General features: G+C 44.7%; 7 protein-coding genes, 1 long non-coding RNA gene, 1 other non-coding gene and 1 pseudogene across 33 annotated transcripts in view; 3 read left to right on the top strand and 7 right to left on the bottom strand.

The window, feature by feature from the left end:
• Positions 1-3,112: 3,112 nt before the first annotated feature.
• On the top strand, positions 3,113-8,431 carry KLHDC8B (kelch domain containing 8B). The gene is made up of 6 exons (XM_049640428.1): positions 3,113-3,559; positions 4,517-5,025; positions 6,099-6,263; positions 6,617-6,841; positions 6,940-7,041; positions 7,433-8,431. The coding sequence occupies exons 2-6, from the start codon at positions 4,650-4,652 to the stop codon at positions 7,627-7,629; spliced, it is 1,065 nt and encodes a 354-aa protein (XP_049496385.1). The 5' UTR covers positions 3,113-3,559; positions 4,517-4,649; the 3' UTR covers positions 7,630-8,431.
• Positions 8,432-9,024: 593 nt separating this feature from the next.
• CA2H3orf84 (chromosome A2 C3orf84 homolog) lies at positions 9,025-23,623 on the bottom strand. Of its 14 annotated transcripts, none has more exons than XM_049640430.1 (5): positions 23,274-23,623; positions 20,386-20,421; positions 16,987-17,107; positions 9,807-9,863; positions 9,025-9,413 (listed from the first exon to the last, which is right to left on the bottom strand). In XM_049640430.1, exons 1-5 carry the CDS (start codon positions 23,306-23,308, stop codon positions 9,027-9,029), a joined length of 636 nt encoding a protein of 211 aa, XP_049496387.1. In that variant the 5' UTR covers positions 23,309-23,623; the 3' UTR covers positions 9,025-9,026. The 14 variants fall into 14 exon arrangements, with proteins under 14 accessions (XP_049496387.1, XP_049496386.1, XP_049496389.1 ...); XM_049640429.1 differs by having other exon boundaries at positions 9,025-9,434; positions 23,274-23,602; XM_049640432.1 differs by lacking the exons at positions 20,386-20,421; positions 23,274-23,623 and adding an exon at positions 19,094-19,217 and having other exon boundaries at positions 16,994-17,107.
• Positions 13,509-16,049, bottom strand: LOC125929339 (60S ribosomal protein L34-like; annotated as a pseudogene).
• A 191-nt stretch (positions 23,624-23,814) lies between the features above and the next one.
• IHO1 (interactor of HORMAD1 1) lies at positions 23,815-58,362 on the top strand. Of its 2 annotated transcripts, XM_049640452.1 has the most exons (10): positions 23,815-24,385; positions 25,421-25,454; positions 27,202-27,272; positions 30,036-30,106; positions 33,670-33,844; positions 35,645-35,808; positions 49,486-49,534; positions 49,725-49,812; positions 56,513-56,616; positions 57,079-58,362. In XM_049640452.1, the coding sequence occupies exons 4-10, from the start codon at positions 30,051-30,053 to the stop codon at positions 58,216-58,218; spliced, it is 1,776 nt and encodes a 591-aa protein (XP_049496409.1). In that variant the 5' UTR covers positions 23,815-24,385; positions 25,421-25,454; positions 27,202-27,272; positions 30,036-30,050; the 3' UTR covers positions 58,219-58,362. The 2 variants fall into 2 exon arrangements, with proteins under 2 accessions (XP_049496409.1, XP_049496408.1); XM_049640451.1 differs by having other exon boundaries at positions 23,815-25,454.
• On the bottom strand, positions 38,337-38,440 carry LOC125931101 (U6 spliceosomal RNA). The gene has a single exon (XR_007460358.1). It is a non-coding gene; the product is annotated as a U6 spliceosomal RNA (small nuclear RNA).
• Positions 58,363-64,391: 6,029 nt separating the features above from the next.
• On the bottom strand, positions 64,392-69,865 carry CA2H3orf62 (chromosome A2 C3orf62 homolog). Of its 3 annotated transcripts, XM_049640457.1 has the most exons (5): positions 69,804-69,865; positions 68,997-69,417; positions 67,980-68,071; positions 66,582-66,843; positions 64,392-64,729 (listed from the first exon to the last, which is right to left on the bottom strand). In XM_049640457.1, the coding sequence occupies exons 2-5, from the start codon at positions 69,410-69,412 to the stop codon at positions 64,693-64,695; spliced, it is 807 nt and encodes a 268-aa protein (XP_049496414.1). In that variant the 5' UTR covers positions 69,413-69,417; positions 69,804-69,865; the 3' UTR covers positions 64,392-64,692. The 3 variants fall into 3 exon arrangements, with proteins under 3 accessions (XP_049496414.1, XP_049496412.1, XP_049496413.1); XM_049640455.1 differs by lacking the exon at positions 69,804-69,865 and having other exon boundaries at positions 68,997-69,544; XM_049640456.1 differs by lacking the exons at positions 64,392-64,729; positions 69,804-69,865 and having other exon boundaries at positions 66,306-66,843; positions 68,997-69,544.
• Positions 69,811-70,764, top strand: LOC125929351 (uncharacterized). Its single transcript, XR_007459844.1, has 2 exons — positions 69,811-69,884; positions 70,103-70,764. It is a non-coding gene; the product is annotated as an uncharacterized LOC125929351 (long non-coding RNA).
• On the bottom strand, positions 70,718-118,640 carry USP4 (ubiquitin specific peptidase 4). Of its 8 annotated transcripts, XM_049640444.1 has the most exons (22): positions 118,466-118,639; positions 115,279-115,406; positions 110,275-110,405; positions 109,004-109,130; positions 108,244-108,389; positions 108,058-108,119; positions 97,452-97,592; positions 96,504-96,621; positions 93,010-93,183; positions 89,223-89,381; positions 88,129-88,353; positions 87,313-87,396; positions 86,300-86,394; positions 83,845-84,036; positions 82,823-82,911; positions 78,021-78,248; positions 76,457-76,527; positions 76,076-76,194; positions 75,568-75,717; positions 74,434-74,537; positions 71,410-71,498; positions 70,718-71,048 (listed from the first exon to the last, which is right to left on the bottom strand). In XM_049640444.1, the coding sequence occupies exons 1-22, from the start codon at positions 118,564-118,566 to the stop codon at positions 70,887-70,889; spliced, it is 2,895 nt and encodes a 964-aa protein (XP_049496401.1). In that variant the 5' UTR covers positions 118,567-118,639; the 3' UTR covers positions 70,718-70,886. The 8 variants fall into 8 exon arrangements, 7 of the variants coding, with proteins under 7 accessions (XP_049496401.1, XP_049496402.1, XP_049496403.1 ...); XM_049640445.1 differs by lacking the exon at positions 97,452-97,592 and having other exon boundaries at positions 118,466-118,640; XM_049640446.1 differs by lacking the exon at positions 83,845-84,036.
• An 8,089-nt stretch (positions 118,641-126,729) lies between these two features.
• On the bottom strand, positions 126,730-127,833 carry GPX1 (glutathione peroxidase 1). The gene is made up of 2 exons (XM_049640460.1): positions 127,524-127,833; positions 126,730-127,287 (listed from the first exon to the last, which is right to left on the bottom strand). The coding sequence occupies exons 1-2, from the start codon at positions 127,782-127,784 to the stop codon at positions 126,928-126,930; spliced, it is 621 nt and encodes a 206-aa protein (XP_049496417.1). The 5' UTR covers positions 127,785-127,833; the 3' UTR covers positions 126,730-126,927.
• A 1,055-nt stretch (positions 127,834-128,888) lies between these two features.
• Positions 128,889-140,576, bottom strand: part of RHOA (ras homolog family member A) — a 62,085-nt gene continuing 50,397 nt past the window's right edge. For both annotated transcript variants that reach the window (XM_049640462.1, XM_049640461.1), the window contains 4 exons: positions 140,416-140,572; positions 136,972-137,092; positions 131,084-131,214; positions 128,889-130,146 (listed from right to left, as the gene is read on the bottom strand). In XM_049640462.1, the coding sequence (XP_049496419.1) occupies positions 129,973-130,146; positions 131,084-131,214; positions 136,972-137,092; positions 140,416-140,571 (582 nt within the window). In that variant the 5' untranslated portion in view covers position 140,572 and the 3' untranslated portion in view covers positions 128,889-129,972. The remainder of the gene's footprint in view (positions 130,147-131,083; positions 131,215-136,971; positions 137,093-140,415; positions 140,573-140,576) is intronic.

Below are 140,576 nucleotides of genomic sequence, written 5' to 3' on the forward strand. Positions count from 1 at the left end.
GCAGGCCTGCCTCTCTTCCTGAGAATGAGGCCCACGTGAAAGGATGGTGCTGGCGTGCACACAGCCCAAAACTGGGCATGTACAATCTGAGAGTCCTAGCATACCAAGGTGGGCCTGAGGGTACTTGCCTAAGAGCATGTACATGGGTGTGGTGGGAGAACCCTTGCCCAACCTCAGCCCTGTCAATGGCAGGAAGTCCTGCCTCCTAGAATTCCTGTCCTTTGCCTAGGAGACTGGGACCTCAGTCTCGCTACCTGTACCGCTGGGGCCAGCAGAGGCGTGGTGGTTACAGGGCCCATTGCCCAAGCAGCACCAGATGAGAGGACACAGGTCAAAATTAACTCTAGGAGTCTAAGAGGTCAGTCTCTGATCAAAGGCCTATCTTAGTCAGGGGTCCCCCAAGTCCAGGATGGGAGCCAGCATGGAAACTCTGGTTTCATGGATGAGATAGTTGGGGACATTTGTACTTCAGTTAGAGCCTGAGCTATGAGGCAGAAATACTGCCACAACTCTTGGACCCTGACATGTACAATGGTGCCAAATTTAGTAGCTGAGGGTAGGTGGGAGCCTGTGGGCAGTCACAAGATGCTTCATTTAGGGACTGGTTAATAGCTTTTCTCCCTCCCCATATGACCCCAGGATCCTTAGGCATAGAAGGGTCTAGGCACCCCTAAAGGGAAACACTCACCCCCGCCCTCCCTAGGCCTCAGCTGGCACCTCTGAGCTTCCTAAGGCCTCAACACTCATGGTAAGGCCCTCAGTGCCTTCAAGCATAGCCAAAGTGTGCAACAGTAAATGCAAACTCCTGTTCCTTTGGGGTCAGTGCTTCTAACTCTTCATTCTGTTAGAAAGAGGAGAATGGTGGGGTCCCAAGGGCCAGGATCTCCTGGTACAATCAGGAAGTCCCACCTTGGTATGCCCAGTCTCCAACTGTGGGTGAGCCCTGTCTCTGCCCCATCCATGGTTGAGAATTAGCTGCTACTCTCAGGACCAATCCAGCCTCATCTTCTACCCCAGTTGTCTTCCACAGCTTCTCCAAAGTCAGCAGTGTTGGCCCCCTGTATGTAGGTGGTTCCAGGACTGTGTAAAAAAAAAAAAAAAAAAAAAACAAGTCCCATGAAGAGGTAGAGCTCAGCCATCAGGGATGGCATGGACTTAGGTGTGTCCTGGAAAGGGGAATCCCTCTCTGGTGATGTCCATCCCAGAGTTCAGTGAAAAATGGAGGACTTAGCAGGGTAGGTCCATCCCCAGGCTGTATCCCTTGCAGACATTAGAACTGAAGGGATAGTAGGGGTTAGGGGTCAGGGTTATGGGTACCTAGCACTCTGAGGGGAAGCTGACCCTTCTGCCTCTTGGTGCTCAGTATGTTCCAGATGGAACCCTGGGAGCATTCATCAGAGAAAAGTGTGACCTGACCTGGAATTTGGTGGATGCTGACCCTGTAGGCATAACTGGGATCAGACAGGATGAGGTTGGCAGAGACCACAAGGTTGTCTCAGGATCCAGCTCTTGCTCTCCATTTGGCATCTTTTACAGCCCTGAGTGATGGGACCTAGACCCATTTCCACCTAATCAGAGATCTGGTGGATATCTAGTTGTGGGCGAGGCCAGTGGGCCTGGGAGGGATCACTCAAGGAGGGAGTCTATGTGACAAAGAGAAAAGCCAGGGCTGGATCTTCAGGAGCCACTTCCAAGGGAGAAGAGGAACCAGAGCCTGTAAAAGACTCTGAGAAGCAGCACAAGCAGGAGCAGAGGTGCCAAGGTGTCAGCAAGATTTCAGTTGAGATGAAGACCATAGGGACCTGTAGTTTTAGCTATATGGTGTTCCATAGAGACTTTGACAAGAGCAATTTGGGGGGAGCAGTGGACATGAAGTAGCAGGTATCAGGTGATTGGAGGGGAGGAAGGGGAGGCTGGAGGGACTTGGGGGTACTGGGATGTGTCTTAAAGTAGGAGGCTTTTAAGCGCTTAATTGCTGGAATGGAGAGGGGAAAGGGCCTGGAAAGGGAATAGTGGGAAATGTGAGCGTTCTGCAGGGCAGTGTGAACACCCCGTGGAGGAAGGTACAAGTGTGCTAAGTGAAGAGCAAGTGAAAGGCAGAGTGAAGTGAGAGGATGGAAGCCACCTAGTCAGGTTCTGAAACCTGCCTTGATACCACCATTTCCATGTAGTCCTTCCAACTCCAACTGCCAGCCTGTGAAAGGAGCTGGACTCTCTCTCTAGTCATGGAGAAGGCTCTGCCCACACTCAGGGCAGGCTTCAGAAGTTTGGCAAACCAAGGACTTAGTGCCTCCCCCCCCCCCCCCAAACAGCTCTCAACCCGTGACTGATGGAGATTTGAAAATGAATTCCTCAAGCAACCTTTGCTCTGGGAGAGAACCCAGCAAGATTTGGTCCCAGTTGCCAACAGTGGTAACTTGCTTGATGACACACCCTTTATTGGCTGCTTTCTCTTTCTGCCACTCCTCTGCTGGTGCTTCTTGGCCTCATCTCCCACATTAACTATATATACTGCTATCTTTATCTCCAGATGTGCTTCTGGGGAAAGTGAGACACACACTGTCCATGAAAGAGGGACAAGATAGTAGCAAGCACAGAAACCCACAGGATTTCTTCTGGGTGACCACCAACCTGCACGAATGGGCTCCCAGCTCACAGACTTAGCCAATACTCTGCATGCTCAGAAGATAGGCTGGGCCAGGGTCTGGGTCTGAAATAAATAGGCCTCTGTCATACCAACTTGCTATGAACAGTCACAAAATGTCTTGGGCCCCAGAGTAGCCCAGGCCTCAGGCCCTGGAGAGAGACCTGCCTGGCCTCTGATTCTTGAAGTTCATCCCTTACTCAGAACTACCCTCCCCACAAGAACTTTCCCCACCCAGGCCTGTGGAAGGGCCTGTCAAGCACTGAGGCCGGCACTGCGTGCTCCTCCATCCCCTGCTAGCCTCACTGTCCACCATAGGACTTAGCGCCCTGCTGTGTGCCTGGGGAAGTGCGACCCAGCCGCCGACCCCACCAAAGGCCCAGGCCACGCCCCAAACGTCCTCCAGGGGGCGCCGCCGCGAAGCCGGTCTTTGGGCTCTTTGAGCTTAGTGCTGGTGGGCGGGCGCCGGTCCCCCAAGCCTGCTGGTTCTGCTAGCCCGCCCTCCGCCCCTTCCCCCGCGGGTGCTCCCCAGGCTGGGTCCCACTCCGAACGATTCCCCACCACACACGTGTTGTGCTGCTCACTGCTGCTTCATTTCTCCTCCTGCCCGAGGTCGGACCCTAAATCCTGGACAGGCCCAGCGTCCACATGTCCATTTGTCTGTTTACCGGTTTGCGTGTGACTGTGGGTCGACGCGCCCTGCTCTGGCCACGGCAGGTGCAGGGTTAAGGCGGGGGGAGATTTTTCCCCAGTCGGGAGGGGGGACGAGGGGCGGACCCGGTCCAGCCCCGCCCCGCGCCGAGCCGAGCCGGAGCCCCGCCGGAGCCCCGCGGAGGCTGGCCTCAGCCCCAGCCAGAGCCGGCACGGAGCCGGAACGGCGGACCCCGCGTCCCGGCGGCGCCGGAGCCCCGGCCGGTGAGTCCCGCAGGAGCCGCGCTCAGGGGAAGTTTGGGGCGCTGGGCGCAGAGCCCCAAGCGCGCTCGCCTGGACCCGCCCCCCGCCTCCCGCGAGCTGGAAGTTTGGGGCCAGGAGGCCATCACGCCAAGGGTCCCAGGAGCGTGGCCCCCACGGGAAAGGAAAGGCTGAGGAACTTGGGGATCTGCTGTGGAAGTCCAGCTGCTCATTCCTACTGGAAACGCCCTGGACTATGGGAGTCTAGAGTCCTATGATCATGGGATCCCCAAATCAACCCCCCTCCCCTACTTCTGGACACCAAGGAGACTGGCCTCTGGGAACCTGGCGCGATCAACCCCCTGATAGTAGACCTGAAGGGGGAATGTGGGGCCCTGGCGTCCATCTCCTCCTCTCCTAGTCCCAAACGCCCTGATCTGGCCTTTTGCTGGTGGGAATGGATGATCTCTATGGAATGGCCCCCAAAAGGGTTGTAAGTATACCCTGGAGTCTGATCCCTGGCAGCATGTGGGAGACCCACTGGAAGCCAATAAGGGGAGGGTACAGTAGGACTCCATTCATGCAAAGCACCAGAATGAGGATTGTTGAAAGGAAGGGAAGGGGGCCAGGGTGGAGTGTCTTATCCTAGTCAACTTACCTACCACCTGGACCTAGATTACTTACCTACCACCTAGACCTAGATTTGGCTGGGGCGGAGGTGTTAGGTGAAGGCAGGGGGTGGGAGGAGAATCCTTCATGCCCCATAGGAAGAGGGGAATTTGCCTGAGTATCTGGTAATCTGCCTTCTTTCCCACCCCAGAAGCACCTCAGCAGTGGTGTGCTAGCCAACAGGGGTACGTCCTCCCCCATGCCTTCCCACCAGTGATTCTGGCCAGTCCTGCCCTTACCTACAGACTGCTCAACTGTACCCCGAGGGACTGGTCAATGGCCCTGACCCTTTGTTTTCCCTCTCTCCTCCAGGTGAAGGCAAGGTCCCTGGATTGGTCAGACACTCCCTGTAGTCCTGATAGAGTCAAGATGAGGCCGCATCATGCCCCTCAGTGAGGCCTACAGCCTGAGCAGATAGTATGGCCTACCACTGGAGGTGAACACCATGGCTACAGGAGGTGGCCGGGACTTTGCTTGGCAGGTGTTCCCACCCATGCCCACCTGCCGGGTGTATGGCACAGTGGCATACCAGGATGGGCACCTGCTAGTGTTGGGGGGCTGTGGCCGGGCTGGACTGCCCCTGGACACTGCTGAGACACTGGACATGGCCTCGCATACATGGCTCACACTGGCACCCCTGCCCACTGCCCGGGCTGGTGCGGCTGCTGTGGTGCTGGGCAAGCAGGTGCTAGTGGTGGGCGGTGTGGATGAGGGCCAGAGCCCTGTGGCTGCTGTGGAGGCCTTCCTGGCTGATGAGGGCCGCTGGGAGCGTCGGGCCACCCTCCCTCAGGCAGCCATGGGGGTTGCAACTGTGGAGAGAGGTGAGTGGCCTTAAGGAGGTCCCTGAGGTGCTCCAACACCCTCCATTCTTTCCTTGGTCCCTTACTCTTAGAGTTTGGAAAAAAGATGTAAATTTTGTCTGAGTACCCTGGACATAGATTTGATTCTTATAAAGACCCTCTCCTACCTAGCTCTGAGCTGAGCTAACAGCAGCCTTAACTGCCTTTTCCAGCTGTGAAGTGGGAGAACCAGCCCAGGCTGGCCCCCAGAATGATGGGAGGCACCAACCACCTCCCTGACCATTCCTCCTCTCTAAGACACAAGGAGGAGTAGTTCAATGACTCTCAGGGTTATAAATAGTCTGGGGGAGGGGGATGGGAACAGGGCCTTGGCTCAGAGCCCAGTAAGTGCTTAGATTCCCCCCACCTTCCTCCCATATACACACTTACCAGGGAGCCTGAGATGGGAAGGCCAAGCTAGCCTGGGGATAGTTGCCATGGAAGCCCTCAGCTGACTGATCCGGTTCCCCAAGGCCCCCCAGACATGCTCCCAGCTGACCCTGAGGGTGTAACAGGGCAAGAACCTAATCTAAAAGGGCAGGATATAGAGGTGCTGGCAGGGCTCTTTGGCAGAAGGCTTGCAGCCAGCACCTCCATCCTACAAGCCTAAGCTCCTCTCCCAGCCCCCAGCTGATCTCCAGAGTTCCCTCCCCAATCTGAGCTCTATGCTGAGCAGATCCCCAAATGCCCCTCCCCGACTTAAATCATCCTCCACCTTCCTTCCCCTAGGGAAGTCCCCACCTTGTGGCCTCCAGGTCTGACCACCGGTCCTGCTTAGATGCCAGATTTGGTTGCCATAGCATCTCCAGGGAGACAGAGATGGATTATAATTAGATCATCTGCCTCCTGCTCTTCACTTGGAGGGGCCCTGGCCAGAGCAGGAATCCTAGCTCTCCCAGCCCCCACTCTGGGAAGTAAGGAGGGTTTCTGCTGCTTGGGAGACGTACTACACAGAAGCGGGTCCCCACCCACCCCCAGACCTGACCAGTGCAGCTGTCAGGGTAGAGTGCCCTGGCCAGGCTGAGGTGCACTCTGAATCGCTCTTTTCTATGCAGATGGTATGGTGTATGCTCTGGGGGGAATGGGTCCTGACACGGCCCCCCAGGCCCAAGTTCGGGTGTATGAGCCCAGGCGGGACTGCTGGCTTTCACTACCCTCCATGCCCACACCCTGCTACGGGGCTTCCACCTTCCTGCACGGGAACAAGATCTATGTCCTGGGTAAGGGCCTGGGGGTGGGGGCGGGGGAAGGATGTGGGAAAGGGGCTCGAAGTGCAGAAGCACCTATCTTCATAGGTTGGCTGGGATCAGGCTTAGTCTGGGATGGCAGAACAAGAGAAGTTTTGGGTGAACCAGGCTTGCTTGGAGGCTCTGACCTCTGGTGGCCCTACTAAGGCTGGAAAACCAAACCCCAATGCCTAAGGATCTTCAGGGTGGGTGATTCATGCTCTGTTGTGCACACAGCTGGGTATGGGTAGCTAAGGTGGGCAGCAGTAAAAGCTTAGTAACCTGGTGAAGGAGGAGCCTGTCAGGACTCCTAGGCTCCTTCCAAGGTGCTCCAATTCCATTGGCAGGGGGCCGCCAGGGAAAGCTCCCAGTGACTGCTTTTGAGGCTTTTGATCTGGAGGCCTGTACCTGGACCCGGCACCCAAGCCTGCCCAGCCGCCGAGCCTTTGCCGGCTGTGCCATGGCAGAAGGCAACGTCTTTAGCCTGGGTGGCCTGCAGCAGCCTGGGCCCCACAATTTCTACTCCCGCCCACATTTTGTCAACACTGTGGAGATGTTCGACCTGGAACATGGTGAGCAGTGGCTGGCCTGGGCTGGCCTCCCACTTTCCGTGGGATGGAGGGGCACAGTGTGTGTTGGGGGACTTGATCTGACCTCCCCTTTCCTGCAGGGTCCTGGACCAAGCTGCCCCGCAGCCTGCGCATGAGGGATAAGAGGGCCGACTTTGTGGTTGGCTCCCTTGGGGGCCACATCATGGCCATTGGGGGCCTTGGTGAGTATCTGTGGAGCTAGGGATAGGAGGCGAGTCCAAGACAGGCGGGAGTAACCCCAAGCATGAGCACTCCCTCCTGCCCTTCTCCAGGTACTCCAGGGATCAGGGCTTTGTGAGCTTCCCTTTCCCAATCTGTGAGGCAGGCAGGGTGTGGTCTGCACGGCCTAACTCTTGGGGTGTCCCTCAGCACCTGACTGAGGGCTTTGTACCAGCAGAGGTTTAGGAGACAGAAACAGGTCAAGTGACCACTGAATGAATGGAAAAATAGAAATACGAAGAAATGAACGAATGATGAATGGGAACGATGAGTAGCAAGGGCCTAGTAACCCAAGCAAAAGAGCTGGAGTCCTTGCAGTCTGTGCCATTTACAACTTCTGTCTCTTTCCTGCAGGAAACCAGCCATGCCCTCTTGGCTCCGTGGAGGGCTTCAGCCTTGCACGGCGGCGCTGGGAGGCTCTGCCTGCCATGCCCACAGCCCGCTGCTCCTGTTCTAGTCTGCAGGCTGGGCCCTGGCTGTTTGTCATTGGGGGTGTGGCCCAGGGTCCTAGCCAAGCTGTGGAGGCACTGTGTCTGCGTGATGGGGTCTGAATGCCTGATGGGACAGGTCCACTGGAGCAGCACAGTGCCAGAGACAAATGTCTGTGGCTCCTTTTGCTGCTGAAGAAGCTCACTGTGGCTCTGTGGGATGAGGGAGGCACAGGGGCAGGCAATTGAGACAAATGTCTCAAAGGGTGGGGGGGGCTTTGTCTTTAGTGCAGGACATATATGCTTATACCCACTTTTATCCCCATTCATTCATGGACCACGCCTAGCTCCACACTTGCTCTGGAACTACTGGGCCCTCTGTCTAACTGGGAAGTGGGAGGCTGGGAGAGTTGGCCTCATGTCCCACAGGATTAGTGCCTACCTAGAGTTGGCCAGTCTCACCCCAATGGCTGTTCCTGAAAAATCCTAGCTGCCAGCCTGCCTTGAAGGCCTCTGTGGCCCCAGGAGAGTTCAGAGAGGGCAGGGGACACAGAGGGGATGGAGGAGTGGATACAGGAACCTTTAGAGGACCGGAAGAATATAGGCTTTGGGCCCTTTACACTGTTGACTGTGTGATCTTGAGCAAGTCATTTCACCTCTCTGTGCCTCAGCATCCTCATCCGTAAATGGGGATCTCTGAAACCTTCCTGCCCTACCTACCTCACAGGGCTGTTGTGAGGACCCAGGAAGTTCAGACATGAAAGTAAAAGTGCTGCTAAAATCTGGTGTGTGGCCCTGGTGTGGACTCCTGTGTTGCCCCTGCAACCTTTGGCCCTCCTTCAGGGGTCTCAACTCTCCCAGGGATGAGGGTTCAGAGTAGCCTTTTGAATCTGGCCTCTGATGTCTTAGCCCCACCTAAGCCTCAGCTTCTCTTTTGGTGACATAGGATGACTGCTGTCTACCCCACCCCCACCCACCGCAACTGTCCTGGTGTTAGAGGATACTCACACGATAGTCAAAGAAAAGCTACAACAAAACACCCCAGGGTCAGGAAACTACAACAAAGCACCCCAGGGTCAGGATGACCTCAAGGTCCATGTCACCCAGCAGCTCCTCGTCTGCTCACCTCCATAGGGAGGGGTAGTCCAGCGTAGGCTGTGGCCAGGGCAGTCTCCCCCTGTCCCAGCTTAGGCATAACTATGTGGCCACCCACCAGACCCCTAGAGACATAATAGCCTCCTGGAGAAATCAAAGCTGCCATCCTTTGCCTCCTCCTCCAGTCTTTGCTGGATACAAGTAGGGGTCACTGACTCTGCTTTCCCTGCAGCCACACTGAGTGCAAGGTACTCCCAGAACTGACTTGCTTTGGCCATGGTACTTCCTATAGACTTTACCCCTTCTCACTTGGTGGCAGGGTTCCCAGGGCACATCCTCCCCTGCCCAGCATACAGGCGCCATGGACCTTACTGCTCTCCAGCTTCTAAGACCCCTTGGGCTGTAAGCACAGATAGGCCTCTGTGTTAGCCATCCTTGTTTAATGCTCTGGACCAGTTTAGACACTCAGAGACCCCAGCATGAAGGTAATGCTGCAGCAGCTTGGGTCTTGGGATCCCTGGGAGGTCAGGCAGTGTGTTGGTGACTGGCCCCACATTGTTGCTGCCACAATGGCCACCCTGGGATGGTTGGCAGAAGTTCTGCTGATAGGTGGTGCTGGTACGGGGAGGCTGGATCTGCACAAAGTGGACGAGGCGCTGGGGGAGGTCACTGAGTCCAGGGCCTGACCGGAAATTGGCCTGGTAGGAGGATTCAAGGGGCCGCTGCTGGCTCAACTCCAGCTCACAGGGTGCCCAGCGCAGGAAGGTGTGCCGCTGCCACAGGTGCTCCAGGTCTTTTCGCCTTCCGATTCCCTGCAGCAGGCAGTAGGGGCCCTCCTCAACGGTATGGGCCATTGGCCCACAGTCCTGGCACCACACACCTCCCTCCTTAGGTCCTCCTCAAGCCAAGCCTGCTTGGTGATGCCTGGCTCCCCTGGCCCATACCCCAGCCTCTTTGGCCTGCTCCCCAGCCATGCCTTCCATTCCAGGGTGAAGCCTCTAGAAAGTCAGTGGGCCCCAGAATACTTGCACATTGTCAGGCAAGCTAGTGGCTGAAACCAAACCTCTGTTGGGGGAATGGGCTATTTTCCAGACAAGAGAGATTGTCAGGAGCCCTCCCTCCCCACAGTGTCTTATCCCCTCCACCCTACCTCAACTTCAACCTAGGCTGAGGGTCTGCCCACTCTCCTTCCTTTCTTCACTCACTTTGTCGAAAGAAGTACGGTTGTCATGCTTGGAGAAGAAGTGTTGCTGTGCTGGCTCCTTTAAAGACAGTGAGAAAGAAGGTGAATGGGGGGAAATGATGCCTACCTGCCCTTAAGATGTTATCTCAGGACCCATAATGGAGGGAAGATGCCAGGAGCTACTACCCCTAAACTGCTAAACTTGCCAAAATCCTGAAAGGGCAGTTACAAATTAAAGCACCGCCTTACTCCTAGGACATCTCATGCTGGCATTTGCCTCCAAAGCAAAAGTCTCTAGGGCTGCTGATTGAGGATGGGGCTGAGGCATCTTCTAAGACACACTGCCATCAGGAGGGCAGTGGTTCAAGGTTCGTGTCAGACCCTTTATCTCTAGATTGCCCAGGACCAGGACCAGAGGCTTCCTTTCTGTCCACATTTGATCCCTCATCAGCAACCCAAACTCTTGGCCCTGAGTAAGTACCACCTGAAAACTGTCAATTCTCTCTCTAGCTTGAGCTCTCTCCTGAATTCTAGACTCAATAGCCAACAGCCTATTTCATAGCCCCTTGTAAATGTCTTCCAGGTATCTCCAAACACATGACTGAGCTCTGGATCATTCCCCAACCCCCCCTGCCCAGAGCCTCCCCCAGCTCAGGCCGTGGCAGCTAGGTCCTACCAAACACCTTGAAGTCCCCTTGATTCTTTTTTTAATAAATTTTTTTTCCAACGTTTTTTATTTATTTTTGGGACAGAGAGAGACAGAGCATGAATGGGGGAGGGGCAGAGAGAGAGGGAGACACAGAATCGGAAACAGGCTCCAGGCTCCGAGCCATCAGCCCAGAGCCTGACGCGGGGCTCGAACTCACAGACCGCGAGATCGTGACCTGGCTGAAGTCGGACGCTTAACCGACTGCGCCACCCAGGCGCCCCGAAGTCCCCTTGATTCTTTTCTTTCATACCCTACATCCAGTGTGTCAAGAAGTCCTGTTGATCATTCCTTCAATATGAACCTAGGATTGGACCATTCCTCAGCAAGTTCACTGCTTTCTCTCATCCAAGGGCCACCTCCTTCTCTTGCTTGAATTATTGAAAGAGCTTCCTACCTGGTGTCCCTGCTTCCGAGCTTTTCCCTCCAGTCTGTTGTCCTCTTAATAGGCAGAATAATTCTTATGATACATAGATCAGATCACCTTCCTTGTTTGCTGAAAACCCATGACAGTTCCTCATGTTTGTAAAAGACAAAGTCTTCACAGTGGTCCATGAGACCCACACTATATTGATCCCTCCATTACCTGCAACTCGCACTGGCATCTTTACTGCTCCTCAAACACACCAGCTATTCCCACCTTGGGCCTTTGCACCACCTGTGCTTTCTGTCTGGGACTCTTCCTGCAACTGGCCATAGGATTCCCTCTCACTTCCTTCTTGGGAGGGCTTCTTCAAGCACTACACCAGCAGTGCCATCATGCCAACTCTGCATTTTTCACTTTCTGGAATACTATGTGACTACATAGTATGATGTTGCTTACCAGCTAATACTCCTGACTAGAACATAAGCTCATTGTCTGTTTTGCTCACATCTGTAACTCCAACTGTAACTAGAACATAAGTTATTGTCTGTTTTGCTCACATCTGTAACTCCAAAACTGAGCATAGTGCCTGGCACTGGGCCTAATATGTGTTTGCTGTTTAAATCATGAACAGGGACAGAAGGTCCCTGGGGCATTTGCTTTGGCCCAGCTTGGAGCCAGAGAACCATGCCCTATCCCCAGGCAGAGAAAGACCACCTCCCAAACCCCCAGACCTCAATAGAAATCTCTCCCAAGACCATCAACCTTGACTTTGTGCCTGGTCTCTGCCCCCAGAGTCCCCAGTCTCTAGTCAGTCATTCAGCTTCTCCTGCTGTAGACTTGAATGAAGTGTCTGATCTGATGAATTCAGGCTTTCCTGGGTTGGGGTATGAGCAGTGGCTGACAGCAGGTTCCTAGAGTAAAGGCTGGGGCTAGATCCATCCCAGATCCCTGAACCAGATTCTTCAGGGTGGAGCCTGTGGTGTGTGTCTTTAACAAGCTCCTCTATGGGAGATCCTGCCTTAGACACCTGGTGCCGGTTTTCCAGGTAGATTGAAAACTCCATGAAGGTGGGAAGCCAGCCAGCCTTATCTTCCATTCCTCATAAAGCAAGCTGACACGACAGAGATTAAAAACCCAGGACCCTTTTAGAAAAAAACATAGGAAAAAATCTTCAGAATCTAGAACTAGGGAAAGAGTTCTTAGACTTGACACCAAAAGCAAGAGCAATAAAAGAAAAAATTGACAAATTGGACCTCATCAAAAAAATTTTTCAAGTTTTGCTCTGTGAAAGTTTACATAAAGAGGATGAAAAGACAAGCTACAGACTGGGAGAAAATATTTGCAAACCAAATATCCAATGAAGGAATAATACCTAGAATATATAGAGAATTCTCACAATTCAACAGTAAAAGAACAATCCAATTATGGGAATGCAAGCTGGTGCAGCCACTCCGGAAAACAGTATGGAGGTTCCTCAAAAAACTAAAAATAGAACTACCCTACGACCACTACTAGGTATTTACCCACGGGATACAGGTGTGCTGTTTCGAAGGGACACATGCATCCCCATGTTTATAGCAGCACTATCAACAATAGCCAAAGTATGGAAAGAGCCCAAATGTCCATCGATGGATGAATGGATAAAGAAGATGTGGTATATATATACAATGGAGTATTACTCGGCAATCAAGAAGAATGAAATCTTGCCATTTGCAACAACGTGGATGGAACTGGAGGGTATTACGCTAAGTGAAATTAGTCAGTCAGAGAAAGACAAAAATCATATGACTTCACTCATATGAGGATGTTAAGAGACAAAATAGATGAACATAAGGGAAGGGAAGGGAAGGGAAGGGAAACAAAAATAATATAAAAACAGGGAGGGGGACAAAACAGAAGAGACTCATAAATATGGAGAAGAGAACAAACAGAGGGTTAAAGGAGGGGTTGTGGGAGGGAGGATGGGCTAAATGGGTAAGGGGCACTAAGGAATCTACTCCTGAAATCATTGTTGCACTATATGCTAACTAATTTGGATGTAAATTTAAAAAAATAAAAAGTAAAATAAAAAAAAAATCCAATTAGAAAATGGGCAAACAACATGAAGACATTTCACCAAAGAGGATATACAGATGGCAAATAACACAGGAAAAGATGTTCACCATCATTAAACGTTAGGGAAATGCAAATTAAAATCACAATGAGATATCATGACATATTAATCAGGATGACTAAAATAAAACATAGAGACAACACCAAATATTGGGGAGAATGCAGAGAAACTAGATCATTAATACATTGCTGGTGGGGATGTAAAGTGGTACAGTCATTCACTCTAGAAAACAGTTCAGCAGTTTCTTTTAAAAACTAACATACAACTACCATGTGACCCAGCAATTGCATTCCTGGACATTTATTCTAAAGAAATGAAAATTTATGTTCCCCCCAAAACCTGTACACAAATGTTCATAGCAGCTTTTTTTTTATAAGAGTCAAAAACTAGAATCAGCCCAGATATCCTCTAATAGGTGAATCGTTACACAAAGTGGTATATACGTACCATAGACTACTCAGTAGTGAAGAGGAATGAACCATGAACAACTTAGATGAATCTCTAGGAAATTATGCTGAGAAAGAAAAACCAATGTCCAAAGGTTTCATGCTGTATCATTTTATTTATATGATCTTTTTTAAGGTTTATTTATTTTGAGAGAGACAGAGATAGCGTGAGTGGGGGAGGGGCAGAGAGACACGGGGAGAGAATCCATGGAGCCCGATGCAGGGGCTCAAATTCACGAAACTATAAGATCATGACCTGAGCTGAAACCAAGAGTTGGACACTTGACCGACTGAGCCACTCAGGTGCCCCTATATAACATTTTGAAGTGACAAAATTTTAGGGAGAAGAGAGTGGTGGTTGCTAGCGATAAGAGACAGAAGAAGGGTGGAGGAGCAGGAGGCTGGTGGGTGTGGTCACAAAAGGCCAGAAGCAGGGATACTTGTGAGGTTGGCCAGTATCTTAACTATGGTGGTGTATACACAAATCTACATAGGTGATAAAATTTTTTAGATCTTAATATACACACAGAAATGAGAATAAGTAAAACTGGAAATCTGAGATAGGTGGATTGCATTAATGAAAATGTCCTGGTTGTGTTATTATACTATAGTTTTGCAAAATGTTATCATTGGGGGAAACTGGGAAAAATGTAGAAAGGATTTCTATTATTTCTCATAACAGCTTATGAATTTATAATTGTTTCAATAAAAATTTCAATAAAAAAAAAACCCTGGGAATCTGCAGCAAGTTCCAATTGATCCCCAAATTTCTTTTGCATCTCTATCCTCAGCTGCAGAATTGTACACAGCCCTGGAATGTGGATGCCTCTGTTTTTGGAGGCAGCCCTGACTATGAAAACTCACTATATATATTTTTTTGTCTTTTGATTTTTAAAAAAATTACTCAAAAAAGTTTCATTAAAAAAATTAGCTTTCTGACTGTGCTTGTGCCTTCAACACTTTAACAGCATTTTTCCGCTCCTCAATAAGGAAAGCACACTTGATCTGGTCATGGACACACTTAGCATATGTGAAGTACCACTCTCCTGACATGGTTTTCTGTTTTAGACAACCTCATAAGAACTTTAGGTCTCACGGCACAAACTTCTTGAAGTCAGCCTGCTCATGTGCCACATGCAGATTTGGGGGCTTTTCCAATCTTGTTGGTATAAAAGTACACAATTCTATTACCATGGATTCAGGACAGCTTAGTTTTGTTAGAGACTGTATTGTAGGATGGCCTATGATGGTATGCCAAACTTTGGATCATTCTGAATGCCTCTAGACACCATCCCCAGAAAAGCAAAACTCACTATTCTTACAGTGGCAGGATAATCTAGTGACTCCCACTGACTTAAGTTTTGTTCTCACAATAGTGAGAGCCTGGTGAGAAGTGTGGTCATTTCCTTCCACCCAGGCAGTTCTGAGTATTCCTGTACCTGGAGAGAATTTCACCTGCTTCTTTGCTTCTAAACCATCTAATGCTCCTTTTCCATTGAGGTAGTAAAGCCTATAGTCTCTGAGCAGGTGCAGCTTGGGCTGGGGTTCCAGCTGAAGAGGCCTTGGAGGAGAAGTAGATTTCTTGGGAGGGGGAAGTATTTGTGTATGGGAAGGCTAAGGGACCCTGTGGAGGCTGGGAATTTTGCAGTCAGTAGGGTGCTGACTGAGGAGCCCCTGTAACAGACTGAGGCATGGCAGGGGTTGCACCGCCAATGAAAGACCTACTCCAAATCATGGGTCCCTGGGACTCTTGTCTGATCTTAAGAACAAACAGAACCAGGATTACATGTCCCAAGAGTTAGGTAGGTGAAAGCTACCAATAAATTAATCTCATCTAGAAGATACAAAGAAGAAAAGAGAAATTTCTTGCGTCTAAATGACATGAACAAAATTTCTACCTGCTCCAAACTAAAGAAAAGTGGTGTCACATCTTAGAAAGGTTTTCAACAATAGCTATAATCAGCTGGCTGAAATCTGGTATCTCTCAACTAATAGGAAAATAAAATGTGCACCTTCCCCAAGCAGTCCCACTAATTAGAAGAGCTTTAGACCCAGAAAGAGCCACTATACTTGGCATTTATACAATCTGAGCCCAAGATACATAGATCATGCTGTTTGGAGCCAGTGGTAATGCTAGTAAATGATTTGTGTAGCAAGTCTTCAATTAAAATATGCCCCAAAACATGTTCCCTACTTCTTTCCTGGGGACCAGATTGAGAGGATGTTCAAGTTTTTAGGATTACAACTGCCACTGGGCTACTACAAAAACCTAGCCAGAAGTCCCCGGTTTGCCTCTATCCCTGCACTACCCCGGTTCCATTACTCTCAAGGGGAGGTGGACCCAGGTGAGCAGTCTGGAGCTGCATTTGGGCCTGGCTCACTCAGTAGGCATTGCCAGCCAGTGCTTCCAACTGAGAATCCTAAGGAGATTCAGGCTCCATAGCATGGCAGCCTCCAGGACCCTGTTCTTGGCCTGGGAAAGCAAGTGCTGGAGAATTCAGATGGCAGATCAAGTAGGATCTGTCTAGAAGCTGGGAAGCAAGAAGCTGTAGTGGGCAGAGCATGTTCCACACACTCCTCCAGGTCCCTTTCCAAGGTCTTCCCACTGCTGTTGCCCACAGGGATGATCTGAGTGCATTCCTCACCAGGCTGCCTTCCCTCTGGCCACTGGAAAGCCCTGGGAGGAGATAGAGAGAAGAAAGGAGGAGGTGTTTCTTCTCTTAACTCCCTCCCAGGCTAGCCCTTGCCTGTCTGTGTCTCTCCACCCAAGATCATGACTCCTCTCAGTGTGGTTCTCTCCACACCACCCTCTCTTTCTGGGTTCTAGGAGCCATACCTTCCCCTTGTCCCTTTGGGTCCAAAGGTACTGACCACCTGGTTGTTACCAACTTGTGATACACCTTTACCTGAGGCTCTTACATCTATTCCTTTGCATGTACATTCTGCTGAGTTCTCCTGCATTGAGTGAGCTTTTTACTGTTGGGACCCCCAACTGATGCTCAGTGCCCTCTCCTTGTCTCCAGGCCTAGAAGCAGTGGAGGGTCTGGGCCCTGCATCTCTCTCCTGTTCTCTGGAAGCCTTTTCCAGCCACCTCTGCCATCACTCCTTTCTGGTCCTCGTTGGCTACACATGTCACTTTATATGCTGCTTCCCTCACCAGAGAAGGCCTCCTGGGGCCCCCAGACTATAAGGCTGACTGTGTGTTTGACCATGGGCTTTTATGACATCAAAGAATCTAGGCTTGAGAGCAGTTGTTGGCAAAACTCAAGGCTTACATTATGGATTCTGGAAGCTCTCTTTCCATGGCCACTTACCCAACCTGGGCCCCGACTCTCCCTACATCTAGAAAGAACATTGAGCAAGACTATCTAGCCTGGTACTGGCTCTTCTCCACCCTGTCTGTAAGGGGAAGACCTGCCACTTCAGGGAAGAGGAGCCAGGCCTCATGCATTTCCTGGGGATAGGCTGGCATAAGATGTCAGTCCAGCTGTGGTAGGTCTAGGGATGATGCTCTTGGGGTCTGAGACAAGTAGAAACTGGCCCAGCCACCCCAGCTTTCCCCAGGGCTACCTTGTACCTGACATCGCCGCAGGAACACTGCTGGAGGCTGGGGCTTGGCTGCAAGACGGTATTCTTGAGCACTTTTACTCTTGAATTGGCCTCTGTAGTGCCCATAAAAGCCAGTGTTGTGCTATAACAAGGCAAGTATGAGGGTGAATCCTTCACAAATCCTTACCCTGAGTCTCAGACCTCAGGGTCTCCCGGCTAGAAGCCTCTCTTGGGAGCTACTGACAGAATAAAAAGAATCTGAGAACAAGAGACACCCGTCTGCCATCCATCATTAGAACAGTTGGCTTTAGCTGTGCTGGCTCACCTGGGAGGGCTAAGTGTGTGCAGGGAAAGGCTACCTTTTTTTTTTTTTTTTCTTTCCCTTCTTTCCTTTCTTCCATCTTTCTTCACTATCTTTCCCTTGAGGCCCTAATATAAGCTGGGGAGACAGCAGTGAAAGGACTGAAAGATCCTGGCCCTTGTGAATCTTCCTTCTAGTGGAGGAGTCAGACACAGCAAATAGGGTCAGGGAAGAAATAACCTGATGACTAGGATCAATAGTGATAGAGAACAGGGATAGCCCCTCATGACATTGAGGGTGGGACCTGAACGTGAGAAGGAGTCAGCTGTATGAGGAACAGCAGAAGAATATTCTATGGGATGGGAATTGAAAGAGTAAAAGGACTGGAGGTCAGAAAAAGAGAGATATGTTAGAATAAACAAGAGGCTTTATGACTAAAGGATTGTGAGCAAACAAGTGAGGTAAGGTCAAGGAAACACTGGTTTAAAAATATGCATTCTCGGGCCACCTGCATTTTTTGGGTTGCCTGGGTGGCTCAGTCGGTTAGGCATTCGACTTCAGCCCAGGTCATGATCTTGTGGTTCATGGGTTCAAGTCCCTCATTGAGTTCTGTGCTGACAGCTCAGAGCCCGGGGCCTACTTTGGATTCTATGTTTCCTTCTCTCTCTGTCCTTCCCCCATGCATGCTCTTTCTCAAAAATAAATAAACATTAAAAATTTTTTTTTAATAAAAGAAAAAAGAATATGGATTCTCTTCTAAGAACAAAGGGAGACTTTTCAGCAGGGGAGGGGCTCAAACAGGTTCTGAGCTGAGGTGATTCAAAGCACTGAGCAAAGTTTTGAGAACAGGCCACTGTCCAGTGATATGATCTTTCTCTGGGGATTGAATGGATCCATCTTGGGCATCCATTGACAAAGTCATGAATACCTGTTTGCCACATACCCTGATGTTCTGGGGCAAGAAGGGCGCCCTCTGAAACTGGGACACCTAAGCAAGGGATAAACTTTTCAAAATAAGTACTTCACTAACAGTGATACCTTCTGGAGAGAATTTCAGAGACAGGGACTGGCAAAAGACAGAAATGAGCATTTATCAGGGGTCTAAGAAGGAGCCATACTGTGTTGATGTCATTAGGTGGACACCCTATGGACAATAAGCATGTCTAGCCAGGGAACTCCTAGAGCCCAACTCTTTGTCCTGAGAGCTCCCTGGAGAGGATAGGTGTGGTTGGTCCTCCATGATCATAGCCCTGAGCAGAAAGAAGCTCTCCCAAGTTTGTCCTCTGGCCATTACTGTGGGTTCTTATACATGACTAAGAGGCCCTTTATCTTTTCATCCCACTGAGGGCTCAGGTTGCCCAACTTGTCTGTCCATCTTTCTACAGTCTGTTGGACGCTGCTTGCTCAATATTCAGTTTAATTCAATAGTATTTACTGGGCCTTTACTGCATTCCAGGCATGGGATATACACATGGAAGAAAACAGTCTTTGCCTGCAAGATGTTCCCAGTATAGAGAACAGTCAAATTTCAGAAGTATGGGAGGACCAAGCAAAGGACTGGGAATAAATGGGGTGGCTATTAGACTAGGAGGTTCAGCTGGTTAGCATCAGACCAGGACACATGGAAAAGGACATGGCATTGTAAAGACTAGGTAGGCTACAGGGGTGACCTCAGAATGGCAGAGAGGGAGTGGGAAGTTCAAGGTCCTTCATGAGCCTGTGTGCTCAATGAAACCTGTCTTGCTAAATTTATTCTCATGATTCATTCAAATTTCAGGTACTACCCTAGAGCCAAGGGGCAGGATTAATTGTAAAATGCACTCTTACCCAGGATCCTACTAAAGCACTTTGCATCTTTCCAGGAAGGAAGCAGAAAAGGCAAACTTTCCTCTTGTCTTTTTGAGGCTATGCCTGAGGAAAGAGAATCTCAGAGGTCAACCTCTTGTTGCTTAGTGACAAAGAGAGGTTGTGACTGCACAATGCTGCTGGTTGTTGAGGCAGTGCCCAGTCTGCTACCCCTTTATGCTTCCTGCTTGGTTTTACTTCTTTACTTCTTTATGAGAGAAATATGCCCCTCATCATTAACATTCTGGGAGAGTCCTTACATATAGAAACATAGTCCACAGTGGAGTGTGATGAATTCAGTCAATGAAATATCAAAGAACATTTTAGAGGTGAATCTTGCATTTTAGAATTGTGCAACCATACTGCCAGGGACATAAATTTAGAAAGCATTCCGTGGACTCAGAAGAAATGTTAAAAGGGTTTATGGCTCTTAGGATAAAAGTGCTGCTTCAGAATAAGGCTCTGTAAACTTTTCTCTCAGGAGTCTATGATGCCTGAGAACACTGGGGCAGGTGACTGTTACCACGGCCCCAGTGAAGAAAGAGAGCATAATAGAGCAGCAAAAGAAGGAGCATGAAAATATTTGACATTGTGGTTCCATTCCAAGCTACTCTTTGGCAGATTATTGTCTCTTTCTCATTTGTAACACAGGGACATGAAGAGTTCAGCCCTTTCACTAACCAAAAGAAGAGGCAATCAGCCTCTAAAAATGTACCAATAAAAAGCAGGGGTGCCTGGGTGGCTCAGTCGGTTAAGTGTCTGACTCTTGCTTTCAGCTCAGGTCATGACCTTAAGGGTCAGGATCTCATAGTCAAGATCGAGCCCCATGTTGGGATCCATGCTAAGTGTGAAGCCTGCTTGGGATTTTCTCTCTCTCTCTCCACCCCTTCCCTGCTCGTGTGTGCTCTCTTTCTCCCAATAAACAAACTTTTTTCTTTAATTTTTTTAATGTTTATTTATATTTAAAGGAAAGAGAGACAGAGAATGAGCAGGGAGGGACAGAGAGAGAGGGAGACAAAGAATCTGAAGCAGGCTCCAGGCTCCAAGCTGTCAGCACAGAGCCCAATGAGGGGCTCAAACTCATGAACCGTGAGATCATGACGTGAGCCAAAGTCAGATGCCCAATCGACTCAGCCACCCAGGCACCCCAAATAAACATTTAAAAAAAAGAGTTTAGCAGGAGGAAACATTTAGACCCAGCTGGTATCACTGGTGTAAGCCCTACTAGCCAGAAAACCCACCCTACTATAGTTACCCTTAAGATCCCTTCTCACATGTATTCACAGGTACAGAAATGTTCATTGCAGCATCTGCATAGGGAAAGAAAAAAAACTGTAAGCAGTCTGAATGTTTTACCAACAGGGCAATAAGAAAGATACTTGAATCCACAAAGATATGTCTTAAAAACGGTGAGTCAAAAAGTCAAATTGTAGAAATATGCACAAATTATACCATTTATAAAATGATTCAATCATGTAAAACAATGTTATGTATTGCTTATGGATACAAACATATGAACTAAAAGTATAAAACATGCATAGAAATGATAAGCATCAAATTCAGGATAGAAGATAGATGAGATCATGGCTTGAGCTGAAGTCAGACACTTAACCAACTGAGCCACCCAGGTGCCCCTAATATATGTACACATACATATATATATATATTTTTTTTAAATTTTTTAATGTTTTTATTTACTTTTGGGAGAGAGAGCAGCATGAGCAGGGCAGGGGCAGCGAGAGGGAGACACAGAATCTGAAGCAGACTCCAGACTGCAAGCTGTCAGCACAGAGCCCGACGTGGGGCTTGAACTCAAGAACCATGAGATCACGACCTGAGCCGAAGTCAGACGCTTAACCGATTGAGCCACCTGGGCGCTCCTATATGTATATTTTAAATAGGCTTTTAGAGCAATTTTAGGTTCACAGCAAAATTGAGTGGAAGAGATTTCTCATATACCTCCTGCCCCACACATGCATAACCTTTCCTATTATCAATATCTCCCACCAGAATAGCACGCTTGTAATTGCTGAACTTAAATAGACATGTCATTATCCCCCAAAGTCCATAGTTCACTCTTGGAGTTGTATATTCTATGGGTTTGGACAAATGTATACTGCCAATTACACGAATGCAATTACACGTATGCACCATTATAGTATCATACAGAATAGTTTCACTGTCCTAAAAACTCTCTGTGCTCCACCTCCCAACCCCCTAACCCATGGTAACCACTGATCCTTTTACGGTCTCCATAATTTTGCCCTTTCCACAATGTCAAATGGTTGGAATCTTTTTGATATATATTCACTTAGGAAGATATATTTAAGTTTCCTCTATGTCTTTGCCTAGCATGATAGCTCATTTCTTTTTAGTGCTTAATAATATCCCATTGTCTGAATGTACCACAGTTTATTCATTCACTTACTGAAAATGATATATTGCTTGCTTTTAAGGTTTTGCAATTATGTAATAAAGCTGCTATAAATATCCATGTGCAGGTTTTTGTGTGGACATAGTTTTCAAGTCCTTTGGGTAAATACCAAAGAGCATGATTTGCTAGATCATATAACAAGACTATGTTTAGTTTTGTAAGAAACTGACAATCTTCCAAGGTGGTTGTACTATTTAGCATTTCCATTAGTGGTGAGAGTTCCTGTTGCTCCATATCCTCACCTGCATTTTGTGTTTGTTCTGGATTTTGGCCATTCTAACAGGTGTGTAGTACTAGCTCATTTTTTTAAAGTTTATTTTCAGAGAGAGAACACAAGCAGGGGAAGGGCAGAGAGAAAGAGAGAATCCTACGCAGGCTCCACAATGCCAGCATGAAGCCTGATGTGGGGCTAAAACTCATGAATCATAAGATTATGGCCTGAGCTGAAATCAAGAGTTGGGAAATCAAGAGTCTAGTCACTTAACTGACTGAGCCAACCAGGCGCCCCTCATTATTGTTTTAATGTGCACTTTCCTAGTGATATATAATATTGAGCATCTTTTCATATGCTTATTTGCCATCCATATATCTTTTTTTTTTTTTTTTGGTGCATTATGTTAGATTTTTAGCCCATTTTAAAATCGGGTTGTATTCTTATTGTTGAGTTTTAAGGATTCTTTATATATTTTGGATAACAGTCCTTTATCAGATACCTTGAATCCACACACTTAGTTATAATCAGGTTTTTGCCCCTACTACAACGATTAAAACTGCTTCTGTCAAGGTCACCCATAATTAATTCTTACTTTTCATTTTCCTTGACCCATCAGGAGCATCTGACATTGATGAAGTAGGCAGTTAGTTAGACGTGATAGGTGCAGAACGTGCACTCTCACTTCAACCTCTGCCCCAAAGTGACTCCCTAGGTTCATTATAATATATTTACATTGTGGGTTTCACACCCCCAACCCCATGGGCAAGATGGCCAAGACAATTCCAGCAAGAACCTTGTAGGGCCAAAAATTCCCCCTCCCAACCAGTAGGAGTCCTCCCTTCTCAGTCAGAGTTGGCCCTAGCTATGACCCATAAACTATGCAAACATAAAAAGAAAAGACACCCATCTTAAAGACAGTTGCCATCTCTGGGCCTGCCCACTTTCCCATCTTAATAAACCTAATAAACTGCTTTGTGCTTGCTACCTTCCTCTGGCTGTCTTTATTCCAGTGGGGATCCTCATGTAAATCTTTCCTGGGGAATCCAAGAACCAGCCTTCCAATCAAACCTCCATTCTCCCACCTAACAAAATAGCTGGTCTCCTCCTCTTCTTTGAAGGATGGTCCAGGAGGCTTCCACAGCACCTCACTCTCCTGGTGTCCCTCCCCTGTCCCTGACCACACCTACTTTGGGTCCTTTACTGCTTTGTCCTTATCTAGGCCTCTAAAGTGTGTGTCCTGGGGCTCAATCAACACAATGTTTTCCATCCATGCAACTTTATTGGTGAACTCTCTATTTCACGACTTTAAAGGCCATCTATAACCAGTAGAGGCAGAGTTACATAGACCCCCTCCGCCCAACACCCTTTGCCCCTGTCCACTCTGCCCTCAGGCTGCCCCAGTCAGTACCTAGCAGGCAAGGTACCTTGGACTATTTCTTTCCCCAACAGGCCAGGCCCCCAGTTCTGTGTTCCCTTTTGACCACAGCTCCTCTCTTCCCAGCGGCTCCCCTTACCCAGCTCTTGTTAGGACCACTTGGGCCCTAGCCATGTCCTAGCCGCTGGGCACACAGTCCTCTCCGCATGCAGCAGGGTGTGTGTCAGGTAACTCCTGAGCAGTCTGCCTTGCTGAGGCGATGCTGGGTGGGGTGTGGGTGGCAGCTGGGTGTGAATGTGGAGACACGCAGGTACCTCTTGAGAGGTACACGTGGGACAGGTAAGGCATGCAGCAGTACTCGCCGCGAGGTAGACCGCCTGGCCTGGCCAATGAAAGTGCTGGTGAAACCGGCACGCCCGTTAAAACCTTTAACGCGATGCGGCAGAGGGGCGGGCCCAGAAGGCAGGACTTAATCCTCATTGGTCAGATAGGGCCTTGGGGGCGGGACCACGCATGCTCAGGCAACTTCAGTGGGACTAAGTAGCCTTGAGGTAAGATCAGAGACGCCCCAGGTGGGGCGCGAGCTGTCCCTCAGAGGTGGAGGCGCGGGGGGGTGGGGTGGGGGGGGTGGGGGGGGTTTGGCCTGGAAGGGCAGGGAGGGGGAGGGGGTGAAGGTGGAGAGGTCCGGGAGCCATACGGGGGCCTTGAGTACAGGTTCGAGATTTCTGGCGACGTCGAGGAGTTTCTCGGGACGCCGGGTTGTCCAACTTGATCCTTGTCCTGGAATTCCTAGCCATTCATTCTTTCTCTGTGATGGAAGACCTCTCTGGCTCTTCAAGGAGACTTTCTGTGCTCACCTTTGGAGTTGTTTTCGTCAGATTCCCGGGTGTCCACAGCCTCTCATCCCGAGTCTGGGATTAGGAGACGCAAGAAAGAGAATCGGCCCAGAAAGCGTGAACAGGAACCCGGGAAACTGGGATTTGCCTTATAATTATGCAGTATCCCTTGGAGGCCTCTGGAAAGGACATCTGAATGATTTAGTCTGGGAGCCCATAGCGTGTCTCCTAATTGAAAAGAGACTGAAGATGAGAGTGGACGGTCGTATGAGGTTTAGGAGGGCCTGGTCGAGGCCCAAGGGGCACAAAGTCTGAGAGAGAGAACTGTTTTTTTCTGTGACCGAGTGGAGGAGCCAGAAGAGCACGTGGAGGACCTCACACTGTGGCCTCAGGAGTCTCAGTGTTGAAGATGGGGGTCAGATGATGGCGGTGGTGTACTTCCCCTTAGGGCATTCTCTTCACACATGTTTCTCCCTTGTCTAACTCCTTGCCAGCGCCCTTCCTAGGGAGACAGTTGTATACCTTGCATGCACTTAAACGTTTCCTCTGCTTTTATGCTTCTTCTAATAGGATTGGGAGATGAGAGGGAGAGAGAACCTTGCCCTTGAAAGTTTGTAATGTGTGCATTTCAGTTTTCATTTACCTAGTGTCCTACCTAAGAATGACTACTACTTCATTACTAGTGTGCTAGCATCTACAAGGATAGGTATAGGCAGATGGGATTTCTGCCCTCTGGGAATTTAAAGCCTATAATAGGTAGCATGGTGACAGGTAAATGCATAGAGAACAGATAAACCTGAGGCTGAGCACATCAAGCCCCATGTGGTCCTTAGACATAGGCAAGGGTGCAACCATGGGATTTTCTCAACATTTAAGAAATCTCTTAGGAGTAAGTTTGGTCTGGAACCAGGAGCATAGTTATTCTAAACCCCAAGCCACATACTGCATAAATTATTCTCCTTTCTCAACATAAACAGAAATGGAAGATGATAAAGGATTTACATCTAGATGTAGTAATAATGGTCTTGTAGTGATGTATGTAAAATTGTCTAGATGCTAAATCAAGACTCTAGAAGGAAGAATTTCTGAAGTGTTGATGGAAGAAAAAAGCTCAGACTATCAAAGAAATAAGTAAACATGAGTCAGGAATCCTAGATTTACTTCAATTCTTCCTCTTTTTTTAAATATGTAATAAGTCTATGCAGATCTAGGGATTTGAAATGTAATAATTAAAACCAAATCATATGTATTTTTAAATTTGTGGATACTTGGAAAGTTTTGCTCTATTGTCCTAATTTAGTTCTCATTAAAAAAAAAAAACTGATTTAACAGTAAATATTTTCTGGGCACCTATTATGTGCCAGGCACAATTTCTAGAGTCTGAGGATATAGCAGTGAACCGAACACAAAAATTCCTATCCTCAAAGAGCTTAACATTACATTCTTGTAGGCTTGGATGTGCGTGCTGAGACAGACAAAACAAGGTAAATTTTAAAAATATATAGTGTATTAGAATAATGGTATGCTTTGGAGAAAAAGCAGAGAAGAAACATTGATTATTGAGGTGCTACAGTTTTGAATAATTTGAGAGAACCCCTGGAGGTGGTGGATGTGGTTTGGCCTATTATGCTGATAATCTGAAGGAAGAGTGAACCAAGTGGAGAAAACAGTATGGGAAAGGGGCCTGAAGCTGGTTGTGTGCCCAGCAAGGGAAAGCAGCAGTGAGAAGCCCCATAAGAAGTGTGGAATGGAGTGTAGATGGAAAAAAGCAGGGCTAAGGGGAGATTGCAGACACCAGAGATAATCATGGGAATTCTGGCTTGTATTGGAGTAGGGTAGGAGCAGGGATAACATGATCTGACTTAAAGTTAGAGGAACTCTGAATCTAAAGTTGTCAGATTTAGCAAATAAAAATACAGGACACCAAGTTAAATTTGAATTTCAGGTAAACAATATTTTTTTTAGTACAAGTGTGTCCTGGGCAATATTTGGGAAGTTCAAATTTGAGCATCCTATATTTTATCTGGTAAACCTATAGAAGAAGGAACTTAAAGTGGACAGATTCTGAATATGTTTGAAGGAATCATAGTATTTGCTGACAGACTGGATGTGAGAAGAGGGTCAAAGAGGACTCTTAGATTTTGGCTTGAGCAACTAGAAAGATGGAGTTGCTGTTAACTGGAATAGGATGACTGTAGGTGGAGAATGTTTTGGGGGAAAAAATGACGATCTTATTTTGGACATGTTGGTTTGTGGTGCATATTAGTCACCCAAGTAGAGATGTCAGGCCAGCACTTGAATATAGGAGTCTGAAGTTCAGGAGAGGGGTCTGGGCTGGAGGTAACAATGTTGGGTGTTGTCAGCTAATACAGGCATTTACCAATTCATACATCAATTTTTTGTGTGGAAAATTTCAAACATGTCAAGTAGAAATCATTGGATGAATGAATGCCAATGTACCCATCACCTAGCTTCAACAATTATCAACCTAGGGGCAGTCTGTACCCCTTTCCAGGTCCCCTAATCCATCTCTATTATTTTAAAGCAAAACAAAAGTTTTGAAGATTATTTTATTCATTTAAAATTTATGTATGTATAAAAGATAAGGACTCTGTTTTTATCATAACCACAATATCATTACCACACTTAAAGTAACAATTTATTGATATCATTAAGTAGCTAGTCAATGTTTAAATTTTCTTAATTGCTTTTTTATAATTCAGGATCCAAACACATTGTATTTGGTTGGTGTGGCTCATAAATTTCTTCTAATTTATAGTCTCCCACATCTCTTTTTTTTCTTGCCTCTTATGCTTTAAAAGAATATGATCATTTAAACTGTAGGATTAACCCCTCTGGATTTTGCTGATTCCATTCCACTGGTTCTATTTAACCACTGTATTTTCTGTATACTGGTCCTTACATCTAGAAGGTTAATTAGATTAGGGATCAATATTTTTGGCAAGTATACTTACTTCTTTGGTAATGCTTGGCACCTCTTGTTGAACCTCATCAAGAGGCTCATACTAGGGCTGGTTTCTGTCTTTGTGAATAAAAGATCAACTGAAGGGTTTAGGTGTTTTCAGCCTGATCTATTCATTATAAAGTTTCCTATTACCTTTCACCTCATGGTTTAAACAGCCATTTATGATCATTGTCTAGATCCATTATTTTCATTGCACCTCCAAAATGGTAATAATCTAATTGTACCATTCATTCTGTGTTTATTAGCTGAAATACTTCTATAAAGAACATTCTCACATCTATATGTTGGTTACTTTGAAGTGCGTCTTTCTAGAAAGGTAAGAGAAATGATTCTTTTGTGTACCCTACCAGCTTTCAAAATAATAAGGTGGTTGCGTATCTTCCAAAGTGACTGACGAAGGTTTTAAAAACTATAAATTTAACAGAGGAAGCCCTTTAAGCTAGCTCTCCAGTAATCTTTGGCCCTGGTAGTCTTTGATAGCTTCCTTGTTCTCTGGGACTAGATATCCCAGACTCAAATTGTACATTTTCTGCCCCAGAACTGGTTCCTTTTAGTGGTGAATGGTATTTCAAGACCAAAAGCTGGGTGCTAAGATTGTACATCAAGAATTACTAATAATTTTCTATTTATTTCAGACCTAGGATCGTAGGGTTTTTGCCTAACCTTATTTTGTATTTCTATCTCTTTTCTCATACACTGAAAATTTTTATTCCCAATGACTACATTAATATATTATTGATTTGCTGTATTCTGATAGATGCTACATGTATATATGTATGTATATTACATGTATGTCTATATACATGTATATTATACATATATATATGTATATATATATTTTTTACTAACTATGATTGCTGAAAACACACAGATTCCTTTACTGTTCATTTTGTCTTTAGGCTACACTTCACTAGAGATGTGGTATCAAATTATCATATTTAGAGACACTGGAAATAGACCCTCGTTGTGGGGCTCAATAACCAACTTGTATGTTCCATTTTGCTCCTTTGTAGGAATTGCTTGGTTTTTCCCATTTTTTATTTAATTTCGTTTTGTGACTATGTGATTATATGTACTTATATTATAGTATTTACATTATTCTAAAGTTGAAACTGTAAAAACTGCTACAGTTGGAGAAGTCTAGTTTTCATTTCTAGCCTCTCCACCCTATCTCTGCCCTCCAAGGTAAACGTTTTTGTTGGTTTTCAGTTTATCTATTTTTCTTCTCTCTCTCTTCCTCCTTGCTTTTCTTCTCTCCTTACTTAAAAAAAAAAAAGCACATTGCTATGTGTGTATATTTATTTATATTCATGTTCCCTTGACATTTTTGGATGAAATATTGCATACCACATACACTATTCTTCACCTTACCTTTTTTTTTCTTTGTGCTTAGCAATATTCTGGGAGGTCATTCCCAGAGTATATTGAAGTATATCTTATATACACAAGAGTATATATTCCTTTTAACAGTTCCTTAAAACTCCATTGTATGAATATACCATAGTTTGTTCAACTATTCACCAACTGATGGGTATTGAGTTGTTTATGGTCTTGCTATTATAAATGGTATTGTATTGAAGAGACATGTGTATATATAATTTTCTATTTCTGTCAAAGTATTATTGGCATAGATCCCAATCCTTAGAAGTAGGATTGCTGGATTAAACAGTAAATACATTTGTAAATGTTCTAGATAGTGCCAAATTCTCCTCCACAGAGGCCTTCCCAGCAGAAGTACTTGAAAGTGCCTCTTTCCTTCCAGCCTCAGTAACAGAGTACATTATTATACTTGCATTTTACCACCTTTATACAAAAGAAAACAGTCTCTATGATTAACAAAAATTTTTTAATGTTTATTTATTTTTGAGAGAGAGAGAGAGTGCGCAAGCACGCAGGGGAGGGGCAGAGAAAGAGGGAGACACAGAATCTGAAGCAGGCTCTAGGCTCTGAATTGTCAGCACAGAGCCTGATGTGGGGCTTGAACCCACAGACTGTGAGATCATGACCTGAGCTGAAGTTGCATCAGCTTTCCCTCTGGTTCTTTTATGATTTCATTTTTATATTATCTCTGATCCATTTGGATATTTTGTAGTGTATGGTGAAAGGACTAGATCCAATCTTAATCTTTTTTATGTAGCTATTCAGTTATCCCAACTCTGCTTTTTTTTTTTTTTTTTTTTAGGTTTATTTATTTTGAGAGAGAGAAAAAAAAGGCAGGGAAAGGGGGAGAGAGAGAATCCCAAGCAGGTTACTTGCTGTCAGTGCAGAGCCTGATGCAGGGCTGAATCCCACAAGCTGAGATCATGACCTGAGCTGAAATCAGGAGTTGGATGCTTAACCAACTGAGCCACCCAGGTGCCCCTAAAGATTTTTTAATGTTTTAACGTTTATTCATTAAAAAATTTTTTTAATGTTTATTTTTGATTGAGAGAGATAGTGCGCGAGCAGGGAAGGGGCAGAGAGAGAAGGAGACACAGAATCTGAAGCAGGCTCCAGGCTCTGAGCTGTCAGCACAGAGCCTGACGTGGGGCTTGAACCCACAGACTGTGAGATCATGACCTGAGCTGAAGTTGGATGCTTAACCAGTTGAGCCATCCAGGCACCCCATAAAGTTTATTCATTTTTGATAGAGACAGAGTGTGAGTGGGGGAGGGGCAGAGAGAGAGAGGGAGAGACAGATCTGAAGCAGGCTCCAGACTCTGAGCTGTCAGCACAAAGCCTGACTCGGGGCCCGAAACCATGAACCATGAGATCATGACCTGATCCAAAGTCAGATGCTTAATCGACTGAGCCAACCAGGCACCCCCTAAAGATTTTATTTTTAAGTAATCTCTACACTCAGTGTGGGGGGTCAAACTCACAACCCTGAGATCAAGAGTCACACATTTCACTGACTGACCCAGCCAGGTGCCCCCAAAATACCTGTTTCTGACACATAGGTAATGGGAATTTTCACCAATTGAATGGGAATATAGTTGCTGAAATGTCCTCATCCATATATAACAGTCACCAGTAAAGTCATCTTTGGGGGGAAAGTTATACTTAACCTTTTAAATTAATATTCCTCTCTTTTTAATAGGGCTAACCATAAGAAATGAATTTTAACGTCTGGAATATCAAAGAGATGCTCAGTATTCCCTCAGGTTCTGGGTAAGTTATATACTCTGATACTTAATGAAGGTCTTATAGTTGTATTGATTTCATTGAAAAAGGCTACCTTTCCTATTAGTTTATTAGTAATAGGGTGACTTCATACAGCTTTTTCCCCTTCTTTTCCCTTCACTACTACACTCTCCCATATTTGTCTTTTTCCTTTTGCCTATTTTCTTTTCTTTTCTTTTTTTAAAAGTAGGCTTCACACCCATCATGGAGCCCAATGCAGGGCTTGAACTCACGACCCGGAGATCAAGACCTGAGCTGAGATCCAGAGTCGGATGCTTAACCGACTGAGCCACCTAGGTGCCCCTCCGCCTATGTTCTGATGATAAAAGCAATGTCAACTTAGCTATTTGTGTTAATTGAGCAGTGGCTCTGTGTCCAGAACTAGGCCTCTGGAGTATGAGGCCTGTGAGAATTAGAAATGGCCTAACAATCTAGAAACTCACCTCAGTTGGAGTGATTTCTATTGAAACAGCAAGGATCAAATCAAGACAATGTTTAGATACGTATTCATTTGTGTGGTACCATTTGTAGGTACTGTGGAGTTAAGAGCTACTCCAGCTGTTGACAAGGCTCACTGAAATACTGCCCTTTCTACTACTCCACTGAGGTACTTATATTGGTGTCCATCAGCCATGCAGTGGACTTGCCATTGCTAACTTGGTGGATGTGCCCCAGAATTAGTATATATATAAGGGATTTTTAATTGCTTTTGGTATGCTTTTATTATTAGTTTCTTTTCTTCCTAATACCTTCCTGAAGACAGTTATTAATTCAGCAAAAACCTAGAGCATTGTGCTTTTTATTTCTCAAAAAGAAAAAAAAATGCTTTCAGTTGATACAGAGAAAATCTTTGTTAAATTCCAGATCCTAGCTTTAAGATGTAAATCCTACGTGGTTTCTGGAAGCTCACAGTTTTTTTTTTATCCAGCACAGCTAATTATTCTCTTTAACCTAAGAGGGGAGTCACAGAGAGCTATTTAAGCTATTTTGAGCAACGATTATGCAACCCATATTATAATATATGTGTGCAGCCCATTACCTTAGCTAATCTTAGAAAATGGTTCTGTGAGTGAAAATAATTGCTCTTTCCTGTGCTGAATTATTAGAGTTTCTTTTTGTCTTGCATTAATATATGTTGGCTTGGATTATGTACTTATATGCTATGTAATTACTTTAATTTAGCTTTATTAAAAGGAATGATTTGTGTTTGTGCATTTTAATGAAAAGCATGTTTTTTTAGGTTACACAACAGCATTAAGTAACCCAAGTTGTTATTGAGATGTTTCTTTTTTTTAATGTTTATTTATTTACTTTGATAAGGAGAGAGAGCGCATGCAAATGTGCACAAGCAGGGTAGGGACAGAGAGAGAGAGGGAGAGAGAGAATCCCAAGCAGGCTCTGGGCTGCCAGCACAGAACCGGACTCGGGGCATGATCCTACAAACTGTGGGATTATGATCTGAGCCAAGATCATGAGTTGGCCATTCAATTGACTGAGCCACCCAGGTACCCCCATGTGTGAGGTTTAAATGTATATATCTGTGGGAAGCAAGTTGGAAGTCCACAGCTGGAAGTACTTAGAGCAAGCAAGAATAAGACACTAAAGGTGTGAAAGGGAATACCACCTTGTTTCAAAAACAATTTTTAATGGATCCTCCTGTGCAAAAATCTGAGTTGATCATATTCTTCAATCTGGATGAGGCCTATTAGTCTGATGGACTGCCATAACAAAGTACCCTAAACTGGATGGTTTCAACAATAGAAATTTATTTCCTCAGTTCTGGAGATTGGAAGTCCTAGAACCGTATGCCAGGCAGATAATTTCTTATGAGGGCTCCCTTCCTGGTTTCCAGACAACTGTCTTCTCTCTGTGTCCTTACATGAAGGAGAAAGAGAGAGGTGTCTGAGTGGCTCAGTTAGTCAAGCATTCAACTCTTGGTTTCGGCTCAGGTCATGATCTCACAGTTTGTGGGTTCCACCCTGCATTGGGCTCTGCACTGTCAGTGGGATTGGGATTCTCTCTGCTCTTCCCCTGCTCTCTCTCTTTCTCTCTCCCAAAGCATAAATATATAAACTTAAAAAAAAAAAGGGGGGTGCCTGGGTGGCTCAGTCGGTTAAGCGTCCAACTTCAGCTCAGGTCATGATCTCACATTCTGCGAGTTCGAGCCCCACATTGGGCTCTGGGCTGACAGGTCAGAGCCTGGAGCCTGCTTCAGATTCTGTGTCTCCCCCTCTCTCTGCCTCTCCCCTGCTCATGCTCTCTCTCTCTGTCTCAAAAATAAATAAAAACATAAAATTAAAAAAAAAAAAGAGGGATGCCTGGGTGGCTCAGTCAGTTAAGCCTCCAACTTTGGCTCAGGTCATGATCTCACGGTTCATGGGTTCGAGCCCCACGTCAGGCTCTGCTGGCAGCTTGAAGCCTGGAGCCTTCTTCATATTCTGTGTCTCCTCTATCTTCCTCTTCCCTGCTTGTGCTCTGTCTCTGTCTCTCAAAAATAAATGAACATTAAAAAAAAATTTTTTTTTAAAGAGAGGGCAAACTCTGGCATCTCTTATTGTAAGGACCTTAATCTCATCATGAAGGCCTGCCCTTATGACCATGTCTAACCCTAATTACCTCCCAAAGACCCCATTTCCAAATACTATCACCTTAGGAATTAGAACTTCAACATAATAATTTGGACACAAATATTCAGTCCATAACTAAGCTGTCCTGTGTTTTTTCTGTTATGATTCCTACTCTCCCTCTAATTCTGGTCCCTTCCTTCCCTGTAGGCATACTCTAAGAGAGTTAATGAGAGTTCTGTACACGTCTATACACAGTTACATACTTGTTTGGTGTGCTATGATGTATATTTAAAAGGTTATATAAATGATATGTGAGTTCATTCAGTTTTTACTCTCTGTGCTCAAAATTACATTTTTGAGACTTATCCATGTGGCTATATGTAAATCTAGCTTATTACTTCAGACTAATGCATCAGTTACTTTATTCCCTTAGTGATTAACAAATTCAACTTTATTTAAAGTTTAATTATTTATTTATTTTGGGAGAGAGAGAGAGAGAGAATATCCCAAGCAGGCTGACACTGTCAGCACGGAGCCCCACATGGGGCTTGAACTCACAAACTGTGAGATCATAACCCAAGCTGAAATCAAGCATCCAATACTTAACCGACTGAGTCACCCAGGCGCCCCAATAGATTCAACTTTTTGAAAGATAATGTTCTTTTAATCCCTAAAGATTTCAGGAACTTTGATCTCCAAAATGGTGTCATAGCCCACAGTGCTCTTGTACCACAAGTAATAGTGTCAGTCCTTAATGTTTGAATTTCCATCGGATTGTTCTTAAGTTGCTATAATCAAAATGTCTGACATTCAGAATTTCTTTGTGTTTCTTTGTGGGTAGTGCTGGCAGTGTTCAGGGGATTAGATCAGAACAAACTAGTACTCTGCCCAGGATATTCTGAAATGAATAGTTGTGAATTATGATTTCATTTGTTCAGGATGTTTGTCTACTTGCTATACTTTTCTTTTCTTGCTTAATTTCAGGACCACTAATTCCTCTAGCTGGAATAATAATCAGACTGATCACTCCAGTCTCAGTGATTCCCAGTTCCTCTTTGGATCGCAGTTCTGTCCAGAAAGTTCAGAGACTCTGTCAGCACCCTTGGACTCTGGTGTCTACTTGAGACACCCAAAACAGTCACAACAGAATTCTCTGGACGTGAGTCTCATTTCCACAGTTTCTCTGCATGCATTTCATAGTCATTATGGAGATAAGCTATAAAGACTTATTCTGTTGGATTGTTTTTTAGATTTATACATCTCTAAGGATTACTCTTCTAAATGGATTTGTGCTTGTTTGGTGATTCAGTACTCCGGTAGTCTTGGGATCAGATTTGGTAGTCTGAAATGGAAAAAAATATTTATTTGCAGTTTCTTCTATTACTAAAGCAATATAGAATATTGCCAGTACCTTGACCCTCTTAGAGGGAGCCAAATATTGCATGATATTTTCTTTAAAAAATTTTTTTTAATGTTTATTTATTTTTTGAGAGAGAGAGACACACACAGACAGGGGTGGGTGGGGTAGGGACTGAAAGAGACAGAGACACACAATCTGAAGCAAGCTGCAGGCTCTGAGCTGTCAGCATGGAGCCCGATGTGGGCCTTGAACTCACAAACTATGAGATCTTGACCTGAGCCGAAGTCAGATGCTTAACCAAGTAAGCCACCCAGGTGCCCCCTGCATGACATTTTCTAAGACATACTTTTGTTTGTGAAAATTTTGTAAGAAAGAAGAGCTTTAGAAAAATAGGAATAAGGTAACATAAATTTTATTTTATATGGACATTTTTTCCTAAGAAACTTTAGATGCTTTGTGGATTTTAGTCTACTATGCTACATTATTTCCTTGAAGAAGGACATGAGGAGTCTGAAGACTTGGTTAATGAATAAGGGCCAGAATCAAGAATAGAGTCTCGTGAGTCCTCAATTTTCTGAGCCCAGCCTGTCTTCTTTAGTGGGTCAGAAATATTTTTACATATTTATTTATTTTGGTTTAAAACTATATTTAACTTTATATACAGACTTAACCTGCATCAAACAGAGACTCCATGGATAAGATTAAGTCAGTGCTTTAAGATAGTAGAGTATGCTCTCAGATAAGTATTTCAATACAAAAATTGGTACCCAGTGATATGAAGGAGTATATGTACTCCCTGAATGTTTCAGAGTAAGTGTTGCCTCAAATGCAGGAAATGGCTTGCCATATGCCAGCATGCCTACTGTCCAGTCCATGTGAAATTTATTAAATTTAGTTCAACAGTAATTGAGTTAAACCTATTAATGTGAAAACTTTAACATATCTCAGAGACAGCATAAATAATTCAGTTATTGCCTTCAAATTTGTGCAACTGATTTTTTTTAAGTTATTCAAAGTTTATTTTGTGAGAGAGAGAGAGAAAGAGAGAGCAAGCGGAAGACGGGCAGAGAAAGGGAGGGAGGGAGAGAGAGAATCCCAAGCAGGCTCCACACTATCAGCACAGAGCCTGATGCGGGGCTCAAACTGACAAACTGTGAGATCATCACCTGAGCCGAAATCAAGAGCTGGATGCTTAACTGACTGAGCCACCCAAGCACCCCTGTGCAACTGATTTTAAGCCATCTTAGCTGATATTTTATTTTTATTTATTTTTTAAAGTAGGCTCCACACCTGACATTGGGCTTGAATTCATGACCCCGAGAGTAAGAGTCACATGCTCTACTGACCGAGCCAGCCAGGCACTCCAATTAGCTGATATTTTAAATATCTCTGTGCTGGTAAGGCATAAACCTTATTAATAAAAAGAGTTTCTTTAATATGATTTTCTGATGAATATGGAATAAAAAGGAAATACTACATGCCATGTTGTTTTTTAATGTTATTGTTTACACTTAAATGTGACTATATTATGTAGAAAATAGTGAATGCTATAAATATTTGCATGTATGAAATGCTATGATTTTTTTTTTCATTTAACAGAGTGAACCAAGTATTTTCACAAAATACCAGACAAAACCCCAGCTATTTGGAGGAAATACAAATGATAGAGGCTTATTTCCTCTTCCTTTGTCAGTTGGAAAATCAAAGGGCCTCTTGGAACAATTTGAGGAGAAAAAGAAAAGGGCAAAAGACAAATGTGACAGGTATGCAAACCTTTCAAGTGGATGTGACAGCTCATCTTTTCTGAAGGAAACAAAATGGAATACTAACAGTCAAGTAATTCTATTTTAGCATATTAGCACTCTTGCCTTTATAGCTCAGCTAATAATTGCTCTTTATTTCTTAGTTGTCAATGTGACTTATGGCAGATTTGAATATGGCTGCCACAGTTCTGGCCCCCCTGAAAAGGAATTCTTAGAGAAATACAATATTCAAGTAATGATGTTTATTCTGCCTAAAATTCTTCCCTTTAATTTGTTATCTTTTCAGATCATCACAGTTGGGAAATTAGATAAAAGTTGTTTTATGGTTGGACACCTGGGTGGTGTAGTCAGTTAAGCATCTGACTCTTGATTTTAGCTCAGACCATGATCTCACTGTTGGTGAGTTTGAGTCCTGCATCGGGCTCTGTGGCTGATGGCATGGAGCCTGCTTGGGATTCTGTCTTTCCTTCTCTCTGCCCCTCCTCTGCTTGTTCTCTCTCTCTCTCTCTCTCTCTCTCTCTCTCTCTCTCTCAAAATAAATAAATAAACAACAAAATGTATTAAGGGGTGCCTCGGTGGCTCAGTCAGTTCAGCATCCAACTTCTGCTCACATCATGATCTTGTGGTTTGTGACTTCAAGCCCCATGTCAGTTTCTGCTGACAGCTCAGAGCCTGGAGCCTACTTCAGATTCTGTGTCTCCCTCTCTCTCTGCCCCTACCCTCACTTGCAGTCTGTCTCACTGACTCTCAAAAATAAATAAACATTAAAAAATATATTTTTTTAGAAAGTTGTTTTTGGGGGCGCCTGGGTGGCTCAGTCGGTTAAGTGTCTGACTTCAGCTCAGGTCATGATCTCACGGTCTGTGGGTTCGAGCCCCACGTCGAGCTCTGTGCTGACACCTCAGAGCCTGGAGCCTGCTTCGGATTCTGTGTCTCCTTCTCTCTCTCTCACCCTCCCCTGTTCATGCTCTCTCTCTCTCTCTCTGTCTCAAAAATAAATAAATGTTAAAAAAAAACATTTAAAAAGTTGTTTTTGGCACAAAAACAGACACTCAGATCAATGGAACAGAATAGAAAACCCAGAAATGGACCCACAAACATATGGCTAACTAATCTTTGACAAAGAGGAAAGAATATCCAATGGAATAAAAACAGTCTCTTCAACAACTGGTGCTGGGAAAACTGGACAGTGACATGCAGAAAAATGAACCTGGACCACTTTCTTAACCATACATAAAAATAAACTGAAAATGGATGAAAGACCTAAATGTAAGACAGGAAGCCATCAAAATCCTTGAGGAGAAAACAGGCAAAATCTCTTTGACCTTGGCCGCACAGCTTCTTACTTAACACTTCTCCGGAAGCAAGGGAAACAAAAGCAAAAATGAACTACTGGGACCTCATCAAAATAAAAAGCTTCTGCACAGCAAAGGAAACAATCAGCAAAACTAAAAGGCAACCTACGGAATGGAAGAAGATATTTACAAATGATGTATCAGATAAAGGGTTAGTATCCAAAATCTATAAAGAACTTCTCAAATTCAACACCCAAAAAACAAATAATCCAGTGAAGAAATGGGCAAAAGACATGAATAGACACTTCTCCAAAGAAGACATCCTGATGGCCAACTGACACATGAAAAAATGCTCCACATCACTCATCATCGGGGAAATACAAATCAAAACCACAATGAGATACCACCTCACACCTGTCAGAATGGCTAACACTAACAACTCAGGCAACAACAGATGCTGGCAAGGATGTGGAGAAGGAGAATCTCTTTTGCACTGCTGATGAGAATGCAAACTGGTGCAGCTACTCTGGAAAACAGTATGGAGGTTCCTCAAAAAAATAAAACTAGAACTACTCTATGACCCAGCAATTGCACTACTAGGTATTTATCCAAGGGATACAGGTGTGCTGTTTCGAAGGGACACATGCACCCCCATGTTTATAGCAGCACTATCGACAATAGCCAAAATATGGAAAGAGCCCAAATATCCATCGATGGATGAATGGATAAAGAAGATGTACACACACACACACACACACACACACACACACACACACACACTAGAGTATTACTTGGCAATCAAAAAGAAGAAATCTTGCCATTTACAACTATGTGAATAGAACTGGAGGGTATTATGCTAAGTGAAATTAGTCAGAGAAAGATAAATATATGACTTCACTCCTATGAGGACTTTAAGATACAAAACAGATGAACATAAGGGAAGGGAAACAAAAATAATATAAAAACAGGGAGGCGGACAAAGCATAAGAGACTCTTGAATATGGAGAACAAACAGAGGGTTACTGGAGGGGTTGTGGGAGGGGGGATGGCCTAAATGGGTAAGGGCCATTAAGGAATCTACTCCTGAAATCATTTTTGCACTATATGCTAACTAGCTAACTTGGATATAAATTTAAAAAATAAATTAAATTAAAAAAAAAAGTTGTTTCAGGGTCAAGAATGTAGCACATGAATTTTTTTTCCTTTTTCTTTCTTTCTTTCTTTTTTTTTTTTTTTAATATGGAATGCTTCACGAATTTGCCTGTCATCCTTGTTCAGGGACCATGCTAATCTCTGTATCATTTCAATTTTAGTATATGTACTGCTGAAGTGAGCACAGCACATGAATTCTTTAAAAAGCTGATGCAGGCTATTCAGGCTGATTTTCTCACTTTGAAATGTTGGTATTTTTTAAAAAGATTTTATTTTTAAGTAATCTCTATACCCAACATGGGGCTCTAACCCACAACCCTGAGATTGAGTCACATGCTCCACCAACTGAGCCAGCCAGGTGCCGCAACATGTTGGTATTTTTTAAGATAGACCCTAAATTTTACATACAGTCTTAACTTGTTAAGTTTTTTTTTTTAATGTTTATTTATTTTTGAGAGAGAGAGAGAGACAGAGCAGGAGCAGGGGAGGGGAAGAAAGAGAGGGAGACACAGAATCTGAAGCAGGCTGCAGGCTCTGAGCTGTCAGTGCAGAGTCCCATGCAGAGCTCAAACCCACAAACTGTGAGATCATGACCTGAGCTGAAGTCAGATGCTTAACCGACTGAGCTACTCAGTCACCCCTTATTTGTTAGTTTTATATTTACTCATTTACCTTAGCAAATACATGAGATAAATTAGGGCTGCTATATTAATTTGTAAATAAATAAGTTGAAGTCACTGAGGATATTAACTTGTTCATTTTTGGGTACTAAGTTATCAGGGCAACATCTTTACATATCATGAAATCATAACTTTCAAGCACAGATATACTTTATTATTTCTGTGACAGTGAAGATGTATCACTTAGTGTCACCACTAGTATTTTTATGTTGAAAGAGCCAGAATTTCTTTAAAAGTTTTTTTGTTTTTAATTTTTAAACATTTTTTTTTTGAGAGATAGCATGAGTGGGGGAGGGGCAGAGAGAGGGAGACAGAATCTGAAGCAGACTCTAGGCTCTGAGCTGTCAGCACAGAGCCCAACGCAGGGCTCAAACCCATGAACCCTGAGATCATGACCTAAGCCAAAGTCAGATGCTTAACAGACCAAGCCACCCAGGAGCCCCTCTTAAAGACTTCTTAGACTAAGTATCCTTTCTCTTGAATACCTATCTTCCTTTAGTGAGAAAAGCAAAATGCTCTATTTGGAGTGTTTGATTCTATTGGTAAATAAACATTTTCCAGACATTGAGAGACTTCTTTCCCCTAGGAATTCAGGCTCTAGGACCCTACCAGTTTCTCAGAGGCCCCTTTTGGCTATGGTAGGGTACTGCAGATGAGAAGCTATACTCACTTTCTTCTTCAAATAGATCAGTGTTAATTTTTTTCCCTGTGGGCATGGGATTATATCTTATTTGATTAAGATTTCTGCAGCAGGGGCAGGCTGGCCAACTCATTTGGTAGAGCATGTGACCCTTCATCCTGGGGTTGTGAGTTTGAGCCCCATGTTGGGCCCAGAGATTTTTTTTTATTTATTACTTTTTTAAATGTTTATTTATTTTTGGAAAGAGAGAGAGAGAGAGAGAGAGACAGAATCCAGGCTGGGGAGGGGCAGAGAGAGAGGGAGACACAGAATCTGAAGCAGGCTCCAGGTACTGAGCTGTCAGCACAGAGCCTGACATGGGGCTCAAACCCATGAACTGTGAGATCATGACCTGAGCTGAAGTCAGACACGTAACCAACTGAGACACCCAGGTTCCCCAACAGAGATTACTTAAAAAAAAAGATTTCTGCAGCTAAAAAAGGTTTTTTGAAATGTGAAGTTTATTTCGATATTTTCTTCCTTCCTTGCTCTCGCTCTCTCTCCCTATATCATTTCCTTTTTTTTTTGTAGTGAAATGAGTTTCTGTTAACAATTATTTACAAGATAGCAAAAATATATATAACATTTATACAGAGAGAACAAATTATGAGGACTCTGAAGAATCTCCATGAAAAAAGTCAAGCTTAAGATATTGACTATTATGTAGGCAACAAAAATCATAATTTTAATAAATTCTGGCAAAAATAAAACCCAAGATTCTAGATTTTAGATTTTTTTTTGTCAATAAGTGCTTGTCAGAAATGTGGTGAGAATGGGGTACCTGGCTGACTTAGTCAGTAGAACATGCAACTCTTGATCTCAAGGTCATGAGTTCAAACCCTATGTTGGGTGTGGAGCCTACTTAAAAAAACTGTGGTGAAAAGGATTGAGAAATTTTTAAATGAGAGAAAGAAAGCATACCGCTGTAAATATGGAAACAGGAAAGTGATAAGACATGGTGCAGGATTCAAACATAAGAGATGCTACAAACTTATATGACATGGATTTACATATTGTGTTTTGAAAATACATATTTTCCCAAACTTATAGAAAGGGCTTATGAGGGTAAGAAAGCTCAAAAGAAGCCTAAGCTTTCAGATTGCGTTTGTTACGACTCTTTTGGTGACAAATAAAAACTCACCTCAAACTACCTTTGACAAAACAGAGGATATATTAACTCTTTTAACCAATCTGGGAAGGACAGGAAATGAAATCAAATCAGAATCTCTTTTCTGTGCTTCTCTGTCCATCTATTCTTTGTTCTTTCCTGTTAAAGACCAGCTTCCTACCAACACAAAGAATGGGATTCTTTTTCCATAGTTTGAGTTTGAAAAATCCTAGTGGAGGCTTCTGGTAGGCTTGCTTAGGTCATAGGGGTGAAAGGAGGGAGGTGTGACTGGAAATCCTCACCAGAACCACTTTTTGGATGCATAAAGAATCAGTTCCCCATTAAAGGAGGACTCTGGGTACACCAGTGGATGGCCATTACCCGGATTATTGTTTTTTGCCTGTAATATTTGAGAAAACAGATTAGTCTCATAACTAATGAATCACCTAAGAATGACAAATAGATTATAAAAATAACCATGTTCTTTCAATAATTGTTGATTACCATAGTGAGATTCATTCATTCATTCATTAAATAAACACTGTGCTGGGCCCAGTACTACAAACTTGTCTTTGAAGTTCTTAGTCTGGTTAGGAAAACAGGCATTTGTTGGATAAATTATACAATTAGACCAGAGTTATTGTTTGTAAGCAATAGAAATAAGTTCATTTCAATGGAAAAGGAATTTTTTAAGAGAATATTTGAATGGGTTGTGGTTCTGGGTATGACAAAGTAAGCATACTCCATCCCATCTCTCCCACTGAATGCACCTAAAAGCCCTAAACACAGTTCATGTGGCGTTTGAGGACTATGAAAAGTAAATGGTAGCAGGTGGATTGGGGAAGGAAACCTGAATTCAAAGTATGAAAGTTCTGGCTTTGAGTTTCCTGGGGTTTTGTTTGTTTGTTTTTTAAATGTTTATTTATTTTACTTTGAGAGAGTATGTGTATGTGAGCAGGGGAGGGGCAGAGAGAGAAAGGGAGAGAGAGAATCCCAAGTAGGCTTCACACTGTCAGTGTGGAGCCTGATGCGACACTTGATCCCATGAACCACGAGACCATGATCTGAGCAGAAATCAAGAGTCGGACACTCAACTGACTGAGCCACCCAAGCGCCTCTGTTTGTTTGTTGTTGTTGTTGTTTTAATTTTTTAACATTTATTTGAGAGGCAGAGAGAGAGAGAGACAGAGAGACAGAGAGAGCAGGAGTGGGGGAAGGGCAGAGAGAAAGGGAGACACAGAATCCGAAGCAGGCTCCAGGCTCTGAGCTGTCAGCACAGAACCCTATGCAGGGCTTGAACTCACAAACCGTGAGATCATGACCTGAGCTGAAGTCAGATGCTCAACCCACTGAGCCACCCAGGTGCCCCTCTGTTTGTTTGTTTTTAAGCAAAATTTAAAATGCTTGCTCTACAACAATCACTGTTAAGAGAATGAAAAGATGAGCTGCTGTGCCAGTACAGATTCTGCTGCCCACTCCTGTCCAGTGTAGTAGCCAATGTCATCCTGTACACTTTTACCATTACCCTGGAGCTCTATCTTCCTTCTACTGGAGCCACAGCCACTAGAGAGAGAACTCACGGTCTTTTTCTCCTGACTCCTTGTTTGCAAGTTATATGTGAGAAAAGAACCTAGGCTATGAAAGCAAGTCCCTGGCACTTCAACCTCTAGAGGAAAAAAGAGGCTCTTCTCCCCAGGATCCCTAACCTGAGGAACTACTTAAACAGAAAATAGAGTCAGATACAAACCAGCCTAAAATGAAGACTCTGGACTTCCTACTCTAAATACAAAGTTGTAAATGGTGTAGTAGAGCCTGCATCCAAATGCTCTGAAGGCATGAGGATTGGCTCCCACCTCTGACTGGGAGAGTCAGGAAAGACTCTATCCAAAGGAGCACATCTAAGCTGAGTGGGAATTTTGGGCAGAGATCTTGCCATCTGTCAGATTCTCAAGTGTGATTTTTGAATCAGCTTACTCTGTGAACCACCATTAACAACGTTTTATATAACTCTGCTCTATTTTTATGTATTTAAAAAAATAAAAAATGGTATCATTTCCTACGGACTGTTTTTCAATCTGCTTTTTAAATTCAGTAATCTTTAACGATTATGTTTCTGTTTCATCTACAAAATCATTTCTAATGATTTCACTGTATTCTATCATATAGACCTTTCAAAGGTTATGTTTTAAATATTTAATACAGCATGAGAGAGTGCCAAGAATACATGATGGGGAAATATTAATCTTTTCAACAAATGGTGTTGGAAAAACTGGATCCATATGCAAAAGAATGAAAAAGGACTTTTATCCTATACCATGCATAAAAATCAACTCAAAATGGATTAAAGACTTAAACATAAGACTTGAAGTTGTAGAAATCCTAGAAGAAAAACATAGGTACAAAGCTTCTTGACATTAGCTTTCTGAATGATTTGTTGAATATGATACCAGAAGCACAATCATCAAAACCCAAAATAGACAAGTGGGATTACATCAAACTAAAACATTTCTATGCAGCAAAGGAAATAATCAGCAAAATGAAAAGGCGGCCTATGGAATGGTAGAAAATATTTGTAAACCATATATCTGATAAACTGTTAATAAATATATAAGGAACTCCTACAGTTCAATAGTGTAAAAACAAATAGCCCAGTTAAAAGATGGGCAAAGGAACTGAATATACACATATGTAAAGAAGACATACAATGGCCAACAGGTGTATGAAAAGGTGCTCAACATCACTAGTCACCAGGGAATTGCAAATCAAAACCACAATGAAATATCATCTTACATCAATCAGGATGAATATTATAAAATATTTGTTTGTTTGTTTGTTTGTTTGTTTATAAGTGTTGGCAAGGATGTGGAGAAAAGGGAATCCTTATATATTGATGGTGGAGAAAAGGGAATCCTTATATATTGATGGTGGGAATGTAAATTGGTGCAACCCCATTTCTAAGTATATGTCCAAAGGAATTATACCAGTATCTCAAAGAGATATCTGCACTGCCATATTCATTGCAGCATTATTTACAATATGCAAGAGATGGGAGTAAACTAAATGTCAATCAGTGAATGAACAGATAAAGAAAAAGTGGTATATACATATAATGGAATAGTCTTCAGCCTTAAAAAAGAAAGAAGTTCTGTCACTTGTGACAATATGGATGAACCTGAAGGATGTTATGTTAAATAAGTCAGACACAGAAGGACAAATACAGTTGACCTTTGGACAACACAGGTGTGAACTGTGCAGATCTGCTTATATGCAAATTTTTATATTACAGTATTGTAAATATTTTTTCTTACGATTTTCTTAACATTTTCTTTTCTTTAGCTTACTTTATTGTAAGAATATAGTATTATTCAGTCAGTATGGCTCAGTCAGTTGAGTGTCTGACTTTGCTCAGGTCATAATCTCTCAGTTCGTGAGTTCGAGTCCCCCATGCAGTTTATGGGTTTGAGTCCCCATCGGGCTCACTGCTGTCACCGCAGAGCCCAGTTTGGATCCTCTGTCCCCCTCTGTCTCTGCCCCTCCCCCTTCAAGGTCTTTCTCTCAAAAATAATAAACATTTAAAAAATACAACTTGAACACTCACCATTCAGAACAAATGCTGACTGTAAGCAATTGATACAGCTATGTCTTCATGCGAGGTTGCTGTCAGCTCTGCATGTACTATAATTTACTTAAATACATTGTTATTGAACATCTCAATAAGCATATTTGATTCAATAAGCTTCGATCATTTTTTTAAATAAAGATCATTCAATTTGAATGGATTTTGAAACTGCATTAAAAACATTAGCTAGGTAAGCTCCTTGAAGGTAGGGAGTTGAGTTTCACTCCACATCACTAAAACTTATAACCAAAGACCTGTCATAAAAGAGGGCTCAATAAATAGTTGTTGAATAAATGAGTGGATTTTCAAAGCAAAATAATTCAACATAGGGCAGTAAAGAACTTCCTTCCATTCTTAAAAATAGGTTGTGTGAAAATAAACTCAAAATGGATAAAGGACCTGAATGTGAGACAGGAAACCATCAAAACCTTAGAGGAGAAAGCAGGAAAAGACCTCTCTGACCTCAGCCGTAGCAATCTCTTACTCGGCACATCCCCAAAGGCAAGGGAATTAAAAGCAAAAGTGAATTACTGGGACCTTATGAAGATAAAAAGCTTCTGCACAGCAAAGGAAACAACCAACAAAACTAAAAGGCAACCAACGGAATGGGAAAAGATATTTGCAAATGACACATCGGACAAAGGGCTAGTATCCAAAATCTATAAAGAGCTCATCAAACTCCACACCCGAAAAACAAATAACCCAGTGAAGAAATGGGCAGAAAACATGAATAGACACTTCTCTAAAGAAGACATCCGGATGGCCAACAGGCACATGAAAAAATGCTCAACGTCGCTCCTTATCAGGGAAATACAAATCAAAACCACACTCAGATACCACCTCACGCCAGTCAGAGTGGCCAAAATGAAGAAATCAGGAGACTATAGATGCTGGAGAGGATGTGGAGAAACGGGAACCCTCTTGCACTGTTGGTGGGAATGCAAATTGGTGCAGCCGCTCTGGAAAGCAGTGTGGAGGTTCCTCAGAAAATTAAAAATAGACCTACCCTATGACCCAGCAATAGCACTGCTAGGAATTTATCCAAGGGATACAGGAGTACTGATGCATAGGGGCACCTGTACCCCAATGTTTATAGCGGCACTCTCAACAATAGCCAAATTATGGAAAGAGCCTAAATGTCCATCAACTGATGAATGGATAAAGAAATTGTGGTTTATATACACAATGGAATACTACGTGGCAATGAGAAAAAATGAAATATGGCCTTTTGTAGCAACATGGATGGAACTGGAGAGTGTGATGCTAAGTGAAATAAGCCATACAGAGAAAGACAGATACCATATGGTTTCACTCTTATGTGGATCCTGAGAAACATAACAGAAACCCATGGGGGAGGGGAAGGAAAGAAAAAAAAAAAAGAGGTTAGAGTGGGAGAGAGCCAAAGCATAAGAGACTGTTAAAAACTGAGAACAAACTGAGGGTTGATGGGGGGTGGGAGGGAGGGCAGGGTGGGTGATGGGTATTGAGGAGGGCACCTTTTGGGATGAGCACTGGGTGTTGTATGGAAACCAATTTGACAGTAAATTTCATATATTAAAAAATAAAAAAAAAATAGGTTGTGTGTGTGTGTGTGCGTGCGTGTGCGTTTTAGCTCAGATGAACAGAATTTCCCAATTGACTTTTTCTAGAGAGAAGATTAGGTCACAGTTGACTTCCATGAACTTATATATAATATTGGGGCAGATGGGAAATCTCTATTTTTGAGCATTATTTTTTATTTTATTTTGGTAAAGAATAATAATTGCTTCCAAATGAACAGTAGCTTTTAATGAAAGTTTCAATTATCAAGCACTCAATGTTTTTACTCTGTTTACTAAGCATCTTTTAAGGACTTTGGATAAATCAGAACTTGACATTTCAATTCAGACAAGGTGTAATCAAGGATTAAAAAACAGTTAAGGTAATGGGAGCTATCAGATATATATAAAACATTTCAATATAAAATTATATACAAACAGTATTTAATTTGTATAGTATAGTTTCATGTTGGGAACACTGGTTTCCAATTGTACTAATAAGGAGTGAGGTCGTTACATATTATATTTAATAGAGGCTTTCATGGGCAGCATTTTGGTAGCATTATTAGACTTTAGACATCTTTAAAATTTTATGTATTTTTTCAATCAAGTTATTACATGTACATAGTTTTTTAAAAATATAATTAGGATTATAATGAAAAACACCAGGCCTATCTTTATCCATTTCTTTTTTTTTTTAAGTTTATTTATTTGTTTTGAGAGAGAGAGAAAGAGCAGGGAGCAGGGGAGAGGTAGAGAGAAAGGGAGAGAGAAAATCCCAATCAGGCTCCCCACTGAGAGTGCAGAGCCCAACATGGGGCTCAAACCCACGAACTTATGAGATCATGACCTGAGCCCAAATCAAGAGTCAGATGTGAGCCACCCAGGCACCCCTCTTTCTCCACTTCTAATTCCCTTTTCCTTTTTGCAACCAAATTGCAACCTTTTTAGCTATGACAGTACTTAACCTCCATATATCTTATGGCATATGTTAGATAACTTATATTATCATTTATTGATTTTTCAGCTTCAGAGAATGACTTGCTACCCTGGAATAAAAAGTTGCTTCTCTGCCTCCTCCATCATAAACTTCTCCTCTTCCATCATCCCGATATAGTTGTATGGACATTTTCAGTTAAATTACTTTTCTTTTTTAAAAAAAATTTTGTTAATGTTTATTTATTTTTGAGACAGAGAGAGACAGAGTGTGAGCAGGGGAGGGGCAGAGAAAGAGGGAGACACAGAATCAGAAACAGGCTCTAGGCTCTGAGCTGTCAGCACAGAGCCCGACGCAGGGCTCTAACTCATACATAGACCGTGAGATCATGACCTGAGCTGAAGTTGGACCCCTAACCAACTGAGCCACCCGGGTGCCCCTCAGTTAAATCACTTCTCAATCTTTAAATCCTTATCTGGATAGCCTAGAAAAATTATATATATTATGATTATATTTTCCTAATGTTAAAAATTGTCTTGTTTTCTTTTTTGCTGAGTTTTCTATGTAGGAATCTGTCTTTCCCCAAATTCTACACAGAACTTTTAGTTAAAAAGCTCCTTGTTTGGGGTGCCTGGGTGGCTCAGTTGGTTAAGTGTCCAACTTTGTCTCAGGTCATGATCTCATGGTCTGTGAGTTCGAGCCCCATGTCGGGCTGTGTGGAGCCTGCTTCAGATTCTGTGTCTCCTTTTTCTCTGCCCTTTCCCACTCATGCTCTGTCTCTGTCTGTCTCTCTCTCTCTCAAAAATAAATAAACATTAAAAAAATTTTTTTAATAAAAAATAAAATTAAATTTAAAAAGCTCTTTGTTTTATATTCAAACACATCAGAAATTCTTTCAGTGTCATTTTCTTCTCAGAGCCATTCTTCCTAATTCTTATCTGAACTTGCTCTGCAGTGCAGCTGTCATTCTGAATCTTCCCTTCACCATTGTCCTAGGCATTCCTACCTCTTCTCTCCAATGTTGGATTCTCTGTTACTTGGATCCTTTTCTTTCTTAGTTTACTCCTTGGATTTGGTGGAGCATATATTCCAGAAACTTCCTGACAACAGGTGCATGGCACCTAAGTAATTTTTTGAGAACTTGCATATCTGAAATTCTTTACTTTCCCCTCACACTTGATTGCAAATTAGAATTCTAGATTGGTTCATTATTTTTCTTCAAAATTTCTAAAGCATTGCTCCTATTGCCATATCACTTTATATGTTGCTTTTAAGAGATTTGATGCAGGGGGTGAGGGGGCCTGGGTGACTCAGTTGGTTAAGCGTCCAACTCTTGATTTCTGCTCAGGTCATGATCCTAGCATTGTGGCAAGGAGCCCTGTGTCGGACTTTGTGCTGGGCATGGAGCCTGCTTAGGATTCTCTTTCACTCTGTCTCTGCCCCTCTCCCCTGCTTTCATGCTCTCTCTCTCTCTCTCTCTCTCTCTCAGAAAAAAAAAAAAAAAGATAAGTAAATAAAATAAAATGAAAATTTTATAGAACAATTAGACTGACTTTAAAAGGAAAATATTAGGGGCACCTGGCTGACTCAGTAGGTTGAGTATCCAAAAGACTTGGTACGAATAGTAGTTCTATTTGGATTTAAAAATTGATGTTTGCGTTTATATTGTGTAGATTAGAGAAACAAAATCTGTAAAATTTTTAATGATAATCCATGTATGAATCTTTTCAAAAGTGGGATATTCATTTGAGGAATAATTGTAATAGTTTCTTTTTCATTAGAAATTAATATTGCTCCCAGAATTGTCTCTACCCATTCTTACAGTCAAAATAATAGTCTTTAGACTAAGATATATCCAGGAATTTTGTACTACCAGAAAGAAATCACTATCTTCTGAAGCCATTGTTGCTATAAAAATAAAAGCTGGCCTGTTTTACTGTAGTAATTACTTGAGTTGCTAAAAAAAAAAATTAGCAAAAAAAATTTTTTTTTAAGTTTTATGTATTTTGAGGGAGACAGAGACAGTGTGAGTAGGGGAGGGGTAGAGCACAGAACCCAATGTGGGTCTTGAATCCACGAAACTGAGATCATGACCTGAGCTAAAAACCAAGAGTTGGATGCTTAACCTACTGAGCCACCCAGGTGCCCCTAATATTTAACCTTTTTAAAGATACATATAGAGTAAATTTTATTTTCTTCTTCTTTTTTTGGTATCTGGCAGGTTTAAATGTTCATTTATTTATTGAGAGAGAGAGAGAGAATGAGGGGGGGAGGGGCAGAGAGAGAGGGAGAGAGAGAATCCCAAGTAGGCTCCATGATCAGCTCGGAGCCTGGCACCAGGCTTGATGTGGGACTTGATGTGGGACTCAGTCTCACAACCGAGAGATCATGACCTGATCCCATATCAGGATTCAGATGCTTAACCAACTGAGCAACCCAGGTGCCCCTAGAGTAGATTTTAAAAAGAAAAAAGTGGTTTGCTTTGGCAATGGTCATGAAAAGTCTATGTTCTAATTTTTTTGTAGCTGGACACTAAAGTTTTTCAGGGTTGAGTCTCCCAGCTCTAACTAAGCACTGTTTTACAGCCTGCCATGTTCATGGAATTGAATTCTGGTACATTTTCAGTACTTCACAAAGATTCATTTTCTTTTTTTTCTTGCTCATTCTAGTGAGACTCTATACAACTTCATTTCCCATATCAGAGAAAGCATTCACAAGGTAAGTATAGCTACATGTCAAGAAATTAGAACATTTTACATTTTAAGAAGTTTAATAATTACATTGCACTGACCTTAATTCAAATAGAATAGCAAGATTTTAACTCTTTTTTTAATCATTAAATGACAATACTCCAAGTTAGTAAAATAAGGCAACAGTCTGAATTTTTTATTAATTTCGGGTTTCTTAGTTGCAGGCATCTGTGGAAAAGTCTGAGGAACATCTCAGTTCAAGAAGTCAATCTATTTTAGATTGTTTGGAGACTGTGGCCAAGACATGTGAGTATCTCGTGTTTGAGGTTATCAGCAGAGGGCACTAGTGAGCAGAGAACGGAACTTTCTGACCCTAGCCAAGTTTCTGCCAGTGGTGAGGTTTCACAGTATTTCAGATGAGAGGATGGGTACATAAGGTTAGTCTTGAAGAGATGTGGAGCACACTGAACTGGATAGTAGGAACCCCTATGTATGGGGATGTTCCTGGTCCTTAGATGCCCTCTGTGAACCACTAATCCTCCACCCAGTAACCCCACTGCCTCCGGGTAGGCTAGCTCTGCCAGATTTCTCATCCCACTGCCTGAAGTGGATCAGCAGCATCCCTGAGTCCCAAATGAATTGCTGGTTATGCTGTCTGTAAAGACATTGTTCCCTTAGGACTTAGAAATAAAGACTCTGCTCACTTTGGAGTTAGAAATACTCCAGTCACCGCCTCTTCTTCTTTCTGTCTTGGTTTCAGTGAGAGCTATTCCGTAGTGAATCACAGCATCTTTCTCCATTTCAGTTATAGTTAATGGTTTGTAAAGTCCCATGCTCTGCCAAGTAGTGATTTATGTTTACATAAAACCATGGCCCTGTCTCTTACTAAACAGAAGAGAGCCATAACACAGCTCTCCTTAGGTGGACACCTCTGTAGAACCAACAGCTTCTCAGCTAAATGGCAAGATGATGACTGCATCTGCACTTGTTTGCATTTCTCTGTGTGTTTATTTTTTATTTTAAACAAATTGAAGTCAACTTATTTAAATGCTTTGGGATAGATTGCTCATGATTTACAAAAATTAATGCCTTTGTATGGCTTAGAAATTAATCTCCATCTGTCTGCAAAAAAAGAACTGTACTGTCTGCTGGCTTCCAACCTGGGTATCCCCCACACAGGGCAACTGTGCATCTGTTTGGAAATCAGTTCTGGAAGCCTGGGACTATTATCCTCACAAGAAGTAACAAGACAAAGAGCAGAAGCAAATCAGGAATGCTTCCTTTGTGTAACATGATAGAATAACTCATTTGGAAGTGTCCAGGGAGAGTACTCTTCTCACTTTCTACATTTAAAACTAGGTGAAATGCAAAAGGAGGGTTGCAGCAAAAATGTGACATTCTTAGTCCAGTACGGGAAATGGAAGTGCTTAAGTCCTAATACAAGGTCAAGGCAGAGTGAGGACTAGAACTGGGTCTGGCTTATAGTAGGCATAGGGGTCCCAATCCTTCACCCCTGATGGTTCCTTTTTAGAGGGTAAGATTTAGGAGAAGGAGCCACATTGATAGGGAAAACAGTAACAGACAGTGTAGCATCATATTAATTAGAAAGCCAGATCATTCTTGAAAATGAGCACAAGTAGTCTGTCCAGAGTCATTCCCTTTCTTGGTAGGTAGTGATGAGGATCAGGAAGTTAGTCATTGAAAGAGGAACCAGACAAATCCTCTATCATCATCTGGTCTGGCCCAGTCCAGCTGACCTGAAGCCCTGAATTTGCCAGTCAATACATTCTGCAGCCCTCAGTATGCACTGACTGTGGCTTGTAAGGGAAAGGGAAAGAGAAAAGATGTTGTGTGAAAGTACTCTCTTGTGCTATTATGTAATTGGCGCCTTCACAGAATGAGGTCATGAAATCTTTCCCTAGTCACAGTCTGCCTGTTCAACCAGAAGGATCACTCAAAGGCATCTAATCTAACTCCTCTTGTTCTTTAGCTGAGGACCAAGAACGAGAGTAACAGAATGAATTGCCAAGGCCATTCACATCCTACTTTAGTTTAGGTTTAGTTAGCCTTAGTAGAGAGCAGTACAATCTAATAGGTATCGGTTCTATTGAAAAATACGATCATTAGGAAAATAAAAATGAGGGGCTGTACTGAAAATCAGAAAATGTCTCTTTTGGAAAATAGATAACTATACATAAAAATAAATTCCATATGAATCAATATATTAAGTGTAATTATTAAGTCATAAAAAGAGCTATAAGAGGAGCTCCTGGGTGGCTCAGTTGGTTGAGTGTCCAACTCTTGTTTTCGGCTCAGGTCATGATCCCAGGGCTGTGGGATAGACACCTGTGTCAGCCTCTGCTGAGCATGGAGCCTGCTTACGGTTCTCTCTCCCTCTGCCCTTCTCCCCACCTCAAGCACATGCACGCTCTTTCTCTCTCAAATTAAAAAAAAAAAAAAAACTATAAGAAAGCATGGGCAACATTTTTATAATTTTGGAGTGCAGCAGTGTCTTCTTAAGCAAAGCACATATAATCATTAAGAAGAATGAGGTCTATCTTTGTGAACTATGTTGAAATGGAAATATCTATTCATTGTTAAATAATAGCAGTAAGGTACTGCTCGTGTGTACATAGTTTACTCCAGGACACATCTTGTGGAGGAGTGTGACCAGTCAGTGAAAATTGGGAAGGGTATCCCCCCTAAAAATGAGAGACTGAGGAATCTCTTCTTATAGATGGAGGCTTCCAGACTTTTCATCAGGCTTTCACTGGCACAGCAGGGAAAGCAAAACTATGGGGTGTGTAAAAGGAAAACTACTGGCCATCACTGCAAAAGCATCAGAATCTCATCTGATGTCAGTAGAGCCCTTGTCAGAACACTAAAATAGAAATGAATAAAAAAGTCATTTTCTAAGAAAACAGTTATTGTCCAGAATATGGAACTGGATTTTAAATGGCATTGTTATAAAAAGCTAAAAATATCTGATGTTTACAGCCAAAGCAGAAATGAAATGAGTCCCCTTCTAAAGAACCACTCATACACACACATATACACACACAAACACAATCTGTAATCTATATATGGATATACACATGTATCAATGTATCCATGCAAAATCCCAGAAAGTGCTCATAATGTTAAAATCTAGGAAGTGGAACCGAGGTCTGCATGGAAGAGAATGGGTCATTTTTCATTGTATGCCTTTTTATACTGTTACAGGTTTGAGGTTTTTTTTTAATGTTTACTTTTAGAGAGAGAGAGAGAGAGAGAGAGTATGAGCAAGGGAGGGGCAGAGAGAGAGAGGGGGACAGAGGATCCAAAACGGGCTCTTTGATGATAGTGGAGAGCCTGATGCGGGTTCAAACTCAGGAACCATGAGATCGTGACCTAAGTTGAAGTCGGATGCTTAACCAACTGAGCCACTCAGGGACCACTAAGTTATTTTCCTAAACTAAACAAATTTTTTTAATGTTTATTTTGAGAGAGAGTGTGTGTGTGAGCAAGTGGGCGGGGGGGGGCACAGAGAGAGAGAGGGAGAGAGAGAATTCCAAGCAGGCTCCATGCTGTCAGCAGGGAGCCCAACGTGGAACTTGATCCCACAAACTATGAGATCATGACCTAAGCCAAAATTGAGAGTCAGGTGCTTTAAAAATAAATAAATAGTCAAGTGCCACCCAGGTGCCCCTTAAATAAACTTTAAAAAAAAAAAAAAGCAATTTTTTTTAAAGTTTATTTATTTTGAGAGAGCGAGGGAGTAGGGGAGGAACAAAGAGAGAGGGAGAGAGAAAATCCCAAGTAGGATCCACACTGTCCACACAGAACCCGATGCAGGGCTCAAATTCACGAACCCTGAGATCATGACCTGAGCTGAAATCAAGAGTTGGATGTTTAACTGACTGAGCAACCCAGGCGCCCCAAATTAACTTTGTAAAAGAAAAAATATATATACATATATAGACTTTGGAAGTAATGAGCTCAATACAAAAAATCCTGTGAAAGAGAGGATCCCAAACATAGGTTTCTTAGGGGACAAGGAAAGAACGGGACCACAGATAGATGCTTTCTGAGTACTGAATCTAGAATTGAACACTTTGCTGGCCTTCCTCATTCTCTGCTTTTGTGGTTGGTGATGTTTACTGTTGCTAGGAAACATTGCTATTTAGGAATTTATCTAGGATAGGATAATTACATTTGCTTCCTACTACAAATATCTGCAAGGATGTCTGAAAGAATATTTGACTGATTGAGTTTAGGAACAGGAATCCAGTACTTGAAACATAAGTAAACAGCCTTTTTCTAATTGGTTGACATACGGAATTTAACTTTGTATTGAGAAATAGTAGAACATTTGCTTTCTAAAAAATTCTTACTTTTTTTCTTGTGGTAAAGTACACATAAAATTTACCATTTCTTACTGTTACTTTGCAAGACTACACTGGCTTGTCTATTTCTGTCATAACAGGCTCTTTCTTGCCTCAGAACTTTGCACTTGCTGTTTTCTCTGTCTGAACAACCTTCCCCTAATCTTTGCAGGACTAGCTCCATTTAATCCTTCTGGTTTCACCTTAAATATCCCCATCTCTGATGATCTTATCTGAAGTAGATGCCCCCCTCTTATTTTTATTATAATCTCCATCATAGCATTTATTACAGTTTTTCACTTATTTATGTTCATGTTTATTTGTTTATTGTCATTTTTTCCTTTTCAAAATTGCAGAATTCATGTATGGAGTAGGTAGTTTTGTTCAAGACTGTTTCCATGTTCCTAGCACAGTATCTGATAATAAGTTTCAGATAAAACTGTAAATCTCCAATTAATGTGTTCAAACACATCAAGAATTGTTTCATTTTCTCATTAGAGACATCCTGGCTGGAGCTCAGTCTTCCAGCTCTAGACTGGGAAGATTACTCCTGAGGTCCCAGTCTTAGGGCTTCTCTTCACCATCATTTTGAGGATCAAATTATTTTTTCATCCCCAGTCTTGGATCCCTTTGTTTCCTGGACTTTGGCTTACATTTGTATTTGGTGATACACATCTTCTAGTAGCTTTCTGAGAAAGTATATGGGAGATAACTTTTTTTATACATTGCATGTTTGAAAATGTCTTCTATCTCCACATGGGTCTAGAATCCTAAGTGAGAAATTCTTTGCCGTTAAAATCTCTAAGGCATGGCTCCATTGTCTTCTAGTTTTAGTTTTGTTATTGAGATGTTTGATGCTATTCTTCTTCTTGATTCTTTATGTTATCTGGGTACCCCACACACACACTATCCTTTAATGGACATTTCTTGAGCCTCATGTTTTCCCTTGATATGCTTTTTAAAAATTTTTTTTAAATGTTTATTTTTGAGAGAGAGAGGAAGTGAACACACGCCTGGGTGGCTCAGTTGGTTAAGTGTCCAACTTTGGCTCAAGTTATGATCTCATGGTTTGTGTGCATCAGGCTCTCTGCTGTCAGTGCAGAGCCCGCTTTGGATCCTCTCTCTCTGTCTCTGCCCTTCCCCTGCTCATACGTGCTCTCTCTCTCAAAAATAAATAAGCATTTTTTAAAAATCTGAAATGTAAGACTCCTTTTAAGAAGGTAATTATGTTTTATTTTAAAGAGAAACTCTTAAGTAAATCACTTAAACTTTATGAGATACCATGTGGTAAATTCCTGCCTTTGGCTGATAAGAGAAGACAAAAGACAGAATAATTAAAACATGGGGAACTAAAAAAGCACCTATCAGAGTGAGGGAAGTTTTCAAGTAAGATCTAATTTGAGTTTATTATCCTGTCTTTTCAAGCACCAGATGTTACTTTGGTTTTCCTTCCATTTATTGTGAAGAGTTAAGTACTCTCTTGTTACCAAATTGTTTTTCACCCGTCTAAAATAAAAACATTTTGTCAAGAATCTTGAAACACTCTTTATATATATAAGAAGATAAAAGGAATATCTGGTGTATTATTCCAGATTATTTGTAAATTATACTTGCTATGCATTTAAGATGTATGTGAACTTACAGTAGTTTATAGCATATAGTAGATACTCATCAAGTATTTGTTGAATAAATTTAAGAGCATCTTCACATGAGCTGCCATTTAGAAGAGGATGACAATAATTGATTGCAACACAATGTGTTATTAAGACTGTGTGTGTATGTGTATGTTTCAAATCTCTCTATGCCAGAGAGAGGAATCAGTATCAGTCCTGAGTGGTTAGCACTCAGGTCACCAAGTTCATTACAGCCCAAGTGAAAAGAGGGGATACATAAGTGGAGGGTGATAAGTGATGGTAGAGCACACACATGGTGCCAGCAGCAGAGAGAAGGAGCCCCCAAGCCAGCCAGGAAATGCTATTTTTCAAGGAGGGAACTCCTGAGAGAAGGAAGAATGGGAATGAGTTGCACTGAGGTGGTGGCTGAAGGGAATGGGTAAAGTTGACCTGGGTAGAAGCAAGGATAGATTCCAAGCCAAGGGAATGGCATGCACAAGGCCAGTGGCGAGAGGGAGATTGCTTAGGAAACAGAGCTCAGAGATGTGGAGGTGGATAGGGAAGGTAAGAGGAAGTGAGCTTGGGTCTTGATGGCCAATTTAAAGATTTGGACTTCATCCAGTGGCCAGTGTGGTGCCATTGAAAGTTTCAGCAAGGGTTTCAGAGGATGCATGATCATATCTACATTCTTGAGAGAATACTCTGATGATGGGACCAAGAAGGTGGGCCAAGGAGGAGGTTGGTGCCATCATCTAGGCAGCAGGTTTCAGGGTCCCCAGGAGGTGCTGAGATTGAGTCTGCCTTGGCCAGGATGTTCTCAGGGAGGGAGGGAAGAAGAGACAGTGGAGGAACTGCCCTACTCTGCTTTCTCTCCTCACCAAGGCTGATCTGGGTAGAGTTCTGGGCACTAGCAGAGCAGGCTCAGGTGCCCCATGCCAGATTCTAGCTCCTCCCTCTCCACTCTGTGGTCCAGGAAGGGTGAGGCATGCCATAGTCTTGGTGAGGTAATTGTCATTTTTCTGTATTTAGTGCAAGAGACTGTGCAGGCCCAGAGTGATCTGCTGTTGGGAACTGTGCATGACAAAGGCAACATGGAGCAGGTTATCCTCGAGACACGGAAGAGATTTGAAGCTGTAAGTGTGGATCCCAACCTCTTTCCTCAAGTATGTTGTTTTTTAAAAAAACTTTTAATTATTTTTTGATGAACCTGTTTTATTTTTTATTTTTTTAAATTTACATCCAAATTAGCATATAGGGCAACAATGATTTCAGACCTCAAGTATGTTTTTGGCTTTGTCACTAAGTCCCAGAGAGACACCTTTAAAGTTACAATTTTTTTCAGCCAAGAACAGAAGCCAGACAGGACTTCTTGTAATGGACCAAGGTAGAGGCCAACTTCCTCCTCAAAGGTTCTCCAGCATGATGTGGGGCCCAGGGGCCCTACTCCAGAGTGTTACCATGCTTCCTCTGTAAAGCACCCAGCAAAAGACAAGCTGTGGTTCTGCCAACACATCCTTTGGTTGGTTTGCACATTTCACTGTGCATTCGGAGTTGCAGTGTCCATAACTCTTTTCTTTCTCGCTGTCTTTCCCTAGAGACAAGCAGAATTTATAGAAATGAAGTCCGACCTGAAACACCTTGAAGTTTTAGTTGCCCAGCAGAGTAAGGACTTCCAGCAGCTGTGTGAGCAGCTAGGCCAGCTGAATGTGGCCAGTGTCCTAGCAGAGCTGAAGAGATTGATTTCAGTCCCCCAGGTACCTGGGCATGTGAAAGACAGCACTTCCCAGACCTCACTACCTCTGGCCCAGAGCCTCAGTTTCACCAGGCAGGACAGATATGCCTCTGAGGAACCAGATATGGGGCAGACTCAGGCCATCCCTGCTGTCTGGAATCTTAGTATGGGCTCCCTGCAGCCTGGGGAGTTTGCTATCTATACTGAGGGAGCAAAAAGTGATGCTCTCCAAGGAGAGGCTGTGCTGATGGCCGCTGGAACCGGCAAAAGAAGCAGGCGAGTAAAGGACAAGGCAGTGCAGACCAACTGCCAGAATTGGACTCTTAATAAAACCAGCCCTGAGAATCATGGCTCTGGTTCCCCAGGCCACAAAGTTCCTTGTGACTGGAGCTGGGTTTCCCAAGGAGCCTCAAGGTTTATACCCCTGGACTTTGAATCCAGCATTAAGAACACTTGCCAAAAATGTCAAGCTGAAGGTGTGCTTTCGTGTGCCCCTTGTGAACAAAGGCTGGTGACTGCACAGAAAGGCAGAACTATGGAAAGAGGGGGGAAAGGCAAGAAGCAGCAGCCCAGGAAAGCCCGCAGAAGCAGGCTCCTAACCAGGAAGCAAGAACAAACCCCTAGCAAAACCTGTGCTTTCAATTCTAAGTATCCTCAGCTTCCGGTTTCTGGCCCACAAAGCCTCCCCCTGGAGCAGCAGGAACCCTTTGCTCAGTCCCTGCATCTGTGGGGCTCCAGGACTCCCACAAAACCAGTTATCCCTGTTCTGAGAGCAACAGTCATGCCCAGTAAGACAGTGAGGGCAGCACAGGAGAACATCTTGCAGCTCAGTGGGCATTCTTCCAAAGACAACAGCCTGCTTTCTAAAAGTTCCCTGGGGGACCACCAGATGAGCTGGTTCATTGACCTCAACCTTGGAAGTTCAGAGTCTCCTCTGTGCAAGGATCCAGGGAAGAATATGCTCTATGATCTGGGTTTTGACAGCAGTGATGATGGCTTTTGACCAGCCCACAATCTGACTTCAGCTGATAGTTTATTGGTCTCAGCTGGAAAGACAAATTCTAGAACACTGGGGCTGGCTAACAGCAGAAAGTCCCTGAAGCCTGATTGGAGCCCTCAGGCTCAGAGGGCCTGCTGGGGGGGGGGGGTGGGGTGGTCAGTGTAGGACAGTTGCAGGGCGGGGGAGTAGCTCTGGTGTTCTGGGTACCAGGTGCTGCCCATGACAAGCATAAGGGATAATTGCATCCTTATTTATTGGAGTGAAGCACGTGGAGAAATTATTGGAGTGAAGCACAGTGATGAGCTGGAGCAGCAGCCTGGGTGTAGGGCATCAGGAGGAGGGTGCTGATTTTGGTGAAAGGAGGACTGGCCTCCACGTGGAATACTGAGTGGCAGAAGGGCTCTCACAGAACTGTTGCTGTGGCAGCAAGACTCCCAAACATTTTTGGTCTTCACGGTATTTCCTACACCTGACCAATACCTATCCAGGCCTTGGGATTTTTTAAATTATTTTTATCCGGTTTTACTGTCAGAGCACTTGCATGTTTTGACCAGTGGACATATTACAGGACACACTGTCTTCTTGTGAACAGAGAAACAGAGAATGTTAAGCTGCCAATGAAAAGAGGTGACAGGCACCCAATAAATTCCCAGAGCACCACTGTATACAAGCCACACAATCCCATTTTTCTTCCTGGCTGTTTTCCCTATGCTGTTTGCAACCACCCTTCAAGCTAATGAGAGCATCTAAGGGCCCCGTATTATTTCCAGAGAGCAATAGGCTTATGTGAGACTTTGGCTGTCTATTCATATCTTGCAGAAGTTTTGAATTTTTGTTATACATATATGTATATTTGTTTTATAACAAAAAATAAAAAATTTTTAAAGCATATTTTTTTCATTATGTTTATTGAACTGATCTCCCAACAACTTAAGAAAATCAAATAGGGTGCCTGGGTGGCCCAATCGGTTGAGCTTCTGACTTTGGCTCAGGTCATGATCTCACAGTTCGTAAGTTTCAGCCCCACATCAGGCTCTCTGCTGTCAGTACTGAGCCCAGATCCAGCTTCAGATCCTCTGTTCCCCAATTCCCCTTTCTGCCCCTCCCTGACTCATTCTCTCTCACCCTCTCTTTCTCTCTCAAAAATGAATATTTTTTAGAAAGAAAATAAAATGGATAAGACATATACCATCTTTTTATTCCATAGACTTCGCCCAAATGATTTTGAATAAACACCACCCTACTCAGACTAGTTTCCTTTTTCTTTTTCTTTATTGTTTGAAAGTAAAAATCCTCACTGGATGGATTGGCTTCCAGAATTTGCCCATTTTCAAAGCAATGCAGTAAATGACACTGGGACCTCTGAGTGGACCATTATAGAAAGCAGTGGTTCTTGATTTTTATTTTCATTCTTTATTTTCAAGGGAATGTATCCCACAAAAGTTTGAGTTTAATTTGCCCGCAACACCTTTGGCAACCTAAGCTGCTCTTATTCCCGTTTCCAGACCAAGGGCCTCCTATGACCTGTGGCTGGGATCCTCAGGCAATGACAGCAGCCCTTTCCAAGGCCCAGGAAGTACAGACTTGGATGGACTCTGCCTATGACTGCCCTGGCCTTTTCTCCCCCGTGAGCCTCGCTGCATGCCTGTTCACCCTGCCCTCTGCCAGTCTCTACTGCCTTCCATACTAGTTTTCTCTGCTTATACATGGGAAGAAAGGGCCCAGCCATGCAATGGGCTCCTTCCAACCCGTCTCAAACTGACTACAGGTGGCTGTTGAGCGGTTAGCATGAGGCTTGTAGACCAGAGGGGTTTGTATCTGGAAATCTTTTATTACTCTAAGCTGAAAAGTTTGGTCATTTTAACTCAAAAGTTGAGATCCTGTTAAGAGAATTCCATTAATGTTTATGACTATGGCCTTCTCATTGAAGGGTCTGTCCAATTTTGAAATGCCAAAGCAGGGGGCGCCTGGGTGGCTCAGTTAAGCGGCTTTGGCTCAGGTCATGATCTCACAGCTTGTGAGTTCAAGCCCCGCATCGGGCTCTGTGCTGTCAGCACAGAGCCTGGAGCCTGCTTTGGATTCTGTGTCTCCCTCTCTCTCTCTGCCCCTCCCCCGCTCACACTCTGTCTCTCTCTCTCTCAAAAAATAAATATTAAAAAAAAAAAAAAAAAAAGAAAGAAAGAAATGCCAAAGCAGGACCCTCTGTTCTTTCGATTCTGCTGTGAGTTATGAAATCCTGTATTTCTTCAGAAGTATTTCATTTTGTGTTATAAAGTCAAAGATCAGAGTGACTCAGTGTTCCATGAGCTGGGTGTTTTTGTAGAATGAGCAGTAAATTTATCTCCCAACAAGGCTGGGTTAATTAAAATTACACTGCCTGTCTCTGGTAATCATCAGGAAAGGATACTCTGTTTCTTATTTTATTCCTAAGGCTTTTTTTTTTTTTTTTTTTTTTTTTTTTTTTTACTACTGTGTTCCTGCCAGAATTGTTGAGCGTGACATAGCCCAGGCACATCCCCAGAGCACACGATGTTTTGCTCTTTGGATGCTGATAGAGATGTGGCTACACAGGGGCAGCTGTAGTGGGAGGTCTATGGTCCTAGGGCCCAGATAGCCAGCCACCTAGGGGCTCCTCCCGCTGATAATCACTCCAGCTACATCTGAGGATGGAAATAAAGCCAACCACAGCACCTAATTGTCTTGACATTCAAGTATCAATAAATAAATAAATTTTCAGAGAGAGAACAGCAGGCGAAGGACAAAGAGAAGGAGATGAAATCCCAAGCAGGCTCCAAGCCATCAGCACAGAGCCCAATGCAGGGCTCAAAGTCACCAACCATGAGATCATGACCTGAGCTGAAATCAAGAGACGCTTAACCGTCTGAGCCACCCAGGCACCCCTCAAGTATCAATTTAAATGTCCCCTACAGAGAGGTGTCTGGGGGGCTCAGTCAGTCAAGTGCTCAATTCTTGATTTCGGCTCAGGTCATGATCTCATGGTTTGTGAGTTTGAGCCCCACATCAGTGCAGAGCCTGCTTGGGATTCTCTCTCAAAATAAATAAACTTAAAAAAAAAAATAATGTCACCTACAGACAGACCTTTTCCTGACCTCTTCTGTAGGAGCTCACCCTACTCACTGCCCATTCCCTTACCCTGTTTTAATTTTCTCCTACAGTTCCATCTGAAATGGCATATTGATGTGCATACTTGATTTGCCTGCCTTGGTGGGCGGAATAGAAATCCCAGAAGCAAGATCGGCATCTGCCTCATCCCAGTTATATCTTCAGCATCCAGGAGAGTGTCTGACCTTAGTAGACACTTGACAAATAGTGAGGGCAGGGATTGCTTGCTTAACATTTGAAGAGCTCTTTGCAGCCTGTCCCAAAGTCAGGTCTCTCTAGCATTCCTTTGCAACTTCCCTTTTTTGTGTTTTGTCTCAGAGGCTCCAGAGGTCTCCTGATGAGGGGTCTCCTGCAATATGCTCTCTTCTCTCCCAGGCCAGTTACCAGCAACCTCTCTCCACCCGAAATGCCCAGAAAACAACAGGCTTTCTGCCTTCCAAACAGTTGCTTCCTACAACGGATGAGCAATTTAGAAAAAATTTTCATGCTAGGCCTTAGGCCAAAACTCTTCATCAAATCAGGCATCCTCCAGTTGGCCAAGCACAGAAAGTCCTTCCCCACTAGGGCTAGGATCCATTGTCAGGTAGATTTCCTAAGTAAAACTTTGTCCACTCTATAAATATTTTAACGGAACATAAAATATTAACATTCTCCCACATACTCCAGGGAGAAAGCAAATTGCCAGAGCTTCAGATAGTCTTGGGATGAAAGTCTTGTCAATTGTTATCTACAGTCAGGTGCAGTGGCCTCCCTGGTTCGCATGCGCTATTCACTGGCCACTGCCATATTAAATGCCCTGTGCTTTAGTTAGAGGAGGTAGCATCCTGGTACCAGGTGAGCCCCCAGCTGAGCCATTCAATAAGAGGAAGATTGGCCTGAATTAGGCCTCTTTTGCAAATCCTCTTCCTCAATTTCTTTGATCACTGACAGCTCACAACTTCTCTAGTGGGAGGATGGTGTTGCTGCCCTATCAGCACATTCCTGGATACACAGGTGAGAGACACAGGGCCCCAGGTTTTGTTGCCTTCTACCTGGTCTCCTGATCCCCTTGCGTTTTCTCCTGGGATTAGAAGTGGAGGGTCCAAGGAACCAGGGCAGGTGGGCCAGGAGGTGGCTCAGCCCCCTTATTCCCCGAGTGAGGGGAGCAGGAGGCAGGGGGAGGGGGACCTGGAGACCCAGAAATGAGAAGGCAGGCCCCAGTGCCTGACTGAGCTGGCTGGAACTCAAGAGAGGGAGAGGCATACTAACCGGAAGTTCTCTCAGAACTCAACCTGGCAAGATTTCAGACTCTGATCTAGACCCATGTGGCTAGACAGCCATGCCCAGTAATGTGGAGAACATGGCAGTCTGGATGAGGCTGAGGGCAGGGTCAACACTTCCAGCCCTTGAATTGTCCTTTTGAAATAATTGTTGCTCTGCTCTCAGGCCTCAGCTGTGGTTCTCTGCTCCCTGCTGACCTTTACTCAGCCATTGGCTCATCTCTCTCCTTTCTCCTACCCGTTCTTCCTCAGCCTGCCCTGCCTGCCCTCCCGCAGGTCCTAGTAGCTTCTGTGAACCAGCTCCTGCCTTACAAAGTCTACAAATAGAGCTGCATATAGAGCTGGTTTCTAGTGGCTTCGGCATGGACACTGGTGGGACGCAGCCAGGGGACCTGAAAACCTCTTACAGGGCTGGATGGGCCCAGCTTCTCACGTGCCTTGTGCTGTGGCTTGAATTTGCAGTTTGCAACTAGTAGGTTCCAAAGCTCCTATTTATTCTTGAGGTTGCCTTGTTTCTATTTTGATTCTGCTAATCCAAAGCACAGTTTGGTGTTTCCACGGAAACAATTCAGTGATTGTTTAGTTTGCCAAGATGAGCTGCGGGGGAGAGAACCAAATGACGTAAAACATTTTTAGTTTCTCAAATAGGACTATCATTGTCTCAAGAAATTGTTGGTCCCAGCCCCCTGCAAACCCAAGGAAATATTCTAGACTCCTTTTCCCCTTCTAGCTAAGTCTCTAGAGACCATTCCCCAAACCCCTGCTGTGTGCAGATAAGCACACATCTGCCCAGTAAAGCAGATGACAAAGGCGGGAGGGTCTCCTTAGGACACTCAGGAAGCCAGGGATGCAGAGACAGGAGTCCATGTCACAAGGGAAATGACCATATGGCTGCTCCTGCTAATCTGGGACTGGAGAGCCAGAGGCTCAGGGCTCACCTGCTTTAACTGAACAAGCTGTGTTCCTACAGTGAGGAAAAGCTCCTCATCCAAGGATTCAGGGCGAATTACCCCTCTGGCAAATTTGAAGTTTTACAGAAAGGTTTAGCTAAAACAGTGGTGTATCTGTCTGGGGGCATGGAGAGCTGCGTCTCCCCCACCCATGCTGAGCCTTGTTCTCAAAGACCACAGTCTCCTCCACAGGCAGAAAGTCCTCTCTCTGCAATCTTCTCAGGTTGGGGCGAGGCCCCCATTCCCAGAAATCACTCCCTGTACAAAGACCCAGGGGGAGCGTGAATGGAGACCTAGAGCTTCTGGTACCGGGGATCAGGCAACTCTCCTGCCAAGGCCCTGTAAGTCCTCCCACTGTGGGTCTGGTTTCTGCTCCAGTTGCTGGGAACTGTGAAGGTCAGCTCTGGGCAGTTAGCTGGTGAGGGATACCCTCAGCTGGCTGGTGGAGATGGGGGTCTTAAGAAGACATACATGTCCACTGCAGAAAAATTAGAAAATATGGACAAGAAAAAACAAGACAAAACCCCCTTGCCTTCCATAACAATGTCCTGTATATGCTGTGCTCATACACACATTTGTACAAACTTGGGATCAACTGCACTTTCTTTTTTTTTTTTTTTAATTTTTTTTTTCAACGTTTTTTATTTATTTTTGGGACAGAGAGAGACAGAGCATGAACGGGGGAGGGGCAGAGAGAGAGGGAGACACAGAATCGGAAACAGGCTCCAGGCTCCGAGCCATCAGCCCAGAGCCTGACGCGGGGCTCGAACTCACGGACCGCGAGATCGTGACCTGGCTGAAGTCGGACGCTTAACCGACTGCGCCACCCAGGCGCCCCTCAACTGCACTTTCAAAAAATAAATACATTTTAAGTTTTGGAATAACTTTAGATTTACAGGAAAGTTGCAAAGACAGTTTCTATCTACCCTTCACCCAGTTTCCCCTAATGTTAACACCTTACATAACTGAGGCATATTTGTCAAAGCTAAGAAACTAATACATGAACTCCAGCCTTTATTTAGACTTCCCCAGTTTTTCCATTAATGTCTTCTTTCTGTTCCAGGATGTAATCCAGGATACCACACTGTGTTGTAGTCAGAGTGTCTTCACTGGTCTGTGACAGGTTTCAAGTCTTTCCTTGTTCTTCATGACCTTGACAATCTGGAGTGCTGGCCAGGCATCCTGCAGAACGTCCCCCAATCTGGGTTTGTCTGACATTTAGTGTATGATTAGACTGGGGATGAGGGGCTTTGGTAAGAACACGGTAGAGGTGGAGCACCCTTCTCATTGCTCCCTGTGGGGGTGGGTCAGCCACATGACGTCACTGGTGGTGTCACCTTCATCACGTGCTTAAGTGCTGTCAGGTTTCTGCACAGAAATCTGTTTTTCTTTTTCCCTGCTCTGTTCCTTGGAAGGGACTCACTGAGTCTAGCCTGGCCTCAAGGGGTAGTGATGGGACACAGAGTGGATTAAGCTCCACCTTCTCTATGGGAGACAATCCACATCAACACTTCATATTTGAACTACACTGTGTTGAGCCCTGGCTTTTTTGAATCCCAAGTAGACCTCTCTCCATGCACACAGCTGTTCTTCACCTGAGCAGTACAGCTGAGGATGCTGTGAGCATTATTTTCATATGCTCCCGTCCTTTTTGCTAAGGGAGAAGAAACTGGTCCCTAACTCCACAAACGGTGAGTGCTTATTGAGGGTGCCATTCCCTGCAGGGACTGAATGTCCTCTGGTTAACGTTGTCCTGCCCTCTGCCCCCCGAGGGGCAGTGGTGGTTGGCTGCCTTGGCAGGGGAGGCCCATCTCATGAAGTGGCCAGAGGCTAGTGGTGCCATTTGCTCCGCTAAGGGGTGGGCATGCAGTCTCCACCTGAGAGCTCGCAGGAATCACCAGACCTGTGTCACCAGCTCTGCAGCCTGCCCTATGCTGAGGTCTCTAGCCTAAAAGATGGCCTGTCAGAGGGGGGCCCTTGGCCACGGGCCTTCCTTCCCGGTTCTCTGGGTTGTTTGGGCTTTGGGTCTTACAACAGCCCCTGTGCCAGCCTCCTCACCCCCATCCTCCCCATATGAGCCCAGAAGGCAGGCACTTCCCTGAGACTCAGTTTCTGGGCATCAAATCTTGCCCAATAGCTTATGTGTCCCAAAAGAACATCATGATTTTAAGACATCTGCTAAAATAATTTCTGATGATGTCCTTGTCCTTTCTTTCCAGGAGTGTGGCTAGTGCCAGCCCTGTTAGGCCTTTGCTGCTATGCCGACCTCAGGGGAGCAGTGGGCTGGCTCCTCCTTCACTCCCTGCCCATCTTGCCCTAGCAGGGTCATTGCTACAGGGATTCCCTGTGGCCTCCAGGGTCTCCAAGCCTGGAGTGGGATGCATGAAGGTGGGGCATGGGCCCACGGGCAGAGTGTGGTGGGGAGGCCTCATGGGAATGTCCTGTCGGGAGGGGACCAGCCTCTCCAACATAACCATGAGGTCCCTGTAGAGGCTTTCAAGCTGAACAGGGGCAGGGCTGGGGGGCACTGATGAGAGGTTGGTCTAGACAAAAGGAGAGCATGGAACCCATGCAGAGAACAGGCAGCCCTGTGTGCAAAGTGTGCAAGGGTGGCAGAGGGCCTGGGGTCACAAGTCTGTGTAGGCTGTGCTGGCCTGAGGGCTGGTCCCAGGGGATGCTCAAAGCTCACCCTGGTTGTGGCCCCAATACTTACTTATTCAGGGGCCCATGGGAAAATAATACCAGGAGACACAGCAGAGGCCCACAACCCATACCCGCCTTGGGTACCGGATGTATTCAACGTCAATCAAAGATACATTTGAGATGTCAAGAAAAGTGAAAAACAAGTCAACAGTAAGAAACATTTCAAAGCAACAGAAAAAAAAAAATTGGGCTTTCAGATCAAAAAGGGACACAACTAGAAGTTAAAGAGGGTGTGGTAACCCAGATTCTGCCAGCCCACAGTGGCCCACAGTGACACTGCTCACTGCCTGAGAGACAGCCTCCTGCTGGAAAGAACCAAAGCCGTCCTTACTCAATTTGGTATTTAAAAGAGGCCATCAAATTGTAGTCCTCTTCCAAGTCCAGCACAGTCTCGACGATACTGTGATCATCAAAAGCCTGCTTGAGGCTGCCAGGCTCTGCATCTGAGGCCTTCTGAGGGCTCTCATCGGAGAGCAGAGCCCAGGCCTCCTCCCTGAAGGGCGAGCCTCCGCAGCGGCCACACACACGGCTCAGCGCATTTTCAAATTCTAGCTTCCCAGCCAGTTCTTCAATAGCTCGGATGCTTGCATGGTCTTAAAAATAAGAACATCCAGCATTACAATTCCAGTGAGAGGCTCCCAAAGCCATTTCAGGCACAAGTTAAAAGCCACAAATGGGCACTCACTCTTCAGGGACTGTGCCAAGCCTGGCATTCCCGCCCTGAGGTGGGCAGGCTGCTACAGTAGGTGCCTGATTTTTAGATGGTCTTGATGCCCTCCCTCCCAGCTCCACATTTATTAAGCCCAACTACCTGCCAGTCCCCAAGGAAGGTGTAAGTGGGAGGACACAGAGATGCACAGGCTTGTCTTGGATCTCAGGGAACTCCCTGACCTGCAGGCATGACCAGACATAGCGTGAAAAAAATGCGAGTCTTTTGGGGAATCCAAATGCTTCCCGGGGCTGGCAAGGGTGTGAAAGCTGGTGAGCCGAGGCAGGTGACTTCAGCTCCCCTCCTGGGACTACTGGAGGAGACTCCGTCCTCTCACATAGTGGGCTGGCAGGGGTCTTGCTCTGTGGCCTAAAGTGAGTATCCTCCCACTGGGCCTCCCTTTCATCCCCACAACCTGGAGACCCTTCCAGAGACAAGAGCTTCAGGCAGCCCCCAAGGCTATGCATGCCTTAATTAGGGGCTGTTGGTCCACTGTGCAGTGTCAGTCATTTAGAAATAGGACATACCAAAATAAATAAATAAATTAGGTCATGCACAGTTCACACAATGTACAGATGTGTGTGTAGAAAAAAAACCTCTGACCGGATGTATAGCACTATGTTAACAGTAGCTTTCTTTGGGTACTGGAATTACAGGGGAGCTTTGGAGATCTTTCCTTCTAATCTTATGTTATCTACCCACTCCACCCTGACCCATCTTTGCCTATGTCCTTGTCTCCAGATCTAAGCTCAACCACCAAGTCCTGGGGAGCCACTGTCCCTTATGTCCAGGGTTTCACTGTAACCAGACATTTATGAAATGACCCATCAGGCTATCGGCTCCATGAGGGCTCTATGCATAGAGCCTGCCCTGGCAAAACAAATCTACCATGTAGATGAATGAGAACTAAGACAGTGGTTTTTTGCTTTGTTTTGTTTTGTTTTAAAGACACCTGCTGACTCAGGAGCCTGCAAGGAGGACCTATCCTGAGGAGAGGACAGACCTGCCCTCTGTACTCACCGATCATATCAAGCAGATCCTTTGTGACCTCTTGGTTAGAATTGCTGAGTGGCATGTTTGAGTCAACCTTCAAATCTTTCTCCATATCTTTCCTGCAACCCCCAGGTAGGAAAAAAAAAAAAAAAAAAAAGAAGAAGAAGAAGAAGAAGAAGAAGAAGAAGAAGAAGAAGAAGAAGAAAAGGTGGAGGATTAGAGCCTCTTTCAAGAAAATATCGTAGTGAACTCAGTGTTAGATAATCTTAAAAACAAAAATACACTGGCAACTTTAAATCAGCTCCTGTGCTGTGTATACAGGACAACTGGAAACTGCTAAATCAGTGAAGTTGACTAATAACAACATCCTAATGACTCACAGGCATCACAGACAGTGCATTAATGAGTATGCATGCCCATATAACATTTTTAGAATTGAATCAACTAAATGGCTTCTTCTTTCTCTGCCTCCATGGAAGCCAAGATGACAGGACCCTGAAGTTTCATCCCATATGGTCATCCTTTCTCCAAAGCAAGGTGCCTAAAACCAGGCAGTTTAAACCTACCAGGGAGAAGGGTGCCCGACTGGCTCAGTCAGAAGAGCATGTGACTCTTGGTCTCAGGGTGGTGAGTTCAAACCCCACGTTGGGTGTAGAGATTACTTAAATAAATAAACTTTAAAACTACCAGGGAGAAAAAAAGGTCTAGGGGACATCTTAACCCAGTGATGGCCTAAAAAACCGGTGGGGTGGGGTGGGGGTGTGGGTGAAGGGAGCAAAAACAAGGATGAAGGCTGGAAGTATCCATTCAGCCTGTCCCTAGTATGGACATTGTTTCTGCAGCATAAAAAATAAAGCATTTTAGAAATCAGGTTCTCTAACATTCACTATCCCTGTGGGACCTGCAAGGCAGTTTCTAGGACTAGTCTGATGGTCCTAGAGGGGAGGCAAAGGCAGTGCTACAAATTCGATTTAGGGACTTCAGACATTTTCAGAAATGCGATCCCCCTAACTGTAACTTTTTACACTGGCAAACTGGAATCACCTTAGGCTGTCTTTTCTCCAGTTCTCCCCATTTCCCGCAGCTCTCCAAAACTGTCTTTCGGGTGCCAAAATGGAGGAATGCATCAATACGTTTTCCTTACTGGTCAGAGGTTTTCTTTTCGCGCATAAAGCATGTGGCTTTGCATTCATTGGGGCATGGTTTGGAGCAAAGGCAGGGCTCTCTGTCTCAGAAGCACAAGGGACTGGAGCAAAAGGAGCAGGGGAGGAGGAGCAGGCTGCCAGCGGGTGCCTCCTGCAGAGGAGCCGGTGCACAGGGAGGGGGAAGGAGAGCGGCGGCGCGGTATTCTGCTCCAGCCTCTGCTGGCCTGAGCACTCCTGGGAATGACTGACACCTTCAAAGGCTCGGTCAATGGCTGCAGTCAGCTCCTTTCTGCATCTTCTCAGTTTTTCAGACATTTCCCCTAAAAGCGACCACGTCTTTATTATGTAATACATTGTAAATGCACAGAGCATCATGAGTATAACGTTCCAGATGAAGTTGCAAACCACCCCCGAAAGGCGCATCTCCTGGAGCTTGATCCACGCCACAGGGCAGAGGCCACAGTAACCCACACTCCAGGTGTGGGGGGCGGGAAGGGGGGGCCTTCCTCCCGTGCGGCGGGTGTGGCCCTTGATTCTCGGGAGGAACCTGCAATCTGCCGGGAGCCCCGGGGACGCCCGGACCCGCCTCCCCGGGCTCCCGGCCCGCCCGCCCCTGCCGCCCGTCCAGTCATCTCCGCGGCCCCCTCGGCCCTCGCCAGCAGCCCGCAGCCGGCCCTTGGGCCAAGGTCCGCAGACACGTCCTCACCCAGCAACGCCGCCACATCGCCACCCCCGCCAACGGTCGCCGCGCGTGCACGAGAACGGCGCTCCCTCTCCAAGGTTAAAGGTCAGACAAGAATGCTGGGACGACCACCTAGTTCTTTAAACCCATGGGGCCCAGAGGGGAAGCGAGCTAGCGGGATCCCCGCCTCCCTCCCCCACCCAGTGAGCCCAATGAGGACTGCGGGCGGGACGGCCTGGGGTTGGGGGGCGGGGTGTGGGGGGGGGGGCGGGGGAAGGACCGCCCAGAAGCCGCTGCAGGGGCGATCTCATTTCTTACCAAAGTTGGCAAGAAGGAAAAGGTTCCTGTTCTCCAGCTGACATGGAGAGAAACCGGATGGGCCACCGTACCCAGCAGTTTTGTGAACCGACTTCTTTTAAGTGAGATCTAATAAAAGCTCCACACCGTATCCAACGGTCTCAATTCATCAAGGACGGTGAGGGACATAACAACTGCTAGGTTCCACACGAGATTGCAGGGCAGGAGACCCCAACACCAATTCTTTTCATTTCATTAGGGGGAAGAAAGATGGAAATTCCAAGATGGCTCAAAGGGACACAGAAACGGGCTTCAGTGGCTAATTTTGAGGGAATTACAAACCCATCTCAGTGCACAGCAAGGGAGAAGGGGACAATATCAAGTGAACTTGAGGCTTGGTTTACTGCGGGCAGACTGCTGGGGTGACCAGTAATCAGCACCAGAATAAGAAATCCAGGAGCTCAGGGCAGCCTCCTGCATGTCTGTCTTCACGGCCACCATACTCAATTACTGTTCCTCTCCATTCTTTGGAATTCACAGGACTTACTCCACTGTGCACCCCCCACCCCCTACTTTGCAGCTCCACAGGTCTTACAAGAAATTTCTCACCACCTGCATAAAAAGAAAAATAATTCAGCCTCTTGACATAACCCTTCTGAGCAAACAGGGTCTTTTCTTTTTTTTTTTTCTTCTGCTCATAAAAGGGAATTTCCTCATCTGGTTTTTAGACTAGAAGTCTCCAGAGTGTTAAAGCTGTTCTCCTGGGGGATTACACTGGTGCTGTGGGGTGGCAGAGTCACGGAGACAGCATCAGTTGGTGTCCATGCTGCAAGCCTCATCATCCCCCATGCCCTGCTGTGAGCTGCTTGGGCTCGTCCCTCCCTCAGAGGATCCAGAAAAACTGATGAGTGAAGGTGTCTTATAAAATTCATCATCTCGACGTTGGTAAAATAGCACGTAAGCTGCTTTTGTCTAAAACACAAGAGGGGAAAAGTTCATTCACTGGTTGGAATTACCACCCATTCTCCCCAGCTTTTCTCTCACTGTTCAAAACCCACTCTCAGGCATCTGCCATTGTGCCCTATGCATCCATGCACAGAGGCAACTATGAAGGTGACTGTGCCCAGAGTGGGGAAAGGCCAGTGCCCTATGATAGAACCCAGATGAGAGTCCAGCTTCTCATTTAGGAAGCGTCCCAGAAGGAATGGCAGTCAATTCTTTCTCCACCACACCCAGCTCCCACTGTCACATCACAATGACCAAATAACCAACCAGCCCAGGAGACTCTACCCATAAAGGTAAGATGAGGAACCAAGTATTAGAGCCTACTCACCACTATCTGATCCTCGGAGGCCAGGGACACATTGCTATCATCAAAATAATACCATTTCCCGTTCAGTTTGTTCTTCGCGTATGCGGTGTCTGCCAAGTCAACAAGAAAATACCTCTAGCAATCACCAGAGAACTAATCTGGCTAGTTTATTGCACTGAACAATAAAACTCTAAAAAAAATGAAACAATGTTCTCACTCATATGTGGAATTTAAGAAACTTAACAGAAGACCATGGGGGAAGGGAAGGAAAAAATAAGTTACAAACAGAGAGAGGCAAACCGTAAGAGACTCTTAAATATAAACAACAAACTGAGGGTTGATGGGGTATGTGGGGGGGGGGAGGGAGGGAAAATGGGTGATGGGCATCAAGGAGGGCACTTGTTGGGATGAGCACTGGGTGTTGTATGTAAGTGATGAATCATGGGAATCTATCCCCGAAACCGAGAGCACACTGTATACTCTGTATGTTAGCTAACTTGACAATAAATTGTATTTTAAAAAAATGAATAAAACAAAACAAAGACCCTGAAATTAAATATATAGGTAACAACCAAAAGTCAACTATTTTTTTTGAAATCTATTCTTTCTCAAAAAGGCTCTGAAAGGGTAAAAACGGAGTCATCAGGGACCAAGGCTTTAAACTGTAATTTTGGAGGGTATCTGGGTGGCTCAGTTGGTTAAGCTTCTGGCTTCAGCTCAGGTCATGATGGGTTCAAGCCCCGCATCAGGCTGAGTGTGGACAGCTCAGAGCCTGGAGCCTGCTTCTGTCTGTCTGTCTGTCTGTCTGTCTCTCTCTCTCCTCCACCCCGCCCCCTCCCCACACTACTTGTACTCTTGCTCAAAATTAAAACATTAAGCAATTTTTTATTAAAAAAAAAAATAATAGGGGTGTCTGGGTGGCTCAGTCAGTTAAGCATCTGACTTCGGCTCAGGTCATGATCTCATGGTTCACAAGTTTGAGTTCCATGTTGGGCCCTTTGCTGACAGCTCACAGCCTGGAGCCTGCTTTAGATTCTGTGTCTCCCTCTCTCTTTGCCCCTCTCCCCCTCATGCTTTGTCTCTCAAAAATAAATGTAAAAAAAAAAAAATTTTTTTTAAGCCTGTAATTTGGGGAAACTAATCCAAAAAAATAGAGAAACCCAGTATTAATCTTCAGGATGGCTGTTAAACCATAGCCAAGGGACCCATAAAAGAAGCTGATACTTTTAAGATTTAAGCAAAAATCACTCTCCCCCACTTGGTTCAGGGAGATGGCTACTACTGCCTCTTCCGGACTCTTAGAGCCTCTGGGGTAATCCCAGTGAGGGACACTGGGTTTGCAGAGCTGGGATGTGGACAAGATGACTCACAGTTTCAGAGAAAGATCAATCTGAGTCCAAGTTGGTGGCTGGATAACAATGCCTCATGGTGATCTAAGCATTTACCACAGCCAACACTTCCTGTCTTGATTTTATACTATTCCCCAGCAGGATGTGTTTACAACATCAATCCCAGCAGCAATGACCAATTCCCAGACTCTACGAAATGACAGACTCTAACGGAGGACTGGTTACTAGTCTCCAACTGCCGCGTGACTTTGGGCCAGCCGTTTAGCTATTCCTTATCAGAGTGCCTGCACAAAGCGGGGGCGAAGAACATAAGGAAAAGGTGCCGAGGGCCTGTTCCCACTGTCCATGCTTGGCATAACAGCAACAATGGCGGTTCTCGATCCTGGAGTTCCAACTGTGGACCCAATGTGGGTTCACACACCACCAGCCTGAGCTTATGGATGAGAACACTGAAGGATACAGAGGCTAAGAAAGTTGCTCAAGTGGTATGTTTATATACTAAAATAGCACTTAAAAGTAAATTCATTTTTTTAAAGTAAATTCATTTGACATTTATGAACACAGATACCAAAATTAGTTTGGGGAGGAAAAAAGTTGCAGGAAGTGTTGCAGGTATGATGTGATCAGAGGTCACCAATAGCCATTCCAGTCAACCCCAATTTTCAAACAGGCGCAGTTTTTATTTTCCAGCCTCTCCTACAGCTAGATGTAGCCATGTGCCCAGTTATAGCCAATGAGATGTACGTAGAGGAGTTAAGGGAGATTTCTGGGAAGCTGGCTTAAAGGGGAAGGTTGTGCCCCTTTTCCTCTTCTTCTGATGGCCTGGAATGTAGACATGAGGGCTGGACACTGAGCAGCTGTCCCAGCCATGAGGTTATACAGTAAAAACGGAGGGGCAGGAAAGCAGACTGTTGGACCAACAGAAAAAGCTTACCCGTACAGGGGAGAAGACTGGGGCTTAGGGCAGTTCTGTAATCTGCTGTGAATATAAAAGGAACTGATATCTCCCATGGTGTCATCTCTAGGGTCCTAACGTTGGGTGTAGTGGCAGTTGGCATGGTGCAGATGCAGCAGAAACAGGAGGAAACCCAGCTCTTGACTTCAACATCACTAACACCCTTCCACAAACAACAAAATATAAGTCTTTTCATTATAAAAGTAAACCTACACATTCCAGACATTTTGGAAAATAAAGTAGAGCAAAGGGAAGGTTTCCCTGTTTTGCTTTAACGTTAATTGTGGCACTAGTTCCTGCAATGACGCAGGCTGAGCACGTCACAGGCATTTCCCCGTGATCATTAATTTTATTTTGCAACGGCTGTACACTCTTCCATCAAGTGTGTGGACAGTAGTGCCAACTGTGGGTCAGCAATCCTGATACGAATTTTTCACTGTTATAAACAGGTGAATATCTTTGTGCATAAAGCTTTTTCCCAATGTCAAGTACTTTCCTCAGGATAGATTCCCAGAGGTGGGATTATCGGATTCAAGAATACAAAGACAAAAAAAGAAAAAGAAAAAAAAAGACAGAATGGAGAAGCAGCAGTTTGGACCAAACCTGAAACCTTGACACTGGAGGCGTGAGGTGCTGTGTAAATAAAGTACTTAGGGCAGTGCGTGGCACACAGGAAGAGGCTGGTGAGGGACTGGCTGAGGGCATTTCAACATCTCGGAGGAAGCAGATGCCAGTACTTACAGTGGCCAACCCCCATGGCTCCATAATGATTAGACACGGCAATGAGGTCGTACACATAAGGCCTTGCTGACAGGTCACACACAAACTCGGACATGTTCAGAGCTCTGAGCACAAAACACAAAAATGGCCTTTAATACATTAAACTCAGAGAAAGAAGTCAGAGTAACCCAGCAATCCCTTTTATGCAACAGGCTAGAACATAGGAAAGCACTCAAAAACTAACTGCAGAAGGAAGGAAGGGAACAGGCCACAGCGGCAGGGGACCCAGGGTCTTGTTCTGAGCACCAAGATGTTCAGGCTGGAGAGAAGTCGCATGGCTAACTCTGGCCCCAGACCAGGCGAGGAAGGGCTCTAGGCACAGACGGGAGGGCTGCAGCAACTATGTAGAAATGGCTGTCAGTATCCAAATTCTAGCTGGTGCCATAAAAATTTAAGCTAAATGCCAAAACAGGTCCCAGAAAACTTCTCCCCCCAATATTTTATTTTGAAAATTTCAAACATAAAGAAAAGTTGAACGAACTTTACAACAAATACTCATATAGCTACCACCTAGGTTCTCCCACTGACACGTCTATACTTCATTGTCTATCTACCTCTAGTCCCACTACCCGGGAAACACTCTAAAATCTGCATTTTGTGGACAAACTCTTATTTGGTTGACTTATTTTCCTGCGTCAGTTATGCTCTGCATCCTGGGACCTGAGGACACTAGTAGACAGCCAGTCCCACTCTCCACCCAGGGACAGGACAGGCGGCTCTGCGTCCCCACCTGCAGCCCAATTCTCCTCAGCAGACTACGCTCCAGTTACTCTGTAGCCCTGTTAACGAGACTCGGCACTGCATTTGTGCCGTCCAGCTGAGCCCAGGCTCCCTGGGACCAATGACGGATGGGATGACCAGTTCAGTCAGGTGGCAGCAATGATCAGCATCACCCTGAACCTGGGAAGCGCTTCTGTTGGAGAATCTTTTCCCCAAACGCGGGAGGATGGGGAGAGGGGGTGAGCCAAAGTCTAACGGCCCAGACCCAAGCAAACATCCTAATGCAGAAAAGTCTTTGGTGGCAAAACCCTTAGCCAATCAGTGCCTAGGTTTCTCGCCTACTTTTTAATTTTCCTAAGAACACTCAGGACCCACCTGACGGGGAATTCCACAACGGTGTCGAGCTTATCTCTCCAGTATCTATTGTAGGAGAAACGTTTGAGGTGGACCACCAGGATCTTCGGCAAGGACCACAGGTCAAACTTCTTTGTGGCCTGCTGATGCTTCTTACAGTTGGGACAGTACCTGCAGAGAAAAGAGAAATCTCCACTTAGCGGGGGGCCAGGGAGCCAGGGCCACCTGGGCACCCAAGCATGGAGGCACAGCCACAATCCCCTAATGTCTTTTCTTGCACTCAGCACGGGCTGCTTCAGTGCGGCGTGTGTGTGTGTGTCTAAGCCACCTTCCTAAATAGGAAGATGGCTTTCTTAGTCTGGAAAACACAATTTGCACAGAAAGACTGTGATATAGGGACAGCCACATCACAGCCATGTGATAAGAAGTGACACATCTCCTCCCAAAAGGGTTTTTGTGTACAGATGGCCCCAGCAGATCTCAGTCCAGGGTGCAAGGGTGTCCCTGCCCAGACTGGGGTGCCACGTACCAGGGGTCATGCTCCCCAAGGGTCTCCATGGTGGTGAAGAGCTCAATACAGTCTCTCAGCGCCACCGCGGTCTTCTTCTTCTTCTGAGGCTGCAACATGCTCACGTGCTTCTCATAGGCCTATGGGGGACAAAGTGCGGACTTCTGTTGGGAAATAGGAGTCCTAACCCCATTAAGCCACAACCTGCCAAGCTCCCATCCCTGGAATATAATGCACTTTCTGGAGCCTCTGAACATATAATGACAAAATCTTTAAGTGCTTTCCATTCTCCATCTGAAGTAGAATTTGTCAAATTGCTGGGGAACTGGGATGAGTGACCTGAATACACAGCCAGAGCAGAAGCCAGCATGTACCACTGACCAGGAGTCCCCAGTCACCTACCTCAGATTCTTGCTCATCATAATAAAGGCTCCGGGTCTCACTGTCCCAATCAATGGCCAGTGTGGATCGAGCTGTGGAGGAGGACCAACGTGTCACTTATAACTGAATAGCCAGCAACAGGAGAGGCTCTTCAGGTGACAGGAGTGACAAGAAAACACTCAGGCTTCATCATCAACACCTGCTCACCTATCACCAGCCACTGCCAAGAGCAATGCTTTGCCTTGAGCCAGCCTACTCTGAACCCTGGGACCCCCAAAACCTTTGGCAAAGATTTCCTTAATGTCACAGTAAGTTCCAAAGGCTCTAAATATATAAGGATACTGAAAGAACATAGATCAAGATGAAGTTACAGCAACCAGATTTACCCTCCCACCTTAACCCATGAGAAAACCTGACAAAATAATAAAGTGGTTTTGAAATGAGGGATATTAGGCAGAGCAGGCGTGCTATCCCCAAGGGGAGAAAAACAAAAAAGGTGATGCCTAGGGGCCCCTGGCTGGCTCAGTTGGTTAAGCGTCCGACTTCGGCTCAGGTCATGATCTCACGGTTCGCGAGTTTGAGCCCCACGTTGGGCCCTTTGCTGACAGCTCAGAGCCTGGAGCCTGCTTCGGATTCTGTGTCTCCCTGTCTCTGTCCCTCCCCTGGTTGCTCTCTCTCTCTCTTTCTCAAAAATAAATAAACATTAGAAAAAAAATTTTTTAAAAAGGAAAAAGATGATCCCTACACTGCCCAGCTCACTGCCCGCACTTTCCAGGCCACAGCTTGCGAGAGACGGGGAAGGAGATGGAAAGATTGAAGGGGAGAGTCAAAGACTAGAATTCAAGAAGCTGGCTAGAATATGCAAGGCCTTGTACAAGAGGAGGCGGCCACACAGAGAGGAAGGAGCTGCAGGGACACAGAGAGAGAGATAGACACAGAGACCCAGAAACACATTGGTAAAGCTGTTCTTGAAACCAATTTTTTAAAGAAATGTAACAAAAAAGAAAGAGAGCGAAAGGACAGTGTGCTCATTTCTTTGCCAATGAAGGAGACACGGAGATGCTTCTAGGCAGGGGTCTTCACTGTCCTCTTGTGCTCTCCGTACATCCTGTGTAGGTGCCTCTTCTGTCTGCACATCAGCCCCCATTACAGGCTCCAGCTAACAAACAGCCTACACAACCCATGACCATGGGTCACATTTCATGAGTAGTCTTATGGAACAAAAGAAATCAGCATTTAGCCAGCCTCGTTAAGTGACATGGCTCTGGCGAAATGCTGCCAGAGGTACGAGAAGTGTTAGCAACCCAGAGCGAAGGTCCTGAGGGTGGTGGCAGTGAAGGGAGAGCTCACTTCCATCCAAAGTCATCAAGGGCCAAAGAGAAAAGCCTGACAAGATGGCCAGGGCAGGAGGGGTGAGGTCTCTGAAACTAGGGAACTTTAAGCCAAGGACCACACAAACATCTGTTCCTGGAGCTACAGGAAGATGGCAAAAGCCCAGTGCAGTGAGTGCTGAGCACAAACGGGATTTTCAAATGGATCCTAAGCCCCCAAATGCCCAGTTTGAAAAGTCAAAGAAAGTGCTTACAATTGAGTTTAAGTAGTTTTCCATCAGTTGCAAGGGAATTTATATCAGCTGTTCCGTAGGAGTTCACGAGGCTGAAGGTAAAAAGCCTTTTCGGGCAGGACCGGCCTTTGACCTTCTTTTGGGTGGTCTCCCTGCAGTCATTTCCCAGCTCGTCCTCCCCACTGCCTTCTGTGTCTGAAAGTTGCTCTCTGCCTTCGTCCTGATGCTCCATTTCTTCTTCATCTTCTCCTGGCATACAATGAAAACCAATGTGTATATAAATTGCCACCATTTTGATGTTGAAAATTTTACTTCATGTTTAACTACAGTGCTTCCTTCCAGATTCTGTCCTGTTTGTGTGAAACTACACCTAGCCCTTCACAAGGTAGCAAAATTCCTGTGTGACCCTCACAAGCTGGTTAAGACAGGCAAAGTGGGCACTGCTAATCTGTGATGAGGAAGCACAGGCCTAGGAAGACTCAGTGACGCTCCCGAAGGTACACAATGTGGTCAGCAAGCCCACCTGTCCTAAATTTGGGCCCCTCAACACTTGAGTACTTTACTGGGCTTTGCCCCACATCCTCTGACTCTTTCAACTTCATCACTTGACCCACAGAGAGAAAAGGGAAAAAATGAGAAGCCAAGAAGACAGTTTGGTTGAGAAACACAATTTAAAAGACAATTAAGGGGCACCTGGGTGGCTTAGTTGGTTAAGCACCCAACTTTGGCTCAGGTCATGATTTCAGTTTGTGAGTTTGAGCCCCACATCAGGCTGTCTGCTGTCAGCAAAGAGCCCGCTTTGGATCCTCTGTCCCCCTCTTTCTCTACCTCTCCCCCACTCACACACACACACACACACACACACTCTCAAAATAAAAGTCAATTAAAAAATATTATGATCACAAATATTAAGCAAAAGTCTTCAGTTCCTCTACAAGAAACAGGCTGACTGTCCCTTCAACAAGTAGTCAGTGAATGAATGTCTCTCAGGTACAGGTGCCATGCTGGTGGGTCCCAGTGAACACAGCAGACAGGATCCTGCCCACTTTTTTTTTTTTTTTCTCTTTATTCATCGGAGATTGCTGAGCTTCAATAATTTTTTTTAAGTTTTTTTTTTTTAGATCTTTACACCTAATGTGGGGCTTGAACTCAGACTCCAAGATCAAGAGTTGCATGCTCTTTACTGAGCCAGCCAGGCGCCACTCAAGAGTTTTAATAGGCATTCTACAGACATACGCTGATGAGTAAATTTCCCAGGCATTTCCAGAGAACTGGTATATGGGGCTGCAATAAAAAGATCCATAAACATATTCATTGTAGGGGCGCCTGGGTGGCTCGGTCGGTTGGGCGTCCGACTTCGGCTCAGGTCACGATCTCGCGGTCCGTGAGTTCGAGCCCCATGTCGGGCTCTGTGCTGACAGCTCAGAGCCTGGAGCCTGTTTCAGATTCTGTGTCTCCCTCTCATTCTGTCCCTCCCCCACTCACGCTCTGTCTCGCTCTCTCTCAAAAATAAATAAACATTAAAAATAAGAAAATAATGGGGCGCCTGGGTGGCTCAGTCGGCTGAGCATCCGACTTCGGCTCAGGTCATGATCTCACAGTTCGTGAGTTCGAGCCCCGCGTCAGGTTCTGTGCTGACAGCTCAGAGCCTGGAGCCTGCTTCGGATTCTGTGTCTCCCTCTCTCTCTGCACCTCCCCCACTCATGCTCTGTCTCTCTCTCTGTCAAAAATAAATAAAAATTAAAAAAAAAAAAATAAGAAAATAACATAACATAAAATATGAAGTTTACATACTGGGGAAATAGTAGACATGGACGACATGGACTACTCCGAGGAAAACAGGATGTTGTACATAAAAATCCTCTTTTTCTTAGACAGTCTGCCATGGGAGTGTTCATAAGGAAAGACAAATCAGGCCCAGGACAACGCAGCAGTTTCCTCTCAGGCCACAAGAACAACATAGCCATGGATGAGGGCGGGCCACACACCCCTACTGGCACCCTTCCGAAACAGCCAGCTGGCACAAGACCACAAGCCCAGCCCTCATGGACTTTCCTTTTCCAATCGGCCCACTTGGCTCCTGAGGCACTGGCACTGCCCCTTTTACACCTAGGTGAACCTGCCCCGCTCCCAGACCAGCAGGTGAGACCCTGCCCTACCTGCTACCTGTCTGACAGGGACACAGAAAAGCCTGCGTCCACCCCACTCAGTAAACAAACAGAGCCCTAAAACTATAAGAACTCCGTCCCTGGTTGTACTACTGGCTATCAGCTCCTTGGAAAATCTCAGGAAACTTCTGCTAATGCAGTCAGAATTAAATACAGTGAAGTGTATATAACAGGATGAGAATAGAAAACAGAGTCCACTGAAAGCAACTACCCAAGATCAGGAGAATCAGGAGACAGCCACCATAGGCCTGACAAGAAGCCATGGCAGTAAAAACATTAGAAGTATTTCACAACATTAAATAGGGTTTGAAGTCTATTTGCCAAGACTCAGTTAAAGGATTCAAAAGAAGGCAGTAATTTTCCTGAACAGGAGACTGACAAATGCAATATCTAAAAAGCTAGGCTAAATATAACAACAGCAAATACTGACATGGTGTTATTATTAATCGTGCATCTATTATGTGCCAGGTACTTTAACCCACATTATCTAATAAATTGTAACCTTGGGGCACCTGGATGGCTCAGCTGGTTAAGTGTCCAACTCCTGATTTGGCTCAGGTCATGATCTCACAGTTGTGAAATGAAGCCCCACATCAGGCTCTATGCTGGGCATGGAGCCTGCTTGAAATTCTCTCTCTCCCTCTGCCAATCCCCAGTCTTCAAAAAAAACAAAAAACAAAAAAAAAAAACCCACCAAAAAACCTGTAACCTCAAATCTGTGAAGCAGACGTCATCATCCCATTCTGCAGATGGGTGAACCAAGGTTCAGAGGAAGAAGGTGACTTGTCCCCCCACACTTTGAGCTAGAAATCACAGTGCTTTAACTGCCAGAGCACCAAAAACCTATGGGTCTCCCAAGGTCTGCTCGAGACCGTCATGACCACCCTGACCTCTCTGCTTGTGGGACCTGGACACAAAACACCCTCTTGTTCATCCCTAGTGGAAGAACATGATATTCTGGGCAAGAATCAGAATATAATACTCAACATCACTCATTATCAGGGAAATACAAATCAAAACCACAATGAGATACCACCTCACACCTGTCAGAATGGCTGACATTAACAACTCAGGCAACAACAGATGTTGGCGAGGATGTGGAGAAAGAGGATCTCTTTGGCACTGCTGGTGGGAATGCAAACTGATGCAGCCACTCTGGAAAACAGTATGGAGGTTCCTCAAAAAATTAAAACTAGAACTACCCTACGACCCAGCAATTGCACTACTAGGCATTCATCCAAGGGATACAGATGTGCTGTTTCGAAGGGACACATGCACCCCAATGTTTATAGCAGCACTATCAACAACAGCCAAAGTATGGAAAGAGTCCAAATGTCCATCAATGGATGAATGGATAAAGAAGATGTGGTATGTATATACAATGGAGTATTACTCGGCAATCAAAAAGAATGAAATTTTGCCATTTGCAATTACGTGGATGGAACTGGAGGGTATTATGCTAAGTGAAATTAGTCACAGAAAGACAAAAATCATATGACTTCACTCATATGAGGACTTTAAGAGACAAAACAGATGAACACAAGGGAAGGGAAACAAAAATAAAAACAGGGAGGGGGTCATATTCTCTTAAATATGGAGAACAAACAGAGGGTTACTGGAGGGGTTGTGGGAGGGGGGATGAGCTAAATGAGAAAGGGGAATTAAGGAATCTACTCCTGAAATCATTGTTGCACTGTATGCTAACTAATTTGGATGTAAATTTAAAAATTAAGTTAATAAAAAAAAAAAAAATGGCAAAAAAAAAAAAAGGAGTATGACTAGAATAAACAGTAAACCTAAAATACTCACAATGTGCAGTATCTGGTGAGGACAGAGCCTTGTGAGCATTATTTTTAATGTCAAGTCTCACTTTTGAAGACTGTGCACATCTTGGAGAAATCTTGGCATTCGGATTTGCAATAGAAAATTTATGGCACTAATTTGGAGAACATTTGCGGTTGTATAGTGATAAACCCACTAAGTCGCCTAGGCCCCCAAAAGGGTAACAACCACAATGCAGGTCAGACACAGCTCCTCAGTCAGGGATAAGCTTGTGAGCACTTGGACATGAGAGAATGGCGAGGGCTCTGGGTTTCCTGCAATGAGCCTTATCCTACTGCTTTGTAGACTGTGGCTCTCTTTGCTGCCACAGACGGAGCTCTCTAGAGTCAGCTATTAACCTGTAGCTTCCTGGGCAGAAAGAAACACTCAAGAGAAACTCTCTGCCCTCTGATTGGCTGGCCAGGACTCCTGTCCTCCCCAGAGGCAGTGCCACATCAGAGTGGTGGGCAAGAGCCAACCTAATAGCTCTGCAGACAGAAGCCAAGTCATGGAGGCAGTCAAGTGCCGGATAAGCACCCACTGCAATCCCAACACACCTCATGATCCTGGGCAAGTCACCGAGTCCTGTCAGTCTCACTCTGCCTGAGGTGAAACACAGCCTACATGTCTAAGAAGATTCCATGAGGCGCTGAAGTTGGATTACATGCACTGGCAGCACGGAGTGGTGCATCGGGGCTCCCAGATCTGCTCTCTAGCCAGAGCCCCCACCCAGCCTTAGAGCCTCCCTCTCCCGTGTGTACAACACCTTTGGAAGAAGAGGGAGGTCAGGAGGGATTTGGTCAGTCACAGCCCCACAGCGTGGCGAGCGCTCACCTTCACAGCTGCCCCTGGAGCCATTGCAGGCCCCCGGCTCCAAGGGCGAGCTGCCAGACTCATCAGGCAAAGGCTGTTTTATATAGCGGCTTGAAAAAAAGGAAGAAAAAGAATGATGTGTTAGCTATAACATTTACCTGTTTTTCTCCACTATTCAGCTAGAAGTAGTTCACAACTGACATATTCCCAGCTATTCACAAAGCGATTCAGGTAAATAAAGGGGCTTTAAAAGCATGTGATTGTCAACACTTTAGATATTGAGGGGAACCCAAAAGATAAGATGTCTAAGTACCAAGTCGCCAAAGACTCCGAGTCTTCCATGAATGCTTGTTTCAAGTCTTCTATGAATGTCACATGGCATCACCATTAGAAAAATATTTCCCAGGAACATTAATTACCAGCTTCAGAATGATCGTGAAGCTACTTCAGAAATTGTATTCTGACACAAACTGCCCTCAAAACACTAGACTGCCTGTACCCGGTGACTGACAGATGTGACAGACATGATTCTAGGAACCCCAGAGAAGGCTTAAGTGACAGTATCATGATGCTTAAGATGTGCCAGATGGGGAGCACCTGGGTGGCTCAGTGGGTTGAGTGCCCGACTTCAGCTCAGGTCATGATCTCAAGGTTCATGAGTTCAAGCCCACGTTGGGCTCTGTGCTAATAGCTCAGAGCCTGGAGCCTGCTTCCAATTCTGTCTCTCTCTCTCCGCCCCTCCCCCACTTGTGTGTATGCACGCATGCACTCTCTCTCAAAAATAAACAAGCTGTAAAAAAACAAAAAACAAAAAACAAAAAACAAAAAACAAAACAATGTAAGACCCCTTAAAAAAAAAAAAAAGATGTGCCAGGTGCCCCATCCCAACAGCACCTGTCCTGGCCCTCTGGGGGCAGGCCCAACTGCATTTTCACAGGATTAAGCATGTGGGACCAGCACAGGGACACTGCATGGGGAATCACCACTATGACCAGGCCCGTCTTGATTTTAGATAACAAGCAAAATGCATTTCTGTCACCAACCTGATACGCTCACAAACAGCCTGGTACAAAGACTCAAGGGTTAGCTTGTGCTTGGGAACAGAAACCAGCAGTGGCTGTCCATACAGCACTGCCCCGGAAGAAGTGCTCGACGGCCTGGACTTCCTTTCCCTGAAGTAGACTGGAAGTGTGACACACTCAGAGCCATCAGCGGAGGTGCTGCAGACCTCGTACCTGTGTCAATCACACAAGAGGGCACCTTCAGCAGCAGGCCATCATGAGCAACGGAGATCTGAGCTGCAGCTACATGGTGGCCAGGACTGTGGTTACTGGGACAAATCATACTTTAGCATAAAAGGTGGATAAGCCATTTCCAAGAAGATTCTGGAAGCTGGGTCAGGAATCCCAAGGATCACTATCAGCAAAATGTGAACCTATGCAACCCGGGAGTCGGGGATAATGTGATTCTCCTTCCCCCAACCGTGGCCTCAATTCTGTGGTCCTTTAATGGGACTCAACACAGATGACAGCTGTCATCGGGACCATCACTGCAGACATAAAGGCGCAGGAAGGGGGAGGCCTGGCCACCAAGTTCATCTTCTGTCACCAAGGAGCTCAACTTTTGAAGTGTTATAAAATCAAATATTGTACAAGAATGTATACCTAGAATATTATGCAAAGATGCTTTCTTTCAAATGAGGAAGCAAATTTATAAAACTAATTGTTTGCTATCTTTGTTCAAAAACATTGAAGTAAAAGAACCATATTTAATTTTTTAAAAATTAGAGATAACCAAAGAAAATGCTAAATATAAATCAATGATTTTGAAAAATGTGTCTTACTTAGTGAATACATGGGATTGAGGAGATTTATAGATGTTTTATCCTGGAACAGATGTTACCAAAATTGCTGGCAACCGACTGTAGTCTTTCCCTCTTCCTATAGGGGGAGACACAAACTTACTGATTCAATTTTTGAAAACTATAAACACACACACACACACACACACACACACACACACACACACACACACCCCTCCCCAGATGCCTGGCAAATAGTCCTAAATGACATATGTGCAAGAGGAGTTCTAAGAAAAACTCACAAAAATGTCTAAGGTGTGCTCTAGGTAAGGGCCCTGTGGTCCAGCATTAGTGTCAAGAATGAGGTCTTGGAGTGAAGCTGGCCCAGGTCTGTCACTGTCACCTTCTGGCCACTATAAGGGGGCCAAGTGCTCCCTTCTGAGTCTGCTTACTCAGTGAACAAGTCTACCTTCTAGTGTGGCGGTGAGAATTCAAGGACTCAGCGGCAGAGTGCGCCACACACTCAAGTAATATTAGTGCCACCAGCGTGTTTTCATAATTACCAATTAATCTTTAAAATAATCTGCTTCCTGATGGTTGGCACTCAAGCCCTCTGCAAATTCCTTTGTTGGTGGTGGTTTGCTAAGCTTCCCACAGGGCAACACCCCAGTTCCTCTGAGCTTGGGTGTGTACAAACACTAGTTTCCAGAATTGAGGGGAGATGTTTGCTGTTAAGGACTTGGGGTCAGAAATGGACAGCCTTAGCCTGACACTGAGCTGACTTTGTCAAGTAAGCAAAGATGGCTGAGTGGGGAGGCAGCCTGTGCAAGTGAACAGAACTAGGATCTTGGGTGTGGTCAAGAACTACTTCTTTTAGAGTGATCTGGAAGTCACAGGCCCAAAAACTTAAAGGGAAGGAAATGATTCCTTCGTGTACTGCAATCCTCAACCAAAACAAAAACCAAAACAAATGCTGAAAACCTTTCTCAGCAGAGGCAAGTTTCCAAGCAAGAGGGAATGGGGAAGAAACAGCACGGGTGTGGTCCACATTCAAGCTTCCCTGAGCAAGTAAGTGACTGTCAGGGAGTGCAGACAAGCTCATATTCTACTCCACCCCACCCGGGAGAGGGACACACACAAAATTACAGGGAGCAGCCTTCAAGTAAGAGGACCTGGGAGAGGCTAAAGAGATCACTGGAGCTGGCATTGTACTGTCCCCACATGGATGAGAAAATAGTCTCAGAGCTTACAGAATGTCAGAGCAGAAAAACGTTGTTTCTGTCAACCCTCCTGTCACTCTGAGATCGCCTGCCCAAGGAACCACGGCCTACATCACATCCCTTCCCTCGTCTTCCTGTGGCCCCTTGTACAGCTGTGACTCTTCTTGAGAAAGACATTTCTGACATCAGGACCATCTATAGGACTACTAAATAGGCCCTCTTAATAGGTAGCAACTGGTGACAAGAGACTATGTCCATGCTAAAGAGAGTTATCTGGAATATGTAGCTCTGAAGTGCCATGAAGTGCTTAGCATTAATGGCTGCCAGAATTCCCTGAACCCCCATCCCCTGGCACAAGGAGTCAGGGCAAATCCACATGAGCACGGACTACCAGATCTTCTGCTTTGGAGACACCTACAAGGCAAAGCCTCTAGAATGTTTCCTTTGAGCCTGCAGCAGAAACCACTGAGTACTCACACAAAAATGTCATCCCGAGGCATGATGTGGTTTAAACCTTCATCCATTTGGAAAATTTTGTGGAACCGGTGATTATATACATCTGTGACCACCATCTAAGAATCAACAGTAACAGAAAGATTACAGGATGGATAAGGGCCTCTACATAAAACCCCAGAAGCAAATGAAAACAATGTGCTGCTGGAGTGTTACCTCCAGAGAGACCATCACTCAACCAGCCCCAGAGTTCAGGGGCCAATGCCCAAGGGAGAAGAACAGCATGACTGCCACCAGCAGAAAACCTGCTGGTTAACATTTGTCCTGAGGGTTACGATGGGATTTGACCTCAAGTGGCAGGAATGGTGGGGAGTGAGTGTTGATCAGAGACTGGTGGTCATCCAGACGTCTCTGGGGTGTCTGCCAGGGCCAGAAGTCTCCAAACCATCCTCAGCACATAGCTGAACACACCAAACCCCAACTATGCAACTGCCTAAAACCAGCAGGGCTATGAGGGAAGTGGGGCTGAGCAAGAGCAGTGACCAGGGCTGGGACAAAGAAGGTACTTGGAGCATACAGGAGGATGGGGAGGGGATTTTCACTTTCCCCACCACCACACAGGGCCAGGCTCGGCAGAAAGCCCAGAATAGGCAGCTGCTTCTAAATAAAGATTTCTATCAAGAACATCACAAAGTCACTCCAGACTCACAGAGTTTAGTGTAGGAAAGAAATTGCAGCTTCTCATACTACAGAAGAGGTCATGTAGGCAAGGGCAGCAAAGCTGAGAGCAGAGCCCTACTCCTGGCCCTCTGACCGTGGCTAGTGTGACCTCACTGGAGCAAGGACAGTGTTCCCGTGGCTGAAGGGAGTCTCAGCCACAGTGTGCACAGTGAACGAGGGACAGGAGGCCAGAGGCATCCAGATATAATCACATTTGTGCTGGCCAATAAAAACTACCCCCTAAAAATGGCTACAAGTTTGAAAATACACTCCAAAGGACTATGAAGTAGTGAGTGCCACCGACCACCCTGCCTTACGTTTTCTGCAGCAATGCCAGACAGCCTGGAGAGAGCCTCGCACAGGTCAGACACAGCCCCCATCAGCGGCACAACCACGCGGTACTGCAAAAAGATAGATGGGAGGGGTGACAAAGGCACTCAGCAAAGGGTGGGAGATGAGCTGGGAGGAGCAGGCAACGCAGGTCACCTAAGATGACCTCCCAGAAACAGTGTACATGAGGTCAGGGTCCACATGAGTCATCAGAAGAGCCAACAGGCAAGTCTTCTGCCTCAGCACTTGCCTCTCTACTCAGGAGGCAGCCCAGGGCCCACCCATCTCTTGCCCTCCTAAATACTACTTTGTTTCATTCCTAAAGTTTGCTTCCTTTAAGGAATTGTTAAAAACTATACAGACTGCCATGTCATGTCATCTCTAAGAGGTGAAGAAACCAGAGACAGAAGACTAAGCAGTATAGTCACTCAGTGAGCCATCAGCGGGGTGGGACGCTAAGACCCGCTCGTCACTCCATTCACACAGCCTTCTGTTCTAGCCAGGCTCTCTTGGCTGACTGGCCCAGAAGACCCTGCTGCTGCTTCCCAGCGTTCTGATACAAGGACCACTTAGCAGATCATTCGTACTACCTTAGCTGCATGAATGAAGCATGGGGGAAAAGTGACAGAGAAGCCCAGAGCACCTTCACAATCTTCTCTGAATGATACAGGATTACAGAGGTCTGATGGAGGCTGGGGGGACACACTCAGGCAAGTGCCACAGGGATTCAGAAGCAGTCGGTGGGAGAAGCCCCGCTCTGGGTCCCACGGTGAGGGGCGCTGTGAGGGTGCAGATTCTCTTACCTGAGTAGGTCTGCAGCAAGGGTCAGCAGGAACCAGGAAGACCTCCATAACTCTATCTTTCTTCAGGGGCAGTGGGAGAGTTAGATAGCAAAACGGGTCAAAGGTCACAGAAACCTTAGCACATTCTGGGCAAACCAAAGTAGATTTGAAGAGGCCATGGAATGTGTCCACAATCACAGAGTCATTCCTCAACCTGTGATTCTCCCAGGCTTCCTTTGCCACCACCTAGAAGGAGAAAGATAAAGAAGACATTCTCAACACACTTGAGTCATTTATCCCATCATCCAGAATGATCCACAGCAGAATCTGAGATGGACCATGAGGCAGTCTCTATAGCAAAGAACTTGGTCCAGGCCAGCCAGGGTGTGGACTGCTCTTGGTGTACCATACAGCCACATGCCAGCTTTATGCCCAATCCCACATTTAACAGTCTTCACTTAGGATCGATGGACACACCAGTATCTGTGTATCCTCTGATAGGAGATAGACAGCCCTGAGAACACCGTGGGTAAATGGGCCTGACCAGAGCAAGGACTGCCTCCTATAAGGTTTTCAATGAGCCAAAGTTCCTTCAGTGAGGTTTTAATTCATACTACAGTTCAGCTAACTCATGGTTTTTCCTTCAAGATATAAATGCTACTTTAAAGTTTTCGTATAATGAATCCCAATGTGATAAGGTAACTTAAATACTAAATTCCCTTTTCGTAGATCAGAAAATCGAGGCAAAAAGTCAGTGCCCTAATAATGTTAGTAACAAACTATTTTAATGATCATGTATGTATTTTAATGACGGCCCATACTACAGACACTTTACAGAATGCCCTAGTCTCTGGTTCAGCAATGAAATTATACTAACAAACTGACTCTCAATTAAAGAAGCCCAAGCCAGAGAATTAGGAGTAACTAGGGGTAGTCTCTTCCTGACCTGGAGCACATTACTCTACCACAACATGTGTCCATGTCATCAACAGCAAGAGGCAACCAGGGTCCTGGTGCCAATACTCAAAGACCAAAAGAATTTTCCTGCAACTTTCAGAAGGAGGCAACTTCTATGAAATACTACTGCTCAAAATCCTCAATCTTCAATATCCTACCGCATCTGGCCGCCCATTGGCATCCTTCAGCTCCAGGTAGGGCTTCTTCTTTACACGGTTCAGATCTTCATGCAATCCATCTAGAAGAAAGGCTAACAACTCCTGAGAGTCTTGTTGCTGGTAGCCAGAAAACTGAGGGGCGAAACGTCCCACTTGGGTCTACAACAAAAGCAATCACATCAGAAAGTATAAGATTTAAACCAGTGAAGTCAGATGGGAAATTGCCATCAAAAATAACTCTGCAGGGGCACCTGGATGGCTCCGGTGGCTGAGCATCCAACTTCGGCTTGGGTCACCGATCTCCTGGTTCATGAGGCTAAGCCCCACATCCAGCTCCATGCTGATGTGCAGAGACAGCTTGGGATTCTCTCTCCCTCTCTCTTTGCCCCTCCCTGACTTGCATGTGTGCGCCACCCTCTTTGTTCTCAAAATAAATAAACTTGAAAAAAAAAAAAACAAAAACTTTGCAGGGTCACCTGGGACAGTAAGGGAGAATACCATCTGGTTGAGTGGCCCAATTAATTCATCAGGAGCCTAAAGGAGGCCAGTAGTTCTCACCAGAGAGAGAGGGCTCAGATCAAAAGCCAGGAGAACAGCAGACTTGACACCTGGGCACTATCCTAAAAGAAAAGTGAAGAGTGGCATCCTGAGCAGCCACATCTCCTAAATACTGACACGAATCCCCCTCTTACTTGCTTCTTTGGTTCAGAGTCTCCATGAGAACTTTATAAATATCTGTATCAGTCAGAGGAAGCCTCCTGTACCTAACAGCCCTCCTATCCTTAAATAAACTGTCTGCCTTGAATCGCTTTACACCCATGATCTTCAAGAGTGTGGTCCCCAACTAGCACCACCAGCATCACCTGGGAGCTTGTCAGAAATGCACATTCCTTGGGAATGAAAGCTGGTACAGCCACTCTGGAAAACAGTATGGAGGTTCCTCAAAAAATTAAAAATAGAACTACCTTACAACCCAGCAATTGCACTACTAGGTATTTATCCAAGGGATACAGGGGTGCTGTTTCGAAGGGACACATACATCCCAATGTTCATAGCAGCACGATCAACAATAGCCAAAGTATGGAAAGAGTCCAAATGTCCATCGATGGATGAATGGGTAAAGAAGATGTGGTATATAGATATATGTATATACATACATATATATATATATATATATATATATACACACATATATCTATATACACACATACATACAATGGAGTATTACTCGGCAATCAAAAAGAATGAAACCTTGCCATTTGCAACTACGTGGATGGAACTGGAGGGCATTATGCTAAGTGAAATTAGAGAAAGACAAAAATCATACGACTTCACTCATATGAAGACTTTAAGAGACAAAAACAGATGAACATAAGGGAAAGGAAACGAAAATAATATAAAAACAGGGAGGGGACAAAACAGAAGAGACTCATAAATATGGAGAACAAACAGAGGGTTACTGGAGGGGTTGTGGGAGGGGGGATGGGCTAAATAGGTAAGGGGCATTAAGGAATCTACTCCTGAAATCACTGCTGCACTATATGCTAACTAATTTGGATGTAAATTAAAAAAAATAAAATTAAAAAAAATAAATAAAACAAAAATAATAAAAAACTGAGGACATCAGATTCAGGACTCCTTCCATCAAAAATCTGCCAATAGTAATTTATTCTAGCAAACAACTTAAGTGTTTCCAGTGAACTTTTAAACTACCTTTTGGTAACCTGGAACTATTGTAATCTCAAAGAATAACTAAACACTGAAATTTAATTTTTGGTTCACTGGACATGAGCTCAGCAAAAGATGCTCTTTGAGTACACATAATTATACCTTAATATGTTCATTACAGACTAAAGTACCTGAACATTTGACAGTGCTAGCAAAGGAAATGAATAACCCTGAAAGTTTATCTCTTGGTCCTCTTGGTTCAAAATTCAAATTCCTAGAAATACAACTCTTTTCTATTGCATTTATTATTTTTTCTGGTAGAACCTAATAATAATTCCAATTTTGTTGATGTCAAGACCACTAATAAATACAAGAAATGAACAAACTAAATAAATCAGTTTTAACTTTTAAAAGTTAAAAAAAAAAAAGAAAAGAAAAAGAAAAAAAATGCACATTCTTGGGCCCAACCCAGGTCTACAGAATGAGAAACTCTCAGGATAGGTCCAGTGGTCTATATTTTATTTATTTTTATTTATTTACTTAAGTTTATTTATTTATTTTGAGAGAGACAGAGACAGTGCAAGTGGGGAGGGGGCTGGTGGGGAGGGGCAGAGAAAGAGAGAGAGAGTCCCACGCAGGCTCCACACTGCCAGCACAGAGCCCAACGTGGGGCTCAAACCGACAAAGCCACGAGCTCATGAGCTGAGCCAAAACCAAGAGTCAGACGCTTAACACTTAACCAACTGAGTCACTCAGGCACCCCAGTATTCTGTATTTTAACAAGCCCTTCCAGAGGTTCCGATGAATCCTGTAGTTGGAGAACCAATGTTCTCTACCTGTGTTGCCCAATACCATAGCCACTGGGCACATGTGACTATTTAAATTAAAATTAAACACAATTGGGGCGCCTGGGTGGCGCAGTCGGTTAAGCGTCCGACTTCAGCCAGGTCACGATCTCGCGGTCTGTGAGTTCGAGCCCCGCGTCAGGCTCTGGGCTGATGGCTCGGAGCCTGGAGCCTGTTTCCGATTCTGTGTCTCCCTCTCTCTCTGCCCCTCCCCCGTTCATGCTCTGTCTCTCTCTGTCCCAAAAATAAAAAAAAAAACGTTGAAAAAAAAAATAAAAAAATAAAAAAATAAAATTAAACACAATTAAAAAATCCAATTTCTTGTTCACACTACCCACATTTCAAATGGCTAGTGGCTACCACAACAGACAGTGCAGAGAAAATGTCCGTCATCAAGGAAACTCTACACTACTTCTAATATCCCTAAATACGATCTGTCAATTGTTTGTTTATAAGAGCTTGAGCCTAATGTGTTGTCACCCGATTCCATCTCTTTATGACTTTATGGCATGTGAATAGTAATTTACATGTATTTCCCAGAGATTAATGTGACTATGGGGGTAAAAAGAATTAGTTTTCCATTTCAATAAACTGTCTAAGATTTAAATTTTCTCATTGAGCTACGGTGCTACTTTGCTCCCCTCTTTGCATAAAAAACATGCCTATCTTTTTCTACCATGTGCTTCATGAAGGCTCCTTGAACCCTGGTGGTGCAGGCTAAGTAGGATTTCTCAGATTTAAAAATATGAAGCAAGGGCCCTCCCCTCAACAGGAAAAAACATTTAAGGTGAGGGAAGGCCCAAGATGATCCAAGAGCCCACTACAGTTCACCTGATCTCCCTTGCTGAGGGATCTAAGTGAGAACTGCCTCTCAACCACATTCCACGAATATCAACCTGACTTAGGGGGCCCAACTCAAACCACAGCGGGTATAGGTTCTCAGCTCAGAGAACCTGGGAATACCCTTCAGATAGTGCTGGAAATTAAACTGAATTGTTACGGTCTGGCTTATTAGAATGTTGCCTATTTAAAGGCTGGCACCACAGAATACAGCACAAATGACTTCTGAAGTATCCCCTGCCCAGAGGTGCGGGCTGAGGTCACTTAAAGTACCTGTGCGCTGAATGACTCAACAACAGGAAAGGCGGCTCTCAACGTGTGAGGCTTTTAGTCCCAGACCCCATCTTAACCCCAAAATGCAACTGGAATGCCTCATTTGAAAACTAAATCACTCTCCCCAAAACGGAAAAAAGGAAACATATACAGCAACCTACTTTGAACATGCGAGGTGCCACGTGAGCATCCCTTCCAGACCACATCTGTTTAATGAGCTCTGCATAGGCTTCTGCAATTTCCCCTTTCATTCCCAGAGGATTGTCTCTGTTGATCTCAGCCTCATACTCATCTTTGAGAAAGTAGTCAGTCAGTGGTGCAGTGTTGCTCAAGCACTGAAAGAGAACACAATCAGAGCTCACACCCCTTATGGACAACACACAGAGATAAAGATAAACCAAGTTCTCAAGGGCCAATGAGGGTCAACTCCAACAAAATGAAGTTCTCAGTAGATTCTCTGCAAGGCTCACAATAGTAAGGCACAGCCTTCCAGAATTCTTGCTGGTGGTCTGCCTTGCAGCTAACCTCCCAAGGATATAGTTGGGAGCTCACTCACTGCCTAAGAACTCTCTCTGAAATAACTACCCAAGGGTAAAAGCTGTGCACCCAAGTGCCTGACATAGAATAATCTTCTATTCAATGAAGGATGATAAGTTTTAACATAATAATTTTAAGATGATAATTTTTTAAATTAGAATTGATTTGGAAGGGCACCTGGGTGGCTCAGTCAGTTAAGCATCCAATTTCAGCTCAGGTCATGATCTCATGGTTCAGGAGTTTGAGCCCTGCATCAGGCTCTGTGCTAACAGCTCAGAGCCTGGAGCCTGCTCTGGGTTCTGTGTCTCCCTCTCTCTCTGCCCCTCCCCCACTCACGCTCGCTTGCTCTCTCTCCCTCCCTCAAAAATAAACATTAAAAAAAAAACAAGAATTGATTAGGACATTCCACTGTCTCATGGGAAGATAAAATATAAATAAGCTGAAGGCAAAATGTTTTACTAGAGCTGAAACATTACAGAGGAAAGATCAGGATAACGAGATAGTAGAAAAAACAAAAAACACTATCACTGTACATGTGTACATACTAATTATAACTCTTCAAACTCAAAAATTGAGTTTGATCAAAGGTTTTTTCCTACATCTATTGAGATGATCATAGGGCTTTCTCCTTTATGTGAGAAATTAATTTTTCAGGTGTCAAACCAACCTAGTTCTGCCGTTACAAACCCCACTTGTTCAACCACTTTCATCTATATTGTTGAATTTGATTTGCTAAAATTTCATTTACATTATTTGTGTCTATAGTTATGAGATATGATCGTCTAAAATTTTCCTTTTTTTCAAAATTCCTAGTCAGGGCGCCTGGCTGGCTTAGTGGGTGAAGCACGCAACTCTTGATCTCAGGGTTGTGAGTTCGAGTCCCATGTTGGGTATAGAGACTACTTAAAAAAATCTTTAAGGGACATCTGGGTGGCTCAGTCAGTTAAACGTCTGAGTCTAGATATTGGCTCAGGTCATGATCTCTAGGTTCATGAGTTCAAGCCCCACATGGGGCTCTGTGCTGACAGTATGGAGACTGCTTGAGATTCCCTTTCTCTCTCTGCCCCTTCCCCACTCACGCATACACGTGCATTCCTTCTCTCGAAAATAAATGTTTTAAAATAAATGAAAATAAAATCTTAAATTTGTCAGCTAAATTGTCTAATTTAATGGCATAAAGTTGTTCCACTATCGTCTCATCTTTTTAATGGCTATAGGATCTGTAGTGATAGTCCTTTTTCATTCCCAGCTTTAGTCATGTCTATTCTTTTATTCCCGATCAGTTTCTCTGAGCATTTCTGTCAATTTAAGTTTTTGTTTTTTTGTTTTTTCCCCAAAGAATCACATTTAGTTGTACTTTTAATCAGCTTTGTATTTCACTGATTTCTGTTCTTCTATTATTTCCCTCTTCCCACTTTCTCTGGGTTTCATTCGTTCTTTTCCTAGCATTAGGAGATAGAAACTTAAATTACAGAATTTACCCTTTCTTCTTTTTCCTGATATTTACATGTGGAGCTATAAATCTCCTCGTTGTTATCTTCATCCAATAGTCGAGGAAAATTGAGGATACAAAAGAGTTGAGAAAACCTACCCATGAAAGGCCAAATCTCAAGGTTCTTTTCTTTAGTACTCAGCTCTTCCCATCTCACCAGAGTGGAGAAAAACAACTTCAAAACCCAAGAGTCACCTACTTTTTAACGTATTTTTTAATCTTTTCCTTTATACTCCAAGAAACTTCCAAGTTAGATTGTAAGTCCTGTGGGTACAAAAACCATGTCTGATTTGCTCACCACTGAGTCTCTGTGTATAGTAAAGAATCTGGCCTTGTCCAAAGAGAAAGTCTGGCCTTTGCCCTTGGCTTCTGGGGAAGTATTCTGTTGATCCTTGGAATATTATCCCTGACAGGAGTATCTTTGTTTGCCTGGAGGTCTTTAGTTAGTCCTAATATAGAATCTAACACTGTGATTTAGGGTGGTGGTGGCCACACTTATACAGTCATCTTAGGGTAGAGAGCCAGCCACTCTGGAAAGACCAACAATGTGACTTGGTGGGGCAGGGGTGGGGAGGCTTGGGTCACATCTTATCAATAGTCAACCTGGGCACTCAATCAATCAATCAATCAAGCCATGAAAATAAAGTACTGATAAAAATTCTGGACACCAAAGCTCAGGTGAGTTTACATATTTGGCAACACCCCATGCTTAATGTTACAAGTCAATGCTAGAAGAGTTATACGTTCTGACTCAACAGACAGACAACAACAGAAGCTCTGCACTGGGGACCCTCCAAGACTCCTATTTGCTCCTTTCCATGGCTAATTTTAACTTGTATACTTTTCCTATAATAAACCCCAACTGTGAGTATAATAGTTTTAAGTGAGTCTGTGAGTCCTTCTAGCAAATTATCGAAACTGAAGGTGGTCTTGGGGACTCCCAAACTTGCAGTTGGTGTCAGAAGTGAAAGCAGTCTTGGGAACTGTGCTCTCCTAACTTTCTAACTGGACCCTAACTCCAGCCCATGTCCACCACAGTACTGTCACATAGTATGCCCAAATAATTTTTTTTTCTCGAAGTAGGCTTTACCCAGCATGGAGCCCAATGCAGAGCTTGAACTCATGACCCTGGGAACAAAATCTGAGCTGAGATCAAGAGTCAGACACTTAACCAACTGAGCCCCCCAGGCACCCCTGTCCCAATAAATATTTGATCAATGAACAAATGAAGTATCAAAGGGAGGATATGGGGATTCAGCACAATCAAGGGCATGATATAAGCTATCTTTGGTGAAAAGATGGCATGAGCTGCTGGGAGTTCTCATTCTATCAGAAACCAACCAGGCAAATACTCCAATATTTTCTGACCATTCCCTAATGGTCAAAATATTTTAATGCAAAACCAAACCCAGAACTGATTAGGAAGACATTTTGGGGTCATTAACACTGATGAGGCCCTTCTGTACTAACAGGTGGGAGGTGCCCTGACAGGGATCCTTGAAGTATTAACAAAGGGTAGGCAGGGACCCCTGGGAAAGGATCCTCCCAACATTTTAGCATGCCTTTCTTAACCAAGCCACAGTCCTGTGAAGAAGCAGTGTTATTTAGATGGTAGTTCCCCTCTACCTGTAAAGCAGAGTTCATGAAGCAAGTGTTCCCCAGGTTTCCAAGTCCGCAGAGCCCAGGCTGTATGTGAGACGATGGGGATTCCTGACAATTATACGAAGCAGAGAAGGCAGATCCACTGGAAAACACAATCCACAATAGCAATAAAAGCGAGTGCTGTACACATGCCCTCAGGATGCCTTTTTGGGCTCCTCCAGGGCTTCTAGAATTCTTATCTGGAAATAACCTCATGATACAAGTTCTTTCTACTCCCCTCGCCAGCCCTCAGGCCACACGCCTTCGCCCACCCCTGCCCTTGATGTGACATAATGGCAGGTTACCACCTGCTACATCCTTAAGGGGAGAAACGCTATCTGAGTTGTCTCAGGCTTTTGGTGAATGCTAACTGTGTATCCCTCTAGAAGGCTAACTGCCATGTGACTCCAGGAAAGAACATGTGGTTGCCAAGATCAAGGGCTCACACTTGCCACCACCCACCAGGCCACACTAAGTCCTGTGCCTGAGTATTCATGCACACTGTCTCACCTCACCCTCCTCCTCCACTCTATCCCTGCTGTGTGGCAGGCACTCCTGAGATGCTTGCACAAAGAATCACAGCCATCCAGAGGGGGATACAGGCAGGGCTCTCCCACAGCAAAGAACCATTCCCTCACAGCTCTTTTGCCATATGGCCAACCCATCCCTTCATAGACAAAAGCAGTGACTCCCCAGAACCACCCGTGACTTAGGCTGTGGGCAAAACACCAGCTCATAGAAGAACAAGCAATGTAAGTGAGAATGAGGAGGCACACTCTACGGTGGGTAGGAACCAGAGCAAGAAACCACATGCACCACGTCCCCATTGGCAACCCCAATCCCACTATGCTTAGTGTGGCAACAGAGCTCTCCAGGTACAGCCTGGGAAAGGACCCAGAGGGAGGGAAGTGAAGTGAAAGGGCCTGCTCTTACCCCCTGCTGACACCGGAACTGTGCATCCCAGAGGTGTTAGTGCTATCACCATTTGCAATGGAAGAGGCAGACACTGAGGAATAGGGACTTGCTGATGATGTTGGAGAGGTAGGAAAATTTCTGCTAGGTGCAGTGCTTGATCTGGGAGAGAGAAGCAGAGACAATGCTACTGACTTTCTGCAAAAGCAAGCCCGAATGAATGCCTTAGGTCTCTTCTTAAGAAATAAATGTTCTCCACATTCAGTTATTTAAAATAAACTACAAAAGGCCTACTTTCATACTACTTCAAGATAAATTTTATTTAAGTGAGAGTCAAGAGATTAATTGGCCTTCCTGGTCTCATTCATCTGCATGGTCACCCACTGAATCTCTCAGGAGGATAAACCACAAGGTTGATCTTTAGGGCATCCTGGTTTGATTTATAAATCATAAGCTTCCCTGAACTTTAAGAGTTACCAGTGAAAGACACAGAAAAATGGCAATAAGAGATAAATATCCAAGAATACCTGACCCAAAATGAACAGCTGGCTAAAAATACATACGCAAATAAAATTTACATATGTAAATTTACAATGTAAATATATATATATAAACACATATATAAACAAATATGAACAGGAAAATGGTAATTTGGTTTCACTACGCTATTCAAGGAAAATTACTTTTGCTTCCTCAAATTTACCAAATGTGAGTAATCTCTCTGTTTCAAAGGCTGGCCTAATATGTTTCAATATTTTTCACAGCATCTTATTTTAAATTTATACCAACTTTCAGAATAATTAATTCAGGGGCTAAATGCCCCAAATATTAAACTGGTATGAGTTTTATCAATTTTCTACTAAAATCTGTATAAGAACTTGTAGAAGAAAGTGAATCATTCTGAATCGTTTTGAGTATGTACAAATGTGATTTTTCCTTCTAGGCTTGGGGTTATTTTTAGACTACAGAAAATGATTATAATATGCCCCAGCAAAGAGCCCAACCTCATGAGACCTGATCTCAACCAGGGTTCTCTGCAAGAAGAAAGTGAAACATGGCAGCAGAGATAAGGAGTGATCCTGTACCCACACCTACAGTGCAGAGACATTAGGAAACTATCGAGGGGCCTAAAGGGGAATCAGGAACTGAGTTCTGCTCCACACTGAGGTCACAGTGAGGGAGAGGGAAAGAGAACTCCCCAGCCTCTCATCTTCCCATTGAGAAATGTACCTTCTCTAATGCTGAAGAGCATTTGCTTCACAGAGCTTCATCCTCATGCTGCCAAGAAGTTCAAGAACTCAGGTAGCTCATTAAACGAGAACGGGCAGGGCCAAGGGACACTCTCTTCCACCAGACAGGTAACTTTAGCACATATCTGAAGCCTGTCCAATGTGATGCAGGTATTCCCAGCCTACTATGTAGGGAGGAAAGTCACTACCCACGGTTGGTCTAATGTGGCATACTGTTATCTCAGTTCTGTTGACAGGTACTACAGGATGGTGAAATTCAAAATCTGATGTGCAGAACCTAAAGGCATATAGTGTCACACTTCCCTTTTTAGTAACTATTTACTGGTAACTTATGCTATTTCTTTGAACTTAAAAGGGCAAAAATCCACAGAAGCCATAACCAAGACCTGTCAATTTCTTAAACAGAACATTTCTCCTTAAAATGAAAGAAAACAAAACAAACAAACAAAAAAATTGACATTTAAAATGTTCTAGAAAATGCTGTATTTTCAGAATAAATTCAGTTGGAAAAAAAATCTAATGATGAATATGTAAGATTTCTTTTTTTTTTAATTTTTATTTACTTTTGAGAGAGAGGGAGAGACAGAGCGTGAGCAGGGGAGGGGCAGAGAGAGAGGGAAACACCAAATCCAAAGCAGGCTCCAGGCTCTGAGCTTTCAGCACAGAGCCTGATGTAGGGCTCCAACTCACAAACCACGCTCAAACTCACAAAACTCAGATCATGACCTGAGCCGAAATCAGGCGAAGTCAGAAGCTCAGTCGACTGAGCCACCCAGACGCCCCAGGATTTCTTTTTATATGCTTGAAAATTTACATATGACAAAGTTGTTCTTTTTTTTTTTTTTTTAACATTTATTTTTGAGACAGAGAGAGACAGAGCATGAATGGGGGAGGGTCACAGAGAGAGGGAGACACAGAATCTGAAACAGGCTCCAGGCTCTGAGCTGTCAGCACAGAGCCCGACGCGGGGCTCGAACCCACGGACCGTGAGATCATGACCTGAGCCGAAGTCGGACGCTTAACCGACTGAGCCACCCAGGCGCCCTGACAAAGTTGTTCTTAAACTCCACCCTTGACAGACAAAAGCAAGACCTCTGAAGAGTGACTATCTGGGAACTGCCTGGGCACTTGTCACTTGTCATTAGGCAGCTTTAGAGCACAACCTGGGACACTGAAGGCTGGCAAATAGGGAACTGGTGGGAAACATCTGACTCTCAAGTGTACATATTAGGTGAAGCAAGACCCCACTGGGTCCCATGCCACAAACACTCTGAAAACAGAGACTACAGCTCCAAATAAGGATCCCTCTGCTCCTTTAAAAGATGCTGGCCAAGCCTCTGGTCTCCCAGTACCTTTCTGTTGAGGTATTTCCTGCTCCTAGGCACATCCAGTCCTTACCAATCATGACTAGAACCTGCTCTGAACCCATGACTGAGGCCCTGTAGCACACCCATGCCCGCCCTCCTTGCTCGACCATGCTCTGCATGCTTCTCAGTTGTTCTCCAAGCTGAGGGCTGCTCTGGGGATGAGCCCACCCTTTAGGGGTGACCTCAAGTAGCCAGAGTCTAGCACCTGGTATTATCATTAAGGTAACAATGAATTCTTAGGCAGAATCCTCACTGCCTTCACAACAACCTTAGCTGGGCTCACCCCACACCAATGCTGTTAACTCTCATCTGTGTGCGCCCACATCTCCACTTCAGGAACACTGGCCTCTTCTAGTTCTGGGCAGGCAGCCTTGAAAAGGGGTCATGGTGGAGAGCTAATCAGGCCTTAGCAACCTCAGGCAAGGTAAGTCAGAGGGAATTAGAGAGAGAAAGAGAGAGATAGGAGGCCAGCTCTACAGAAAATCTTTGAAGCATGAGAAAATGATCTTAAAATGTTCAAAATTTACTAGGTGGCCCTCTCTAATAAAGAGCTGAACAGAAACAATTTAGGAAGTTTTCCTGCCACAATACATGTCAAGCTGACTCTATAGGTAGGTTAAAAAAAAAAAAAAAAAAAAAAAGGATTAGGCCAATCAATGACTTCCCCTGAATGACACATTCACTTGATGTATTTTCCCATTCTCTCCAGGTTAACCCTGGGTCTGCTTGACAGATGATGTATTACTTAATATGGCTGGTCTGAGAGTTTTGATTAGTGAGTTTAACTCATTTATAGTTGTTTTAATCACTATTCTACATGGCCTTAATTCAGCCTTCTCATCTCATGTTTTCTAATTACCAAACTTTTCAGTTCTTTCTTTTCCTTTTTTTGCCCTCAATTTCCCTTCTTAGGTGTGACAGTTTCCTAGTTGTATCCTAGGGTGCTGTGGTTTATAATAAATATATATACATTTTTTTTTTAATTTTTTTTAACGTTTATTTATTTTTGAGACAGAGAGCGAGCACGAATGGGGGAGGGTCAGAGAGAGGGAGACACAGAATCTGAAACGGGCTCCAGGCTCTGAGCTGTCAGCACAGAGCCCGACGCGGGGCTCGAACTCATGGACCGCGAGATCATGACCTGAGCCGAAGTCAGACGCTTAACCGACCGAGCCACCCAGGCGCCCCAATAATAAATATATTTTTGATCTTGTTCAAAATTCCTGGTACACAGCCCCTAAAACACTTGTAATTTCCTCAGTGATAAGAGCAATGGAAGCATCTTTTGTTATATTTGTGTTTTTTTGTCCTTGGTTCCTGAAATAGTTTCAAGGTGATAAAAGTGAAAGGAGTTGTCATGTTATTTCCAACAAGCACTTTTCAACCACACCTCAGTTTTTATTAATCACTTTTGGAAAATCACAAAGAATGGGGGCCAGTTGCCAGGAGATCTAACCATGTGATTAGAGGGTTGGAACTTACAGCCACACACCCCCACCCTTGAGGAGGCAATAAGGGTTGGCAATCTGAATTCAGTTACCAACGGCCAAATGATTTAATCAATCATGCCTACTTACTGAGACCTCCACAAAAATCCCTGAAGTATGGGAATTTTGGAGAGCTTCCAGGTTGGTGAACATGTGGAGGTGCTAGAAGGATGGCATGCCTGAACAGGGCATAGCAGCTCTTCACCCCTTCCCTATAACCACCTGGTTCTTCTTCCATCTCACCGTTCCCAGGTTATAGCCTTTTGTAACAAACTGGTCATCTAGTGAATAAACTGTTTCCCTGAGTTCTGTAAACTATTCTAGCAAACTACTGAGCCCAAGGAGGGATCATGGGAACCTGTGATTTATAGCCAGTGACCCAAGCACAGGTAACAACCTGGACTTAGAACTGGGATCTAAAATGGGCCAGTCTGGGGGCGCCTGGGTGGCGCAGTCGGTTAAGCGTCCGACTTCAGCCATGTCACCATCTCGCGGTCCGTGAGTTCGAGCCCCGCGTCGGGCTCTGGGCTGATGGCTCGGAGCCTGGAGCCTGTTTCCGATTCTGTGTCTCCCTCTCTCTCTGCCCCTCCCCCGTTCATGCTCTGTCTCTCTCTGTCCCAAGAATAAATAAAAAACGTTGAAAAAAAACATTTAAAAAAATAAAATAAAATGGGCCAGTCTGATTGGACTGAGCCCTTAACCTGTGGGATCTGATGCTACCTCCAGGTAGGTAGTGTCAGAATTTAGTGAAATTCCAGAACACCCAGCTGGTGTCAGAGAACTGGATGGTGTGGGGAGAAAACCCACACACATTTGGTGACCATAGGAATTGGTAGAGTAGACAAGAAAAAGAGGGATTTATTTTCCCCTTTTGCCTCCCAATAAGCTATTCTGCTCTTCTTCCTTAGTTTTTGATCCCCAATTTTTAGTTAGACACCTTGCACCTTTGCTAAACAGCATTTTCCAGCCTCCCTTGAAGCCAGCTATGGTCTTATTATTGACCAAAAAGATGCAAAAGGATGTGTGACTTCTGGGAAATTTCCTTAAAAGGAAGGGTTATGTCCCTCCTGCTTCTTCCTCCTTGCTACTTGAATGCAGGTGTAACCACTGCAGCTCCAGGATCCTGGACCCACAGGGGGCTACCTTTGAAGTAGAAGCTGCACACGGTAGGGCAACACAATAGAGCAGCTGGGTTACTAATGATACCAGCACTGGACCACCCATCTCAGAAGTTCTTTTTGGAAAGACCTCAGCATCTTTCTTCACAAACTGATCGTCTAGTCTTTCTTAACTGCCAGCAAACCTTTCCTAATCGACACAGTGTATTTCAAAGATATACATTCTATTTTAGATTTCTGGCAGTTACTCCATTAACTTATTAGGACCTGTAACTATTTTTATTTTTCCCTATCAATTACTTAAACTTTATCTACATTTCTCCACAAGAGAAAGGGCGGATGACATTCCCATCTCTCTCTGCTTTTTACTGCCTCCCATTTCCTCACTTGCCTTCCATGTTGGGATTACCCAGAATATACTTCTGGACTGCTTTTGCTAATGGATTGCTTTCTTAAATTTTTCTTCTTATTAAACTTTTTAGCAAAGAATTACATAGAGAATGCATAAACCACCTAAGTAAAAAATCAAGAAATTTTCATCAAGTGAATACATCTATATAACCAGAACCCTGACTCTGAAGCAGGACAGCACTAAACCTCTGGTGTCCTCTTCATACTCCCTTTAGTTACGATTCTTCCCACAGCTAACCACTACCATGACCTTGAGCCCCCTAGATGAGCTTTGCCTGTTCTTAAACTTCCTATCAAGAGAATACAGTATGCTGCTTTATGTCTGGCTTCTCTCATTCAGCATTGGTCATGACACTCAATGTTGTCGAGGCCCTACAGAATTCCACTGTGTGACTATGCCTCAATTAACCTATCCACTCTATTTTGGTGGATGGACATCTGGGTTAACTCCAGTGAGTATGATAAGCAGTGCTGTTGTGAACATCTTTGAACTTATCTTTAAGTGAACATGAGATGTATTTCTGTTGGCAGTATGCCTAGGAGTGGATCGTTGAGTTACAGAATAAATACACAGAATTCTTCATTTAGCATGGGTTGCCAAGTCTTCTAAAATCACACCAATTTATATGCCCCATCGGCAGGGTCAACAATTTGGGGTGCTCCACACCTCAACATCACTTGGTACTGTCCATCTTTTTCATTAATCCATTCTGGTGGGTGTGCAGAAGCACTGTGTTGTGGTTTTAATTTGCCATCTCTGGATGACTGCTGAGGTTGACACCTCTCCATAAGCTCACAAGCCATTGGACATCCTCTTTTATAAAGTAACTGTTAAAGATTTTTTGCCCCTTCTACTAATGGAGTTGTCTTTTTCTTACTGACTTAAGGCATTTCTTCAAACTTCTGGATAAAAGCAATTTGTCAGACATATGTATTGCAGGTATCTTTTCTCACGCTGTGGCTAGCCTTTTTATGCTTTGATGAACAGAAGTTCTTAACTTAAAAGTCACCCCCTTTATCCATTTCCTCCTCCGTGGTTTGTGGTGCCGTGTCTTCTCTCTTGTGTCAAAAATCTTTGCTTACTCCAAAATCACAAAGCCCTTGCTTTTCTGGCCAACAGAATATTTTCCTAGGTATGTGCTCTCTCTCACACGTTATGGATTTTACTGCAAGCGCCTGAGTTCTAACAGTAGCTTCCACATAGGAGCTCTGTGTGGAAAATCTTCCAAGGTCATCTACGCTAAAGAAAAAAATTATTTCATCTTTACATTTAAGTAATAGTTTTGTAGGGTATAAAATTCTGCTTTTAAAATTTTACTTTTGGGGCACCTGTGTGGCTCAGTAGATTAAGCGTCCGACTCTTAATTTTGGCTGTGGGTTTCAGCCGTGTCAGGCTCTGCACTGACAGTGTGGAGCCTGCTTGAGATTCATTCTCTCTCTCTCTCTCTCTCCCCCCCCACCCCATGCACACTCTCTGTCTCTCAAATAAGCATATTATATATATTATACATATATATAGAATATATATATAATATACATGCATTATATACATATTTGTATATATAAAATATATTCATATATATACATACATGTATATATGTACACACACGCATACACATATATATTTTAAGAAAGTTATTTTGACACTGACAAAGTAGCTCTCAGATCTACTGGTGCTACTGAGAAGTTTGATACTAATCTGCTTCTTATTCCTTTGTGACTTTTTCTTTCAATAAGATGTGGAATTTTCTCTACATCTCCATTGTTAAACTTTTACTCTAGTGTGTCTAGGGGTGGGCTTTCTTCCTTCCATCTGTGTTTAGCATTCTTTAAATTTCAGATCTTTCCTCTTTTGTGATCTCTGAGAAACTCTTGGTCATTTTATCCTCAAACATTTTCTTCCCCTTGCTCCAGTCATTTCCTCTCTGCTTCTGAGATACGAATACTGCCACTTCTACCCTCATCCTATAGCATTTTGCTTCTCCTATCTTTCATCTCTTCATCCCTCCTAATGCTTTCTAGAATTCTTCAACTTGACCTTCCAACTTGTTCATTCAGCTTCAGTTACATCCATTCTGCTACTCAACCCATCTCCTGAATTCTTTGTTCCCAAGAATGCCACCCTGTTCCTGTTTCACGTACCCACCTCCTCCTTTCCTTGATGGTATTCTTTATGCTTACTCCATCCTCCTATGAGGCTGGGAACATGAATTATGCTCCCACTAGCACGGGCTGTCAATCTGCCATTTTCCTTTCATTCCAACTATACTGGTCAGCTTCTCATTATGGCTCCCTCTGAGCTGTTCACCAGGTGAGATCCCACCAGGTGAGATCTCTCCCCTTTACCACACCTCCTCCAAGGAGCTCCTTACCTCCCCCAGAGGCACAGCTAGAACCGTCAACGGGGCCTACCACCTTCCCCCAAAAGCTCCTGCCATCACTCCTGGCACCACAGCCACAACAAACTCCTGTTGGTCTTCAACAAAGCCTGCTTCTGCCTCAGAACTTCCACTGCTGCTGGCGCCTTTGCCTCACAATGTTATTCTTAATAAGCACTCCACTCACTGCTGATTCCTTCACCTCCTTCATAACTGTGTTCAAATGGCACCTCAGTGGGGCCTCCCCATTATCCTATTTAAATCTGCCTCTTCCCAAAGCCTATACCTGCTGATTTTCTTCCCTGATTTTTCCCCATGTGGATTTTTCTTATTTGTCATTTACTTCTCTTTGAGGATGGAGACTTTATTTACTGCTACATCCTCAGTATCTAGAACAGTACCTGGTGCCATTAGGGGAGTGGGGAAGGGAATGTACCTCAGGAATCCCACTCTGGGCCCACTGGCCACTGGCCACACTTTGCAGAGAAACTCTAACCTTTAGGCAAATACAAGGAGACACTGTTCTTTTCCAAAAGCCATCTCCCTTGACTGGAATCTGGGACCCTAGGGTGTGGAAGGGATGGGGAGAAGCAGCACTGGGAAGAGAAAAAGGCAGAACTCTAACAGTCTCCCTTGACCAGTATATCCAGCCTCTTCTGCTCCAAACTGTCAACCCTACCTCACAGACTGGAATCCAATCACCTTCTGTCTCCCCAGGGGTTCCTCACAGTTTTTAATGTTATTTTCTCTCAGTTCTGTGGCATTTCCAGTTCCAAGAAGGGAGTCAGCAGCCAAGGCTAGCCTTCCAATTACTGTTGTCCAAATTACCAAAAATTTACTGGCTTAAAACAACACAAATTTATGAATAAACTGAATTTATATTAAAAAAAAAACCGCACACGCAATGCAAATTTATTATCTTAACAATTTTGCAGGTCAGAAATCCAAAATGACTCTCACTGAGCTAAAATCAAGAGCTGTATTCCTTTGTGGAGGCTCTAGGGACTTCTTAAGGCTGCCCACATTCCCTGGCTCATGGCCAGTGAAGTCTTTCTCCCATTTCATCAGTTGGACTCTGCTCTGTCCCCACATCTCCTTCTCTGACTCTCATCTCCCTCGTCCATCCTGTGATTACATGGGGCCCATCCAGATAATCCAGGATAATCTCCCCATCTCAAGACCCTTAATCACATCTTAATCACTTTTGCCATGTAACCTAACATATTCAAAGGTTCTAGGGGATTAGGATGTGGACATGGAGGGTGGTATTATCCTGCCTACCACAGCTATTTTGTCAATTTGTCAGGAACTGGTGACCAGGGTTTCTAAAACTGGAGTCCATGGCTAGAGTATCTGTAAAACCCTTGAGATTGTTGGCAAAACGCTGTGTCTTCTTGAGTGTTTCTCAAGAGAGAGCAGGTAGCTTTCATGACTCTCAAAGGAGCTACGAGCCCATCACTATGAAATAGTCCCTGTCCAAGACCTAACTGAAGGAAGAGAGTAAAGACCTACACTGTCCCCATAACTATCAGACCACAGACACAATCCCCCCACCTGCTACCATAAAAAAACATGGGGCACCTGGGTGGCTCAGTCGGTTAAGCATCCGACTTTTGGTTTCGGCTCAGGTCATGATCTTGTGGGTTTGTGGGTTTGGGCCCTGCGTCGGGCTCCATGCTGAAGGTGTGGAGCCTGTCTGGGATTCATTCATTCATATTCTCTCTCTCTCTCTCTCTGCCCCTCCCCAACTCGTACTGTCTCTCTCTCAAAATAAATAAATACGGGGCGCCTGGGTGGCTCAGTCGGTTGAGCGGCCGACTTTGGCTCAGGTCACAATCTCGCAGTCCGTGAGTTCAAGCCCCGCGTTGGGCTCTGTGCTGACAGCTCGGAGCCTGGAGCCTATTTCGGATTCTGTGTCTCCCTCTCTCTGACCCTCCCCCGTTCATGCTCTGTCTCTCTCTGTCTCAAAAATGAATAAACGTTAAAAAAAAAATTTTTTTTTAAAATAAAAAAACCAAAACAAAACAAATAAATAAACTAAAAAAAAAAAAAGAAAAAGAAAAACTCATGTTTCCTTTCTGTCCCCTTCTCAGGACATGCATAATTCCACACCACCCACAAACCTCTCCTGAGACAGAGATGCCTGGGGTCCCAGTTTAGCAACATTCCCTGAGTAAGCAACAATGACTAACAGGCCCATGGTTAAAAAGCGGGGTGGGATCAAACTACTACCTTTAAGTCATACAAGATCCCATGCCTGAGCCCTCTTCTTTCCCATCCAAGCCTCTCACCACAGGTGGAGAAAATGAATGGCCTTGACAAAAACAAAGCCACCTCTTGGCAGAAAAGCATTCCCAGATCTGGGCCCCTTCTATTCCTTCTCTCATTCTCAACAAGGAGAGGCTCACCATCTTGTTCACACACCTTGACAGCTTTCCTCAGACGGCTGCCCAGCACACTGCTCACCCAAGGCCAGGATTACAGACTCTGGATATGAAATAGCATGTTTCTTCATCTGACTCCCCAAAAATTTTTCTTAGCACAATAACTGCTTTAGGAAACAGCGTCTCTCTTACACCTGTGTGCCCACCCACAAGGGAGAAAGAGTTCACTTACTTTGACTGCAAGGTCTGCCTCGGCCATGTGCCATCTTCATTTTGGGGCTCAATTACTAGCACCTGAGTGAAAGGGAAAACCATATAAGGAATATGCAAAGCACCTCACTGCTAATGTGCTCAGAACCAGATGTCTGGCAGGTATCTGGCAGAGCTGCCTGCTGGGGCATGGCCTGAGCCCTCCTACCTGACCCTGGTACAGCCCCGCATCCTGGACAGTGTTGTCTAGCTTGCTCAGCTGCTCATAAGTGTTGCTCATGTATTTGTTCCACAGCCGTGTTTCACGCTCAGCAGGGATGTTGAACAGCTTCCGCATCTCCTTCTCGATGGTTGCTAAGGACAAGCAGAAAGATCACTCAAGGCCTTCTCCAGATGCAAGGCTAAAGGTACCCATACCGGGCAATTGCTCATCCTCCTTCCTGTTCAGAGGGTCACAGGGTGCTTTGGACCAAAAGTTCTGACTGACCTCAGCCCCATGGCGACTCCTAAGGCCACACATCTTCCACTGGCATCTTCTCGCACTCACATACCTAGAAACTTTCTCTATGCTCCTCCTTCTTTGAGGATGTGGGTCCCATTTACATAGCATATCAACAATACAGAAAGGTGAGAAAACTTATCTTTGAAGTTAAGACCCATGTGGTTTCAAATACTAGCCCTGTCACTTTCTCACAAAGATTTTTTAAGTTACTTTGACCTCTCTGAATCTGCATTTCCTCATCTTTACCACCGTATGTCAAATGGGCAGGGGCCATGCCAGGTGTTTCACAGAACACGATTCCCAGGCTTGGCTCTCTCTGAGAGCAGGCTCCCACGTCAGGACTGGTAACCACAACCTGAGACTATATGGGTAACAATTCTGAAGGGGGTGCCTGGCTTCCCTCCCATTAGCCACAATGCCCTGCACTCTCCCAATGGATACCTGGGACCCCAGCCCGGCTACTCACCAATGGTGTCTGCCTTGCTGAAATGGCAACTCAGCACATTGGTGGGGTCACTATTCTCACAGAGCTTCAGTTCCAGCAAATACACCTCCACTTTGCAGTGTTTGACAAACAGGCCGTGCTCCACAACCTGCAAGTAAGAGGCACAGGTGAAGGAGCAGGGGTTCCACACCGGCAGTCTTGGAAGCAATAGGTTTTGTCAGTGGTAAAAGGCAGAATTCACACAGTTATCAGTTTCCCTAAGTGATCAGATTTTTAAAGCCACTGGCATCCGTCCTAGGAGTTTAAAAATCTTTTTCCCACTCATGAGGAAAAGCGTCCGGATGGAACAACACTGCACAACAGGGAAGCCATTGTTCATCTCTAAATCAGGATCATGATGTCTCCTTTTCAAGGTTTGTCAAATGAGAGGACTAGAGAATATAGTTAAATCCCTGAGGCAGCCGAACACTCACCATATGGCAACACTGTGGGCATTAGGAGACATCTGCAGGACAGTGGCATGCCCCCAACTTTTTGATCCCTAACCCCTCTCAGGGGCCCAGGTTTCTAGCTGGAAAAGAAGGTAGCTCTGGCCCCGAACAGTGATCCTTAGAAGCATGGCCTCAGGATTGCAGTTCTTTCCTACTCTAAGAAGGGGAACTACAAACCAGACAGTGAGAAATTTACTCAATGGCTACCTATCAGCAGGCATGTGGGATCTTGTGATTTTCCCTCTGGTAGGACAAGCAAACAACTATGGGAGTCAGGGTGGGCGGTCTTCTCATGAGTCCCATCTACCAGAGGGGTTAGGAATCCAGGTGTCTATCCCATAGCCTGTTTCCCTCAAGAGGCTATTCTCTGGCTTATAAACACCTGCTTTTTGAGACATTCAACAATGTGGCCAAAGACTCTTAAACACAGAGGCAAAAGCAGTTTCAGAAAAGTTTTAAGATAAACAGGAAGCGGTACATTACCGTAGGTCCCTATGACCCCAAGTAAACTTTCTCTCATACAGCCTTCCAGAAAGTGCTCTCATGGCACTGCTGGACACACCCCAAGCCATTGGGCAGCTCTGATGTTTGGAGGCCACTCACTATAACACCCCAAGTGAGCAGCCTCACTCACCACCACTCACGATCACAATTCCCTAAAGAGAACCAGAAACAAGGCCTCAAACACCTCTACTCAACCACTTAGGCACATCCAGTACCCCAGGAAACCAACTCTAGTCAGTGGCCCCCAAGGAGCACTAACAGACACTGACGAACAGCTGTGACAATTCATGTACTCACTTTTCTGACAATGGGCTGCTGGCCTTCTACACAGCCATACCAGTTGAGTAATTTATTCCAGGCCTCGGTTGGGACCAATACATAATCCAATTCATCAATTAAATGTTCTTTCAAGGTCTGACTCTCCGGATCTGAAAAAAGAAAACAGCTCATAACTCACTGCTCTTCTCTCAGAAATGTTTGTTTTACAGGATTCTTACGTAGTTTTCAGAAACAAGAAAATTATTTATAATAACAGGACAAAATTCCAAAATTCTGTCTCTGGCCATAACACAGAGCAGACCTGAAAGCCGTCTTTAGCCATGCTTTCAGAACATTTTATGAGAAATGTGTACTTCTCCTGTAATTGAATGGAGAAGGAAGAATAAAAGAGAAAACCTCCAATTTACATTTTCAAAGTGCTTCCAGAGTCCACAATTAAAACTGTTAATTATGAATATTTAACATAACATTCTGCTTAGTGAAATTTCACTGAGGTCAAATACCATCTTCTCCTCGGGGTGCCTGGGCGTGGCTCAGTTGGTTGAGTCTGACTCTTGATTTCGGCTCAGGTCATGATCTCACAGTTCATGAGTTCGTGCCCCACACTGGGCTGCATGCTAACATTGCAAAGCCTGCTTTGGATCCTCTCTCCCACTTTCTCTGCCCATCTCCTGCTCACTGTGCACACATGTTCTCTCTCACTCTCAAAATACATAAAACAAACACCTAAAAATATATACATCATCTTCTCCTGAAATACTAATAATTTTTTAATGTTTGTTTATTTTTGAGAGAGAAAGAGACAGAGTGTGAGTGGGCAAGGGGCAGAGAGAGAGAGAGAGAGAGAGAGAGACAGTATCTGACGCAGGCTCCAGGCTCCACCTGTCAGCACAGAGCCGATGCGGGGCTCGAACTCACGAACCACGAGTTCATGACCTGAGCTGAAGTCAGACACTCAACCAACTGAGCCACCCAGGCAACCCTTCTCCTGATTTACTAAGAAAGCAACAAACACGTCATTGAAGTCAACTTTATTTTACCAAGAGTCATTTGGTATTCTTAGTTTTCAACAGTCCAAGTCAAAACCTAGCTAGATAACCCCCTGTGAAGGAAGAAAATATGTAGTACTCCAACATGCTAAACGTCCACCTCGCACCTACCACAGGCAGGCAACATGATTGGGAGTCAGAAGTGGAAGTTCATGATCTGAAACCTACTCCCTCAATTGAGGACCAAGGAACTGGATCAAGGAAAGACTGATCCCCTCCCAAGATGGGAGCCTCTGTGCTCTTCAACACCCACTCCTGTGGTAGCGCAAGCCACAAAACTGGGAAAGCAGAAGTACCCACAATGGTGCAACTCATCCGTAACTCAAGGCAGACGATGTTAAAAACAAAAAACTAAAACCATAAGCAGCATTCACAAGGTGACCAGGGCTTGTCATCACCTACCCCCTCAACACCAGTTTATACCCTATCCAATCAGCTCTTCTGCCCTTTCTTAGAGCAAAATTCAGATCTGATCCACCTCTGCCTTGAAATTTCATCTCCAAGGAAATAGGAAAGGAATTAAACAGCGGTGGAGGACAAGAATACCAAGGGGAGATGGATGAATGGATAAACATGATGTGGTATATACCTATAGCAGAATATTATTCAACCTTTAAAAGGGAAGGAAATTCTGACCTCGCTATGAGGATGAACCCGAGAATACTATACTAATATACTAAATAAAATAAGGCAGTCACAGGAAAACAAATACTGAATGATTCTACTTAAATGAGGTATCTAGGGTAGCCAGATTCAGATACAGAAAGTAGAATGGGGGTTTCCAGGGGCTTGGAGGAAAAGAGGCTAGGAGTTACTGCTTAATAGGTATGGGGTTTCAGTTTTCCAAGGTGAAAAAGTTCTGGACATAGGCTGCAAAACAATGTAAATATGCTTAATACTACTGAACTGTACACTTAAAAATGGTCAAGGTGATAAGTTTTATGTTATGTGTATTTTATTATAATTAAGGGGCACCTGGGTGGCTCAGTCGGTTGGGCGTCTGACTTCGGCTCAGGTCATGATCTCACAGTCGTGAGTTTGAGCCCCGCGTCGGGTTCTGTGCTGACAGCTCAGAGCCTGGAGCCTGCTTTGGATTCTGTGTCTCCCTCTCTCTCTGCCCCTCCCCAGAGCCACCCACTTTCCACAGCAGCTCTGGCATGATTATTAACAATGACAAACCAGGCCTTTTCTGTTCAGAAGGATGACCCACTGGTATCAGCCTGCTTGAGACAAATGCTTCCCCCCAAAACTGACAACCTAAATTCCAAACTTTTCTCTGATTTATAAATTAAAACTCACAGAAGTTATTCGCTTATTGTCTTACTTGGGGAGATATCCCTTCTTCATTTCCAACACTAAGCACTACACAGATCTGGCCATCCATACTGTGCCTAGCAACAGCCAGAAACCTTTAAATGTGGGAAAAGAACACACAGCTTTCAGCAGCACCATCCCCAAGCCCATCATTTCCACAGGGCATTTTCCCATCTAAGGCTCAGTGATGATTTTCCCAAACATGTCATTCTTAGACACAACAGTGCAAATGGGATAAACACAACTGGGATTTCAATTTCACTTAACTGGAAATTTCAAATTTCACCTAAAACTGGCATCATGCTAAAAAATCACACAGGGGTTTTGAATTGGGGATTTAGTCTGCAAATTTCTTCAACAGAGTGGCAAATAAAGGGGGGAAATGAGAGCACTGGTTGGCCTAAGCACAGATATTCCATCTGATAGACAGGAGGGGCAGAGGTGGCAATGAGAAAAGGGGTGCTCTGTGGACAACATAAACAAGGACATGTTGTACCCCATCCCTCCCCACTTTCAAGAGCCCCGTCCAGCCACTCCTGTGACCCTAGATGAAAGGCAGCCCGACTGGGACTGGCAGGTGACTGAAAGCCTGGGGACTAAGGGGTGACCCTCAATCATGAGATAGGTCATTCCTGCACTGTCAATGTTCCAAGGAAGCAGGGTCTGAACAGAATGTACTTCTCACTTCCTAAGCACACAGCAAATGTTTCAAGCCAAAGCCAGATGACATCAAATTGGGGGACCATGGAAGAAATGCCTGCCCTTAGCTGAAAATCATGCAAAATGACTTCAGAGAGCCCCTCTAGCCCTAGGATTCTTATCACTAGTACTTTTAAAAGCATTAAGAAATCTCCTATTCATAGGGCGCTTGGGTGACTTAGTTGGTTGATAGTTCAACTTCAGCTCAGGTCATGATCTCACCATTCATGAGTTTGAGCCCCACGTCAGACTCTGTGCTGACAGCTCAGAGCCTGGAGCCTGTTTCGGATTTTGTGTCTCTGCCCCTCCCCCGCTTGTGCTGTTTCTCCCTCTCTCAAAAATAAACATTAAAAAAAAAAAATCTATTCAAAAAAAAAAAGAATGGGGACCTGGGTGACTCAGTCGGTTGAGCGTCCTACTTTAAGCCCTGCGTTGGGTTCTCTGCTGTCAGTGCAGAGCCCGCTTTGGATCCTCTGTCTCCCCCTCAGTCAGTACAGCATGCGACTCCTGATCTCAGGGTCATGAGATTGAGTCCCACGTTGGGGTTAGAGATTACTGGAAAAAATAAAATAAAAAAGAGCGGGGCATGGGGAAGAAAAGTGCAAATACACTGCTGTGCTCCCTTAGGGCAACTTCATGGTATGATGCCACCATCTGTGACCTACATCAGGAAACAAAGTACATGAATTATTCATTATGTCATTAGACCTCCACTAAAACAAGTCTGGGCATTTTTGAGAGAGAGAGAGAGAGAGAGAGAGAGAGAGAGAGAGAGAGAGAGAGGAGTGAGAGAGAAAGAGGGGGAGAGGGAGGAGTGAGGGAGGAGTGAGTGAGAGAGAGAGAGAGAGAGAGAGAGAGAGAGAAGGGAGAATCTCAAGCAGGCTCCATGCTGAGCATGGACCCCAATGTGGGGCTTGATCCCACAACCCTGGGATCATGACCTGAGTCGAAAAAGAGACACTCAACCAACTAAACCACCCAGGAGCCCGAAGCGCTGCTCATTTTTAAAAATACCCAGCTTGGTGTTAGGTACTTGGATCAAGCTTCATGTATTGTCTATCTTCCTACTGCTCTGATTTGGGGCAAAATCAACAGATCACCTGTGTCCTGCTTGCAAGTTGAGTCTAAAGCTAGGCAGAAAAGAGCCTGAGAAAGCCCAACTGTCATCTCAATGCATCTACAGGTACAAGCCCAGCTCTGGTAGGTCACACATCACTTTTTCAGTCACTTCTTCCACTGGGAGCTGATCGTGATGGTAGCTCTACCTTCCACTTCTCCTCACGCCACTTCTGTGACAAACAACCATCACAGGAATGTTTGATGGATGAGACAGGTCTACAGTTTGTTCAACTGCAAAGGTTAACACAGAACATTCTGGTGCCCAAATTTCAGATTCCAGATGCAATTTCAAAATGATATCCTATTCTTTCCATTCCACATGCTAATCTAAAATATGACATCTCTAGCAGAACTAATTTGCAAAAAGAAAAATACTGGAAGCTGCTCTCTTTAGAAGCAGTTTAGGAAAAGAGTAACTTAACCTCTCCCTGAGTGTCTACAAAGCCTTCTTTGATAGATACAAATCAAGGATACTTGTTTCTATCCCCTCATAGTAGCAAAGTTAGGTTTGTCATGTCCATGTTACTGATAAACACCACCTCAGACCACTGCGTGCCTGGAATATTTCAGTTAGAAAAGCAATGACGGGCGGGGGGGCACCTAGGTGGCTCGGTCAGTTAAGTGTCTGACTTTGGCTCAGGTCATGATCTCACGGTTTCTGGGTTCGAGACCTGCATCGGGCTCTGTGCTGACAGCTCAGAACCTGGAGCCTGCTTTGGATTCTGTGTCTCCCTTTCTCTCTGCCCCTCCCCTGCTCACACTCTGTCTCTCTCTCTCTCCAAAATAAATAGAATTAAAAAAAAATTTTTTTAAACAAAAGAAAAGCAATGGGATACTATACCTGAAAAGAGTCCAGAGTTATCTATTGGGCCAGGAAACAGATTGTGTTCACCCACATTGTACATATCCCAGCTGTCAAAGCCCACATACTTCTTCCACTGCTTGAACCACCGGCTGTCAATAAGATACCTAGAGACAGACAAAAATTTACTATACCAGAAAAGCTGAGGTTGTAAGTTTCTGCAACTGCTCTCTTAATTTTTTTTTTTATGGTCTTCCCACCTGAGCAATACACAGTCCCCACTCAGAAACACACTCTTAAGAACAAAAGCTGGAATAGGCCCCACATGGCAGACACGGTCTGGCAAAGGTAAAAAATCCATAAACTGAAATGATTTTTGAAAAAATGAATAGGGGCAGCTGGCTGGCTCAGTCAGTGGAGTGTGTGACTCTTGATCTCCGGGTCGTGAGTTCAAGCCCCACGTTGAGTGTAGAGCTTACTTAAAAATAAAAATAAATAAATAAATAAATAAATAAATAAAAATAATTTATATTTATATTATAATTTATAAATATCTAATGAATAAATAAAAGGAAATGATTGGCTTCAAAAGGCCTTTTTAAATAAACGTTTATTTATTTATTTACGTATTTATTTGAGAGAGAAAGAGACAGTGAGCAGGGGAGGAGCAGGGAAAAGAGAGATTGAGAGATTCCCAAGCTGATTCCACACTGTTAACACAGAGCCTGACGCAGGGCTCAAACTCACAAACCATGAGATCATGACCTGAGACAAAATCAAGGGTTGGATGCTTAACTGACTGAACCACCGAAGCACACCTCAAAAGGCTTTTTTAAATGATGTCCTTCTGGGGTGCCTGGGTGGCTCAGTTGGTTAAGCGTCCGACTTAGGCTCAGGTCATGATCTCACGGTTCGTGGGTTCAAGCCGCACTTCAAGCTCTCTGCTGACAGCTCAGAGCCTGGAGCTTGCTTCAGATTCTGTATCTCCCTCTCTCTCTGCCCCTCCCCTGCTTGCACTGTCTCAAAAATAAATAAACATTAAAAAGAAAAATATCTACTACTCATTTAATAAATAAATAAATAAATGATGTCCTCCTATGAATAAAATCTTGTTTGCAAGTCATTAATTTCATAATGATCTTTATAGAGGTCCTTGTCCAAGACAGTTTGGTTACACTATTTGACATGTAGAGCATTAAGTTAATTTTCTTTCTGAAAATGCGATAACACCACACACTTCAGACTTCCTGTGAGTACCAAAGAAAATATTTAAAAAATGCATGTGTTTCGTATCTATAGACATCTAGGCACAGAGAGTTAGCTCCCTGCATATAGAAGGCACTTGATAAATATTTGATTAAGACTAAAACATAAAAAGAAAAATATCCCAATCAGTAAAAATCTGTCTTCTGTTTTGTAATCTGACAAAGGGATACTAATCTCTTATCAAATATAGGCATATACATTTTTTCCCAGACTCAGGCTTTTTTAAGATTCAAAAAAACTTCATTTGAAGTCAAGCAACCAGGCCATTCCCCCACACTGTTGTAGTTTGTAAAACTATATTAATGTTTGTAACATTTCTAAGAAAAAGGCTTTATTTTAAAACTGTAAATATGGCACTTTGTAATAAAAAATCAATTCATAACTTTTTTTATAAAAGTTACGTGTTTAAAACAAGTGTGTGTGTATACATATACATGCATATACAACGATGTCTAGGTGTGACATATAATAGTTTCTAGTCTCTAGTTATTAAGTTGCTCTGGTTATATTTAAAAAGTATCACTATGCTGTTGGGGTGTGGGGGTGGCTGTCAGTTAAGCATCTGACTCTTGGTTTAGGCTATCATGATCTCACGGTTCATGAGTTCAAGCCCCAAGTCCAGCTATGTGTTGACACTGTGGAGCCTGCTTGGGATCAATCTTGTTTCTCCCTCTCTCTCTGCCTCTCCCCTGCTCATATTCTCTTTCCCTCTCTCTCAAAATAAATAAGCTAAAAAAAAAAAAAAAAAAAAAAAGTATCACTATGCTGTTTTACAACTAAGAAGCAGGGGGAAATCTCAGGGCGGGGGGCGGGGAGCACAATCATATTGGTGAGTCCTTTAAGTTTTATAGCCAACAAACCTCAGAGATCAGGCAGCTTCCCAGAGGCCGCAAAGATCCATAAATATATCCAAATCTCTACAATTCTCTTTTCCCTCCAAACCCCTTGAACAGCACCCTCCAAACACTTTTAGTGCGTGTTCTTAGTCTATCTCAAATTTCCTCTGGTTCTGCTGAGTGTCCTTCATATATCACCCCTATGCAGGATAATTTCCTCTGCTTGCCCTGCATTTCACAGCTTGGCCAGCTGAAGAACACTGTAAAGCCCTATCTGAACTCCTCCTAATCCCAAGGTTTCCCTTCCCTGCTCAATTTCTCGGTTACTGTAAACGGCATTATCAACACAGCCACAGTTTCTTAAAGACGGATGTTCGTTCAATCAAGTTCAATGCAAAGCCAAGCCCTAGCTTTCTACTCTCACACGATAAGACTACCAAGAAATCTAACTAGTCGAAGTATCTTCTCTTCTACTAAACAATTTAAGAAACCTCTGGTCTCAGACTTGCTCTTCTAAACCCTGAACTTTTAATCTTTTTATCTAGGCTCCAAGCTATCCTCCTCTCCCACTCCGAAATGCTGCCGCCACAATTATTTTTGACATTTACTACCAAAGTAACCTGGAGCTCTCAAACATTTGTTCAGCTTCTAACCTTGGCACCCGCACGGCAGTTTACAAGTAACAAAAGTATCTACTTCTGATATTCTTCTCAACCCAAAAGGCGGGGGTGCCAAATACTGGTTACCCTGGCTTTAACAGTAAGGAACCAGGGTCTGGGAGGTGTGGTCGCCTTCGCTCAAGGTCACACTGCAATTCCTCGAAGGTAAAGGGCTCTTCACATCCTGAAGGTCCCCGTGAGCACCGCCCCCCTTCCCCGCATCCTGCAGCCCTCGCCCCCACCGGGTCCACTCTCTGGGGCTCTGAATGGGCCGGGACGACCTTCACTCTTTCCCAGAGGTGATCCTGCTTTCCTCTCCTGAGGGACAGGGCTCAGGACACCCTGCAAGGGTCACTAACATCGCCCCCGCCCGGCCCCTACCCAAGCCGGGAAAGAGGGGTCCGGCCTTAGGGCCAGAGCCCCTGCCCCTGGCCTTGAGGGCGGCACGGCGGGCCTGGCGCTCACCACTGCGCCCCTCGTTGGAGCGTGGTCCTCATCAAGGCCCCGAGCTCCGATTTCTGGGTCTCCGCATCCGGTCGCTCACGGCACCCTCCACCTTCCGCCATCTCGTCCGCGGCCCCGGCCCAGCCGGCCCGGACATCCGCCTCGCGCACGGCGTGCTGTGGACCGCGCCCACGCACGCATGCACGCACGCACGCACACGCGCGCGCGCGGCCTAACCCCACCTCGGGCCGCGGCCTCGACTACCCGCTGGCCTTTGCCTTTTCGGCCCGCCTCTCACGCGCAGCTCCACTCCCACTGAAGCGCGGCGGAGCCTGGAGGAGGCCGGAAGAGGAGGCGGGCGGAGGGAAGCTAGCTGCACTTTTCTCCCGCCCTGCGGGCAGCTCCGCGGGATGCCTGTTCCGCACCCTTTTCTCTGTCTTGCCCGGCCGTCTCTAGCTGACTGACGGAAGGCACTCCCTCCCCCACCCCGGGCACACCACCAGGGCCTGCGCTGTTAGCCTGCTCCTAGCTTTTCTTGCTTTCCGCTGGAGACCTTAGGCCAGTCCTTAGCCGCCCAGACTTGGGATCGGGGTCCCTGCCCTGGAGACCCTACAGGGATTTGGGGACTGCCGGGTGCACCAGCGCCTTGGGACCAGGACTCAAAGGTGTGGTGTAGTCATGAACACTCGTCTCAAACAATCTAGATGCCAGAATCATGGCCCACAACAGAATTCCCCCAAGCCCACCTCACTGAGCTAGTCAGGGAGACAAGCAGCCGCTGAGGGGCGATAGCACCTGGGGGAAGCAGAGGTCCAGATGTGTTCTCCACATTAGGTGCCCAAGCTGTTTCTTAGTTTTTTGCTGCAACAAGAAGCAGTGTCCTGAACACTATGTTTTCCACTCGACCCTGCATACAAAAAGTACAGCCCTCCTCATAGAGTGGGAAGTAAGCCCGCGAGGAAGCCAGGCAGCTGGTGTCGAGCAGTTCTGTCCTCCAAAATAAGACACAGTGCCTGACTTCATACAATCTACTGGAGAACAGATCTTACACAGACCCAGCGTCACACTGTGTGTGGTAAGTGCCATTAGAGTATGAATAAAAAAAAAGGGGGGGGGGGGATATGAACCAAAGACTGTAGAACCCTGAGCTGTGAAAGGCAGCCTTTGGCTTGTGTAACATTTGAGTGTGGTCTTAAGCATAGAAATGATGGTGCATGTTACAGGAAGTGAAACTACAGGAGTCAATTTCTGGAACACGCAGGGCAGTATCAAAGAGTGAGGATTAGACCAATTAAGCTGGAAAGAACCTTCAATCTAAAGCTAAAACAGAGGCCAGAAGGGCCACATGCTCTGCCTTAAATGGCCCACAGATATTATAAAAGGTTTCAGAGCAGAGATGAAATAGCAGCCCAGAGAACTGTTAAGAACCTTTCACTGTAGAGATGGCAATGAGGGAGGAGAAACAGATGAGCCATGTTTAGTGTTGGGGACGGAGGAGGGAGCACAGGCTTGGTGAAGGTGTGGTAAGTCATTTGAACAGACATAGTATTTTTATGTTGGGTTTTGGCTAATTGAAATTAGCATGAATTCAATTTGCACTAGCTGGGACAGCTTTCACGTATCATCTGGTAACACAGGCCTCTTGGCAGTTGGGTAGATAGGAGGGGAAAGTAAATTTGGAATTAAAACTGCCTTGAATAACCACATGGCAGTTAATCCCCTGCAGATAAGAGTTACCACGACATGATAATTCTACATCTGGGAGTCAACCCTGACAACCTTGAGTGCCCTCCTGTGAAAGTTCTTTGAAATTGTTAAAAATGTTGTTTTTGGAACAACTGTTATTTATGGAAAAAGAAAGTTGGGTTATCAGAACCTACACTAGAGGGTGTCTGCTTCTCTCTTCTTTTTTTAGCAGTTTCTCCTGTACCATTTATGGTCTGGGTCAGAGTCTTAAGGAAGTAGGACAAGTCCTCAGCACCACTAGAAAAGGGGACAAAACCTAATTATAAATATGAAAACTTTGGAAAACCTTTTTAAGGCAGGATCTCTTCAGTGCTATTAAATGGCTGTAAAAACCATACACTAATTATGGATGGTTCCTTATACTAAGATTATAAAATGCTAATAGTTAAAATGCAAGGAATAAAGTGAAACTTCACAGTCAGAAAAACATTATCTCTAAAGTTATTAAATGTTTTTAGTGAGTTTGATTAAAATGTTAAAGATTGCAGGGGCACCTGGGTGGTTCAGTCAGTTAAGCATCCAACTTCAGCTCAGGTCATGATCTCATGGTTGGTGGGTTCAAGCCCTATATCGGGCTCCGTGCTGACAGCTTGGAGCCTGGGGCCTGCTTTGGATTCTATGTCTCCCTCTCTTTCTGCCTCTCTCTCAAAAATAAACATTTAAAAAATTAAAACATTTTTTAAATTAAAATGTTAAAAATTGTGAACTGGAAACTATCAACATCTGCCCATGTGCTCCTGCTGTTGTGGGTGACCTGTGGATTTGGTAGGAAGTGCATGATTCAGCTCAGGAGACACCCAGGCACCAGGGCTGTGTTCTCTGTTGGGTCTCTTACCCTAGGGAGAGGTTTAGGCCTAGTAGGGCACTCACTTGGCCTCATAACCAAATCCCAGAACTGAAGAACCCACCCATTGCCATGGAAGCTTGGACTGCAAGAATAGGAAGGCAAGCAGGAAGTCAGCTAGAGGGAACAAACAGGCTTGTATTGGACTGTGATGATCCAACTGAGAGTTTGTAATGTCTGAGTGTGCGAACTTCAAGCTTTATCTGATTCCAAATCAAAAAGTTCTTGCCTTGGCTGGCAGTATGGCTTGCTCTACACCTAACTGCATTTGGCCCTCCCAGCTTAGACTTGGTCCACACTTGGCCAGCAATGACAGAAACGTGTGGCAGTATTCACAAATATATTGGGCAGCTTTTGGTTACAGGTCTCTTCGGGGAGAAATACATACATATATATGTATATGTGTTGTTCAACTTAGTATATGTATATACACATATATATACATATATATATATATATATATATATGTGTGTGTGTGTGTGTGTGTATTGTCTAACTTAGTATATGTCGGTATTTACCATTTACTTATTTTTGAGAGACAGAGCACAAGCAGGAGAGGGGCAGAGAGAGAGAGGGAGACAGAATCTGAAGCAGGCTCCAGGCTGAGCTGTCAGCACAGAGCCCGATGTGGGGCTCCAACTAACAAACTGTGAGATCATGACCTGAGCCAAAGTTGGACACTTAACCCACTGAGCCACCCACGTGCCCTGGGAGAAATATTTTTGTTTCCTTCTTGTCTGTGCTTATTTAACCTGCCCAGAGGACCGTGAAACAATAAAAGATTCTACAAATACATTTTAGAAGAATTAAATACCTTATCAGTGACATTATAACCTCTGTTATAGAAGGATTATATTACTGGGGAAGGTGACAGAGGCAAAGACCTGAAGGAATCTCAGAGAGGAACTAGGAATCACCTTTCCTACATTGAAGACTCATGCTATTGGATGGATTCCATTCTGGTTATGCCACTATTGGTGACCAGCCCTGATTGGGCATGGAGGGTATGGCACCCTGAGCCCAGGTGTGGCCAGTGTCCTCTCTTCCTCCTCTACTTCTTTTTTTTTTTTTTTAAGTAGGTTCCACACTCAACGTGGGGCTTGAATTGAGGACCCTGAGATCAAGAGTCAGATGCCCTACCAACTGAGCCAGCCAGGCCCACCTCTTCCTCCTCTATTACCATTGATGTCTTAGCCATACACAAGTATTTAGCTGTTAATCGTGTTGTTTGCCCTTTATACAGAGCAAATTCTCAATAGGCATTTCTTGGATGAAATGAATGGAAGAATATCAGATACAGCCATTTTTTTCATTTCTCTAATAATCTATTACATACAAGTACTCACAGCCCCTATCCTCCAGGGGTTCACAGCCAGCATGGTTGGGGAAGATGTTGTCACATGTAATTACACTTTGTGTGTTGTGTGACAAAGTGCTCCAGGAACATGGAGGGTGATGGTACAGGCACATTGCTGGGAAGGAAAACTAAACAACTAGTATAGATAGGGAACCAAGTCATGCTGACATTTCCCTTGGCCTATGGGCACGTATGATGAGTCTGCAAGGGATGCTCAGGGGACCAGGGTTCCTTTAGATTCACCCACATATGTACACAGGCATAGTTACATTCTGGGGACAGAGGAGGCTGGGGTAACAGGTGCTTCCTCTGCAGGGAGACTTGGATTGCTTCCATTTACCTCCCTGTGGAGCTAGGTGGCCTGTAGGACTCTTCAGCACCACCCAAGGTGGGCTACACATTCTCCTGGCTACTGCTTGGACTTTAGGCATTTGGATGACATGGGAGTGTTTTGTGGTCTCATACTCTGGCCTATCTGGCTGCAACTAATACTAGGACTGGGGGCAGGGGCACTGGAGATGGGGTGTCTGTCTGTGAGATGAATAATGGAAAGACTGCTGGGCTTCTGCTTAGCACATCACTGTTATGTCAGTCTTAGCTCTGAATGCAGCTAGAATACCCATCAGCAAGCTGCCTACCTAGTTGATGATCTTAGTTTTGCTTTCTCACATGACAAATCTGGAGTTCAGTTCTTGGGGAGGTCAAAGCTGAAGGATCTCGGGGCTCAGAGTTTGCTTCTCTATTACTCCTAGGGTTAGGGGCTGGGCCCATGAGCCCTTACTCCTTAGGCTAGAACTCCTATTTGTGCTCCCAGCTCCCAATTCATAGTTACTGATGCAAAGCATGTATCTGGTAACTTGTGTGACTAGCTGGAGCTAGTCTATTTGCTCTTCTAGCCTATTTGGTGATTGTAATATAATAAAAATTTGCCAAGTTCAGGGTTCTTTGGCAGGGATCACTGTCCATTCTTTATAGGTCCATGCTGGGTTCTCTTAGGGAAATCTTTAGGCAGTGTTTTCACTTAGTATTATCCAAAAGTTTAAGCTTAAGAGATTTATTGAACTGATAGGGACAGGAATGTTTCTCTGAAAATAAACTTGTTTTACTTACTCATTTTTTTATTTTTAATAAAAATTTTTCTTTAATATTTATTTTTGAGACAGAGAGAGACAGAGTGCAAGTGGGGGAGGGGCAGAGAGAGAGGGAGACTCAGAATCTGAAGCAGGCTCCAGGCTCTGAGCTGTCAGTACAGAGCCCGATGCAGGGCTTGAACTCACGAGCCATGAGATCCTGACCTGAGCCAAAGTCAGACGCTTAACTAACTGAGCCACCCAGGTGCCCACATTTTAAATTTTTAAAAAGAAGCTAGTTTTTGGGTGCCTGGGTGGCTCAGTCGGCTAAGTGACTTCAGCTCAGGTCATGATCTTGCGATTCATGAATTAGAGCCCCATGCACTGATAGTGCAGAGCTTGCTTGGAATTCTCTTTCTTCCCTCTCTCTCTGCCCCTGTCCCCCCCTCCAAGAAATAAATTTTTAAAAAATGCCTTAAAAATAAATTAAGCTAGTATTAAATGTTGTTTGTGGAACTACATTGAGACAGAATGAGGAAGTCATCTCATAAAGGGCTAACTGCAAGAAGTGTCTAACTGAATTTTATCAGATTTTTTTTCAATTTTATTGGTTTTTTTTTTTTAATGTTTATTTAGAGAGAGAGGGTGTGCACAAACAGGGAAGGGGCAGAAAGAGAGAGGGACTCAGAATCTGAAGCAGGCTCCAGGCTCTGAATTGTCAGCACAGAGCCCAACATGGGGCTTGAACCCAGGAACTGTGAGCTCATGACCTGAGCCGAAGTCAGACACTTAAAAGACTGAGCCACCCAGGTGCCCCACCCCTCAGTTTTATTGAGGTTTAATTGACCAATAAAATTGTAAAATATTTAAGGTGTACATCATGGTGGCTTGATGTACATCTACATAAGCTTATCAGGTTTAATGCTTTAAAAACAAAACAAAACAAAACGAATATTTCTGGAAAAACTGCTAAAATGGAAGCTTCTGAATTTGAGTAACAGCAGGGTCCATTCCCTTCTCAAAAGGTCTGTGGCCTAAATGCTATTGCCTGCTCCCAGATCAATGTTCTGCAGCCATTTTAACTAAAGGCTAGGACCTCAGGAAGGCTCACTGGGATTCCTTCGCTTACTTTTACTTGTTCTTTTAAGCTGCTGATTCATGACAGGGTGGGGTGGGTGTAGGTCAGAGCCAGTAGCGGTTTCATGGTCGGTTTCATGGTGGAATGATAAGGAATGTGTATGTGTAGGAGTGTGTGTTTCTGTGTGTTGGGGGGAAGATGTCTGGTTTCTTGGGGAGGAAGAGGTGGTGTTAACTGGCTTTATTCTGATTCTTCCTGAAGGAGAGAGTTGGAAAGGATTTTCAATTATGGGAGGCAGGCAGCTTGAAGTCCTAGGAGGATATGCCAGCCAGGGTCAGCCACACTGAGAGCTCATAAATTCCCATCCTTGGCAGCCCTAGGCATAAACTGAGAGGGAAAAAAAAGTGGGCAAGTAGGAGTGAGTCACCAGGCAGCTTGGGGGGAAGAGGTTGAAGTCAGTGCAGAAAGCCCTGAGTTCTCTTGTAGGAGCCAACCAGAGAACGTGGCCTGGGCCACACTGACTGAGCCTTTACAGGAAAGGGGAGAGTTGGAGCAGAAAGTCTGTGCTCAGATCCAACTTACAGGTAGCTGAGTAGGACTTATAGGTCCTAAGTCCCCAGACTTTCCAAAGCAGTTATCTCTGGATGTGGGCCATGGAACATGGTGATTCTTGGGGGAGGGGGCTATGTTTAGCTCCTAGAACAGGACCTGGCCTATCTTGGGCACTTGGTTATCTGGCTTCAGCTCCTGCTCTCCCCCTGAAACTGTACTTGATGAGGAATACTCAATCCATAATCACTTGCCCCAGTAACCATTCTTCATGAAATATCCCTTCTCATGGCTCCTTGACTCCATCCTTGTTGTCCCAGCTTGCCTGTTACCTGACCCAGGGTTTTGAATCCAGACCTCAGGCCTAGCCCCCACTGCCTTACTTTTTTCTTGCTACTGTCCCCAGGTGATCTCATACTCTCTGATGGCTATTTACTGTCCCCTTGGCTAGACCTTTGTTTCCAAGCCATACTCCTTTTCTAAGCCTCTTGTAACCACCTGCTCCAGATACTCCATCTGCATGTCTCATGCAAGATGTCTGAATCTGAACACTCTCCTCCCCAAACTTCCTTGCCCTTGTGTTGTCCAACTTAGTCAGTGATGCCACCTTTTCACCTCAGACTCTTGCACACCGTCCTCCCTGTCTGTCCACCCTCCATCAGCTCATTCCTCAGCTGACTGCTTCTTGACCTTTTCAGCTTCACACTCATTTCCTCCAGGAGGGAAGCATGATCCCCCCTAATGGGCCTGGCTCTCCTGTTCTCAAAGTACCCTGTACTACCTCAGAGCTTTTAGTAATTCTATACTGTCTCTTTCTGGCTTCCTGAGGACTGCATTCCTGAAAGCTAACAGAACACATGGCCTTGGACTGAATGATGAGCCCACATTCTGGACTGGGTGACCCTGCTAACATGTTTCTGCATCTTTGTCTATCCAAGGAGAACCTGCATCCAAGCCCTACAGAATCCCCTGTACTGGTGATAGGATGTGCTCCAGATCAGTCTCAAAAGATTGACAAGCAGAGCCAACAGATGGGAGAGATTAGACCCAAACCACACCTGAGAAGCAGCAGCTGGCCTGTGAGATAAGCCCCTACCCTGAGCCTGACCAAGGACACAATTCCAACTGTTAAGTACCATGCAGCACATGGTCAGAAGGGCCAGTTGTACACTCTTTTCTCACTCTGAATACAGGAGAGGTAACAACCAGTAAAGGCAGCATCAAAGCAGACATAAATAAGCCTGGGTTGCAACATGCAAAGATCTGACAAAGTAATGGAAAAGAACTTTGTAAAAGTGCATGGGCTTACAACTGTGTAAAATGGGTGGGCCTGACACTTGAGAGAGGCCACAAATTCTGAATGTGAGTGTGAATCCAGTGTTATTTTTTTGCAAATGTCATTTCATGCCTAGCAAATACAAGGAGAGGCCCTACTGAATATCCTGGCAGAGGGAAAAACACTGGGACAGGAGTCAGGCTTCCTACACAGGAAAGAGTGGATTCCACACATTGCAAACAAAAGCATAGGAAATTCAGGCTTGGCTAAAACAAAGGCCAAAGGAGTGAAGGCTTAAGCTCACAGCCCTATAACAATGAGATTACTAGGAAGGTGTCCCCAACTAACAAAGGACATACACTCAGTTCTGCTCATATGTAACACTTTATTAGCGAAAAGCCTTGGTTTGGGAAAGGAGTGCTGGGATGGATAAGCGCCCAACTCAGGGGATTCTTCTGGAAATCAGGCGTTCCTCTATGCAAATTTCGAGGAAACGCCCTCATGGATGAAATCCCCAGAGGGCAGTGCTGTGGCTGCCAAGCAGCAGGGATAGGAAGGTTGCCCTAGGCACAGCTGGGCCCCTGGGACAGCAGGGCTTCGATGTCAGGCTCAATGTCGATGGTTGGAAAGCGGCGGCTGTACCTGCGCACAGGCACACCATCTGGGCCCACCAGGAACTTCTCAAAGTTCCAGGCGACGTCGTTGCGACACACTGGAGACCAGGTGATGAACTTCGGGTCGGTCATGAGCGCAGTGGCGTCGTCACTGGGGGCAGGCAGAGCCTGGCGCAGGAAGGCGAAGAGGGGGTGCGCCTGCGCGCCATTTACCTCGCACTTCTCAAAAAGCGTGAAGTTGGGCTCGAACCCGCCGCCAGGTCGGACGTACTTAAGGGAATTCAGGATCTCTTCGTTTTTAGCGTTCTCCTGCGTGAGGGAAGAGCAGCTAGAACCCGGGGCCGCGAGGGGAGGGGAAACGTTCGGACCGCAAACCAGAAGTTCCTCGGTGAGTTACAATCCCTAGGCGGACCTGAAACCCAGACGGGACAAAAGCAAGTGGCCCGCCTCTCTGCTGCCAGGGCCTGCGGCTGTGCGGCCCGCGCGCCCGCTGATGCTCCCAGCCCGGGTTGCACGCCCACCCCGCTCTGCCCCGCGCGGCGCACCTGATGCCCGAACTGGTTGCATGGGAAGCCGAGCACGACCAGGCCCCGGGGCCCGAGGCGCCGCTGCAGCTCGTTCATCTGGGTGTAGTCCCGGACCGTTGTGCCTCAGAGCGACGCCACATTCTCGATGAGCAGCACCTTGCCCCGCAGGGAACCCAGGCTCATGGGCTCCCCGCCGGCCAACGGGCGTGCAGAGAAGGAATACACGGAGCGCGGGGCCGCTGCGGCGAGGGCGGCGGCCGCGAGCGGAGCAGCGCACATGGCGGACTGTCGGACAAGAGTGCAGTGCACAATAGTGCGGTGCACAATAGTGCGGAGCTTCGGCTTGGGACAGTGCTGACTGTGGGGTCACGTGGCAAAGGCACTTTTCCGGCAGCTCCTCCACCCTCGGCCCCGCCTCATCCGGCCTTCTCCCTCTCCGGCCGGGCGGGAGGGTGCGGCCAGGCCGGATGCGGGCACCGCCCAGGCAGTGCAGAGCCGCAGGCAGGCTAGGTCAAGTCTAAGCGACACTGCGGCATTCGCGCGAGTTACCCCGCCCAGGGCGAGTTACCCCGCCCAGGGCTCGCGTCCAAGAGAGCTCCGATTATTTCTCAAAGGCTTTTAGTAAAGGGTTAGGGCAGAGCCCAAGGGGACTGGCCAGCAATAGCAGTGAGTGCCGCGTCTTGCAGTCTGTGCCCTATTGTCTCCAGGCGCACAGAGCAAGTTGTAACTTGCGTTGTTGGTGCAGTTGGCAGTGGCTGCCAAGGTAAGTTCTCTCTGCAATGAGGCGCTGTGGCTCTAATAAGGTCAAATTGGAGGAAAGTGGTCAACGCCCGGGACTCGCTCAGGCTCCGGCTCCAAATTCCAGCTGTAACTCATTTCCCTGCTTTCTGGGGCTGCCTGGAGCATATTCTTGTCCACACCTCCAGTGTGACACTGCCCTTAACACTGGTTTTCCCAAGGAGTCACTTAGGCCCAGCACCAGCCTTCTGGAGTGGACCCAATCGACTTCAGGCCATCCTCCATACCTAATCACCTTAACCCCAGACTCAGGCCTGTAAGTATTAGACACTGAAAATGGGCAGGAAGTGAAAAATGTCACACTAAGATTTGTCCAGAGGAGTGACTGCTTGGAGTGCCCCTCACTCTCAATACACTGCATTCCCCACACTAAGCCACTTAAGAACTTGAATATGACACAAAATAATTGTTTCCACCTTCTTAGGAGGAGCCAGGTTAGTGCCAGATTGGGGGGTGGGGGTGGGGTCGGGGGGCAAACGTAGCCTATTTCACAGTCTGAAGGAACCTTCCAAGGACAGCTAGGCTGGGTATATCCTCCCACTCCCAGCCCTGGAGAGAGCAACACAAACACGAGGATACAGGAAGTTTAGAAAACTGCCTTTATTCTATTAGTAGTTGGAAAAATTAACTGGTACAGAAAAAAAGTTTAGTCAGCTGGAGAGAAGTGAGAAACCGAGTGCCGCCTAAGAGAACTGGCGGCTCCTCTGGGAGGGAACCTGGATACAGTGAGGAAAGGGAGCCTGTGAACTAGAGCCAGAGCCTGCAGTCCAGGTGAAACAGGCTATGCCACCTTCTGAAGTGTCTAAATGCCTCAGGCATGAAACCAAATTCCTATTTCTTTAGCCCAGCTCTTGGGAGGGGGTACTAGGATATGTGGGGCCGAAAACAGGTGATATGGCCATCTTTTATCAGAGAAACTGACAAAACGGGAATTTTAAAAATGAATTTTCCATCTGACTTTATTTTCAAATACACTTTCTTTTTTAAAAAACCAATACACTTTCTGCAGGGATGACAAATATCAGTATTAGGAAATCCAATTATACAAAAAATACTACATCTAGTCTGGGGTAGATATATTTATTTTTTGGTAACATACATTAAGTGGCACTAATTACACAGTAACTATAAGGTAACTAACATGAAACCACGGAACTGTAACTCTGCCACAGCTGCATGGACTTGGACCTTTCTGGATGAGCACATTTTCAAAAAAAATTGGATGCCCATCACAGAGTTATGCCAATATAATCTGTTAAGGAGTAAAGCTCTGAAGTAGTGACTCACCAGAGTACCTTGCAGCTGACAGATGACAGGCAGGACATGTTAGTTATAAAGTAGTTACAGCCTAATTCACAAAAGTTACCAACTGTTTCTCTTTCTAGAAAGAAGCAAGAAGTTAAGAAATTCCTTGAATTAGCGCCTGGTGTGTCAGGTGGGAGTGCAGAGGAGGGCTGTTAAAGAGCGGTGTCAGAAGGACCCCGGTGGTCAGGTGGGTTGGACATCATTAATAATCATGGTTGGCTTCTAAATACTGGTAGCAAGATGACTTCTGATTTGTAATCTTAGGTAAATTATAGATAAATGAAAAAGGCCAGTAATCATACACTAAGATTAATAAACAGCACTTCAAAATTAACCGCATGAGGGCTGTGCTTGCAGCAGGGTTTCACAAGACAAGGCACCCAGATTTTTTCTTCCCACGTCTGGCTTGCAGAGCGGCTCTCGTGGCCATTTCAAAAACCTCCCTCACTCCATCTTTGGTCTTTGCTGAACACTCCATGTACCCAAAAGCACCAATCCTGTTTGCCATATCTCTGCCTTCTTCTGGTTTCACTGGCTCCTAGCAAAGAGAAAAGAGCAGTTTCAGTTAAGCGTCACATATATGAAGCATAGAGTACTCAAATTCAGCTTTAAAGGCTTCTTTTAAAAGCTGCCAGTAATAATTATGATAATAAAAAAATAAATAAGTGCTGCCAAACCCAGATTTGAATTCTGTCTTATGAAACTCATATGCAGTGACCCTCCCCAGCTCTAATATAAAATCCCTATTAAACAAGCTCTTCTCTGAGAAGTTGAGAGAAAGGAGGGAGAGACCTGAGAAGCCCTGCAGGGTTAAGCAGGGAATCAAGGGAAAAATTATTCAAGCTATTGATCCAGGGTAAGCACTGGGGTTCCTGTAGTTAGCTTCACAGAGGACTGAATGCCCAAGGAAGTAAACAGATCCTGACCTTGACATTCAGACAGAGAAACCTCAGTGGGAAAACCTAGACTAAAGACCTCAAGGCTCTTGTCCTGCATGGTGGAAGCCCTGCCATTGGGCCACCTGGCTTCTCAGAAGCCAAGATGTCAACTCCATCATCAATTTTATAAAGGCATCAGGGCTCTGTCTGGACTCCCTGTCCTCAGGATTTCCGAACCCTTTGGTTGCCACCAATTTAATCTTTGGCCTCACATATACCAAGGTAATAACTGGAGAGGGAAATCAAGAGTCTGATAGAGTTCCTGCATTTGGAGCACTGACTACTGCTGATGGTCCCTTCTCAGGCAGGCAATCCTTGGAGGCACAGCGCTATCCCACAGGAGAGGTTCCCATCTCATATGAGTAGGGAGTCTTAGGGACCCTCTGTGCGGGCCCCAGTGAATGAGGGACAGATGGAGAAAGATAGACTTCTGGGACCCTCTTTGAAACAGCCTGGCTATTTCTACTGGGCCTCCTGAACATCCAACCTTGGGTTCAAGAATGTTATAGGAAAACAGAGCCCTGCCCCAGATCATGCCTGCTTCATCTTGGCCAGCTCCCGCCTTGTGTGCTCATCATTCCGAAGATCCTTCTTGTTTCCAACCAGAATGATGGGCACATTGGGACAGAAGTGCTTGACTTCCGGAGTCCATTTTTCTGGGATGTTTTCTGAAAGAAGCAAAATACATACAAGATACAAGTAATTCTATTTTGAAGAATCTCCAAGAGCCCTAGCTAAACTGCAAAGAAACTATTTAAAAGGCATGCTGGATATTTAATGGAATCTCACTAGTTTCAAAACCACAGTAAAAGGCAAAATCCAACCCCCTTCCCTTAGGCACAGAATCATCAGCTTTTTCTCAGTTCCCACTAAAGAGCTCACCTCCTGTGGAAGTGGGACCCAGTTAAAGTCTCTGGAGGAGGAAAGGTTCCAGAACACAGGGTGGCTCCACAATGATACAACCTGACTGAAGGAGGGAAGCTATCCATGGACCATCTCTGTCACTGCTGGCTAGTAACTCTGACCACATCTTACAGAAAAGGTCTCCATTCTAGGGTTGCAGCTGGCCCAGCCAGGGTCTACATGTTCTCTCTACACCTAGCTTATGGACCTTTAGCATGACCCCCATCGTGTAGGTTATTGGTATTTCAAATGGCTCAAGAATGACTTCTGAAAATGAGTGATAACCAGCTGTAGCTTCTTGCCAATACTCTGCTAATTGAGAAAGGTTGGACATACATCATGGAGTGTGAGTGGCCTGGGTTCAACCTCCCATAACCACTGCCTTGGGCATCTCAGTGTCAGGCATGATTTTATAAAAGGGGGATAACAGTAATACCTACCTTACATAGGATTATTCTGAGTCCACACATACAAAGTACTTAGTATGACAATCATTTAAAAGGTCTGCTTGTAATTTGAGTCTATATTTTAGAAGTAAACTGTTTGCTCCATGACTTCAAGACAAATTACCAAAAAGACAAGAGTTACTTAGAATACAGAAAGATGCTCTGTCTTCTGGCTGAAAGACCAAATCAGGTAAAGAAACTACATGAGGGAGGTCAGGAAACTCCTGTAATTCAATGCTCCACTCTTCAGCACACCAGATTGACACTTGAATGCTTCCTTCTTCCTTTGTTATAGCAGCCACAGAGTTGACTGTATCACTAATGTCATAACTTGATACTCAAAGCTTTATTCTGAAACAAAGAGTTTCTCAAAGAAATGCAGTGTTTCAGTCCTCAGAACAATAAAGAGTAAAGGGCCAGCACATCTAACAACAAAGCCAAACAGCCTCAGCCGCAAACTCTGCTCTCACCTGTGCACCTGTGGTCAGTTTTCAGTTCAGCTACAACAGTGATCACTTTTTAAAAAAATGTGTTTGCCGTTTATTCAGTTTTGAGAGAGAGAGAGAGACAGAGCATGAGCGGGGGCGGGGCAGAGAGAGAGGGAGAACACAGAATCTGAAGCAGGCTCCAGACTCTGAGCTGTCAGCACAGAGCCTGATGCGGGGCCTGGGCTCACAAACCATGAGATCATGACCTGAGCTGAAGGTGGACGCTTAACCAACTGAGCCACCCAGGTGCCCCAACAGTAATCACTTTAAAAGGTAAGTGAGACATCACTCCCTTGTTCAAACCTTCCAAGAGCTCCAATCTCATGAGGAAAAAGGAAAGGTCCACACCATTAACCACATTGCTCTACAACCCTCACTGCCACCCCTGCTGCTACACTGGATTCCTTCCCTCCTCTTCTTGCCTCAGTGACTTTGCACCTGCTGTTCTCTCTACCTGGAAGGCTGTTTTGTTGGGTATCTGTATTGGCTTCCCTCAGTTAATTTAGGTGTCTCTCAGAAGTCACCTTTTTAGTTGGGTTGCTGACCATCCATCCCATGGTCATCCTCTGAAACAGAATATTACCATGGACCACTCCATACCACCTCCACGAATGTTATTTTTCCTTTTTTTTAAAAAAAATTTTTGGGGCGCCTGGGTGGCTCAGTCGGTTAAATGTCCAACTTCGGCTCAGGTCATGATCTCACGGTCCATTGAGTTCGAGCCCTGCGTCAGGCTCTGTGCTGACAGATCAGAGCCTGGAGCCTGCTTCGGATTCTGTGTCTCCCTCTCTCTCTGACCCTCCCCTGTTCATGCTCTGTCTCAAAAATAAATAAACATTAAAAAAAAAATTTTTTTTTAATTTTTTTGATGTTTATTTATTTTTGAGACAGAGAGAGACAGAGCATGAGCAGGGGAGAGGTAGAGAGAGGTGGGGGGGGGGGGACACAGAATCAGAAGCAGGCTCCAGGCTCTGAGCTGTCAGTACAGAGCCCGATGCAGGGCTTGAACTCACGAGCCATGAGATCATGACCTGAGCTGAAGTCAGCTGCCTAACCAACTGAGCCACCCAGGCACCCCTCCACGAAAGTTATTTGTGAAATTTCTTGCTATCAGATTTACCATTAAGTTTTTTGGGTTTACAGTTGTTCTTGCTTTTGTCTCCCTTAATCTAGAAGAAGTTTCTTCTACAAATAGGTGGTCAATAATATTTGGTGAATATATGAAATTACTACTCCAGGGGCACCAGGGTGGCTCAGCTAGTTGAGCGTCGACTCTTGATTTCAGCCTAGGTCATGATCTTATGGTTCATGGGTTCGAGCCCCACGTTGGACTGTGTGACACAGCAGATCCAGCTTGGGATTCCTTCTCTCTGCTCCTCCCCTGCTCATGCTCTCTCTCTCAAAATAAATAATAGACATAAAAAAGAGGGGGGTGCTTGGGTGGCTCAGTCATTAAGTATCTGACTTTGGTTCAGGTCATGATCTCACAGTTCGTGAGTTCAAGTTCCACATCAAGTGAGCATGAGCCCTGCTTCAGGTAAACACAGGAGCCCTGGGTGAGTCCCGCTTCTCTCTCTCTCTGCCCCTCACTCACTTGCGCCTTCTCTCTCTCTTAAACAAAACAAAACAAAAAGAGAAATTATTACTCCAATGGTCTCCCTACCCCTGGAACTCAAGAAACATAAATTAAAATTAAAATGAATTGCCTCTGTCTTACCTTTGCCACTTTTCATAAATAAAGAGAATGAATTCTTATCATCAACAGAGATCAGCAAATAAAATCTTGTCTGGAGTCTTTTTTAATTTTTTAATTTTATTCATTTTTGAGAGAAAGCACATGAGCAGGGGAGGGGCAGAGAAAGAGGGACTTGAATCCATAAACCGTGAGATCATGACTGAGCCAAGGTCAGATGTTTAACCAACTAAGCCATTCAGGTGCCCCTGGAGTCTATTTTTATAAGTAAAGTTTTACTGGAATACAGCCAAGTTCATTCATTTATATATTTTCTATGGCTGCTTTTGTGATACAACAACAGAGTTGAATAGTTGCAACAGAAAACATATGGCCAACAAAGATGAAGTTTTTACTATTTGGTCTTTTACAAGTTTGCTACCCCAGGTCTCAACTAGAATACAGACTAGAGACCAATTGCCAGTCATGGTCTGGCATGGTCATAGACAGCATAGGCTCTAAAAAGTAAATTATCATAGGACTGGCTGGCAGCAGGGCTGAAACTCTCACACCGAAATTCTGATTCCTGATCAAACTTGCCATCCTACACCTAGATGTAGGGCCATGGTCTAACATCCAATCAAATAAATCAAGTCCAGCATTAGGTTGACATTAGCTTTTCATTTTCTCGATCCAGACTTTTTTTTCTTAAAAAAACAAAACATTTTTTTAAATGTGTATTTATTTTTGAGACAATGCGAGAAACAGAGTGCAAGCAGCGGAGGGGCAGACAGAGGGAGACACAGAATCTGAAGTGGGCTCCAGGCTCTAAGCTGTCAGCCCAGAGCCCGATGCGGGGCTCGAACTCATGAACCGTGAGATCATGACCTGAACCGAAGTCAGACGCTTAACTGACTGAGACATTCAGGTGCCCCAGACTTTTTTTTTTCTAATTAAGTAATCTCTATGCCCAATGTGGGGATCGAACTCACAACCCCAAGATCAAAAGTCACAGGGTCTACAGACTGAGTCAGCCAGGCATCCCTTGATCCAGCTTTTGTGTTTCCTTAACACATTTTACTTAGGCAAACTACTGGTGGGATTCTCCCCTACACCCAAGCCAAAACAAATTTTTAAAGGGCTTTGGCAGGGGCGCCTGGGTGGCTCAGTTGACTAAGCGGCCAACTTCGGCTCAGGTCATGATCTCGCGGTCCGTGAGTTCGAGCCCCGCATCGGGCTCTGTGCTGACAGCTCAGAGCCTGGAGCCTGTTTCAGATTCTGTGTCTCCCTCTCTCTGACCCTCCCCTGTTCATGCTCTGTCTCTCCCTGTCTCAAAAATAAATAAAAACCATTAAAAAAAATAAAATAAAATAAAGGGCTTTGGCAAAATGAAGCTAGTTCAGTCATCTGAGCCAAAGTCAGAAGCTTAATGACTGAGCCACCCAGGCGCCCTTTATTTTTTTGTTGTTTTTTTTTTAAAGGAGCTCCACCTACCTACCACACTCCTGCAGTGACTTCCAGGGAAGGCAGAGTATCTGTCCTCCAACATCAGAGCCTCTCTCCCCAGGTGTGTCTATACTTCAGAGATCCATCTCTCTGCCTCTTTACTTTCTACCTCTGCTCTCCTCCCCAGAGCCTACCCTCTGGGGGGAAGGGCCAGTAGGAAATAAGTCATGGCCAGTAAACAGACAGAGGTCAAAAGCTGAAGAACCTCCTTTGAGACAGGAGACATGTTCTTTAAAAGTGAGACTAAAGAGTAACTTTCTGCTCTGAAGGTGTTTTTGTCCCTAGAGGACTATACCTTGGATGATGAGCTACAGGGCACACATTCCTCTTCATTCCTATAGGACTTAGACAAAGTCCATGATGTGTACATGAGGGGAGGGTTTCACATGGCTCTATTTTTCTGTGGTCTAAAGCTCTGCCCTACCCTCTAGGGCCTTCCAACGGCCCCCCAAAGGAAGCCAGATTTGTTTGAAAAACCAAAACTAAAACAACTATTGAAAATGACCAAAGTGAACCAATGGCAGAGAGTACTTGCTCTGTTTCAGTCCTAGGAGATACTGCCCAGAGGCTCAATCTCAGGTTGACTCCTTGGGATGCATAACTTTGATCAAGTGGTTCAAAATCTTGGAAGGCCCCAGTATATTGTCATTAAAATGAGTACATCCATGACAAAAAAAAAAAAAAAAAAAAAAGTCACATAACCCTAACTGGCCAGCATAAGCCCACACCACCCCACACCACCAACAGGCTCTCCAAGGTTGTTTGTTAATGACAATATTCTTGGCCCACATGCTACTCTGTCGATATAGAGCACTGCATTATCAAGAGAGATATTTTGTCGTCTTCAAGTAAGTACAAACTGAAAGTAAGTTCTGTTTCAGGCCTTGGTGCCTTGTTTAGCAGAGTGTGAGGTCAGTGTTATTCAGTCTTTTTCTGAAGGAAAGTAGCTACTGAGACAAGTCACCAACTGAGCTAGTGGAAAAGTGAAGTTCAAGTCTCTCTTTATTAGCTAAGACACTTTAGAAAAGAGCTAAAATGGAGCTTTGAAAACACTACTAGGAAAGAGCAAATCAGAAGATATTAGAAGGCAACAAGCTCAATATGAAGTATTGAAAAAAGGTGTGGGCACCCACAAAAACTTCCCCAAATCTTAGTCTAAAAGATGGGTTTATATTTGGAACCCAGCTACTTTACAAAGTAGACACATGGCAGCTATGGGAGAACTAGGCTGAAAAGCCACCCAGGCCCAGGCTGTATAGTCCCAAGGCTCTAGGATTCTGGCCACTGATGATTCCTTCTATGAAGATCATGTTTGCTTTTCAACCACTTGATGCCCAGAAAGGACCTGAGAAACCAGGTGCTGGCCAGGCACACAGGCAGTGACAAACATCAGGCTGCAGGGCTACTCACCTAAACTATCAGGGCTGTCAATGGAGAAACACATCAGTATAACATCGGTGTCCGGATAGGAGAGAGGCCTCAAGCGATCATAATCTTCCTGCCCAGCTGTATCCCACAAAGCCAACTCTACCTGTGATAAGAAAAATAAACACGTGAGTGCAAGGTTAATCCTACCCATTTTCAGAAGTGGTACTTACCAAAGTACATTCAAATGGCAAACTATCCCAAATAATAAAACAGAAGAATGTTCACTTTTATTAAGCATCAAGCCTGAGGTGGAGGGTATGATTAAATTGTTTCAGGTTGAGGGGCATCTGAGTGGCTTAGTCAGTTGAATGTCCAACTCCTGGTTTTGGCTCAGGTCATGATCTCACAGTTTGTGAGTTTGAGCCCGGCGTCAGGCTCCGTGCTGATGGCACAGAGCCTTTGCCTCCCTCTCTCTGTGTCCCTCCCCAGCTTGTACACGCAAAACAAACATTTAAATAATAATAATAATAGTAATAGTAGTAGTAGTAGTTTTAGGCTGAAATTTCTCAAAATACTATACTTACATAATTCAAAATGTGAAGTCAAAAATAACTTTGTGAGAAGTATAGTATTTAATTATAAACAACATTCTACATAGAAAAGCAGATGAACAAGAAGGGAAATCAAACTGTAAATAATATCCCACCAGGTGTATACGGCAAGACAGGGAAACACCAGACCTGAGTAACTTTTGCTAATACATTCTAACTCAACCACTTCCTTGTTTTGTCTCCTCATTCTGCTCAAATGTGGAAACACGGAGAGAAGACTGTATTTGAGTTGATGGGTAAGAAAAGACACCATGCTGTTAGGCAAGGTCTGAGCGGACAGGAAAGGTCTCTGGCTGTGCGTTTTCTCCTCAAAAAAATGTTTGAATGAAAGCATCACTAAGGTAGCAGAGTACTCCTTTCGCACTTGGGAACCTGCACACCTTCACGTGATAGGAGGGCAAACTGATGATTGGGCTCTGGACATAGGTCCCTTTCCATGTTGTCCAGCACTGCAGGCAGCCCTGTGATTTCCCACAACCAGAGTGGGACTTTAATATCTTCTGCTCAGGAACACGTTGGGGCCCAAGGAGCTCTCCCTCTAACATGTGGAATACTTTTTTTCTCCTAGAACCTTCACAGCCTATATTTAAAAAATTTTTAATGTTTATTTTATGTTTGAGAGACAAAGAGAGAGAGAGAGAGAGAGAGAGAGAGAACGCAGGGGAGGGGCAGAGAGAGAGGGAGACAGAAGATCTGAAGTGGGCTCTGCACTGACAGCAGAGAGCCCGATGCAGGGCCCTAACTCATGAACCAAGAGATCATGACCCAAGCCAAAGTCAGAGTCTTAACTGACTGAGCCACCCAGAAGTCCCACTGCCTGTATTTCAGAGTTTCTACATATCATTCTTTCCTTAAAGTTGATGGCTAATTATCTCTTCCACCCTCAACCTTTGCCCTAGGATGCATCACTCACAACCTCCACTAGGCCCATTGCACTTGTCATGTACATACACCATTAGTTGGGTATGTGTATTTACTTATTAAAAAATTTTTCTCATTTATCTTTTATGAGAGAGAGCGCAAGTGCATGCACATGCAAAGGGAAAGAGAGGGAATCCCAAGCAGGCTCCATGCTTAGTGCAGAGCTCGATGTGGGGCTTGATTCCACAACCCTGGCATCATGCATGACCTGAGATGAAACCAAGAATAACACATTCAACCAAATGAGCCATGCAGGCACCTCTGGTATGTATATTTATAATATACTGATATCAATATCAATCAATATTGATTATCAATATAATCTTTGTGATAATATATCTATTATCACAATAGACCTGCCCTCAGAATGATACAGCTCCTTCACTCTCTGCCAAATCACACTACCTTGACCCCTCCATGCCTCATGTGTGTTTAGTCAGATACATCCAACCATGACTGTCTCCTGATAAACAGTTCAGGTGTTGGACCTTGTCTCTTATCAGAATGGGCCTTTCCGTCTTTGGTATGTCTGTTCCTGGAACCACAATCACCTAGAATCTTGGATGGTTTCCTAGGTTCTATTACTGTATACTCTTACATGAACATTCCTAGGCAGCACCCTCTCCCAACTTGGAGGTTACCGAGTTGCTATCAAGCACTTTTATTTCGGGGACCCAAGAATTCTGAGCAGCTGGCTTAATGTGCCACAAACTATTGACAAAGAGCCCTTTGTTCTAGTTTTCTTTTCAGCATACCTATCTGCAGTGGGAATTTCATTCCTTTTCAAAAGATGCACGAGAGAGCTGTGTAAGAAATTATTTTGACAATGAAAGGAAGAAGATTTAAAAAACAAAACAAAACAAAAAAAAACAAACCACAAACATATACTGAGGTGCCTGGCTCAGTCAGTTGAGCATCTGACTTCAGCTCAGGTCATGATCTCATGGTTTGTGAGTTTGAACCCCATGTCAGGCTCCCCAATGACAGTGCAGATCCTGCCTGGGATCTTTTCTCTTTCTGCCACTCCCCTGCTCATGCTTTCTTTCTCTCCCTCTCTCTCAAAATAAATAAATAAACTTAAAAAAAAAAATCTTAAAAAAAAAAAAAACCAAAAAACATATACTCTAATTCCAGAAGAGTTTTGCTCCAGTCTTGCTAGTGGACTTTCAAGATAGACATGAAGAAACACTGTCCTCATTGCCAATGACAGGCAGTTGAAGCAACTGTAGCAGCCTATTTATGTTAAAGTCAAAAACATTTAAAAAAAATTAAATGTGAGGGGGTGTCTGGGTGGCTCAGTTGGTTGAGTGTCCAACTTCAGCTTGGGTCATGATTTCGCGTCACGGTTTGTGGGTTCAAGCCCTGCATATGGCTCTGTGCTGACAGCTCGGAGCCTGGAGAGCCTGCTTTGGATTCTGTATCTCCCTCTCTGTCCCTCCCCTGCTCATACTCTGTCTCTCAAAAATAGATGAACATTTAAAAAAAAAATTTAAATGTGAGTATGTTGTTTAAATGTCATACTGCTGGTGGTAGAGATCAATACACCCCCCTTTGAGACACAAAATAAGGACCTCTTGACGTAGTAATCTCATTCTTCAGCACTTAAGGAAATATTGACAGACTGGGAGGAAAAAAAAAGTCCATCCATACAAAGAAGTTCATTTTAGCATTATCTGTCTGGCAACAAACTAAATTTCAAATATAAATAAAGCTGCGAGGACCACATATACTAAGGCTTTTCATTTAAAATACATATGAATTGAGCAAAGTCTAGATGATAGCAATTAAAAATGAATAAAGTTGGGCTAAGATGCCAGAACAGAATGAATTTCTCATTCAAACATGTTCGTTATTATATTGTATACTGAAGAGACAAAAAGGCCTAATTCTCTACAGGCTCTATGAATAGTCTAACAGGCAAAACAATACTAGTTGTTAAGAAAAGTATACTCACCTGCTTTCCATCAACTTCAATATCTGCCACATAGTTCTCAAACACTGTGGGTACATACACCTCTGGGAACTGGTCCTTGCTAAAGACGATGAGCAAGCAAGTCTTGCCACAGGCTCCATCACCAACAATCACCAGTTTCTTCCGGATGGCAGCCATGCTGA

Source organism: Panthera uncia, chromosome A2 (genome assembly GCF_023721935.1).
Source record: "Panthera uncia isolate 11264 chromosome A2, Puncia_PCG_1.0, whole genome shotgun sequence".
NCBI classification, from domain to species: domain Eukaryota; kingdom Metazoa; phylum Chordata; class Mammalia; order Carnivora; family Felidae; genus Panthera; species Panthera uncia.

Coding starts and splice junctions, on each gene's coding strand:
- KLHDC8B (XM_049640428.1), top strand. CDS start 4,650: ATGGCTACAGGAGGTGGCCGGGACTTTGCTTGGCAGGTGTTCCCACCC. Junction 6,264..6,616: donor GAACAAGATCTATGTCCTGG/GTAAGGGCCTGG, acceptor TTCCATTGGCAG/GGGGCCGCCAGGGAAAGCTC. Junction 7,042..7,432: donor CATGGCCATTGGGGGCCTTG/GTGAGTATCTGT, acceptor TCTTTCCTGCAG/GAAACCAGCCATGCCCTCTT.
- CA2H3orf84 (XM_049640429.1), bottom strand. CDS start 23,308: ATGGCTAGGGCCCAAGTGGTCCTAACAAGAGCTGG. Junction 9,864..16,986: donor GCGGCGATGTCAGGTACAAG/GTAGCCCTGGGG, acceptor CTGTCTTTAAAG/GAGCCAGCACAGCAACACTT. Junction 9,435..9,806: donor ACCGTACTTCTTTCGACAAA/GTGAGTGAAGAA, acceptor ACCGTTGAGGAG/GGCCCCTACTGCCTGCTGCA.
- IHO1 (XM_049640451.1), top strand. CDS start 30,051: ATGAATTTTAACGTCTGGAATATCAAAGAGATGCTCAGTATTCCCTCA. Junction 35,809..49,485: donor GCAAAAGACAAATGTGACAG/GTATGCAAACCT, acceptor TGCTCATTCTAG/TGAGACTCTATACAACTTCA. Junction 49,813..56,512: donor GGAGACTGTGGCCAAGACAT/GTGAGTATCTCG, acceptor TTCTGTATTTAG/TGCAAGAGACTGTGCAGGCC.
- CA2H3orf62 (XM_049640455.1), bottom strand. CDS start 69,520: ATGCGCCTTTCGGGGGTGGTTTGCAACTTCATCTGGAACGTTATACTC. Junction 68,072..68,996: donor TGGAGAAAAGACAGCCTAAG/GTGATTCCAGTT, acceptor TGGGGGTTGCAG/GAAAGATATGGAGAAAGATT. Junction 64,730..66,581: donor TCTTTTAAATACCAAATTGA/GTAAGGACGGCT, acceptor GACGTTCTGCAG/GATGCCTGGCCAGCACTCCA.
- USP4 (XM_049640444.1), bottom strand. CDS start 118,566: ATGGCGGAAGGTGGAGGGTGCCGTGAGCGACCGGATGCGGAGACCCAG. Junction 93,184..96,503: donor TCATGAACTCTGCTTTACAG/GTAGAGGGGAAC, acceptor GTTCTCTTTCAG/TGCTTGAGCAACACTGCACC. Junction 84,037..86,299: donor CCTCGGGATGACATTTTTGT/GTGAGTACTCAG, acceptor TGATTGACACAG/GTACGAGGTCTGCAGCACCT.